Source organism: Somniosus microcephalus, unplaced genomic scaffold (assembly GCF_052327205.1).
Source record: "Somniosus microcephalus isolate GS21.2 unplaced genomic scaffold, FLI_Smic_1.0 unresolved_chr1, whole genome shotgun sequence".
Classification (NCBI taxonomy): Eukaryota; Metazoa; Chordata; class Chondrichthyes; order Squaliformes; family Somniosidae; genus Somniosus; species Somniosus microcephalus.
In genome coordinates this window covers 136,251,952-136,395,475 of record NW_028225179.1, presented here as the reverse complement: position 1 = coordinate 136,395,475, position 143,524 = coordinate 136,251,952, and the positions used below count along the sequence as shown (strand labels likewise).

Genomic DNA, 143,524 nt, shown 5'->3' with positions numbered 1-143,524 from the left:
AGAAGTTCCCATTTCCAGCGCATGCACAATACCGGCACTTTCATTGGCCCTACGAGTGAGTACCCAGCGCGTACTCACACGTGGGGACCCAAATTTCTGGCCCCATATAACGAGGGATGGGCGATAATTGCCGGCCTTCCCGGCGATGCCCACACCGAGAATTAATACATTTTTTTGGTGTGTCGTTCCCGCTTTTAGACGTTGCAGCTTCTTTCATTGATTCAACTTTTCCTTTGCTCTCTAGTATTTGGATGCACTTATGATACACCCATTTAAATAGTAAATTGATCTGTGAAAAGTCAGGACATTAAATAACTGGATGAATTTTTGTTATTTCTTGTGTTTAAAAAGCAACCCACGAGGTCAAAATCTGAATGAACACATAAGATGCAATGAGTTGTGCTTCAGATTCCCAGCTGTATTGAAAGATACAGTGAGAAAATGCGAATCTGACAAACCAAATGTGGTTGCAACATAATTGTGTTTGACCACGTCCACACACGCACAATGTTGTGTCAGCCAGTGACTCAGTTGGTAGCACCCTCACCTTTGAATCTACAAGGTTGGTGGGTTCAAGTCTCTCAGAGACTAGAGGACAAAAATCTAGGACTGACAGATAAGAACATAAGGAAATAGGAGCAGGAGTAGGCCATTCGGCCCTTACGAGCCTGCTCTGCCATTCAATGAGATCATGGCTGATCTTCTGTCTCAACTCCATTCACCGGCCCTATCGGCATATCCCTTGATGCCCTTACTAGTCAGAAATCTATCGATTTCTGTTTTGAATATACCCAATGACTGAGCCTCCACAGCCCTCTGGGGTAGAGAATTCCAAAGATTCACCACCCTCTGAGTGAAGAAATTTTTTCTCATCTCAGTCCTGAATGACCTACCCTTTATCCTGAGGCTGTGGCCCCTGGTTCTAGACTCTCCAGCCAAGGGAAACATCCACCCTATCAAGCCCTGTAATAATTGTGTATGCTTCAATGAGATCCCCTCTCATTCTTCTGAATTCAAGAGAATACAGGCCTAGTTTACTCAATCTCTTCTCATACGACAGTCCCGCCATCCCAGGAATCAATCTCGTGAACCTTCATGAACCCCAGTACTGCACTGTCGGAGGTGCCGCCTTTCGGATGTAGATGTTAAGCTATTTCAAAGAAAGAACAAGGGAGTTCTCCCCAGTCTCCTGGCCAATATTTATCCTTCAACTCAAACATCACGAAAAACATCAGATTATTGGGCCAACATCACATTGCTCGTTTGTGGGAGCTTTCTGTGTGCTGCTATGTTTCCTGCATTACAACAACGACTGTACTTCCAAAATTATTTGCTGGTTGCGCTTTGGGACATCCTAAGGTCATGACCGATTCTATATGAATGCAATTTCTTTATGAAGGAAGAGTAGGCATGTGTACAAATATGCTGCACCTACCTTGCAGCTCTCCTGGTGCCACCGAGCTTTTTCCATATTTACGCCCAGGTACAGCAGCCCTAGTCGCTCAGCAACCTCCACCTATGCAACTGGCACCTGGGCATTTAGAGGCCCAAAGCCCTTTGGCACAGAACAGGCCATCCTCCTTCACACACACTTCCTTCACCAACACCTCCAAAAGAGTCCGAAGGCTGGAGCCGAGGGCAGGACACTCGCTGCACACACGCTTATTGCAAATGTGTTGCTCCCTGGAGGTAAATTGCGGCCAGCTCCCCTTTAAGTGGGAGCAGCAGCCCTTTATGGATTGCTGGTTTGCCCAATTTATCAGAGTTTCAAACAAAGATGTATCCGGCCTGCTTCTCTTTACCTAAGGAAGGATATACTTGCCAGAGAGGGAGTGCAGCGAAGGTTCACCAGACTGGTTCCTGGGATGGGGGGATTGTCCTTTGAGGAGAGATTCAGTAGGCTAGGCCTATATTCTCTAGAGTTTAGAATTTATAAGAATGAGAGGTCATTTCATTGAAATATACAAAATTCTTACAGGGCTGGACAGGGTAGATGCAGGGAGAATGTTTTCCCTGGCTGGGGAGTCAAGAACCAAGGGTCACAATCTCAGAATAAGGGGTCGGCCATTTAGGACTGAGATGAGGAGAAATTTCTTCACTCAGAGGGTGGTGAATCTTTCGAATTCTCTACCCCAGAGGCCTGTGGAGGCTCAGTCAAGATAGAGATCGATAGATTTTTGAATATTAAGGGGACCAAGGGATATGGGGATCGTGCAGGAAAGTGGAGTTGAGGTAGAAGATCAGTCATGATCTTAATGAATGGCGGAGCAGGCTCGAAGGGCCAAATGGTCTACTCCTGCTCCTATTTATTATGTTCTTATGTTCTCCGAATACATTTTTCAGGTGCAAGGAATCTGAACATTGAGTGAGGCGAGGCCTCCACACCTACAATGTAACTGTGAAGGGATAATTACTAGTCCTAGCCCTTTTCGGGCTACCCCGGATCAGGCGCATTCCCCAGACATTCACTTTCAACTGAAGTTTGAGGTAGCCGAATTCTAAAGACGCTTAATTGGGTCTAAAGGTCCAGACTATCTCTCCCTAAAGGAAAGGAACAACCTGAAAACGTTACCATCCTCCAGATAGCACTTTTAATAAGTTTAGTTAGACTGTAACGTTCCGGATATTATGAGGGTCCGGAAAACTCCCCCAGAATTCTTCAACTCCTCACCAAAGAGTGTAGAGAGATTGAGTTTGTGAGTTTTTGATACAGAATTCTTATGTGAAACAATTCTAAAAATATATAGATTTATTAAAGAACCGACATGCAGTTTATAGTTGGTGAGTCAATCGCAACATTAACAGTTCCAAAAAGCAAAAACTTACAATCCTATCAGAGAACCTTACTTTCAAAGCTTAACTTTGCTACAGTTTTACAGTTCTTAAAGTTCCATTTAGGATATCCACCAAAATCAAATGCCTTTGATCCCTGAAGTACAAAGAGTTGGAGACTTACAGAGCTGCCTCTGAAGCCGAGAATCGCTTTGCCCGATTAAAGCGAGTCTGTTATCCCATTTGAGACTTCAATATTTATACCCTTTTCCAGTGGTATTTCCTTTAAGGTTTTCTGCTGATGTAAGCTAATTATCTCTAGTCATTTTTCTGCCGACCCCTGCAATACTTAGTCGCCTCAGCTGGTAGCATTACAGAATTATGTCGCCTCTCTAGGTGTTCGAAGTTTACCATAAAAACCGTGTGATGGCAGGTGTGTTTTTTACTTGAAGTCATTTTTACGAAGGCTTCTTTACGAGGTGTAAATTAGAACACCTTATCCAGGGTGAACCATTGTTTCGTTCCCAAAGGTCAGCCTGTCGGAAGCCTTTGACCTTCTGTTTCAATAACATTATTTATTCAGGGTCAACAACTACCTTATCTCAATAGCCAGAATGCTTTCAAGGCTTTATCTCAATAGCCAGAATGCTTCCACAGCTATTTCAGAGCTCGGTTTCTAGATTTCCAAACCCAGTTTGTCATGTTTCAATAAGGCCAGAATTCTTTCATAAGAGAGTGTATTTTTCTGAATAGGTTATATGGCTTATTCCTTCACCACTGCACCGCACGTAAGCACATCCCTGTTTTTACTGGAGTCGGAACATCTGGGCTTACGTGTTTGGGCGCAACTGGAACCGTTCATTGAATCATAGAAACTTACAGCACAGAAGGAGGCCATTCGGCCCATCGCGCCTGCTCTTTGAAAGAGCTGTTATGCTCAGTCCCAAACCTCCTACTTTTTGTCCGTAACCTTGCAAGTTCCTCATTCTCAAGTCCCGGACAACCCCCATTTTAAATTATTTGTGGAATGAGCAGCCACCACCTATTCAGGTCGAGCGTTCCAGATCCCGACAACTCGCTGAGTGAAAAAAATGTCTCCTCATCTCCCCTCTAGATCATTTGCCAATGATTTTAAATCTATGACCTTTGGTTATTGACCCACTCGCCAGAGGGGACAGCCCTTCTCTATCTACTTTATCAAAACCTCTCATCATCTTGAAACATAGAAAACATAGAAAAATAGGAGCAGGAGTCGGCCATTCGGCCCTTCGAGCCTGCTCCGCCATTCAATATGATCATGGCTGATCCTCTATCTCAATATCATATTCCTGCTCTCTCCCCATCCCCCTTGATGCCTTTTGTGCCTAGAAATCTATCTATCTCCTTCTTAAATATATTCAGTGACTTGGCCTCCACAGCCTTCTGTGGTAGAGAATTCCACAGGTGCACCACCCTCTGAGTGAAGACATTTCTCCTCATCTCAGTCCTAAATGTCCTACCCTGTATCCTGAGACTGCGACCCCTCGTTCTAGACACCCCAGCCAAGGGAAACATCCTCCGTGCAGCCAGTCTGTCTAGCCCTGTCAGAAGTTTATACATTTGATTGAGATCCCCTCTCATTCTTCTAAACTCTAGTGAATACAGGCCTAGTCGACCCAATCTCTCCTCATACAACAGTCCTGCCAACCCAGGAATTAGTCTGGTGAACCTTCGCTGCACTCCCTCTGGCAAGTATATCCTTTCTTAGGTAAGGAGACCAAAACTGCACACAGTACTCCAGGTGTGGTCTCACCAAGGCCCTGTACAACTTTAGTAAGACATCCTTGCTCCTGTACTCAAATCCTCTTGCAATGAAGGTCAACATACCATTTGCCTTCCTAACTGCTTGCGGCACCTGCATGTTTGCTTTCAGTGACTGGTGTACAAGAACACCCAAGTCCCTTTGTACATCAACATTTCCCAATCTATCACCATTTAAATAATACACTGCCTTTCTGAAAACCTCTGTTAGGTCGCCTCTTAACCTTCTCTGTTCCAAAGAGAACAGTCCAAACTTTTCCAACCTCTCCTCATAACTGAAGTCCCTTGTCCCTGGTAAAATCCTGTTAAAACTCCTCTGTACCCTTTCTAAGGCTTTGACATCTTTATAGGATCGACTGGTGCAAGATTGTCCCCTTCAGAGCATTCCATGTGCGGGTAGGCTAAGGCCTTAGTAGAAGGGGCAGCCAGTTCGAAGTAGCACAAAGATAACAACTTGAACCATTCAGAAGATCCACCAGAGATCATTCTGACCAGGCTCAAGAGCACAGACAATCCCCAACCCCCCCTTTCAGGTACTTATTCAATTCCCTTTTGAAAGCCATGATTGAGTCTGCTTCCACCCCCCTTTCAGGCAGTGCATTCCAGTTCCTAACCACTCATTGTGACATGAGGAAAAACTTTTTACACCTTTGGTTCTTTTGCCAACCACCTTACATCTGTGTCCTCTGGTTCTCCACCCTTCCGCCAACAGGAACAGTTTCACTATCTACACTGTCCAGGCCCCTCATCGTTTTGAACACCTCGATCAAATCTCTCAACCTTCTCTGCTTTAAGGAGAACCACCCCAGCTTCTCCAGTCTATCCACGTAACTGAAGTCCCTCATCCCTGGAATCATTCTCAAATCTTTTCTGCACCCTCTCTAAGGCCTTCACATCCTTCCTAAAGTGCGGTGCCCAGATTTGGACAAAATAGTCTAGTTGAGGCCGAACCAGTGTTTTATGAAAAAGGTTCAGCATAACTTTCTTGGATAGGATTGGGTTAAAACTCCATTGTACATTGAGAGCAAGTAGTTTTTAAAAACAGCAGTGGGCCAGGGAAGTGGAGTGGTGGCAATAGTGCTTCTGCACTCCCAGCATCCATCACAGATTTTCCCAACTGAAGCTCACGCTTATGCGCCCATTGAATTAATGGACAGAAAATCACAAGACAGCCGTGCACAATTTCATGCTATGCGCTTCTGGCCTGGATCAGTGGAATTTTCACCCCAGCTATTTGTGCAATTTGGAAATTGCAGGTAAGACAATTAACAAGGAGTCCTATGGGAAACAGAACATGAGCTAATGCTCGAGACACCAAGCAAATGAGCACATCCGCAGGTGTTGTGCAGAGGGGTGGGGAATCTTGTGTGGGATGGCTGTCGGTGTAGGGACCGGGTGCTAGGGTTTGGATGATCAGCCATGATCTCGTTGAATGGCGGAGCAGGCTCGAAGGGCCGAGTGGCCTACTCCTGTTTCTATGTTTCTATGTTTCTAGACCATCCAGATCAAGAGAAGAATTCAACCAGAAACAGATTTTCTTCAAATACATTTTAATTTACAAAAGACTGGAATATAATTAGGTGAGGATTATTTATGTAATAAAGGATTCATCAACTTGGTGTGCATTCTCACTTTGAGACTCTACGTGGGGAATCTCTCCGTCACCAGATAGGTATTCGAGAGTATCATTGAGATCTTCTTCACCCAGCCTGGCATGGTTTTCCTTGGTAGCAGAGACCTGAGGAGACAGTAGTCATTTTAACAGATATCGGTATATGCACCATATCGGACCTGCATGGTGGCTGTACCTACCTGCACCATCAGCCAAACAAAATAGCCAGGCTCGCTTATAAGTATTATTACAAAGTGTTGGTTAGGCCACACCTGGAGTATTGCGTCCCATTCTAATCACCACACTTTAGGAAGAATGTGAAGGCCCTTGAGGGTGCAGAGGAGATTTAGCAGAATGGTTCCAGGGAATTAGCTCAAAAAAGGACAGGTTGGAGAAGCTGGATGTTTCCATTAGAGCAAAAGAGGTTGAGGGGTGATTTGATAGAGGTGTAGAAGATTATGATGGGTTTGGATAGGCTAGATGGGGAAAGGCTGTTCCCACTAGTTGATGGTATAAGGACTAGGGGACACAGATTTAAGGTTTTGGGCAAGAGATTGGGGGGGGGGGGGGGCGGGAGAAATGTGAGGAATTTTAATTTTAATTTTTATTTATTTATTTATTTTTTTAAATATAAATGCAGCGAGTGGTGAGGACCTGGAACGTGCTGCCAACAGAAGTGGTGGAAGCGGAGACACTCAATGTTTTCAAGGGGAGGCTGGATAGGCACTTGAGGGAAAATAAACTTGCAGGGCTACGGGGAGAGCGCAAGGGAATGGGTCTGACTGGATTGCTCTACAGAGCTGGCACGGACTCAATGGGCTGAAAGGCCTCCTTCTTTGCCGTTATGACTATGATCGAGAGTGAGCGAAAAAGAGAGAAAAAAAGAAAGTTGCCATGTTTCTTGACAAGGGTGACTAATGATGGGGTCCTTGAAGGAACAACAAAAAATGCAAGTGTTAAGGAGTCTGATGAAAAAAATGACACACTGGAGGTACATGGCTCAGAAGGCATGAGGAACGTTGTTACAATCTGAGAAAGTGAATGGTCAGATCAAGTAACAGGTAAAAAAATGTGACTAGAAGTAATGATGGAACTGACAGGTGTAACATTGAGGGCTGTCACCATCTACCTGTGTAGAGGCTACAAAGGGTGCAGTGCACTGGTTAGCAACCGCCAGAGTAACAGTTACATTTAATAACATTTTTACGTTTGAAAGATGGGCCAAGTTTTAAAGCCAAAATGTGAAGGCTGAGCCAGAGGCAATGCTGGCAATTATCCCACATGAATGGCAAGAGAAGTTTAGGGTTCAATTGCCCCCTCTATAGGAGAATGCAATTCTCATCCTCCAGTTATCTTCTTGTATGGTCTTCCCATGGAATGTCCCACCTATGGCCAAAGGGGCAAGTGTCTCTTTCTAATGCTGCTCTCAACTTGGCTGTTGAGGTGAGCAGAGCTGAGTGATTGCTCAATTTCCTTGCTCGGAAGAGCAGAGGTTGCCACTCAGCAGGTATCAGACAGCAGCGAGCGTCAAATCCAAATAGGACGACTTTTTTTGAGATGGTGACAGTCATGTGGATCAATGGCTGCTTAGCAACAAAAGCTACAGATTGGATTTTCATACAAATCAGATAAATACATCATCATCTTCTCTGTGGATTTCTTTCCAATCTCCAAACTGAGCCCAGGCATCCTAGATGGACACAAAGGAAGTTGTGGGTATATTGACAGGCATGTTATTGGCCTGGAACATTTCTTCTAGTGAGTTTTGAGCTCAGAGGTATGCTATTGCTGGGTCATATATACCAAGTTACATAACCATCCCACAAGGTCACCATCTTATTCACAGTTGCAGATTGGGCAAAGAACTGAAGGGAATCCAATACACATGGAACTGCACCCAATGATAGGAGAAAATTAAAAGGGGAACACACAAATTAAGGGGTGTTTTCTTTTTTTAAAAAAGAGACTTGGATCACTCAGAGTTTGACTGGAACAGTCCAAACAAAATTTGAATGTTGGATCTGTACCAGAAGGCAGAGATAGAGGATCTGCAACTGAACAAAAGGCAAATGCATACTTTGATCTTCCTAGTTCACTGCAGACAAAAGTCAGGGGCTTGTGTTAGCTTTCCCATCCTTGGACGGTGGGCTCAAAATCCCTACAAGACTGCAAGGCTTTCTCTTCCCACTTAAAATGACACAGGAACCAACCTAGAGCTTAAATAAAGCTACATTGTAATATGACTACAGGAAACTCTCGTTTAAACAGCACCTAAATTATCTGGAATTCTCTATTAACCGGCAAAATAAAACAACACCTCAATAACCGGAAATGTTGCCAAGTCCAAGTCTTCCACAGTGGCCGAGTTAGTCAGTGAGGGTAGTTCTCCAAACTGCTACTACTCTGCTTCTCGGCGCTGTTGGAAGTCCGAACTCCTCAATAACAGGAGACTGACTCTCCCGCGCTGTATACAGTCGTTAACAGTAAAACAAAACTTACAGTAAAGTAATTAATTATGGATTACCCTCAACTGGCAGTACTGTACTTAATCAAGCATCTTCCACCATCCATTTAACAACATTCTGTAGGCAAGTACCCAATTACTGTATACTGCACATTTCTTGATTTTTTAAAAATTTTAGTTTGTTAAAAATAGCCTCGGTAGATAACCCTCTCCCTCATCCGGAATTTTCAATCAATCGGCACAATCCTGGTCCCGTCGGTGCCGGATACCAAAGAGTTTCCTGTGCTACTATTGGGGTTGGTCCACATACAGAAGTTAAAACAGAGCGAGGAACTCGCCAGGGCACAGAGTGTTTTGGACCCACTGTTAGCATTTCCCACTTGGTGCCTCCCAGACTGATCACCCACATGACTGATGTTCTTCAGGTTTTCCTGTAGAGAGGAGGAACTGTATATATTGGAAACCAATAAAACTAGAAGATGTTTGCCACTTACCATCTTGGTCCACTTAGAGGGCATGGTACTAGTTGACTGAGGCATTTACTAGTCATGATCATGGATACCTTATGGCTTGGATGCCACTGAAGGAGAAGAGTACTTCAGAATGGTTACAGCACAGTAGGAGGTCATCCAGCCCGCCAAGCCCACACCAGCTCTCTGCAAGAGCACCTCAGCGAATCCCACTGCCCTGCCCTTTTCCCTGTAGCCCTGCAATTGTTTTCCCCCCCTTCAGGTACTTATCCAATTCCCTTTTGAGTCTGCCTCCACTTCCCTCTCGGGCAGAGCATTCCAGATCCTAACCTCGCACTGTGTAAAAGTTATCCCCTCGTGGCACCTTTGGTTCTTCTGTCAATCACCTTAAATCGGTGTCCTCTGTTCCCATTGGCGGAAGGGTCAAGAACCAGTTTCTCTTCACCTACTCTTGTCTAGACCTCCCATTTATAGTGGGTTGCACTGTTCATACAATCACATCATTAGCAAATGCCACCCTCAAATATAAGACTCAGAGCTTGATTATTCCAATAATAACCCACTGCAGATTGAATTGTGGTAATCAGAAATAATACCTCTCCAGCAAAGGGCACCAGCAGAAATAAAGAGAAAGAACATGTATTTATATACACAGCACCTTTTACAACCAAAGCACCTTGCAGCCAATGAAGTACTTTTGAAGTACCCTGTACAGTCACTGTTGTAATGTAGGAAACACAGCAGCCAATTGAGAGCAGACTTGGTTTAACATTTTTTCCAAAAAAACACCCAGCACCTCCAACAGTGCAGCACTCCCTCAATACTGCACTAAAGGGTCAGCCTAGATCATGCACTCAAATCTCTGGAGTGGGGCTTGAAGCCACAACCTTCTGAGTCAGAGGCTACCACTGAACCAACACCATCACCTAGTGGTAATATAGCAATGATGTCAAGGTAATAACCTCTCCCCAAGAGGCTTCATCAGAAATCAAATGAGTGAAACATCCTGGTTATCATCAGCCAGGACACCTGCAAGGGAAATCTATACAGTGACAGACAGTAAACAATAGCACCATGGATAATATCTGAAGTCACAAGAGAAGAGGCTCAATAGTTATCATTTGAATCACAACAAATCAGAGCCACTTGCTGGGATTGCTCTGGAGAAGTAGTCAATATTGTTTTAAGGAATAGGAAGAGGCCATTCAGCCCCTCTACTCTGTTCCACCATTCAAGGAGCTCAGGGCTGATCTGTGACCAAACTCCATATTTGCCCCATATTCCTTAATATCTTTGGTTAATAAATATTTAAATCAATCTCAAGATTTAAAATCAACAACTGAACTTGCATTAACTGTCTTTTGAGAAAGAGAGTTCCAAAATGTCTGCCACTTGAATCAATCAAGTGCAGCTTAAGTCACTGTTGGAACCTCAACACAGCTACAACCTGATTGCTTAAAGCTTGCTTGCAGAATTGGATAGATGTTTCACCGCAATAACAAACAGACACTATTACACTTGACCTTCTTACCAACACCATGTTACAAAACTGATCCAAGCAAGCCAATAGAAATCTGTGGTTTTATCCAAGATCCATTTCATTCTCATTGGCTGCAAGCACCCCACCTGATAATCTCTGGTCAGAGACTGTCTTAAAGAAGTAATCATCTCATTTGATGTTGTGAGGAATTATTATTTTCAAGTCAGCACACAAACTGGAAAGGGATTTTACCTTGCGTGAGGCCGTCCGCGGCCGGTGGGCACCGGAGAGACTGGAGGGCAATGTCGATCCAGGAAACAGTACGATTTGGGTGTTTATTGTTTGTGCCCCTTTAAAAAGAGGGAACTTTTCTTCAATGACCTTGATTGAGTTCATGAGACTGGGGCAACCCAGTGTCCTCCTAATTGGCAATTAAGAAGAGTAGAAAGGCTTTCTCTGGTCTCGTTGTTAAAGGTTCCAAGCCCTAAAATTCCTGGGCCTGGCAGAAGCTGGGTTCTTTGGGTATGGGGGCGAGGGGGTTGGGCTGGAATTGGGGGAGGGGCCTGGTTTCATCAGACCTTTTATTTGTTTATGGGATGTGGGCGTCGCTGGCAAGGCCAGCATTTATTGCCCATCCCCCGTTGCCCTTGAGAAGGTGGTGGTGAGCCGCCTTCTTCAACCGCTGCAGCCCGTGTGGTGAAGGTACTCCCACAGTGCTGTTAGGGAGGGACTTCCAGGATTTTGACCCAGCGACGATGAAGGAACGGTCGATATATTTCCAAGTCAGGATGGTGTGTGACTTGGAGGGGAACTTGGAGGGGATGGTGTTCCCATGCGTCCTGCTGCCCTTGTCCTTCTAGGTAGTAGAGGATGCAGGTTTGGGAGGTGTTGCCGAAGAAGCCTTGGTGAGTTGCTGCAGTGCATCTTGTAGATGGTACACACTGCAGCCACGGTGCGCCGGTGGTGGAGGAAGTGAATGTTTAAGGTGGTGGATGGGGTGCCAATCAAGCGGGCTGCTTTGTCCTGGATGGTGTCGAGCTTCTTGAGTGTTGTTGGAGCTGCACTCATCCACCTTTGTGAAGTTGGGGAATTCTGTTGGGAGTGTGCGTGGTGCGCTTCTTGTGGCTGTTATCCTTCTGTCCCTGAAGCCATTGGGAGAGGTGGGACTGGCAAGGTGGCTTCCTCCACTAGAAATCGCACCAGTCCCGTGTTTACTGCGAGCATGAATGAGGCGTAGTTACAGCGCCAATATGGCAGTGAGGATCCAATGTGGGTTTCCCGGCAGGTGCCACTCTGATATTCCTGGCCCCCATGATGGGCTGGGAACGCTGTAACCTGCAAGCGCACCCACCTTGCATATATTAATGACCCTGTTTCTGGGATAAGAACATAAGAACATAAGAAGTAGGAGCAGGAGTAGGCCATACGGCCCCTCGGGCCTGCTCCGCCATTCAATAGGATCATGGCTGATCCAAACCTAGACTCACGTCTACTTCCCTGCCCGCTCCCCATAACCCCTAATTCCCTTATCAGCTAGGAAATTGTCTAGCTCCGTTTTAAATTTATTTAATGTCGCAGCTTCCACAGCTCTCTGAGGTAGCAAATTCCATAGATTTACTACCCTCTGAGTGAAGAAGTTTCTCCTCATCTCAGTTTTGAAATGGCAGCCCCTTATTCTAAGATTATGGCCCCTAGTTCTAGTCTCACCCATCAGTGGAAACATCCTCCCCGCATCCACCCGATCAAGCCCCCTCACAATCTTATATGTTTCGATAAGTAGAGGCCCAACCTACTCAACCTTTCCTCATAAGTCAACCCCCTCATCTCCGGAATCAACCAAATGAACCTCCTCTGAACTGCCTCGAGAGCAAGTATATCTTTTCTTAAATATGGAAACCAAAACTGTGCGCAATATTCCAGGTGTGGCCTCACCAGTACCTTATATAACTGAAGCAAGACTTCCCTGCTTTTATACTCCATCCCCCTTGCAATAAAAGCCAAGATTCCATTGGTCTTCCTGATCACCTGCTGTACCTGCATACTAACCTTCTGTGTTTCATGCACCAGGACCCCCAGATCCCTTTGTACTGTAGCACTTTGCAGTTTCTCTCCATTTAGATAATAACTTGCTCTTTGATTTTTTCTGCCAAAGTGCATAACCTCACACTTTCCAACATTATATTCCATCTGCCAAATTTCTGCCCACTCACTTAGCTTGTCTATGTCCTTTTGCAGGTTGTTTATGTCCTCCTCACTCACTGCTTTCCCTCCCATCTTTGTATCGTTGGCAAACTTGGATATGTTGCACTTGGTTCCCTCCTCCAAATCGTTAATATAGATTGTAAAGAGTTGGGGTCCCAGCACCGACCCCTGCGGAACACCACTAGTTACTGATTGCTAACCCGAGAATGAACCATTTATCCCAACTCTCTGTTTTCTGTTAGATAGCCAATCTTCCACCCATGCCAGTATATTACCCCCAATCCCGTGATTTTTTATCTTGTGCAGTAATCTTTTATGTGGCACCTTGTCAAATGTCTTTTGGAAGTCCAAATACACCACATCCACTGGTTCCCCTTTATCCGCCCTGTTTGTTACATCCTCAAAGAATTCGAGCAGATTTGTCAAACAGGACTTCCCCTTCATAAAACCATGCTGACTCTGTCCAATTAAATTATGCTTATCCAAATGTCCTGTTACTGCTTCCTTAATAATGGACTCCAACATTTTACCAACAACAGATGTTAGGCTAACTGGTCTGTAGTTTCCAGCCTTTTGTCTACTTCCCTTTTTAAATAAGGGCGTTACATTAGCAGTTTTCCAATCTGCTGGGACCTTTCCTGAATCCAGGGAGTTTTGGAAAATTACCACCAATGCATCCGCAATCCCTACCGCTACTTCTCTCAAGACCCTAGGATGTAAGCCATCAGGTCCAGGGGATTTATGTGCCTTAAGTCCCATTATCTTACTGAGTACCATCTGCTTAGTGATTTTAATCGTGTTTAGCTCCTCCCCCCCTGTAGCCCCCTGTTTGACCAGTGTTGGGATATTTTTAGTGTCCTCTACTGTAAAGACTGATACAAAATATTTGTTCAGCGTTTTTGCCATCTCCATGTTCCCCACTACTAATTTCCCGGCCTCGTCCTCTAAGGGACCAACATTCACTTTAGCCACTCTTTTTCTTTTTATATAACTGTCGAAACTCTTGCTATCTGTTTTGATATTTTTTGCTAGTTTACTTTCATAATCTATCTTCCCTTTCTTAATTAATCTTTTAGTTATTGTTTGCTGGCTTTTAAATGCTTCCCAATCTTCTATCCTCCCACTGGATTTGGCTACTTTATATGCCCTTGTTTTCAGTCGGATGCGGGCTGGGGTCAGTGCCAGGCTCGGGTGGCGAGTGGAAGTCCCTGTCCAGCTGCCTTTCCGGGGGTGGAGTGGGGCTTAAGGAATTTCAGCCCCTTGATGGTTTATCTTGCAGTCGTGGCCTGTAATACCCATGATGTGTGCTGAGCATTGAACTCACATTCTACTGGTTCTGCTCAATTAGCACGACACTGGTACTAAATAAAAACCATGAACTTCTCGTGCTAAATAGGTCCAGCTAGTTACACATTGCAAAGCAAGAGGCATCAGGCTCTTTCACTGGATTAGTAGTCACCAACAACGACTTGCATTTATCTAGCGCCTTTAACATCTCAAGGCACTTAAGCTGTGTTTTTGATTCCTAAGTCAATGTAAATTGTGAACAGCAGTGATCCCAGCGCTGATCCTTGTGGAACACCACCACCTACCTTCTGCCACGGTAAATAGCTACCCTTTACTCCTACTCTTTGCTTTCTGTCCTGAGGCCAGCCAGCAATCCACTCTGTTACTTGTCCCCTGACTCCGCATTCTCTGACCTTGTTCATCAACATATGGCTGAGATTTTCCACTTTAGCTCTCCTGGCACAGGCCGGGTGTGTGTGTGTGTGTGTTTCAGGAAATTGCACACCCACCCAAGCCCATAATTTTCTGACTATTCGATCGGAAAAAATCACGGACTGAGGGCGTGGCCATTCCCGACAGCCACGTGTCAGGAATGCTGATGGGTAAACTTTGGAACCATCACCCTTTAATTCCTTCAGGGCTTACGACGGTTCTTTTCCCAAAAGCAGGTGGGTTAAACTGTGCATAAGGTGACAGCACTCGGAGAATGAGCGGAACACATTCCCTCCCAGTTTTGGGGGTGGAGGGGCTCTGCCCCTACAAGTTACAGCACACAGGTGTTAACAGTTATATTGGCTCCTATTACCTGAAATATCTGCCACCTGACCAATTCGCTGGACAATTACAGTTGATCAAGTGCTGCAACGTGTTCCCCCAACTCTTTGCATGTGGTTTTGCCAGAGAAGATGAGAACCTTTTTGTAGGGTCATGGTTAAATCATAGGAACAGGGCTTGGACATTCAGCCCCTCTAACCTGTTCCGCCATTCAATTGGACTGTGGTTGATCTGAATCTTAACTCCATGAAACACAAAAAGTTAGCATGCAGGTACAGCAAGTAATCAAAAAGGCAAATGGAATGTTGGCCTTTATTTCAAGGGGGTTGGAGTATAAAAGCAGGGAAGTCCTGCTACAACTGTACAGGGTATTGGTAAGACCACACCTGGAGTACTGCGCACAGTTTTGGTCTCCTTATTTAAGGAGGGATATACTTGCATTGGAGGCAGTTGAAAGACGATTCACCAGGTCAATTCCAAAGATGAGGGGGTTGTCTTATGAGGAAAGGTTGAGCAGGCTGGGCCTATACTCACTGGAATTCAGAAGAATGAGAGGTGATCTTATTGAAACATATAAGATACTGAGGGGGCTCGACAAGGTAGAGGCTGAGAGGATGTTTCCCCTCGTGGGGAAATCTGGAACTCAGGGGCACAGTTTCAGAATAAGAGGTCGCCCTTTTAGAACTGAGCTGAGGAGGAATTTCTTCTCTCAGAGGGTCGTAAATCTGTGGAATTCTCTGCCCCAGAGAGCTGGGGAGGCTGGGCCATTAAATACATTTAAGGTGGAGATAGACAGATTTTTGCAAGATAAGGGAGTGAAGGGTTATGGGGAGTGGGCAGGGAAGTGGCTTTCAGCCCAAGATCAGCCATGATCTTATTGAATGGCGGGGCAGGCTCGAGGGGCCAAGTGGCCTACTCCTGCTCCTATTTCTTATGTTCTTAATATCTTATGTTCCATCTACCTGCCCTTGGTTCCCTAACCCTTAAAACCCTTGCCTAACAAAAACCTATGAACCACAGCTTTGAAATTTTCAATTGACCACCCCCCCCAACACAACCTCAACAGCTTTATCTTACCTAAACTTAGCTTATCTCTAATTTCATTCTGTTTCCCCTTTCAGGGATCTAATTTTAGCCGAGTTAGCCTTATGTTGGGACGGGCTCATTCTTGCCTGCTTTAGCGGGTAGTATGGGGAGAGCTAGAGGGTGGGGTGGGGGGGAATGGAGGTTCTTAAAAGGGCATTGTTGCCATGGGAGGCGGGAAGGTTGGTGAAATAGTTTTGTTTGGGGAGAAGAGTAAGAAGAGATGAGTCATTTTTGTTATGACCACAGTCAGAAGTGGCCTGAAGATGTGTTTAATAGAGTTTACATCATTGTGTTGTGTTATCTTTTTGAACATGGATAACGTGGATAAATGTGAAGTTATCCATTTCAGTAGGAAAAACAGAAAGGCAGAGTATTATTTAAATGGTGATAGATTGGGAAATGTTGATGTACAGAGGGACCTGGGTATCCTTGTACACCAGTCACTGAAAGCAAACATGCATGTGCAGCAAACAGTTAGGAAGGCAAATGGTATGTTGGCCTTCATTGCAAGAGGATTTGAGTACAGGAGCCAAGGATGTCTTACTGCAGTTGTACAGGGCCTTGGTGAGACCACACCTGGAGTACTGTGTGCAGTTTTAGTCTCCTTACATAAGAAAGGATATACTTGCCATAGAGGGAGTGCAGCGAAGGTTCGCCAGACTGATTCCTGGGATGGCAGGACTGCCGTATGAGGAGAGATTGGGTCGACTAGGCCTGTATTCACTAGAGTTTAGAAGAATGAGAGGGGATCTCATTGAAATGTATAAAATTCTGACAAGGCTAGACAGACTGGATGCAGGTAGGATCTTTCCCCTGGCTGGGGGTCTAGAACGAGGGGTCACAGTCTCAGGATACGGGGTAGGACATTTAGGACTGAGATGAGGAGAAATTTCTTCACTCAGAGGGTGGTGATCCTGTGGAATTCTCTACCACAGAAGGCTGTGGCGGCCAAGTCACTGAATATTTTTAAGAAGGAGATAGATAGATTTCTAGAAACAAAAGGCATCAAGGGGTATGGGGAGAGAGCGGGAATATGGTATTGAGATAGAGGATTAGCCATGATCATATTAAATGGCAGAGCAGGCTCGAAGGGCCGAATGGCATATTCCTGCGCCTATTTTTATATGTTTCTATGTTTCTAACACCACGAGGTGACTCTTGAGCTAAGATTTCAGCATTCCCATTGAGAGTGATAAGAACATAAGAACATAAGAAATGTAAAGTCTGTGGGTTGTATAGCGAAGTAATACACAGACTACAAGAGTAACTTAAACAGGACTTTACTATTCGAAGGTCAGGGCGAATCTGCCCAATAAATTCTGCCACAGCACTTATATACCGGTGTGGTCACCGTCGGTATTACAGTATACAGCAACCAGGATAAAGTAGTGCCACACCTAAAATAGTTCTCTTAAAGGTGGACGGTTACATACAATAGTTCTCTTAAAGGTAGAACAGTTACATACACTACAGTCCTCCCTTTTTAGCTTACAACATACTTATTCCCCATTAACATAACATCATAACATATCCAACTTCATGTTACAACAGTTCACAGAGGTAGTCTCTGCGGAAACAGTTCACAGATTCAGTCTCTGATCTTCTTGACTCGGTCCGGACCACGCCTCCGTGATGTAGTCGGGTCACCTTGCTAGAGGGACTCCTCCCATAGTCCTTCCCTAGACTTAACAGCTTTACTTCCATCACTTCTGAACCAGCATTGCTGACTTTTTTAAAACAAACAAAAAACAGTTGGATTGCCTTGGGAAATTTTCCTACTTTCCAACTGATTTGGCTCCGTTCGGGGGACCACGTGTGTGATCGGGTAGAGGTAATAATGGTTCAGATGGTTATCATCTTCTGCTTCGTCTTTTCCTTTTTTGCTTCTTGGAGACTCTCGGGGCTCCATTGTCAGCTGCCAGCTGTAACGCCACCATCTCCCTATGTTCCTTAGACTTTAAGTGATTCATCCTGATTTCGGCACTTTGGGAGTTCTCGGCACAAGCTGGGCAGACCAGGTCCTCGTAATATTCAGTGTCACTCAACAGATCATGGTAATATTCGGTGTCGTCCTGAGCTAGGCCAGCGAGAGGGTCTTCTATTTCTTCCTTACCCAGCTGGACGTTAGCCGACTTTTGTTCCAAATCCCGACATCTGTCCTGAAGAGACTTCATCATGCGTTCAGATTCATCCCGCTTTTTCTGGGCTTCCTGCAAGTCTTTTACTAATGACCTCATTTGTGACTTCAATACTTCAACTTCATTCGGAGATTGATTGATCAGACTATTCAACCCCTCTACTGAAGTAGCTGTTTCAGTATTCTGTTGTTCTACATTGCCGTGCGTCAGCGTACTTTTGGCATCCAAGGGCTGTTCTGCTGCAGACTTCTCAGTCTGGGTTGCCACCTCAGCTCTTCCAATGACTTTTGAGAGCTCCCTTCCCTTTGAAGATTGAGGCTCGTATTTAAGTTTTTCCCATTTTAGAGTTTTATCCCTCAGCATATGAATGAATTGGCTGACTGTTAACTCTTCTGCCATCATCCCTTTTCCATTAACTACAGGGCTGTTTATAACCTTGCCCTGGAGGAGTTGGCTGACTGTTAACTCTTCTGTCCTCATCCCTTTTCCATTAGCTACAGGGCTGTTTAGAACCTTGTCCTGGGGCTCCTTTGCTGCTTCTACTTCGCCATCATCCGCAGCCGCCATCATCCGCAGCCCCCATCATTCGAATTTCCACAAATGAATCGTCCGGTGATGCTGCACCCAACTTCAGTAGGAGCTCGGAAATCATGTCGACCAACTCAGCTTTTTCTGCCTGCAAACTGGTAACCAGCGCCTTCAGTTGCGGCACATCTTGTTCCACCGGATTGGAGCACGCCCCTTCAGAAGCCGAATCAGCTTTGATTCGTTTGGCCTCCTCGTGCAGACGGTTTGTGTGCTCCTTTGGAGCATAAGCCTTTATGCCCACATTCGTTCTACCAATCTTAGTCAACAAGTTCATTTTAGACTTGTCTTTCATGCTTGGGCTGGTCTTATCGTCATCCGTTTCAGAGTCTGAGCTGATTGTCTACCCCGAGTCCTCACTCGTTATTGCTTTGAGGTAGTGCCATTCCATGTCTATTTTCTTGATCCACTCCCGTCCTAGAAGTGGTGGTCCTCCCTCAGGTAGTACGTATAAGTCCATTCCGGGGTGTTCTTTGCCCCTGTCTCTCACCTTGACTCTTATCTTTCCCATGGGGTATACTTTATGCCCCGTGTATGTCTGCAATACGAACTTGGTATCTCTCAAGGGTATATGTGAGAATAGCCGGTTATAATCCCTTCGATTTATGACTGATAGGGCTGATCCAGTGTCCAATTCCATTCTCACTTGGACTCCGGCTATTTTTAGCATGACCCAGATAGTTTGTAGGTCAGCTTCCTTACTCACATTATGAATTCTCAGACTACCCAGTTTCTGGCCGCTTGGGTCTGAATCCGAATTCTGTTCATCTGAACTCTTCTCAACCACCTTGTGTACTTTGTTGTACTTTTCCTGTGATGGCTTTTTTTTTTTGGTTGTTGGTCTTCTTCCCCGACCGGCATACTTTGGCTATGTGACCCAGTTTGCCACATTTCCTACAGTCCTGGTTTTTAAACCAGCATTGGTTCTGGTCGTGTGTTGTCTTCCCACAACGATAACATTTTGTTGCACCCGAAGTAATTTGATCCACACTGAGGACCGCTGCCTTCAGCTGCATTTCCGCAGTTCCTTTCGCTGCGGCTTCGTGTGATGCTGCAATAAGGACAGCCCTATCCAGTGTAAGGTCGTTCTCTTCGAGCAGTCGCTTTTGCGTTCCTTCCTTCGACAACCCACACACGAACTTGTCTCGCAATGCCTCTGTCAGATTTCCTCCAAACTGGCAGTATTTCGCTAGCCTACGCAGTTCGACCAAGTATTCCGCGTTGCTTTCCTCTTTCCGTTGCGTTCTCGCATAAAATTTGAATCGTTCCGCCAACATCAGCGGTGTGGGGTTCAAGTGATCCTTCAGAACAGCAACAATATTATCGAAGGTTTGATCCGCTGGTTTAACTGGTGCTAGAAGATGCTTCAATAGCCCGTATGTCTTCGCCCCCATCGAGTTTAGCAAGGTTATAGCTTTATCATCATCCTCTATTTTATTGGCCTCACAATATATCTCAATGCGTTCTACATACGTGGCCCAATCTTCTACCTCGGAATCGAAATCGTTGATGTTACCACGCTTAGGCATCTTCACCTCCCTGATAAACAACAACGAAATATTTCTTTAACTCTTATTTTTTCCAAGATGGCGGTTTCCCCGCGCTTATCTTCTTTCCCCGCCCCTTTCAAAATGGCGGTTCCCGCTTCTGTCTTTTTCTCCGCCTACTGGCGGCTTCCCGCGGTTTCCCGCGCTTATCTTCTTTCCCCGCCCACTTTCAAGATGGCGGTTCCCGCTTTTCTTCCCCTGGCGGGAGGGGTAAGCTTTTCCTTCGGGCGACGGCCGCTGGCTTTCGGGGTTCGCAGCCTGCTCTTCGGCTTCAGCGCGTTCCCTTCTCTCGGCCGGGCAACCGGCTCTGGGTACAACCCGTTGACGGCGTACGGTCTCAGCCGCTGGCTGGATCTCGCTCAGTCTCCCTCGCTCGGGCTCTGTCTCTCCGGTGCTGGGTACAACCCGTTGACGCCGAACAGTTTCAGCTGCTGGGCTGGATCTCGCTCAGTCTTCCTCGGGCTCTGTCTCTCCCGCTCGCGCGGCTCTCGCTCGCTCTCTCTCGGGCTCTGTCTCTCCCGTTCGCGCGGCTCTCGCTCGGGCTCTGTCTCTCCCGCTCGCGCGGCTCTCAATCGCGCCTCCCAGCCCTCTCGCAGTCCGGTGCTTCCCTCCCCAGCTGCGGCTGAGTTCTCCGCGATTTATTTATTTTATCTCTTCCCGCGCCTTACGATCCCGGTCGCAGCGCTTCGTGGCCTCGGTCACTGTCCGACCTTTTTCACCCAATCGCTCCTCCCAGCCTCTCGCAGTCCGGTGCTTCCTCCCCGGCTGCAGCTGCGTTCTCCGCGGTTCCAGTCGCAGCGCTTCGTGGCCTCAGTCACTGTCTGGCCTTTTTTTACCCCAATCGCGCCTCCCAGCTTCTCGCAGTCCGGTGCTTTCCTCCCCGGCTGTGGCTGAGTTCTCCGTGGCTTATTTATGTTTATATCTTCCCGCGCCTTACGATCCCGGTCGCAGCGCCTCGTGGTCGCGGTATTTGTCCGGCCTTTTTCGCCGTCGCGGTCTAGTCGTCTCACGACGCTCCCCAGCCCGCTTGTACCGCGGCTTCTGCTCCACGCTGCCCCAGTCTCAGCGCCTCTGGGCCCGACTTCTGTCCGGCTCCTTTCCCCCTCGACCGTGGTCGATTGCACCGCCCTTATCCTCCGTTTATTTGTTTCTATTTTCCCTTTACTCACAGTCACCGTGGCCGACTTGCTTCTCGTGTTGATCGGCTCACTCACCACCGTGGCAGAAGGGACAATCCGTGCCTGTTGCTGATGGAAGACTTCGTGTTTGAGATCTTCCTCCTTTCTTGGTCTGCAGACTCGAGTTTTCTCTCAGCAAAACGACGAGGGCGGGTGCCTCTTCTCGACGCTCGTTTACTTCTTCAGAAGTATTGTTGCCACAGGGTAAGATCAAACTCGTCGCCACTGTAAAGTCTGTGGGTTGTATAGCGAAGTAATACACAGACTACAAGAGTAACTTAAACAGGACTTTACTATTCGAAGGTCAGGGCGAATCTGCCCAATAAATTCTGCCACAGCACTTATATACCGGTGTGGTCACCGTCGGTATTACAGTATTCAGCAGCCAGGATAAAGTAGTGCCACACCTAAAATAGTTCTCTTAAAGGTGGACGGTTACATACAATAGTTCTCTTAAAGGTAGAACAGTTACATACATTACAAGAAATAAGAGCAGGAGTAGGCCAATCGGCCCCTCGAGCCTGCTCCGCCATTCAATAAGATCATGGCTGATCTGATCCTAACCGCCAATCCACTATCACAGAACCATCTCCTGAATCTAACAGAATTAGACACACGAAATAGGAGCAGGATCAGGCTACACGGCCCCTGGGCCCGCTCTGCTACCCACAGGGCCATGACCGATCCGAACCTAGACTCATGTCCAAATTCCTGCCCGCTCCCCGTAACCCTTAATTCCCTTTACTTCTAGGAAACTGTCTATTTCTGTTTTAAATTTATGTAATGATGTAGCTTCTACAGCTTTTTGGGGCAGCATATTCCATGGACCTACCACCCTCTGAGTGAAGTAGTTCCTCCTCATCTCAGTTTTGAAAGAGCAGCCCCTTATTCTAAGACTATGCCCTCTAGTTCTAGTTTCACCCATCATCGGGAACATCTTCCCCGCATCCACCCGATCCGACCCCTTCACAATCTTATGTTTCAATAAGATCGCCTCTCATTCTTCTGAACTCCAATGAGTAGAGTCCCAATCTACTCAACCTCTCCTCATATGTCCATCCCCTCATCCCCGGGATTAACCGAGTGAACCTTCTTTGTACTGACTCGAGAGCAAGTATGTCCTTTCTTAAGTATGGACACCAAAACTGTACGCAGTATTCCAGGTGTGGCCTCACCAATACCTTGTACAACTGAAGCAATACCTCCCTATTTTTATATTCTATCCCCCTAGCAATGAAAGCCAACATTCCATTGGCCTTAATCACTTGCTGCACCTGCATACTAACCTTTTGAGTTTCGTGCACCAGGACCTCCAGATCCCTTTGTACTTCAGTACTTTCCAGTTTCTTGCCATTAAGATATTGGGCCAGAAATTCATGGCCAAAGGCGTGAGTACGGTCGGGGTACTCACGCATCTGGCCGTTGGAAATGCCGGCGTTCAGCATGCACAGCGCATGCGGGGAACGCCGGCATTTCCAGACCCGAGGTCTAGGCACAGCGTGTGCGACTGCACAGGCAGCGCTTGCGCAGTGAACTTTGTAGATTTCATTCATGGATTCAGTGAGGGTAAGTCCTTACAAGTTACACTTGAAAAAAGCAGGTGTAAAGTTGTTCCAAGGCTGCAGAGGAAGATATATTTTATCGTGGAGCTTCTGAAATGCAATATTTTTGTTTGGGAAAGGGAGGGAAGTTATTTTAAGAAATTTTAAGTAAGTTTTAAAGTTTAAATTATTTTTTTTAAACGGGTTTTCAGAACGGTAGGTAGAAGGAGCAATTGTGGCTGTGTGAATGGAATGTGAGAATGAGTTATGTATGTATGTCCACATATATTCCTTTACGTATATGTATGTATGTTTTATATTCCTTTACTAATCTGTATGAATGTATGTTTTTAATTATGATTTTCCAATAAGTTACTTTCTCTGAAAGTCATAATTAAATAATACATTCATACACATAAGTAAAGGAATATATACATAACACGCAAAGGAATATATACAGACATACATACTTTCAGAAGCTCCACGATAAAAAAATATCTTCCTCCGCAGCCTCTGGAGCAACTGTACCCATGCTTTTTTCATGTGTAAGTTGTAATGACTTGACCTCACTGAAAGCATGAATGAAAGCGGCGAATTTTACTGCGCACGCGCTGCCTGTGCAGTCGCACGCGTTCTGCCTCTGAACCCCTTCGTTCAGAGGACAGGAAATGCCGGTTTTCCCCACATGCACTGTGCATGCTGAAAACCGGCATTTCCTCCGGCCAGACGCGTAAGTACCCCGACCGTACTCGCGCATTTGGAAGGGAATTACTGGTCCAACATTTCACATGTCAATAAAATGAAAAATTTAACAATTGCACGATTTGCCCCCTCGCATCTGCGACTGAGGGTCCAAGGAGGTGCATTGCGCAAGAGGTTATCGTCATACGTATCCTCACACTGTTCCCTTTCGGGAACTGTATGAAGTGGTGGAAGGATTTATGGCCATGATTAACGCTCATTCCGTGACCGTAACCATCTTTGAACCAGCCATTAGGGTGGTTAGTCCTATGGCGTGAGGGTTTTATGGGCTCCCACAACCCATCTGAGGGGGGGGGGCCACCCACACCCACGGACGCAAGTATCCCGCTGGATGTCCACCCAGAATTTATAGTTGGAGCTCCGACTCCACTTGCCGGGGCTGTCTGGAGTGGGGTTCGAAACCCTACTCCTTCTGGCCCAGCGGCGGGGATGCTTACTGCTACGCAAAAGGCCCACTCCGCACAAAAGGTGACACCCATACGTTTCCTGCGCCTTTTCCCTCCCCGTGACTGGAGCCCGATGCTGCCACTTGAAAGACCAAGCTATCATCTGCCCTTTTTGCGGCGCCTTTGACTTCTCATTACCAATGATGAGCAGGCGCTGCGCCTCCACCTCCTTGAGGAGATTGCTGAGGTCATCATCAGTTCAATTGTGAGTTCTTTTAATGCCGTGAAGTGTGCTCATTCCAGCCATTTCACATTGCTAATCGGATTGGGCCTTTGGCATAGCGGTAGGATCCCCGCCGCTGGGCCAGATCAGGGTAGGGTTTCGAACCCCGCTCCAGACAGTCCCGGCAAGTGGAGTCGGAGCTCGGGCTCTAAATTCTGGGTTGACATCCAGTGGGATATTTGCGTCCGTGGGTGTGGGTGGCCCCCCCTCCTTGTATAGCTTGTGGGAGCCCGTAAAACCCTCCCGCCATAGGACTAACCGCCCTAATGGCTGGTTCAAAGATGGTTACGGTCACGGAATGAGCGTTAATCATGGCCATAAATCCTTCCACCACTTCATACAGTTCCCCAAAGGGAACAGTGTGAAGACACGTATGATGACGACATTGCTAAATAAATAAATGGAATTAAAAAAATTCTTTTAGGGCTTTTAAAAGTCTTTAAATTGCTTTAATCTGTTTAAAACTACTTCAGATTCTTCAAAATAATGTAAACATTTTTAAAAGTTTATAAAAGTTACCAAAATCTTCAACAAACTTCCAAAAACCTATTTAAACTGCTGCTTTGCATGTAAAAATGCTTAGCAGCTTGACAGAAACATTGGGGGCGTGTCCTGCTACAATGAGACCTTAAGGGGCGTGTCTCACTTGCACTGCACGCTCCAGGCTTCGCGCTGGCTGCACTCCTGGGCGGCGTGACGTCATACGCTGCCCGGGATTCTTCTGTTTGAAACACCAATTCCAGGCGTCCCTGGAGCTGATCGGCAGGAGCGCAGGGTAAGTGCATATATGGGGCTTGCACGCGCGGCAAGCCCCGTTCACGAATTTCTGGCCCAATAACTTGCTCTACGATTTTTCCTGCCAATGTGCATAACCTCACACTTTCCTGTATTGTATTCCATCTGCCAAATCTCTGCCCACTTACTTAGCCTGTCGATGTCCCCTTGCAGGTTTTTTATGTCCTCCTCACTCACTACTTTCCCTCCCATCTTAGTATCATCTGCAAACTTTGATATGTTACACTCAGTCCCCTCCTCCAAATCATTAATATAGATTGTAAAGAGTTGGGGACCCAGCACTGACCCCTGCGGAACACCACTAGTTACTGATTGCCAGTCTGAGAATGAACCATTTATCCCAACTCTCTGCCTTCTGTTAGATAGCCAATCCTCTATCCATGCCAGAATATTACCCCCAATCCCGTGATTTTTTATCTTAAGCAATAATCTTTTGTGTGGCACCTTGTCAAATGCCTTTTGGAAGTCTAAATACACTACGTCCACTGGTTCCCCTTTATCCACCCTATATGTTACTTCCTCAAAGAACTCCAGCAAATTTGTCAAACATGACTTCCCCTTCATAAAACCATGCTGACTTTGTCCTATTAAATTATGATTATCCAAATGTCCTGTTACTGTCTCCTTAATAATGGACTCCAAAATTTTACCTACCACAGATGTTAGGCTAACCGGTCTATAGTTTCCAGCCTTCTGTCTACTGCCCTTTTTAAATAAGGGTGTTACATTAGCAGTTTTCCAGTCTGCCGGGACCTTTACCGAGTCCAGGGAGTTTTGGAAAATTATTACCAATGCATCCACAATCCCTACCGCCACTTCCCTCAAGACCCTAGGATGTAAGCCATCAGGTCCAGGTGATTTATCCACCTTGAGTCCCATTATTTTACCGAGTACTACTTCCTTAGTGATTTTGATCGTGTTTAGCTCCTCCCCCCCCTTTAGCCCCCTGTTTGTCCAGTGTTGGGATATTCTTAGTGTCTTCTACTGTAAAGACTGATATAAAATATTCATTCAGTGTTTTTGCCATCTCCATATTTCCCACCATTAATTTCCCGGTCTCATCCTCTAAGGGACCAACATTTACTTTAGCCACCCTTTTTCTTTTTATATAACTATAAAAACTCTTACTATCTGTTTTTATATTTTTTGCTAATTTACTTTCATAATCTATCTTCCCTTTCTTAATCAATCTTTTTGTTATTTTTTGCTGTCTTTTAAAGTTTTCCCAATCCTCTATCCTCCCACTAGATTTGGCTACCTTATATGCCCTTGTTTTTAGTCGAATACTATCCTTAATTTCTTTACTTAGCCACGGATGGCTGTCTTTTCTTTTACACCCTTTTCTTCTCAGTGGAATATATTTTTTTTGGAAGTTGTAAAATAACTCCTTGAATGTACACCACTGATCATGTATCGTCTTACCCTTTAATCTATTTTCCCAATCCACTCTACTCAATTCCGCTCTCATACCTTCATAGTCTCCTTTATTCAAGCTTAGCACGCTTGTTTGAGATCCAACCTTCTCACTCTCTAATTGAATATGGAATTCAACCATGTTATGGTCACTCATTCCAAGGGGATCCTTTACTAGGACATTTTTAATTAATCCCGTCTCGTTACACAGGACCAGATCTAAGGTTGCTTGGCCCCTGGTCGGTTCAGTTACATACTGCTCAAGAAACCCATCCCTAATACACTCAATGAACTCATCCTCAAGGCTGCTCTGCCCAATTTGATTTGTCCAATTAATATGATAGTTGAAATCCCCCATAATTATAGATGTTCCCTTATTACAAGCCTCAACTATTTCCTGATTGATACTCCGTCCAACAGAGTTGCCACTGTTCGGAGGCCTATAGACTACGCCCACTAGTGTTTTTTTCCCCTTATTATTCCTTACCTCCACCCAAACTGTTTCATTATCCTGATCTTTTGACCCAATATCATTTCTCTGTATTACAGTGATTCCTTCCTTTATTAACATAGCCACCCCACCTCCCCTTCCTTCCTGCCTGTCCTTCCTGATCGTTAAATAACCTGGTATGTTTAATTCCCAGGCATTGTCACCCTGCAGCCATGTTTCTGTAATGGCCACAAGATCATACCCATATGTAGTTATTTGTGCCATTAACTCATCTATTTTGTTACGAATGCTACGTGCATTCAGATAGAGAACTTTCAAAGATGTTTTGTGACACTTAGTTCCTGCTTTTGCCCTTTTTATTACTTTACCTTTTACTCCATACCTTCTGCCCCTTCCTGACACGCTCTGGTTTTTAATTTCCCCACTGCTACCTAAGTCTATTACCTTCTCTGTTGTCATTTTTATTATTTGCTCTCTAGGAACCTCCCCCCCACTAGTTAATTTGATGTCCGCCACTGCTTAGAGTTAATTGAAGATAAGCTTGAACTCGTTTTGCACAGACTGGTAATGGATGGGATTGGAGAAGCATCACCAGCATCTCCGATTGAGCAAGCGGTGTCCACCGGCATGCTCGAGGCCTCCCGTGTCCGGTGGGCACCGGAGGGACTGGAGTGCATCATCAACCCCGGGAACAAAGTTTTAATTTTCATTTGTTAAGGTTCCTTTTAATTTGTTTTAAGTTACTGTCCTTATTGTTTGTGCCCCTTTAAAAAGGGGGCACGTGGTTGACTATTATAAGGCAATTGCCCTATGATAAATAAAGAGCCAGCATTGCCAACTGGGGACTGGAGTGCATCCTCAACCCAAGGAATAGTAATTTAATTTAATTTGTTAAGTTTCCTTTAATTTTTTGTTAAGTTCCAGTTTTTAATGCTTGTGCCCCTTTTTAAGGGGGCACATGCTTAACTTCAAATAGGCAACTGCCTGATATAAGGAGAGGAGTGACCATCTCCAATTGCCAGTTAAAAGGGAGGAGGGCACTGCCAACAAACGTACATGGCCAGTCAGAAAGTGAAACCCCAAAGTAAGTATGCAGTAGCTCAAGTTATAAGGATGAGATCCAGTTTAATTAGGCTGGCAGTTCGGTGCAGTGCGGCGGGTTGCACAAGTCCTCTGGTGGAGCAGTGGGCTCTGAGTGCCTGCACTCCAGCATTAGTTGCCCAGTGCTTTGAGGTGCCTGCTGCACATGGTCCATGTCTCTGAGGCATACAGCAGGGCGGGTATCACTGCTGCTCTGTAGACCATGAGCTTAGTGCCGGGTTTGAGGTCCTGGTCTTCAAACACTCTCTTCCTCAGTCGACCGAAGGATGCACTGGCACACTGAAGGCGGTGTTGGAATTCCTCTTCGAAGTCTGCCCTTGTTGACAGTAGGCTCCCGAGGTATGGAAAGTGGTCCACGTTGTCCAAGGCCTTGTCGTGGATTTTGATAATCGGGGGGCAGTACTGTGTGGTGGAGGCAGGTTGGTAGAGGGCCTTTGGCTTACTGATGTTTAGTGTAAGGCCTATGCTCTCATATGCTTCAGTGAAGGTGTTGACGATGGTTTGGAGTTCGACCTCTGAGTGAGCGCAGACGCAAGCGTCGTCTGCATACTGTAATTTGACGACTGGAGAGCACTGGAGAGGTACCACCAATGACTGCCTCCGCAAGATGCTGCAAATCCATTGGCATGATAGGCGCACCAACGTCGTTCTTGCTTAGGCCAACACCCCCAGCATTGAAGCTTTGACCACGCTCAATCAGCTCCGATGGACAGGTCACATTGTCCGCATGCCCGATACGAGACTCCCAGAACAAGCGCTCTAGTCGGAGCTCCGACACGGCAAGAGAGCCCCAGGTGGGCAGAGGAAACGCTTCAAGGACACCCTCAAAGCCTCCTTGAAAAAGTGTAACATCCCCATCGACACCTGGGAATCCCTGGCCCAAGACCGCACAAAGTGGAGGAGAAGCATCCGGGAAGGCGCCGAACACCTCGAGTCTCTTCGCCAGGAGCAAGCGGAAGCCAAGCGCAGGCAGCACAAGGAGCGCACGTCAACCCAAGCACCCCACCCACCCGCCCCTTCAACCACCGTCTGCCCCACCTGTGACAGAGACTGTAGGTCCCGCATTGGACTCATCAGTCACCTGCGAACTCCTTTTTAATGTGGAAGCAAGTCATTCTCGGTACCGAGGGACTGCCTAAGAAGAAGAAGATTAGTTACCCACCTACATACCAATACTTGAAACACGGGCAAGCATTCGGAGAAGCAATACTCAGTAATCCCACATAGCCCAGACTGTTGTATCGCTGACTTAGCCGAGCCCAAGTGTTACTCACTAGCTATCCCTCTGACCTACTTGTCTTTGTGTGCTCGCTGACTGAAAATGAATATGGTCTGTGAGAAACGCTACCAGAAATTGGGGTGTGGCTCCTTCAAATAATAATTGTACTTAGAATCATAGAAGGAAATAAAGATTTCCATTTATATTTATGGAATGTATGCAAGATAGTATTCCAGATCAGTATGTTGAGGAACCAACTAGGGAACAGAATTGAAAACAGAAAATGCTGGAAATACTCAGCAGGTCAGGCAGCATCTGTGGAGAGAGAAACAGTTAACGTTTCAGGTCGATGAATCTTCGTCAGAACTGGGAACAAGCTATTTTAGATCTAGTACTGGGCAACGAGGAAGGGTTAATGAATAACCTTGTAATAAAGGGGCCTTTAGGGAAAAGTGACCATAATATGATAGAATTTTATACTGAGTTTGAAAAGGATTTAGTTAAATCTGAAACTAAGGTCTTAAATCTAAACAAAGCAAACTACGTAAGTATGAGGGGCGAGTTGGCTAAGGTAGATTGGGAAACTACATTAAAAAGTATGACAGTGGACGAGCAATGGCTAGCAGTCAAAGAATTAATACATAATTTACAACAAATATGCATTCCTTTAAGGCACAAAAACTCCACAGGAAAAGTGGTCCAACCGTGGTTAACAAGAGAAGTTAAAGGTAGTATTAGATCAAAGGAAGAGGCTTATTATGCTGCCAAAAAGATTAGCGAGCCTGAGGATTGGGAGGATTTTAGAATTCAGCAAAGGAGGACCAAAAATTGATAAAGAAAAGGAAAATAGAATGAGAGTAAACTAGCGAGAGACATAAAAACATACTTTAAAAGCTTCTATAGTTATGTAAAAAGGAAAAGATTAGTGAAAATAAATGTGGGTCCCTTACAGGCTGAGACAGGAGAAATTATAATGGGGAATAAGGAAATGGCAGTGAAATTAAACAAATACTTTGGGCTCGAATTTCATCAGGCCATTGAGACGGGATTGGAGGCGTGTGGGGGGTTAAAATTGCAGAAACTGGCGGGTGGGCTCAACCCCGCCTCCATCCCACCTCCAAGCAATTTTCATTAAATAGTGTCTACTGGTCCCGTCTCCGTCCCGCCTCCAAGAGGTGGGATCGGCCGTTAAGGCTCTTAACAAGCACTAAATTGCCTCTATAATGCCATTTTGATAGGCCTTTATGATTTTAACCTTTTTCCCACGTGAAGCACGCCTGTTCTGAAACACGACGGTGTAACCTGGCGGGAGCACAATTGGATTGCTGACTATCAGCTGCAGCTCAACCATTAAAGAGGAGATTTGATCAGCCATCATTTGCAGGTGGCAGGACTTTGTTGTCTCAAGTCTGGGGGAACTTTTAGAAGGCATAACCACAGCTGTGGAAATTTGGAGCCTGACACCCATCTTCAGTGTGACTTCCTGGGAAACCCCTCTCGCCACCTTGACTGAGAGATTCCTCAACTGAGGCATATACCAGAAGCATGGGAGCCATTTATTTCCTTCACTTCTGGACATCAGATGAGGACGATAACCAGCCGCAGCAACAGCAGCACCAACAGCAGCAGCACCAACAGGAGCGCCAAGCTGCTGCTCACACACCTGAAGCTGCACAGGCCAGAAGGGGCCAGTGCATGGAAGCTGGTCGGTGCAGGAGATACCCCCCAAACAGGGTCTACAGACACAGGGTCAGCTACCTCAACATGTCTGAGCAGCAGTGCCAAAGGCGGCTCCGACTTTCGCGAGAGGTAGTGGGTGACATCTGCTCAATGCTACAACAAGACCTGGAGCCCAGAGGACCAGGTGAACAACCCTTACCAGTGGCCATCAAAGTCACCACCGCACTCAAATTTTTTGCCTCAGGCTCATTCCAGGGATCAGCAGCAGACATCATCAGCATCTCCCAGGCGGTCGCACACACTTGCATCATGCAGGTAACCGATGCCCTCTTTGCCATCACGCACAATCACATCCATTTCACCAAGGATCAAGCCGGTGTCACGGCGCGTGTGGTTGGATTAGCTAATCTGGCAGGCTTTCCAAGGGTGCAGGGCATCGTTGACTGCACACATGTGGCCCTTAAGGCACCCCATCGCAATCCAGGTATTTTTGTCAACCGCAAGGGCTTCCACTCCCTTAACGTTCAGCTAGTGTGTGACCACAAGAAGGAAATTTTGCATGTTTGTGCCAAGTACCCTGGCAGTTGCCATGACTCTTTCATACTGCGGCAGTCTACTGTGCCTCCGCTATTCAGTCTGCCAGACCAACTTAACGGATGGCTACTTGGAGACAAGGGCTATCCCCTGAAGACATGGCTAATGACGCCATTGAGGAGGCCATCCAACAAAGCTGAGGAGAGCTACAACTCCAGCCACATATCCACCAGAGACATAATCGAGCAAACCATCGGTTTGCTGAAGATGTGCTTCAGATGCCTGGATAGAACAGGTGGAGCCCTGCAGTACTCAGCAGCCAGGGTGTCCAGAATCGTCGTGGTTTGCTGTGCACTTCACAACATGGCACAGCATCGTGGCTTGCAGATTCCTGAGGACCAAGTAGTTCATCACATATCCTCCTCAGATGAGGAGGAGGAGGAGGAGAGCAAAAACGAACATCTTGCAGAGGCCCATCAACCAGCGGCAGCAGTAAGCGAGAACATTGCTGTCCGGGATGCAAGGAACACACTCATCTTGGCCAGATTTGCTTAGCCTAGCCAGTCAAGCACTTTTACCTCGCAGCTTCTTACCTGAGCATCGACAATGGCCAAGAACCAGCGGATTCCTAGCAATTTGACCACCATACTGACAAGTAATCCTAAGCCCTCAATGTGGAAGTCCCATTCGCAAAATGACACACGCCACAACTACAGCAGTAGCCATCAGATTTTTTATTTACAGTAATCATCTGATAGCTTTTTAACATAAAACATCAAATTTCACCCAAGTGACTACACTTGTGACTATTTGTGCACTATCTTTCTCTTACGTGTGCTCCTACGTGGTGCTTCCCCTGTGGCTTCAGCAGATGTGGAGGCCCCTTGCTCACTTTCTTGCTGCTCCTGTCTTGACACCTTTGGCAGGCGTCCTCTGGGGTTCCAAACCTGTGAGGGCTCGCCAACAGTCTGATGCTCCTGCGGCTGTGCAGGGGTTGAGACGCCGATCTCAGTTGGGTGCGGACTCTGGTGAGGCTCTGACCAAGGACTAGTCAGTGGCATGGAAGTGTGAGCGCTTGGAGAGGAGCCCCCACTTCCTTGTTCTCTGCAAACAACATCCCTCTCATGGGTCAGGCCTACCTCAGTGCTTGCAAGTGGATCGAGAGCACCTTGCTGCACATCAGGGGGGCCATGGGGACCCGTATCTGCACTGGAAGTCCTACTGAGAAGGATTTCCATGAAGGTCTGGTTTCTGTGTTCAATAGACGACCATCGCTCCTCCAGTGATGTCATTCTATTCTGAACACTCACCATGTTTTCTGCACTCTGGCGACTTATCTCCTCCATGGCCGCAGCCATCCTCTCATCTACTGTAGCCATCCTTTCAACGGAGGTTGCCATCATTTGCACGGAGGCTGCCATCTTTTCCGTGGTGATGCGTTCATGCGCCAATGACTCCACAAAGGCTCTGCTCATGTTCACAATGGACTCCTCCATTCGCTCCACACTCGCTGCGACCCTGGAGACAAAACCTGCCAGAGACTCCTGCATCTGTTCCTGGAGTTCCAGCACCATTGATCTTATGGCTGGACCCAGAGGCAGAGGTTCGACATGCAGCTGAGCCGAGCTGGCAGAGTCCTACGCCCTCCGACTAGGACTCTCCACTGCTGTCCCTGTCTCCACAATCTGCTGATGCTCACTTGTGAGCTGTGATACACCAGGTGGCAACGCTACTCTATCTCACGATGTTCCCTCCGAGGTGTGAGTGTCTGCACTGGTGCTGGGTGCGCTGAATTCTGCTGACGCTGTGCCCTCAGAGGTTGCAGCTTCCTCTGAGGAGTCTTGAGGCTCATGCTCTTCCTCCTGGATAGTGGGGATGGGTGCTTATGATGGTCCTGTGGGGGAGTAAAGGAAAGAGTCAGATATGAGGCCAAGGTTACATGCACATTGCATATTGCAGATGATCCTAAGTCCATCTGTTCGAGCTTCAGAATCATTATCAGCGACTCATGCAATGTCATTGAGAGAGATGGAAAACTATTCTGTCACCAGCTTGCTGTGATGCACCCGTCTGTCCGTCCCCCACTTGGGAATCTTCCTCCACTCCCACGATCTCCAGGACTGCCTCCTCCCAGATGGTGAGCTGGGCTACTGAGGTTGGCCCTCCTCCTGTCCTCAATCTTTCCCTCTTATTGTGAGCTCTCTTTTCCTGCAATGAGGGAGAGAAGTGGAGTTTGAGTGAGAATGAAGGAGTGGGTGTAGAGAATCCATAGCATAGATGCTTAGAAGGAGACAAAGATGGAGTGAGGTGGCAAGACCAAGGGCCCTCCCTGTGTGTTGTAAGTTGTAATTGCATCACAGTGATAGGGAGTGTGAGGGCTGCACAGTTGAATAGTTAGGTGAATGTGACCATTGAGAGAGAGGGAATGGGTAAGGGTGCATGGATGTCAGTGTCAAGTGGGATGTGGAGGAAGAGATTGCTAAAGCTGAGTGCTGGTGAGGAGAGGCAATGGGGATCAGATTGAGGGTGATGGGAAATTCACACTCACTTTTTTCCAGTGCGCAGAAGGTCATGAAACCTCTTCCTGCATTGAAGCCAGGTTCTGCGGGTTATTGACAAAGTGTTGACCTCCTCTGCCACCTGGATCCACACAGCCTTGGTTTGTTGGTGAGGCTGCTTCCTCCCTGAAGAAGGGAAGAGCACCTCTTTATTTGCTCTTGCTCCCTCCACTAAAGCCTGCAGGGCAACGTCATCAAAGCGGGGTGCAGACCTAGGTCTCTGGCTGGCCATTCTTCCTGCAGGTGCCTCTAACATGCAAGGGCAAAAGCTTGGCAGTCTGCAGAAGAAGCAAGGCTTGTTGCAGACCTTAAATGCAGCAGCAATGATGACGTCATCGGAGGCAACTTTCAGACTGGGAAAACTCATTGGCCATGGGTTCCCACACATTGGAATTCAATTGGCCAATTAAGTTAAAATGGCATCATTTTCCCACATCAATTTACAATCGGGTGGCTAACACGAAATGCGGATTACACAACCCCAGCCCACCCAGTATCAAAATCAAGCCCTTTATGTCTGTCTTCACGGAAGAAGACGCAAAAGACTTCCTGGAAATAGTGAATAGCCAAGGGTCTAGCGAGAATGAGGAACTGAAAGAAATTAGTATTATTAAAAATGTAGTACTGGAGAAAATAATGGGACTGACAGCCTATAAATCCCCAGGACCTGATGGCCAACATCCTAGGGTGTTGAAAGAGTTGGCTATAGAGATAGTGGATGCATTCATAGAAGATAGGAGCAGGAGTAGGCCATTCGGCCCCTCGAGCCTGCTCCACCATTCAGTGAGATCATGGCTGATCATCCAAATTCAGTACCCTGTCCCTGCCTTCTCCCCATATCCCTTGATCCCTTTAGCATTAAGCATTGGTTGTCATTTTCCAAAATTCCATAGATTCTAGAATGGGTCCCATGGATTGGAAGGTAGCAAATGTAACCCCACTATTTAAGAAAGGAGGGAGAGAGAAAACGGGCAACTACAGACTGATGCGCCATCAATTGCTCAAAAGACTGAGGTTAAGCGAGTAACAACCAGGCTTTTATTAACTAAAGAATGAAGGTCTTGTCTCAAGTGGTCGACCCGTCCAGAATACTAAGGGACTGGGAGGTAGTCACTTATATACCTGGAATAGTGGGAGGAGTCAGCCGAGGCATGTCCAGACCTGTACCTAGTGGAATACACATACAGACACAGACAGGTATAACAGTGGTTTACCACATTCACCCCTTGTTTAAAAATGAGTCCGGCGGGGTGAAGTGTATTTAAACGTTCGTGTATTGGAGTCTCTCCGGAGGTCTTGTCTGCCGCTGTGATCGACGTGGCGACGGCAGGGGTGGTGGAGCTTCCGGCATCGCGTCCCGTGTAGGCTGGGGCCCTGGAGTGTAGTTCTCGTGGGTGACGGTCCAAGGCGAGCCGGCTGCTGGGGTTGGATATCGGGTCGTGGGGGGGGGTGGTAATGGGTAGTGGGTTACAGCGGTCCCCGAGGGTGCGAGGTCTCATATGGAGACTGTGTCCTCCCGCCCTACAGCGGTCCCCGAGGGTGCGAGGTCTCGTATGGAGACTGTGTCCTCCCGCCCGTCCGGGTACGCAATGTAAGCGTACTGGGGGTTGGCGTGGAGGAGGTCGACCCTCTCGACCAGGGGGTCCATTTTATTGGCCCTCACGTGCCTTCTCAGTAGTACCGGCCTGGGGACGTCAGCCATGGCGGTAACGATGTCCCCGATGTGGACTTCCTTGGGAAGACAAACATTTTCTCGTGAGGGGTGGCATTGGTGGCAGTGCAGAGCAGTGACCGAATCGAGTGGAGCGCATCGGGGAGCACCTCCTGCCAGCGGGAGGTCGGAAGGCCCCTAGACTTTAAGGCTAGTAGGGCGGCCTTCCAAACTGTTGCATTCTCTCTTTCCACCTGTCCGTTCCCCCGGGGGTTGTAACTGGTGGTCCTGCTTGTGGCTATACCCCTAGCGAGCAGGTACTGGCGGAGTTTGTCGCTCATAAACGATGAGCCCCGGTCGCTATGGATATAGCTGGGGAAACCGAACAGGGTGAAGAGGCTGTTCAGAGATTTAATGACCGTGGCACTGGTCATGTCCGGGCAGGGGATAGCGAACGGGAACCGGGAGTACTCGTCAATGATGTTGAGGAAGTACACATTGCGGTCGGAGGAGGGGAGAGGCCCTTTGAAATCGACGCTCAGGCGTTCGAAAGGGCGAGTGGCTTTTATCAGGTGGGCTCTGTCTGGTCTATAAAAGTGCGGTTTGCACTCAGCGCAGACTTGACAGTTCTTGGTCATGGTCCTGACCTCCTCGATGGAGTAAGGCAGGTTGCGGGCCTTGATGAAGTGGAAGAACCTGGTGACCCCCGGGTGGCAGAGGTCATTGTGGAGGGCCCTCAGCCTATCGATCTGCGTGCTGGCGCAGGTGCCATGCGATAGGGCATCTGGGGGTTCATTGAGCTTCCCAGGCCGGTACAAGATCTCGTAATTGTAGGTGGAAAGTTCGATTCTCCACCTCAAGATCTTGTCATTTTTGATTTTGCCCCTCTGCTTGTTGTTGAACATAAAAGCAACTGAACGCTGGTCAGTGAGCAGGGTAAATCGTTTTCTGGCCAGATAGTGCCTCCAATGACGCACAGCCTCCACGATAGCCTGGGCCTCCTTCTCGACCGCGGAGTGTCTGGTCTCCGGGCCCTGGAGGGTTCGTGAGAAGAATGCCACAGGTCTCCCCACCTGATTAAGGGTGGCAGCCAGAGCGAAGTCAGACGCATCGCTTTCCACCTGGAAGGGGATGGATTCGTCCACTGCGTGCATGGTGGCTTTGGCAATGTCTTCCTTGATACGGTGGAAGGCTAAGCGGGCCTCTGCCGTCACGGGAAAAGAGGTGGACTTGATCAGCGGACGGGCTTTGTCTGCATAGTAGGGGACCCACTGAGCGTAGTCGGAAAAAAACCCTAGGCACCTCTTCAGAGCTTTTAGGCAGTGGGGCAGTGGGAGTTCCATAAGGGGACGCATCCGGTCCGGGTCGGGACCGATGACCCCGTGTTCCACAACACAGCCAAGGATGGCGAGGCGGTCTGTGCGGAATATGCACTTCTCCTTGTTATGTGTCAGGTTCAGGAGTTGGGCGGTGCGGAGGAATTTCTCGAGGTTTGCGTCATGGTCCTGCAAGTCATGGCCGCAGATGGTCACATTATCTAGGTAAGGGAAAGTGGCCTGCAGCTCGTTTTGATTGACCATCCGGTCCATCTCCCTTTGGAAGACGGAGACCCCGTTGGTAACGCCGAAGGGAACCCTAAGGAAGTGATAGAGGCGGCCGTTTGCCTCAAAAGCAGTATACTGGCGGTCTTCAGGGCTGATGGGGAGCTGGTGGTACGCTGATTTCAGGTCAATGGTCGAAAAGACGTGGTACTGCGCGATCTGGTTGACCATGTCAGCTATGCGGGGGAGTGGGTAGGCGTCCAGCAGGGTGTAGCGGTTTTTTGTTTGGCTGTAGTCGATGACCAGGCGTTGTTTCTCGCCGGTCTTAACGACTACAACCTGGGCTCGCCAGGGGCTGGAGCTGCCCTCAATAATCCCCTCCTTCAGGAGCCGTTCCACTTCGGTTTTGATGAAAACCCTGTCCCCGGCACTGTATCGCCTGCTCTTTGTGGCGATGGGCTTACAGTCGGGGGTGAGGTTAGCAAACAGTGGGGGGGGTGGGACTCTGAGTGTGGAGAGGTTGCATCTGGTACGCGGCGGGCAATTTGGAGGCTGCTGGCTGCGGACTGTGAGTGGGGGGAGGGGGCCACCGTACGCCATCGTAACGCTTTTGAGGTGGCACTGGAAATCTAACCCCAGTAGAACGGCAGCGCAGAGGTCGGGCAGGACCAGGAGTTTAAAATTATTGAACACAGTCCCGTCTACTACTAGTGTCACCACGCAGTAGCCGCCAATGTCCGCTGACTGGGACTCGGAGGCCATAGAAATCCGCTGGTGCGCAGGCAGGACTGGGAGAGAGCAACGCCGCACCGTGTCGGGGTGGATGAAGCTCTCTGTGCTCCCGGAGTCAAAAAGGCAGTTTATTGCATGGCCGTTTACCTTAACGTCCATTTTGGACCGAGCTAGCTGGTGCGGTCTCGTTTGGTCCAGCGTCACAGAGGCCAGCGTAGGGGTCGGTGTGTCGCTGCGATTATCAGATGGGGGGGGTTGGCGATCTGCTGCGTCCCGGCTGGTGTCCAAGATGGCGGCGTCCATGATTCCCATGTGGCTGGAGTCGTCCAAGATGGCTGCTGCTGCGGTGGTTCACACATGGCTGGGGAGGCCCAAGATGGCGGCCCGCACGGCCCACACGCGGCGATGTTGGGGGCCCAAGATGGCGGCTCGCACGGCCCACACGCGGCGCTGCTGGCGTTCGGGGTGGCTTTGGCCTTGCAGACGCTGGCGTAGTGTCCCTTTTTCCCGCAGCCCGAGCAGGTCGCATTCTTCGCCGGGCAGCGTGCTCTGGGGTGTTTGGCCTGGCCACAGAAGTAGCATTTCTGGCCTTGGGATACTGCTGTCTGGCTTTGGGACACTGCTGCGGTAGTTGGGCCGTTGTTGGGCTGTGGCTGGGGTGGCACGGTGCTATGGGGCTGTTCTACCGTGTCCCAGGTTATCGTTCCCCATGGCGTCCACGGTGCAGAGGAGTAGGCATCCATGCCCCGGAAGGCTGCGTCCAGCGTTAGTGCGATGTCGGAGGCTTTGTCGAGGGTGAGGTCACTCTGCTCCAGCAGTCGCTGTCGGGTGTAGTTGGACCTGTGGCCCGCTACGAAGGCATCCCGGATCAGTTCCTCCGTGTACTTAGTGGGCATTACCGCCTTACACCCACAGGCCCGGCCAAGCACGGACAGTGCTTGGAGGTATTCCTCAGTTGATTCCCCAGGTTGTTGCTTGCGACTCCCCAGAAGGTGCCTAGCGTATACTTCGTTCACAGGGCGCGTGTACTGGGTCTTGAGGAGCTGGAGGGCGGCTGTGTACGAGGTCGCGTCCCGGATGACTGAGTACACTCGGTGGTTCACCTTGGAGAACAGGACAGACAGTTTGTCCGCATCCGTTTCGACCGCAGTGGAGGCAGTCAGGAATGTCTCGAAGCACGTGAGCCAGTGAGCAAACTTGATGGAAGCGTCCGCTTCCCGACTGTCCAGGTCCAGGCATGCTGGTGTGAGGATCTTCTCCATTATAAAAAATTTAGTTAATAAAATTGATGCGCCATCAATTACTCAAAAGACTGAGGTTGAGCGAGTAACAATCAGGCTTTTATTAACTAAAGAATGAAGGTCTTGTCTCGAGTGGTCGACCCGTCCAGAATACTAAGGGACTGGGAGGTAGTCACTTATATACCTGGAATAGTGGGAGGAGTCAGCCGAGGCATGTCCAGACCTGTACCTAGTGGAATACACATACAGACACAGACAGGTATAACAGTGGTTTACCACACAGACCAGTTAGCCTGAAATCAGCAGTAGGGAAAATACTTGAATCTATTATTAAGTATGTGATAACAGGACACTTAGAAAATAATAATAGGATTGGGCAGAGTCAACACAGATTTATGAAAGGGAAATCATGTTTGACAAATCTGTTAGAGTTTTTGAGGTTGTACCTAGCAGAATAGATATGGGGGAACCAGTGGATGTGGTGTATTTGGATTTTCATAAGGCACTCTAATGTGCCACACAAGAGGTTATTAAACAAAATTAGGGCTCATGGGATTGGGGGTAATATACTAGCATGGATTGAGGATTGGTTAATGGACAGAAAACAGAGTAGGAATAAACGGGTCATTATTGGGCTGGCAGGCTGTAACTAGTGGGGTATCGCAAGGATCAGTGCTTGGCCTCAGCTATTCACAATCTACATCAATGGTTTGGAAGAGGGGATCAAATGTAATGGGCAGGATTTTCATTGTGCCGTGCAGTCAGGATTGGAGGCGTGTGGGGGGTTAATATCCCGAAATCAGTGATCCCGACCCCATCCCGCCCCCAACCCGTCTCCATGCCAGTTTCAAAGGAGGCGGGTAACCGTCCCGCACTGGGACCTGCCTACCTGAGGCGGGAAGGGATTAGTGCCAATTAACTGCCTATTAACAGGTAGTTAACAGGCAGTTTTTAGCCTAATCCCTATTTTTAATGCTGAAGTGTGGGATTCCCGACGGCTCCAAACCATGTCAAGTTTGCGAGGTGGGCTGTCGGGCTGAAGGACTTGGAGGGGTCGAGATGTCGGTGTTCAGGTGACTGATGGGTGCATGAGTGCAAGGGTAAGTGTGTTTGGTGTGTCTAAAGTGTTTAAAGACATTTAAATTACCTTTTCTTACCTTTTCAGCCTTCCTTACTTTACGTCTCGGAAGTCCCTCATCTCACCGGCACAGAAAGCAGAATGGCTGCGAAATGTCAAAAGTGACAGCCTTCAGCTTTCTGTGCAGGAGAGATTTCTAACTGAGTCTGTGGAGAAGGACTCATGTTAGAAGTAAGACTGTCAGTGTTTGACAGCTTCAAACAGCTGTGAAACGCTGATATTTCATCTGTCAAAACCTCTTGACAGATGAAATTTCAGTCTGTGACATCACCTGTTGCCAGGTGGCCCTTAATTGGCCTGCTGACCCCACTGGGCGGGCTCAACAAGGTCAATCAAGTTAAAATCGCGTGGATTGGCCACATCTCGATGGAGGCAGGACTACAACCCTGAAAGTTGTAGTCCCGCCTCCTACCCGACTCCTGAATGAAAATCCAGCCCAGTATATCCAAATTTGCTGATGATACAAAGCTGGGTGGGAATGTAAGTTGTGAGGAGGATGCAAGGAGGCTTCAAGGGGATATAGACAGGCAAAGTGAGTGGGCAATAACGTGGCAAATGGAATATAATGTGGAGAAATGTGAAATAATAATAGAAAAGCAGAGTATTTTTTAAATGGTGAGAGATTGGGAAATGTTGGTGTTCAGAGGGACCTGGGTGTCCTTGTACACAAATCGCGGAAGGCCTCGAGCGTGCCGGTGGGCACCGCGTGCTCCATCTCCAGGGCCAGCTGGGCGTGAATGTGGCTGCAGAAGAGAGGCAGGCAGTCGGGCCGAATGACCCCCTCGACCACCCGCTGCCTGGACCAGTTAATGGCCACATTGGCCAGGCCCAGGAGCAGTCCCATGAGGAGGTCCCCCGACCTGCCTGCTCCACTCAGCACCGGGTGACCAAAGATCAGGAGCGTGGGACTGAAGTGCAGCCAAAAATCGAGGAGCAGCCCCTTCAAATAATGGAAGAGGAGCTGCAACCTCTCACACTACATGTAAACGTGGAACACGGACTCCTCCAAGCCACAGCAAAGGCAGGCGGCCTGGGAGTCCGTGAACCTACTTAATAACTTATTGCACGGGACTGCTCCGTGAAACACCCTCCAGGCCAAGTCCCCAATAGATAAAGGGAGGACTCCCGCATAGAGAGCCCTCCATTGGGGACCCCCGCCTCCGCTGGATGGTAAGATGGTGCATCTGGATGGCAGATGGAGATGGCAAAGTGGAGAGTATGCAGGAGCTGCACGTACAAGAAAGCCTTCCGTGCAGAATGAAAAGGCACGGAGGGCATTTCCTGGAGACGGTTCAAGCTGTGAGGCACCGGTTCCCGAGAGGGCTTTCAGGGCTGGGCGCTGATGAGGAATTCCGTCCGAACGGGGGTCAGTTCGGACGGGATCGCCCCACGTGCTTGAGCCTCCTCGATACACCTAGTAGAGTCGGGGCCCAGTGCCACTTTCAGCGACTCGATGGCTTTGGCCGCGAGCCAGACGTTGACCCAGGAGAGGCGCTGCACCAGCTCTACCGGCGCCATCCAGCCCGCTCCTCCACCATCGAGCAGGTCCCTGACTCTGGTCACCTTGCCAGGCACAGCCCTGCCCTCCGCCAGCCACCCGAACCCGCGGTCGTGGAGGTGCAGATTCCTGAGCAGCGGCTCCTGAAGGACAGCCGCCACTCCTGACGGGGAAGAACTCCTTCTGGAGGCGAACTTGTTCCAGACCCATAGCAGTTCCTGGTAGAAGACAGGCAGCTCACGCAGGCAGGCATGAGTACCGCCCAGTTTTACAAACAGGAGCTGCATGTCGTAATTGAGGCCGTGCAGCTTGCGGAAGAAATACGTCACCAGTGCACACCATCGAGGAGGATTCTCGATTTACAGGTATCTCTGCAGGGTCTGAAGATGGAATGTCGCAGCCTGGGTGTGAAGGCACATCAGCGCCTGACCGCCCTCCCTAAGTGGGAGACTTAGAACCGTGGCAGAGACCCAGTGCTTCCTTTTGTCCCAGAAGAAGTCGATGAGCTTCTTCTGCATCTTGGCGACAAACGCAGGGGGAGGGATCAAAGTGACTAACCAGTACCACAACATGATGGCCACCAGCTGGTTTATGACAAGCGCTCGACCCCTGTAGGACAGCACTCGGAGCAGTCCTGTCCAGCGTCCTAGGCGAGCGGTGACTTTGGCCCTGGACCATGTAGGACTGGTCGGGGTGGATCATATGGCCCAGCACGGTGCCAAGGCGGGCAGACATTGCCCTGGCAAAGATTTTGTAATCCTTGCTAAGGAAGGAGACCGTGCGCCAGTTCTTAAGAAGGCGGAGATCGCCCTTCTTGGGCAGCAAGAGAGGGGTATCTCCCCGGTCGCCAGATTTTCCCCCAGGACCCGCATGTCATCGCCCCCCAGGATGTCCCAGAATGCCCTGTGGAACCCCACGGTCAGCCCGTCCAGCCTTGGGGACTTGCCCCTCGCGAGCTTCAAGATTATACCCATGGACATGTGCAAAGGACATAAAGCAAATAACCTGCAAAACAGATCGAGGAAACTCGGGCACAATTGTGTTACGCACATAATTATTCTACGCCCAAATTTCCTCGCTATTTTACCGTTGTCTAGAGATCCCTGTGTTGGACTGCTTTCTTGTTCTCCTTCATTTTGTGACTTTAAACACCAGATTATGCACACACTCAGTTGTAGTAATGCAGGATCAGGTTTTTATTGAAACCTCATGCTATCCACAACCAGTATGAGTGCACAAGTCCCTTCATACCACACCATTCCAGAATGAGAGCGAGCTGCTGTTGAGACATCACACTATCCACGATTCCAGTGTGTGCTACTAAACAGTGTTCCTTTACATTTCTTATACCAATTTTCACCTTTGATCACTGCAGTACATGCAGAGTACCAATAAATATAAGCAGAGACAAACAAGCTATTGGAGAGCAGCTGCAGTTAGTTAATTAGTTAGCTAGATTTACAAACAGTATAAAAACAGGGGCCAAGTGAAGATGACCAAGAAGCTTGTGTAGACTGGGACTGCTGCCTTATAGGCATGAGGGCTTGTGGCTTTGTACAAGGAGCTGAGACTTGAGCTCTGTAAATGTTATTTACTGTAAAATGTTCAAATTTTAATTAAAAAAGACAGTAAATGTGAAAAAAAAACCTTTCAAAATAAAATAAAAAAAATAAAAACAGGGGCCTGTGAGTGCAGCTAGCAGAGTGAGACACGTTGGTAAGTGTGGGAGTTTTAAGGGTTAATCCCTTTTAAAAGCTAATGATAATTGCTAGTAGCTCTTACATAGAAGCATAGAAACATAGAAGATAGGAGCAGGAGTAGGCCATTCGGCCCCTCGAGCCTGCTCCGCCATTCAATGCGATCAAGGCTGATCATCCAAATTCAGTACCCTGTCCCTGCTTTCTCCCCATACCCCTTCATCCCATTAGCCTTAAGAAATATATCCAACTCCTTCTTGAATATATTTAATGAATTGGCCTCAACTGCCTTCTGTGGTAGAGAATTCCACAGGTTCACCACTCACTGGGTGAAGAAATTCCTCCTCATCTCTGTCCTAAATGGCTTACCCCTTATCCTTAGACTATGACCCCTGGTTCTGGACTTCCCCCACCATCGGGAACATCCTTCCTGCATATAGTCTGTCTAGCCCTGTTAGAATTTTATAAGTTTCAATGAGATCCCCTCTCATTCTTCTAAACTCCAGCGAATATAAGCCTAATCGACCCAATCTCTCCTCATACATCATTCCTGCCATCCCAGGTATCAGTCTGGTGAATCTTCGCTGCACTCCTTCCATGGCAAGAACATCCTTCCTCAGATAAGGCGACCAAAACTGCACACAATGCTCAAGATGTGGTCTCACCAAGGCCCTGTATAACTGCAGCAAGACATCCTTGTTCCTGTACTCAAATCCTCTCGCTACAAAGGCCAACATAATATTTGCCTTCTTAACCGCCTGCTGCACCTGCATGCTTACCTTCATCTTCTTATGTGTCTCTCCCTTGTACTAAACAACAAATTCGCAATAGCAAAATACTGTACCGCGGGTGCTGGAAATCTGAAATAGCAACAGAAAATGTTGGAAATGCTCAGCAGGTCAGGCAGCATCTGTGGAGAGAGAAACAGAGTTAACGTTTCAGGTCGGTGACCCTTCGTCAGAAGTGGGAAAAAAAGTTGGAGATGTGACAGGTTTTTAAGCAAGTGCAAAGGGGGCAGGGAAAGAACAAAAGGGGAAGGTCTGTGATAAGGTGAAGGGCAGGATAGATTAAATGACAAAAGGGATGATGGTGCAAGGCAAAAGGAGATGGTAATGGGACAGGTTCAGAAACAAAAGATGAGTCTAGAAGAGGTGTAAATGGCGATGGCAGAATCATCAACAGCTACCATGTGAGAAATAAAGAGGAAAAAATATCGCTTGCTACTTCTCCAACTTTTTCCAGTTCTGACGAAGGGTCATCGACCTGAAACGTTAAATCTGTTTCTCTCTCCACAGATGCTGCCTGACCTGCTGAGTATTTCCAGCATTTTCTGTTGTTGTTTCAGATTTCCAGCTTCTGCAGTATTTTGCTATTGTAATAACAACTTGTCTTTATATAGCGCCTTTAGAAAGAAAGAAAGACTTGCATTTATATACAGTGCCTTTCAGGACGCCCCAAAGCGCTTTACAGCCAATTAAATACTTTTTTTTCAAAGTGTGGTCACTGTTGCAATGTAGGGAAATGCGACACCTAATTCGCGCAGAGCAAGCTCCCACAAACAACCTGATAATGACCAGATCATCTGTTCTTTAGTGATGTTGATTGAGGGATTAATATTGGCCCCAAGACACTGGGGAGAACTCCACCCCCGCCTCGCCTTTCTTCGAAATAGTGGCCGCAGGATCTTTTACGTCCACCTGAGAGGGCAGACGGAGCCTCGGTTTAACGTCTCATCTGAAGTGCGGCACCTCTGAGCACTGCACTGGAGTGTCGGCCTGGATTTTTATGCTCAAGTCTCTGGAGTGGGACTTGAACCCACAACCTTCTCAGAGGGGGCTGCCAACTGAGCCAATGGCTGACGCAGACTTAATAAATGTCTACGCCAGGGTTGTTAATTCCAAGAATGGGATGCTCTATTTTAAAATGTAGTTGTGTTGAATGCTTTTTGAGACCAAATACTGGGTTTTCTCAACATGTCTAACTTTTTATTTCATTTTAAATACTTTTCAATAACAACCCAATTTGACAAAAAACTTTAAATTGAATTTCTAGCGGAATTGATATGCTATTTCCTTTGCAACAACAAATGGCGGCTATTGCTTACAGAAATCTTCCAATTAATAGGCCATCGTACGTTACTTTATGTAGGCTTCAATCTGGGATGTAGAGGCTGTTTAGAGTGATGGCTTCAACGCCCGTCCACATTTAGCAGTCAGCTCTCACCCATGGCTTTCAAAAGCTGCCTGTGTAGCGGTGGCGGCCACACCCTGCCAGCTATCTTTATCTGGGCAATTTTAACCGAACTCGCTATGCGGGAAATTCACGGGTCGTGTGGAACATTGGTTTTACACCCTGCCTAATATTACTCTCGGTTGACTTCAATGACGGGTTAGTTTAAAATTGCTCCGCCCAATGTCAGTCACTTCAATGGAGTTGAACAGTGGGCGGGGTGTATTGCAGGCGGCCAATGTGATTCAGCACGTTGTGTGTGTGATGAAATATGCCTTCATCAACCCATGTGTTTTACCTGCTTGTATTTTACCTGCTTGTATTGTGTGAACCGCACCCTTTTGTTCCTATTGTGTGTATTGGCTATGCCCCTGTCTTTTGCCATATAAAGGTCTCAGGAGCTGTATGAGTCATTTACTACCAGACGAACTCGATGTGGGAAGACCTGCTATACTGCTATGTTCTTAGTGATTAAAAGCCTTCAGTTGAATCCTTGTCTTTGAGTCATTGATGGCACATCAATTTTAATCACTAAAACACCAAGATGGATCGACTCCTGAAACCAGAGCGCTTGGATCTGGACCCCCATGCCTCAGACGCAGCCATACAGTTCGGACACTGGTTCCAATGCTTCGAATTTTTCATTGCAAACTCATCCACTGCCATAGCCGCAGCCGAAACCGCTACCGGAGACATGAAACTGGGAATCCTGCGAAACTGGGTGAGCCATCGGGTCTCCCCTCTCATCCAAGATGCCACCAGCTACGAGGAGGCCTGCACCATCCTGAAGGCCCACTACGCGCGGCCAATAAACGTGGTGTACGCCAGGCATCTTCTGACTACTCGCACGCAGCGGCATGGTGAGTCACTAGAGGACTTTATACTAAACCTAAAAGTACTGGGCTGAGACTGTAACTGTAAGGCCGTGTCGGCCATCGTGTACACGGAGGAGCTGATTCGAGACTCCCTTGTTGCGGGCCTCAGTTCAAATTATATTCGGCAGAAACTATTTGAAAAGGAGGGACTGGACTTAAAACAGGCTATAGATATAGCGCGATCGCTGGATATGGCCCAGAGGAACTCTGAATCCTGTTCCCCAGGCCACGCGGCCCACTCCGCCTCGTGCGCACCGTGGGGGCCGCCATCTTGGAAGCCATCTTCACCTCCCAGGTCTCAGGCCAGCCCAGCACCATCGGAGCCCCAGCCCCCACCCAGGAGCCCCACCACTGCTGCGATGCATCGGGGCCCGAAATGCTACTTCTGCGGCCAGGACAAACACTCCAGGCATCTGTGCCCAGCGAAGGGCACCACCTGTTTTAAATGCGGGAAGAAAGGACATTTCAGCAAAGTCTGCAGAGGGAACCCCGCCTCCAACTCCACCACCGCCGCATGCGCGCCGTGGGAGCGGCCATCTTGGAAGCCATCTTGTCCACCCTCATGGAGTCCACCATCTTGCCCCGACTACACGGACCTCCAGGACCCACTGGTGGCCTCGATCACAGTGGATCAATCCAGGCCACATCCGTTGTCTAAATCGATGATGGACATAGAGGTAAACGGGAACAAGGTTAAATGCTTGATTGACTGCGGGAGCACTGAAAGCTTTATTCATCCTAGCCTGGTAAAACGACTTTCTCTAACGATAGTCCCCACACAGGGCAAAATCGCCATGGCCGATAAGACTCATACCTCAAAAATTACAGGTTTCTGCGCGGTTATGTTGTCGGTAAAAGGCAATGATTGCAGAGATTTTAAACTATTGATAATGCCAGATCTCTGTGTGAGCGTGATCTTGGGTCTGGACTTCCAGTGCCACCACCAAAGTATCACGCTTACCTACGGTGGGTCCCAGCCGCCCCTCACAGTGTGCGGTCTGGCTACCCTGAAGGTCAAGCCGCCCTCTCTGTTCGCCAACCTCGCACCCAACTGTCGACCCATAGCGACCAAGAGTAGGCGGTACAGCTGGGAGGATAGACGGTTCATTGCGTCGGAAGTAGAAAGACTCAAGCGGGAGGGTATCATCGAATGCAGTACCAGCCCGTGGCGCGCCCAGGTAGTAGTAGTTAAGGGTAGCGAAAAGAAGCGGATGGTGATAGATTATAGTCAGACGGTTAATCTATACACCCAGCTAGACGCCTACCCTCTGCCCCGCATAGCGGATATGGTTAACCAAATCGCGCAATACCGGGTGTTTTCCACCATCGACCTAAAATCGGCATACCACCAGCTCCCCATTAGGTCGGCGGACCGTCCATACACCGCCTTCGAGGCGAACGGACGTCTCTACCACTTCCTCAGAGTCCCCTTTGGGGTAACGAACGGGGTCTCGATCTTCCAGCGGGAGATGGACCGCATGGTCGATGAGAACCAGTTAACAGCCACCTACCCATACCTAGACAACGTCACCATCTGCGGCCACGACCAGCAAGACCACGACTCGAACCTCGCGAGATTTCTGAAAATCGCCCTCAGACTCAATCTCACCTACAACGAGGATAAGTGTGTCTTTAGCACCACGCGCCTCTGCATCCTGGGCTGCGTGGTGGAAAATGGGGAAATCGGTCCGGACCCCGACCAATTGCGCCCCCTACGGGAGCTACCCCTACCAAACACTCCCAAGGCCCTGAAAAGGTGCCTGGGGTTCTTCTCCTATTACGCCCAATGGGTCCCCAATTATTCTGACAAGGCCCGTCCCCTCCTGAAATCAACATCCTTCCCGCTCACAGCCGAGGCCCACGCCACCTTCAACAGCATTAAACACGACATTGAAAAGGCCGCGCTGCGGGCAGTGGACGAAAACATCCCTTTCCAGGTCGAAAGCGATGCGTCCGACTTCGCTTTAGCAGCCACCCTCAACCAGGATGGGCGGCCCATAGCCTTTTTCTCAAGAACCCTCCAAGGGCCCGAGATCAGGCACTCCTCGGTAGAGAAGGAGGCCCAGGCCATAGTGGAGGCAGTGCGGCACTGGAGGCACTACCTAGCCGGCAAACGCTTCACCCTGCTTACCGACCAGCGGTCGGTAGCCTTCATGTTTAACAACAAACAGAGGGGGAAGATCAAGAACGACAAAATTCTCAGGTGGCGGATCGAACTCTCCACGTTTGAGTACGACATAATATATAGGCCGGGGGCCCTCAACGAATCCCCCAACGCCCTATCACGAGGGATGTGTGCCAGCATCCAGGGGGCCAGGCTACAGGGCCTCCACAATGGCCTCTGCCACCCGGGGGTCACCCGGCTATTCCACTTTATAAAATCCCGTAACCTGCCCTATTCCATCGAGGAGGTCCGGTCTATGACCAGGGACTGCCGCACCTGTGCGGAATGCAAGCCCCGTTTTTTCAGACCCGACCGAGCCCACCTGATCAAAGCTACACGGCCATTCGAGCGCCTGAGCTTAGATTTCAAGGGACCACTCCCCTCCACCGACCGCAATGTATACTTTCTCAACATTGTGGATGAGTACTCCCGCTTCCCATTCGCCTACCCCTGCCCAGATATGACCAGTGCCACGGTCATCAAGTGCCTCGGCAACCTGTTTTGCACGTTCGGCATGCCTAACTACATCCACACTGACAGGGGGGTGTCATTCATGAGCGATGAACTGCGCCAATACCTGCTGTCGAAGGGGATAGCCACGAGTCGGACACTAGTTATAACCCCCGGGGTAATGGGCAAGTGGAGAGGAAAAACGCGACAGTGTGGAAGGCGGTCACCTTAGCACTAAGGTCTAAAGGCCTCCCCACCTCCCGCTGGCAGGAGGTCCTCCCAGACGTACTCCACTCGATAAGGTCGCTACTGTGTACTGCTACCAACGCCACTCCTCATGAGAAGATGTTTGTTTTTCCCCGCAAATCAACCTCAGGAGTATCCCTACCCTCGTGGCTCTCCACCCCAGGGACAGTCCTGTTACGGAAGCATGCGAGGGGCCACAAAATGGATCCCCTCGTGGAGGCAGTACACCTACTCCACGCAAACCCACAGTACGCGTACGTCAAGCACGCCGACGGGCGTGAAGACACCGTGTCCATAAAGGACCTCGCCTCGGCAGGAAGCGACGACGACGACCCATCACCACCACCCCCAGAAGAACCTCCACCACCCCCTGAAGTACCTGCAACACCCCCAGCACATGGGTATGCCCAGGAGGGCACCACGGACTCCCGGTCGGAACCCGAGGTACTGTTGCGACGTTCAGGAAGGACTATCACACCCCCGGACAGACTAAATCTGTAGAAGGGGTGAATGTGATGAAATATGCCTTCATCAACCCATGTGTTTTACCTGCTTGTATTTTACCTGCTTGTATTTTACCTGCTTGTATTGTGTGAACCGCACCCTTTTGTTCCTATTGTGTGTATTGGCTACGCCCCTGTCTTTTGCCATATAAAGGTCTCAGGAGCTGTATGAGTCATTTACTACCAGACAAACTCGATGTGGGAAGACCTGCTATACTGCTATGTTCTTAGTAATTAAAAGTCTTCAGTTGAATCCTTGTCTTTGAGTCATTGATGGCATATCAGTGTGCACCCGCCTAAAGACAAATTTCAATCTATGAATGGACGAAAATCACTGGAAAGTTCAAACCAAATGGTTTAGAGGGGAAGTTAAACCCAATATATAGGGATTAGGATCAGGATCTGGTTAACCCTCTCGAAGAACACATCTTGTGTTAATATGAAGGAGTAAGGAAACTCTCTGGTGTCGATAGATGAATGCCCTGGTCTGAGTGCAGTCTATGGGGCAGCCTATATCTTCACATCCAAAGTGAAAGGTGGAACAGGTTGGGCCTTAGTGGTGACCTGATAGAGGTCTTTAAAATTATGAATGGGTTGGACAGGGTAGATGTGGAGAGAATGTTTCCACTTGTGGGAGGATCCAGAACTAGCGGCTATAAATCCAATAGGGGAATAAGGAGAAATTTCTTTAGAATGTGGAACTCACTACCACAGGAAGTGGTTGAGGCAAATAGCTTAGATGCTTTCAAAAGGAAACTAGATGAGTACATGAGAGAAAGGGGAATAGAAAGATATGCTGAAAGGCTGAGATGAGGTAGGTGGAATGGGAGGAGACTGGTGTGGAGTATAAACACCAGCACAGACTAGCTGGGCCGAATGGCCTGTTCCTGTGCTGCATCTTCTATGTAATTCTATGTAAGTCTCTGCCCACTGTGAAAAGATCTGTTGCCATTACCATAGGTCTTTCCATGTTGGTAATGAACAATTGACTTCAGGATCGTGATATTAGGGCCATTTCAGGTTGCACATGTTGAGCAGTAATTGCATCATATGCACATCGATTCTGTCCAACGCACCCAATGACCTGGTTAGAAACGTTTGCTGATGAATTTATCTAATCCTGGGATGCCAACTACCATGCACAGGAGTTCACTGTTTAAAGTATTTGAGCTGGGTCAATGCATATGCTGCATATGTGACTGCACACTGCATATGTGGCTGCAATGTTGTAGAACGGGCGATAGCGGATCCGCAGCCCAATTTACATCTCCCAAATATAATTTCTATTATTTCAAGGGGTGGTGTTTAGACGCTCGCTTTTTGGAGATAGTCATTGCCTAGCAGTTCTGTGGCTCGAATGTTACCTGCCAGTTATCAACCCATGCTTGAACGTTGTTCAGGTCTTGTTACACGTGGGCATGGACTGCTTCATTATCTGAGGGGTTGCGAATGGCGCTGAGCACTGTGCAATCATCAGCGAACATCCCCACTTCTGACCTTATGTTGGAGGGAAGGTCATTGATGAAGCAGCTGATGATGGTTGGGCCTAGGAAACTGCCCTGAGGAACCCCTGCAGCGATGTGCTGGGGCTGTGATGATTGACTTTAAATCACCACAACCATCTTCCTTTGTGCTAGGTCTGACTCCAGCCGGTGGAGAGTTTTCCCCCCCGGTTCCCGTTGACTTCAGTTTTACTAGGGCTCATTGATGCCACACTCGGTCAAATGCTGCTTTGATGTCAAGGGCAGTCACTCTCACCTCACCTCTGGAATTCAGCTCCTTTTGTCCATGTTTGGACCAAGGCTGTAATGAGGTCAGTAGCCGAGTGGTCTTGCTCTTTTTGATTGAACAAATTAACTGTAAATTAATAAAACTTTAACTAAATCTTAACAAATTAAATTAAAACTGCATTGATGCACTTCAGTTCCCGCGGCGCCCACCAGTCGCAGAAGGCCTTGAGCGTGCGGCGGACACTGCGTGCTCCATCTCCAGCGCCCGACCCCCTCGACCACCCGCTGCCTGGACCTGTTTATGGTTACCTTCATTAGGCACAGGAGCAGTCCTACGAGGTCCCCTGATCCGCCCACTCCCCCTGCCAAAGGGTGACCAAAGATCAGGAGTGTGGGACTGAAGTGCAGCCAGAAATCGAGGAGCAGCCCCTTCAAATAGTGGAACAGAGGCTGAAACCTCTCACATTCGGTATAAACGTGGAACACGGACTCCTCTCAGCCGCAGAAAAGGCAGGCGGCCTGGGAGTCCGTGAACCTGTTTAAAAGCTTATTGCACAGGACTGCTCCATGTAACACCCTCCAGGCCAAGTCCCCAATAGATAAAGGGAGGGCTTCCCCCTTAGAGAGCCCCCCATTGGGGACCTCCGCCTCTGCCGGACGGCAAGATGGCACGCCAAGGCATGTCCGGATGGCAGACAAACATGGCAAAGTGGAGAGTGTGCAGGAGCAGCCCGTACAGGAAAACCCTCCACACGGAGCTAAAAGGCACGGAGGGCATTTCCCGGAGATGGCTCAAGTTGTGAGGCGCCGGCTCCCAAGAGGGGTTTCGGGGCCAGACGCCAATGAGGAATTCCGTCCAAACGGGGTTCAGTTCAGATGGGATCACCCCTCATGCTTGAGCCTCCTCGATACACCTGGTGGAATAGGGACCCAGTGCCACTTCCAGCGACTCGATGGCTTTGGCTACGAGCCTGATGTTGGCCCAGGACAGGCGCTGCGCCAGCTCCTCTGCCATCGAGCAGGTCCCCGACTCTGGTCACCGGCCGAGTGGTCTTGGTGGAATACAAACTGGGCATCAGTGAACACGTTATTGGTGAGTGCCGCTTGATAGCACTGTCGATTACACCTTCCATCACTTTGCTGATGATTGAGAGTAGACTGATGGGGCACTAATTGGACGGGTTGTATTTGTCCTGCGTTTTGTGGACAGGACACACCTGGGCAGTTTTCCACATTGTCGGATCGATGCCAGTGTTTTGGCTGTACTGGAACAGCATGGCTAGAGGCGTGACTAGTTCTAGAGCACAAGTCTTCAGCACGACAGCCGGGATGTTGTCAGAGAACTTCCCAATGTCTAATAATTAAAATTATAACTAAAATAAATCATAATTTATGGTACGTGGTTCCAAATCTGGTACTGATTTCTTCCAGTGAATCATCTTTAACCTACTACTCTATGAAACTTTACAGGGACAATATAATCTTAATGTGGGAATATTCTTTTAAAAAGTGAGTTTGGAATATTGGGCACTGCTGCAAGATTATTGACTTATAATCACGGGAAAATAACCCTTTTTGTTCAAATTTTCAAACATCCTCCAGCATGAAATGGGTCCATTCTTAAAATGTGCTTTTTTATTTTACAAATCAACCCATTGAGATAATTTTCTCCATCATATGTTTAGTTCATGAAAGTACAATTGGAACCTACAGTTATGCTGCGTTGATTTTCTTCGTCATTTTTCTGAATCGCTTGTTTGAAATTTCAAGATTCCTGAAAACCGAGAGTAGGTAGACTAATGTCTCAACCTTTGCTCGCTAGTCAAATGTTAAGAAGAAAGACTTGCATTTATATAGCACCTTTCACATCCTCAGGATGCCCCAAAGCACTTTACAGCCAATGAAGTACTTTTGAAGTGGAGTCACTGTTGTAATGTAGGAAACACGGCAACCAATTTGCGCACAGCAAGCTCCCGCAAACAGCAATGTGATAATGACCAGATAATCTGTTTTAGCGATGTTGATTAAAAGCTCAATATTGGCCAGGACTCATCCTGCTATTCTTCAAAATAGTGGCCATGGGATCTTTTACACCCACCCGAGAGAGCAGACAGGGCCTTGGTTTAACATCTCATCCTAAAGATGGCTCCTCTGACAGTGCTGCGCTCCCTCAGTACTGCACTAGGGTGTCAGCCTGGATTTTTGTGCTCAAGTCTCGTGGAGTGGGACTTGAACCCACAACCTTCTGACTCTGAGGCAAGAGTGCTCCCCACTGAGCCACAGCTGACACACACAAGGGTGAGGTAGATCAAGGGGCAGTGGTTAGGTGACCTTTGGTGAAGAATAACAAGGTTTTTTCAAAAAGGTTGAAGGGACATTATGTGCAACAGGGAAAGGAAAACACTTTGGTAGAAAATACTGGGCTTGTTCAGCAGTTCTGCTAGTGCCTGAGAGAAGACAGGGTTAAACAGTCACTTTCTGTTTCAAAGTAGCAATAATCTGGCATCTGAAGGGCCTGGGATGTTTCTCTAAGTTAAAGGCACTGGAGGTCGATGATCAGCCATGGTATTATTGAATGGCAGAGCAGGCTCGAGGGGCCAGATGGCCTACTCCTGCTCTTACATCTTATGTCCTTATATAAATGCAAGCTGTTCTTATGTCAGCTGTAGCTCAGTGGGTAGCACACTTGTCTCTGAGTCATGAAGGTTGTGATTCAAGTCCCACTCCAGAAACTTGAATATATAAATCTAGGCTGATGCTCCAGTGCAGTACTGAGGGAGTGCTGCACTGTCAGAGGTGTTGTCTTCCAGATGAGACATTAAAGTGAGGCCCCATCTGCTCTCTCAGGTGGATGTAAAAGATCACATGACACTATTTCCAAGTAGAGCAGGGGATGTTCTCCCCAGTGTCCTGGACCAATATTTATCCCTCAATTAACATCATTAAAACAAATTGTTAAGAGGGGAAAGGGAGGAGGGGAGGAAATAACAAAAGGGAAGGTCTGTGACAGGATGGAAAGTAGGAGAGATTAAATGGCAAAAGATATGATGGTGCAAGGTAAAAGGAGATGGTAATGGGACAAGTAAAGGAACCAAAGATGACTCTAAATGAGGTGCAAATGGCAATGGCAGAATGATCGACAGCTGCCATGTGAAAAAATGGGGGCAGAGGTTATGGTCAGAAATTGTTGAACTCAATGTTGAGTCCAGAAGGCTGGAAAGTGTCTGAAATATTTCTCTCACAAGACAGCTGTTGATGATTCTGCCATTGCCATTTACACCTCATCTAGACTCATTTTTGTTTCTTAACTTGTCCCATTGCCATCCCCTTTTGTCTTTTAATCTCTCTCACCTTCCAGCCTATCACAAACATTCCCTTTTTTTCTTTCCTCCCCTGCCCCACACTTGCTTAAAATCCTGTTACATCTCTAACTTTTTCCCAGTTCTTATGAAGGGTCACAGATCTGAAATGTTAACTGTTTTTCTCTACAGATGTTGCCTGATCTACTGATTATTTCCAGCATTTTCTGTTTTTATTTCAGATTTTGCTTTTGTTTATGTAAATGCGAGTTGTTATACACACCCCTTTCACTTTCTCAGGATGTCCCAAAGTGCCAATTTTGAAATGCAGTCTTGTAAACACAGCAGCCAACATCATATCAAAGGTCTCACAGACAACAATGAGATAATGGAGTCGTTAATCGGTTTTTGAAAGGGCTGTTTGAAGTATCGAGTTTGCTAGGACACCAAAAAACTCCTGCTCTTTGTCGAACGGTGCCATGGGACCTTCTGCGTTCACACGAGAGAGAAGGTCCTTATTAAAAAAAAAACCGTAGAAATAATCTAATTAATTAAAGAGCCGCAGAAGACAAACACATCTCCGATCATGACTAGTGTCAAAGCTTTGGTACATTTGTTTTCAGATCGCTCTCAAGTGTAACCCTGCACCCCTTGATGTTGCTGGAGTCGATGTGGTGCTGATACTGCAGGAAGAGAACCAATTAAAACCTGCTTCAGGCCAGCTGGGGTTTTTCTGCCCATTAACGTTAATGGGCGAAAACTCATTGAAAGTAAATCTAAAGAAATCAAACTTCTCAAAACCACCTACAATGGACTATTCCAAATGTTACTATATTATACATTATGTATCGCATCCCCTACTCTTAAATAACCAGTTATACACCTTTCAAATATTTTGGTGGCTCTTAAAAGAACCTTTGGTTTGTAAATCACGGTTATTTCTCAACTATCTTCAACCACCGAACCCATAGAGGGTGCGTCCCTGGCGTTTCAGCGCGTACACCACGTCCATGGCCGTCACCGTCTTGCGCTTGGCGTGTTCCGTGTAGGTGACAGAGTCCCTGATGACATTCTCGAGAAAGACCTTCAAAACTCCGCGGACCTCCTCATAGATCAAACCCGAGATTCGTTTGACACCCCCACGACGAGCGAGGCGACGAATAGCTGGTTTAGTTATACCCTGGATGTTATCACGGAGCACTTTACGGTGCCGCTTGGCTCCGCCTTTGCCCAGTCCTTTACCACCCTTTCCTCTGCCTGACATGGTTCAAAGTCACTGCTCAAATAACCAAACACACCCGTCCGCTGCCCATTTATATAGAGTGTGAGCGGACCTGGGTGAAGAACCGCGGAAGGGGCGTCGCCGGCGTTCATCACGTGACTTCCTTTCCGCCACCCATCCATTTCAAACCAACCTATCCGAATGTAAATTAAAATGTAAGGCAAAACTGGGTACGAAAAAGGGAAACATGTTCCTTTGTGCTTATATGTTGTTTCTGCAATTATTTTATGAATTAATTGAAACAAAAAATCATTTCTGTTGAACTATCATAAGTTATTTCAAGTAACCTTCAATTACATGGGAGAAAAACGAATCATTCTTGGGAACAAAGTATATTTACTTTATCTATTAAAAATTAATTTAATTTCGATTGAATTGCACTAACCTTGGGACCAAACTCACTGCAAAAATCTCCGCATGATACTAAACCACTGAATTTACACCACAAATTTATCTGAAATCGCTTTGCTAAACTGTCTGGTGTAAAGAAAGGGTTTGCATTTATATAGCACCTTTCATGACCCTGGGATGTCCCAGAGGCTTCATAACCGATGAAGTACTTTTGGACTGTTGCAATTTTAGCAACCAATTTGCCCACAGCAGGCTCCCACAGACAGTAATGAAATAAATGAACACTTAATCTGTCTTTGATGATGATGGTTGGGGGATGCTCTTCTTCAAAATAGTGTCATGCGATTTTTTACGTTTACAGAGACTGGACCTTGGCTCAATACCTCATTCAAAAGATGTATAAAAATGTAATCAGGACCTGACTCCAGAGGAAAGCAGACTCGGACTGCCTGGAGGGGGATCTTAACTTGCTTTGACTTAACATTGCATGGACTGCAAATCCAGCGCAGCATCAAAGCTGGCTTGTAATGTACTGCGGGCTCTATTGGATGCTTTGCATACTTTTATAAACATATCTGGCTCAATTTAGATGTTTGGAGAGCAGAGATTTTGTCCTCTCTCAATTTTTTACTTTCTAATTTTTGGGACACTGTTCTGCCCATCTGTGTCTAGACAGGCACAGATCTCTGTCCTAAAGCTAGGCTGACACTCCAGTGTGGTACTGAGGGAGTGCCGCATTGTCGGAGGTGCCATCTTTTGGATGAGATGTTAAACCGAGGCACTGACTGCTCTCTCAGGTGGACGTAAAAGATCCCATGGCACTATTTCGAAGAAGATTACGGGAGTTATTCCCGGTGTCCAGGCCAATATTTAGCCCTCAATGAACATAACAAAAACAGATTATCTGGTCATTATCATATTGCTGTTCGTGGGACCTTGCTGTGTGCAAATTTCCCACATTACAACAGTGACTCCGCTTCAAAAAAGTGCTTCATTAACTGTAAAGCGCTTTGAGACATCCAGTGGTTGTGAAAGGCACTATATAAATGCAAGTCTTTCTTTCTTTTATCTTTCTAAATCAGCCATACTTGCATCCAAGCCAGAGCTGAGCAATGCTTGGCTGGAAGCCGAACCACAGCTACCATTCTCAGATCAATAACTCCAATGTAAATGCAGCATTGATTTAACAGTGAAGCTGAAACCATTGGTAAGTAACCTTGGATGAACTTTGAAACTCACCTAGTCACAGCTGAATTGGAAACTTGGGAGCAGAACTACATTTAACTGAGTCCAACTGCATCCACATTCCTGAGACAATAAAAACATTATTAGCCACATGAACCATCACAGTCTTATACATTCCCTTATGCATAATCCGATTATAATGCTGCTATGGAAGAATATCAATACATCTTTTACTTTCAAGTGGCCTTACATCATCACATCATGGCTGAGTGGGTAGGTTGTGGGTTCACGCTGCACTCCAGGGACTTGAACACAGTACCGAGGGAGTGCAGCACTGTCCGAGGTGCCGTCTTTTGAATGAGACGCTAAATCGAATCCACAATCCCATGGCACTATTCTGGAAAGAGCAGGGGATTTGTCCCCAATGTCCTGGCCAATATTTATCACTCACCCAACATCACTAAAAACAGATTATCTGGGTAGTATCACACTGCTATTTGTGGGAGCTTGCTGTACACAAATTGTCAGCTGTGTTTCCTACATTGCAACAGTGACTACACTTCATTGGTTGTAAAGCCTGAGGTTCTGAAATGCGCTATATAAATGCAAGTTCTTTATTCCTTTTCTTTTCAATTGATCATAATATTTTTGATGGAATGCACCCTAATCATTTCGAAAACAGAAAGTGAAATCAGAATATAAGACAGTAATGTGTCCATCTCTCCTTCTTGTATTCACCCTATTCCTAAGATGGGTGATTCTCTCAGCCATTCCAACAATCATCCTATTGCTCTTACATCTACTTTCTAAAGATAAAAGCTGTTAACTGTCAAATTATCCAGCAACCTGAATGTACCAGGCTATTCCATAATTGTCAATATGATTTTGAAAGAGCCATTGAAGGTATCAGCTGTGGCTCAGTGGGTAGCACACTCACCTCTGAGTCAAAATGGCTGTGGCTTCAAATCCCACTCCAGAAACTTGAGCACATAAATCTAGGCTGATACTCCAGTGTGGTACTGAGGGAGCGCTGTACTGTCGGAGGTGCTGCCGTTTGGATGAGATGTTAAACCGAGGCCACCGCCTGTGCTCTCAGGTGGATGTAAAAGATCCCATGACATCTATTTCAATAGAAGAGTGGGTGAGTTATTCCTGGTGCCCTGGCCAATATTTATCCATCACTAATACAGATTAACTGGTCATTATCACATTGCTGTTTGAGGGAGCTTGCTGTGCACAAATTGGCTGCTGCTTTTCCCACATTGCAACAGTGACTACACTTCAAAATGCATCTCATTGGCTGTAAAGTGCTTTGGGATATCCGGTGGTCGTGAAAGGCGCTAAATAAATGCAAGTCTTTCTTTTTTTATTTTACTGGTAGTTTGTTACATATATTACTCAGCAGTGGGACTCTGCTCTTTACTGATTCATTTGTTATTCTTGACCTCATTGTGCCCCCTGATCTATTATAGAAATCCCATATCTTTTAGCTAAAGTTGGCTCCAAGAACATAGGAATAGGAGGAGGCCATTCAGCCCCTCGAGCCTGTTCCACAATTCAATGAGATCATGGCTGATCTGTATCTTAACTCCATCTACCCACCTTGTTTCCGTAACCCTTAATACCCTTACCTAACAAAAATAAGGAGCTTGACTTCTTTATTTGAGCCAAGCAGTTCTTTCCCTGAACAAGCTCTTAACTCTACAAAACCTAAGCCCAACCGAGGCTTGAATACATCTGATGAATATCTTATACCACATTTCTCACAGTCTTTAAAAAAGATACAAAACACATATCTTGCCACCTGTTAGGCATTTCATCTTTCACCTCAAATCTCCTGCCTTTCTCTACTTTATTGAACCAACTATGGTTATTACACCTCTATTTCCTTAATTAAGAAAGGGAAAATAGAATATGAGAGTAAGCTTGCTGGGAACATAAAAACTGACTGTAAAAGCTTTTATAGATATGTAAAGAGGAAAAGATTGGTGAAGTCAAGCGTAGGTCCCTTGCAGTCAGAATCGGGGGAATTTATAATGGGGAGCAAAGAAATGGCAGACCAACTAAATACATATTTTGGTTCTGTCTTCACAAAGGAGGACATAAATAACCTCCCAGAAATACAGCGGAGCATAGGGTCTGATGAAAGGGTGGAACTGAAAGAAATCAGTATTTGTAGGGAAATGGTGTTAGGAAAATTGATGGGACTGAAGGCCGATAAATCCCCAAGGCCTGATAATCTACATCCCAGGGTACTTAAGGAAGTGGCCCTAGAAATAATAGATGCATTGCTGGTCATCTTCCAGAACTCGATAGACTCTGGAACAGTACCCATGGATTGGAGGGTAGCTAATGTTACCCCACTATTCAAAAAAGGTGGCAGAGAAAAAGCGGGGAATTATAGACCGGTAAGCCTGACATCGGTAGTGGGGAAAATGCTAGAGTCCATTATAAAAGATGTAATAGCAGAGCACTTGGAAAGCAGTGACAGGATCGGACAAAGTCAACATGGATTTACAAAAGGTAAATCATGCTTGACTAATCTACTGGAATTTTTTGAGGATGTAACTGGTAAAATAGATAAGGGAGAACCAGTGGATGTGGTGTATTTGGACTTTCAGAAGGCTTTCGATAAGGCCCCGCATAAGAGGTTAGTGTGCAAAATTAAGACACATGGGATTGGGGCAAGGTATTGACTTGGATAGAGAACTGGTTGGCGGACAGAAAGCAAAGAGTTGGAATAAATGGGTCGTTTTCCGAGTGGCAGGCAGTGACTAGTGGGGTACCGCAAGGATCGGTCCCAGGACCCCAGCTGTTCACAATATACATTAATGATCTGGATGAGGGAATTGGATGTAATATCTCCAAATTTGCAGGTGACACAAAGCTGGGTGGGAGGGTATGCTGTGAGGAGGATGTCATGAAACTCCAGTACGATTTGGACAGGTTGGGTGATTTGGCAGAAACATGGCAAATGCACTATAATGTGGATAAATGTGAGGTTATCCACTTTGGTGGCAAAAACAGGAAGGCAAATTATTATTTGAATGGCAATAGATTGGGAGAAGGGGAAGTGCAAAGAGACCTGGGTGTTCTTGTGCACCAGTCGCTGAAGGTAAGCATGCAGGTGCAGCAGGCGGTTAAGAAGGCAAATGGTATGTTGGCCTTCGTAGCAAGAGGGTTCGAGTACAAGAACAAGGATGTCTTGCTGCAGTTGTACAGGGCCTTGGTGAGACCGCACCTTGAGTACTGTGTGCAGTTTTGGTCACCTTACCTGAGGAAGGACGTTCTTGCCATGGAGGGAGTGCAGCAAAGATTCACCGGGCTGACACCTGGGATAGCAGGAATGACATACGAGGAGAGATTGTGTCAATTGGGCTTGTACTCACTGGAGTTTAGAAGATTGAGAGGGGATCTCATCGAAACCTATAAAATTCTGTCAGGTCTGGACAGACTAGATGCAGAAAGGATGTTTCTGATGGCAGTAGAGTCCAGAACCAGGGGTCATAGTCTAAGGATAAGGGGTAAGCCATTTAGGACTGAAATGAGGAGGAATTTCTTCACCCAGAGAGTGGTGAACCTGTGGAATTCTCTGCCACAGAGGGCGGTGGAGGCCAGTTCATTAAATATATTCAAGAAAGAGTTGGATATATTTCTTGAGGCTAAAGGGATCAAGGGATATGGGGAGAAGGCAGGGACAGGGTACTGAATTTGGATGATCAGCCATGATCTCATTGAACTGCGGAGCAGGCTCGAAGGGCCGAATGGCCTACTCCTGCTCCTATCTTCTATGTTTCTATGTAATGGTACATCTCAGCTTTCTATGTGGCCTCCAGCTTCTTTGCATTCTCAGTGTTGTAGTTATATTTGCTATTCCAAATCATTAATATGTTTAATGAGGCCAAAACTAAGGAACATAAATATAACACAATCACCTATAAATCCAGTAAGTAATTCAGGAGAAACGTCTTTACCCAGAGAGTGGTGAGAATGTAGAACTCGCTACCACAGGGAGTGGGCGAGGTGAATTGCACAGATTCATTTAAAAGGAAGCTAGATAAGTACATGGGGGAGAAAAGAATAGAAGGATGTGCTGATAGGGTGAGATGAAGTAGGGTGGGAGGAGGCTTGTGTGGAGCATGATGTAAGCTACAAGCGGACCAAGTGATATACAAGGTCGACGCTGAGCTATAGTACAGATGACAGGCTTCAATCGGAGGTTCAAAACGGTCTTTATTCACAGGCCTGGGGAGAACCTTCCGAGACCGCTGTCGGATCCAACCCCACCAAAAGTTTAGTGAGATACATTCTTATACATAATTTTATCAGTCACATCCTGCCCTAGGGGTGGGTACAAATCTATCAATCATAGTCTCTAGTATTCCATTATATCCATTGTTTCTACCGCGTGACATTTTTACGCTTCTCCCCATATTCCGCAGTTAATCGTGTTTTTTGCTTGCTTGACTTATTCCAACTCCTCTATCACCGTGGCCTTCTTCTTATCTATTCATAGCCTAGAGCCACAGTCGTCCATTGTCTCTGCCAGAAGGTCCGGCTCAGTAACATGTTTTCATAAGATAACAGTTCTTGTTCAATCGGCCTACTGGCCCGAACCATCTCTGCAAAGCACAGATTCTGGCCTTGTAACCAGCTCATGTTACTTCTGCAAGGCAAGCATATTTGTAATTAGTTCCACCAGACTTTGATGTAAGCCATTTTGTTTTTAGACAACCATGTTGTAGCTTTACAAACAAGCGAAGGCCGCCTTGTTACTCAATTCTTATGTGTGTTATCTTGTATGCATGCTATCCTGCCTCCCCAATCTTCCCACGAGCCAGACTCTGCAGCTGGCTTCGCAGTTTAATTTCCCATCACCTCAGTACTTTTCTTTAGAGTTTAGCTGGATAAATACAATAAATACAGACCTATCTACCGTTTAACTCAGGGTATGAATTAATTTGCTACCTCCACCCTGTTCATTGGTGCTACATTATATATATTCTAACATAAACTAAAGTATGATATTAATTTGGTTACTGTAGAGCATAAACACTGGCACGGACCAGTTGGGCCGAATGGCCTGTTCTTGTGTTGTAAATTCTATGTAATTCTTCCTTGCGATTTCAAAACTGTGGAATAAGTTTGGATCATGAGGTTACACAGAAAGAAGTATAGGAAAACTTAAAATGTGTGCATAAGCGCAATGTATGACTCATTAAAAGATGCTTTACTCTAGTGTGTGCAAACCTGTATACATATAATAGAGCAAGAAGGTGATTTAGGCATTAAAGTGTGAGGGTTTCTCAGCAACACAAGTCCAGCTACAGTGCGTCATTCAATCATATAAAGCAAAGCAGATGTGGACACAGTAAATGAACTCTTATTTATTCGTAAAGTTACTCAAGCTACTGAGAATGGAGTTACGAGGAAGTGCCAGTGTGTGTGTGCGTGTGTGTTCCAACTAACTTAAATATTCAAATATTTTAAGGTAATTGGCGACAGAACCAGAGGCGACGTGAGGAAAAAATTATTTTCACAGCGAGTTGTAATGATCTGGAATGCACTGCCTGAAAGGCAGATTCAATAATAACTTTCAAAAAGGGAAATGGATAAATACTTGAAGGGGAAAAATTTGCAGGGCTGTGGAAAAAGAGCAGGGGGGAGTGGGACTAACTGGATCGCTCGACCAATGAGCCGGCACAGGCATGATGTTCCGAATGGCCTCCTTCTGCGCTGTGAGATTTGTGGCGGATTAAGTGCTTCAGTACAGTGTTTGTTTGGGGAATGATTGAAAGTGCCAAGTGTTTGCCCGTTAAAACCAATGTTTGATTTCTCTTCGTTGACATTCCAATATAAATATATATTTAACAAAAACCATCAGGCTATCATTATAACAATAGGTGTTATTGTAATTCTCTTAAACGGGTGTGTTAAAGCCCTCTTATCAGTTTAGGAGTTTCCTCAGTCAGCCTGGCCTGGTATCTGGGTGAAATGTGCAACAGCACAAAATGCACTTTAACTGGGGTGGTTTGCAAATAATGCAATATTAAAATTGGCGATGGTTCAGGCAATGAATGGCACCTCGCGCTGGAATCCGGCCGGGGAATTCGAACTCTCCCCGGTTTAAAAATAAACGGAAATTAACGGCTCTGGAACGCTGGGCAGCAAAGAGCCGGTTCCAGATACTCGAATATGGTCAGAGGACTTGTGTGATCACAAACATCCATTGATGAAAAATTTGCTCAATCTTTTATCGCTCAATCCCTTGCATTTTTTAAATATCTGGGTAAATAGGTTTCTCCTGAATTCCTTATCGAATTTATGAGTGATTATCTTATATTTAAGGTAGTTTGAACCCCTTTATCCCATTTGTAAATTGTTCCAGTTTGCTTCCTCGTCAATAGGGATAAATGTTGTGTTTCTGTTAAACTGTGAACTCTGTTGACCTTCTCTGGTCCTGCCCCATTTCCCGCCTTTATCTCCCGCTCCCTGGCGTCGCGTCGTGTTCATTGGTTGTCGCTGAGTCTCCTCCATTGGCCCAAATGCCACCTTCTGATTGGTTGTGGCTGAGCCCAGCTCATCCTTCCAAACGCCACTTTCTGATTGGTCGTCGCTGAGTCGGTTCTGAGGCATTTTATGCAAACGACAGCGATTCATTTAAAACGTCACAATGACCGTTGGGTTAGGCGGCGAGATTTGAATTTTCAAATCTATCAGTACGAGCTAACGGTTTTAAACCGTCAGATACCCGAATATCCTCCAATCATCCTGATAATGTCTTTTTTATAATCGTGTAACTCAATATCAGAGAAATTTGCCAACAATAGACCCTTATATTTTAGATTAACAGACTTTAAGAGACAGAATATCTCACAGTTCTAAGGGGATATCTTGCCTTTATTAAAAGTGAAGCTGGGAATCGGAGCCCACGAGATATTTATACAATCTCATATATGGTAAACTGCCTCTTGTTTTTTTTCTGAGGGAAATCCATAGGAAGACTTTAATAAACTCAGCCATTAATCTCTGTGTCAGCCAGTGGCTCAGTTGACATTCACCCTTGCCTCTGAGTCAGAAGGTTGTGGGTTAAAAACCCACTACCAGGGACTTGAGCACCAAAATCCGGGCTGACACTCCCAGCGCGGTGCTGAGGGAGCGCTACACTGTCAGAGGAGCCGTTTTTCAGACGAGACATTAAACTGAGGTCCTGTCTGCTCTCCCGGCTGGACGTAAAAGATCCTATGGCACTATTTCAAAGAGCAGGCGAGTTCTCCTGTGTCCCAAGTCAATATTTATCCCTCAACCAACCAACATCACTAAAAATAAATCCAGATGATCTGGTCATTATCACATTGTCTGTGGGAGCTTGCTGTGCGCAAATTGGCTGCCACGTTTCCTACATTACAACAGTGACTACACGTCAAAATTAGTACTTTATTGGCTGTAACGCGTTTTGGGATGTCCTGAGGTGGTGAAAAGGCGCTGTGTGTAAAGATCTTTTTCTTTTAACATTGCTGGTTGCAATTTTGGTTTCCTTCCTGTGTTTATTTATTGATTTATTTACTCTCTCGGTGTCACAGAGCCGTCAATTCTTCACCGTCACCGCCCCCCCCCCCCCAAACCTTTGGCACATCGGCCGGTGTTTTTTTGCCCAGAGTCCGGGCCGGAGGAAGTTCATCGACACCGCGCTCACCGCAAACCTCGTGTAACTGGATCTCCCAGGAATAAAAATAAAGCATTTCTGTTAAAAATTCTCAAGTTCTTTCAGTTTAACGCGTTAAAAAAAAACATATCGTCTGGTCACAAATTAATCCCCCCGCCGCCTTAAAGAACTGAAACAACTCCTCGTTGAAGGAACAAAATCTTTTAATATTTTTTTGATTACAAAGCCGAGTGTGTTGGTCCCTTGCGGTTCACACCAGTTAAATGTGATGTTTTTACTGTTGGCCGTGAGGTCAGATTTTCAATTTACAGCCGATTTATACATTGGAAACAATGAGTTACATCCACAAACCAGTAACATTTTCTCAACACATTTTTATTTAAAGTATACAACGAAAAAAGCCAGTCAAATAATTTTATCTGGAACAAAAGTCCGCTGGCAGATGTCACTCAACAAGATACAAGATTTAAAGTAAATTTTCTCTGGAGCTTTTTTCCCCCTCAAACTAAGTTGGAGATAATCTGACGCAAATTCTTTAGAAAGAGGTGAGTGGCTCTGAAAAGAGCCTTTGTGGTCCGTTGAATCGATTTATTGATGTTTGTCCTTTAGGTGTAAACCTTGCTGGGGTGTCCAGTTTTCTTGGGCAGCAGCACGGCTTGGATGTTGGGCAGGACCCCGCCCTGGGCTATGGTGACCCCGCCCAGCAACTTGTTGAGCTCCTCGTCGTTGCGGATGGCGAGCTGCAGGTGGCGGGGGATGATGCGGGTCTTCTTGTTGTCACGGGCCGCGTTGCCGGCCAGCTCCAGGATCTCGGCGGTCAAGTACTCGAGGACGGCAGCCAGGTAGACCGGGGCTCCGGCCCCCACTCGCTCTGAGTAATGGCCCTTGCGCAGCAGGCGGTGGATGCGCCCGACCGGGAACTGGAGACCGGCTCGGGAGGAGCGGGTCTTGGACTTGGCGCGTCCTTTTCCTCCGGTTTTACCACGGCCCGACATTTTTCTCTTCACACCTCTCAACGATTGAATGAGGCGAACGGCGCCGCTCCCCGCTCCTTTTATAGCCTTTAGAAGGATCGGAATGCCCTAGTTTTTGATTGGTTAATCTGTTGCCTTTGTTTCTGATTGGTCTTAATTTCACGTGGCAACAAGAAACATTCCAAACTCTTGATTCAGCGAATAGGAATCGTCGCCTTGTCCATCCTTCATTAGCATATTATTGTAGCCCTCCAGTACGTCAAGCTGTGACCATGGCCATTGACTTTGCTACTTGGTTTCAACAACAATTTGACTGGGACCCCTGCCTTGTAGGCATGAGGGCTTGTGACTTTGTGCAAAGAGCTGAGACTTTCAGTAAACGTCTTGTATTCCATTCTTTAAAAAAGTAATAGTTTCAGATTATTCAATTAAGAATATATAGTAAATATTTTCTTTGAAATTAGTAAGAGTTGTCTTGTTTTCCATTATTTCCAAAAATTTAAAAATAGGTGCAGATTATTCAATCTAGTAAATAATTTATTTAATTTCAGTAAACGTTGCTTCGTATCCCATTATTTTCCAAAATATAAAATTAGGTGCAGATTATTTAAAGTATGTTTAGTAGATATTTTATTTATTTTCAGTAAACGCCTTGTATTCCATTATTTTAGAAAATATAAAATATTTGCAGATTATTCAATTAAGTGCATATCGTAAATATTTTATTTCAAATCAGTATGGGTTGTCTTGTTTTCCATTATTTCCCAACATTTACAAAGAGGTGCAGATTATTCAATTAAGTATATCGAGTAAATATTTAATTTAATGTGCCTAGAATTGGAGTGTGAATCGGCACCAAATAAAACTCCCGGCCAATGCAAATTGATTCATTTTGCTTCAAACGGCCAAAATACTGCGGATGCTGGAAATCTGAAATATAAACAGAAAATGCTGGAAATATTCAGTGGGTACTTCCAGCAGGTTCGGTTTATATTTATATAGTAAAATTTGCTTCGTTTATTGGAGTAAAATTTTTATTTTTGTCAGCTGGGTGTGGTCCTACTATTTGAACTAATACAAGGAAGGAGGTTCTGCTGAGGGAGTTTGAGCAGCTAGGGGCCAAATTAAAAAGCAGAGCCACAAGGGTAATAATCTCTGGATTATTACCTGAGCCACGAGCGAATTTGGCTAGGACAAATAAAATTAGAGAGTTAAATGCGTGGCTCAAAAACTGGTGTGGGAGAAATGGGTTTTGCTTCCTGGGACACTGGCACCAGTACTGGGGCAGGAGGGAGCTGTTCCGTTGGGACAGGCTTCACTTGGCCAGTGCTGGGACTAGAGTCCTGGCGGATCATATAACTAGGACTGTAGAGAGGGCTTTAAACTAACTAGTGGGGGGGAGGTTCCTAGAGAGCAAATAATAAAAATGACAACAGAGAAGGTCATAGACTTAGGTAGCAGTGGGGAAATTAAAAACCAGAGCGTGTCAGGAAGGGGCAGAAGGTATGGAGTAAAAGGTAAAGTAATAAAAAGGGCAAAAGCAGGAACTAAGTGTCACAAAACATCTTTGAAAGTTCTCTATCTGAATGCACGTAGCATTCGTAACAAAATAGATGAGTTAATGGCACAAATAATTACATATGGGTATGATCTTGTGGCCATTACAGAAACATGGCTGCAGGGTGACAATGCCTGGGAATTAAACATACCAGGTTATTTAACGATCAGGAAGGACAGGCAGGAAGGAAGGGGAGGTGGGGTGGCTATGTTAATAAAGGAAGGAATCACTGTAATACAGAGAAATGATATTGGGTCAAAAGATCAGGACAATGAAACAGTTTGGGTGGAGGTAAGGAATAATAAGGGGAAAAAAACACTAGTGGGCGTAGTCTATAGGCCTCCGAATTGTGGCAACTCTGTTGGACGGAGTATCAATCAGGAAATAGTTGAGGCTTGTAATAAGGGAACATCTATAATTGTGGGGGATTTTAACCATCATATTAATTGGACAAATCAAATTGGGCAGGGCTGCCTTGAGAATGAGTTCATTGAGTGTATTAGGGATGGGTTTCTTGAACAGTATGTAACTGAACCGACCAGGGGGCAGGCAACCTTAGATCTGGTCCTGTGTAACGAGACAGGATTAATTAAAAATGTCCTAGTAAAGGATCCCCTTGGAATGAGTGACCATAACATGGTTGAATTCCATATTCAATTAGAGGGTGAGAAGGTTGGATCTCAAACAAGCGTGCTAAGCTTGAATAAAGGAGACTATGAAGGTATGAGAGCGGAATTGAGTAGAGTTGATTGGGAAAATAGATTAAAGGGTAAGACGATACATGATCAGTGGTGTACATTTAAGGAGTTATTTTACAACTTCCAAAAAATATATATTCCACTGAGAAGAAAAGGGTGTAAAAGAAAAGACAGCCATCCGTGGCTAAGTAAAGAAATTAAGGATAGTATTTGACTAAAAACAAGGGCATATAAGGTATCCAAATCTAGTGGGAGGATAGAGGATTGGGAAAACTTTAAAAGACAGCAAAAAATAACAAAAAGATTGATTAAGAAGGGGAAGATAGATTATGAAAGTAAATGAGCAAAAAATATAAAAACAGATAGTAAGAGTTTTTATAGTTATATAAAAAGAAAAAGGGTGGCTAAAGTAAATGTTGGTCCCTAAGAGGATGAGACTGGGAAATTAATGGTGGGAAATATGGAGATGGCAAAAACACTGAATGAATATTTTACATCAGTCTTTACAGTAGAAGACACTAAGAATATCCCAGCACTGGACAAACAGGGGGCTAAAGGGGGGGAGGAGCTAAACACGATCAAAATCACTAAGGAAGTGGTACTCGGTAAAATAGTGGGACTCAAGGCGGATAAATCGCCTGGACCGGATGGCTTACATCCTAGGGTCTTGAGGGAAGTGGCGGTAGGGATTGTGGATGCATTGGTAATAATTTTCCAAAACTCCCTGGACTCGGCAATGGTCCCGGCAGACTGGAAAACTGCTAATGTAACACCCTTATTTAAAAAGGGCATTAGACAGAAGGATGGAAACTATAGACCGGTTAGCCTAACATCTGTAGTAGGTAAAATTTTGGAGTCCATTATTAAGGAGACAGTAACAGGACATTTGGATAATCATAATTTAATAGGACAAAGTCAGCATGGTTTTATGAAGGGGAAGTCATGTTTGACAAATTTGCTGGAGTTCTTTGAGGAAGCAACGTATAGGGTGGATAAAGGGGAACCAGTGGACATAATGTATTTAGACTTCCAAAAGGCATTTGACAAGGTGCCACACAAAAGATTATTGCTTAAGATAAAAAATCACAGGATTGGGGGTAATATTCTGGCATGGATAGAGGATTGGCTATCTAACAGAAGGCAGAGAGTTGGGATAAATGGTTCATTCTCAGACTGGCAATCAGTAACTAGTGGTGTTCCGCAGGGGTCAGTGCTGGGTCCCCAACTCTTTACAATCTATATTAACGATTTGGAGGAGGGGACCGAGTGTAACATATCAAAGTTTGCAGATGATACTAAGATGGGGGGGAAAGTAGTGAGTGAGGAGGACATAAAAAACCTTCAAGGGGACATAGGCAGGCTAAGTAAGTGGGCAGAGATTTGGCAGATGGAATACAATACTGGAAAGTGTGAGGTTATGCACTTTGGCAGGAAAAATCGTAGAGCAAGTTATTATCTTAATGGCAAGAAACTGGAAAGTACTGAAGTACAAAGGAATCTGGGGGTCCTGGTGCACGAAACTCAAAAGGTTAGTATGCAGGTGCAGCAAGTGATTAAGAAGGCCAATGGAATGTTGGCTTTCATTGCTAGGGGGATAGAATATAAAAATAGGGAGGTATTGCCTCAGTTGTACAAGGTATTGGTGAGACCGCACCTGGAATACTGCGTACAGTTTTGGTGTCCATACTTAAGAAAGGACATACTTGCTCTCGAGTCAGTACAAAGAAGGTTCACTCGGTTAATCCCGGGGATGAGGGGATGGACATATGAGGAGAGGTTGAGTAAATTGGGACTCTACTCATTGGAGTTCAGAAGAATGAGAGGCGATCTTATTGAAACATATAAGATTGTGAAGGGATTGGATCGGGTGGATGCAGGGAAGATGTTCCCGATGATGGGTGAAACTAGAACTAGGGGGCAGTCTTAGAATAAGGGGCTGCTCTTTCAAAACTGAGATGAGGAGGAACTACTTCACTGAGGGTGGTAGGTCCATGGAATATGCTGCCCCAAAAAGCTGTAGAAGCTACATCATTACATAAATTTAAAACAGAAATAGAGTTTCCTAGAATTAAAGGGAATTAAGGGTTACGGGGAGCGGGCAGGAAATTGGACATGAGTCTAGGTTCGGAGCGGAGCAGGCCCAGGGGCCGTGTTGCCTGATCCTGCTCCTATTTCGTGTGTCTAATTCTGTTAGATTCAGGAGATGGTTCTGTGATAGTGGATTGGCGGTTAGGATCAGATCAGCCATGATCTTATTGAATGGCGGAGCAGGCTCGAGGGGCCGATTGGCCTACTCCTGCTCCTACTTCTTATGTAAATTACATTTGGGAGATGTAAATTGGGCTGCGGATCCGCTATCGCCCGTTCTACAACATTGCACAAAGTCCTATTTGACAGCAATGGTCTTTAGCTCCTGATTGTGTGAATCTGCGAGTGTCTCTGAAAAGAGCCTTTTATTTAGTGTTGAGACGGTTCGCCACTCCTGCCCCGTCTACCTCCTCTTCGGGGCCCATCGCTTACGCCCCACAGTCCGGGAGGCTGCGGGCCGCTTGGCGGCTTTTCTGGGCTTGGCCTTCCGGGGGCTCTTGGCCGCCGCCAATTTCTTGGCGCGTTTTTGGGCAGCAGGTTTGGCCGCCGCCCTCTTCCGGGCCGGTTTCTTGGCGGCCGGTTTCCTCTTGGCGCCTCCTTCGGCCACGTCCTCGGCCTGTCCTTCCTCGCCCTCCTCCTCTCGGTCCGGGCCGCTCTCCACCGGCGAGCCCTTGTTGGCCAAGGTGCTGGCCGACTGGTTGGGCCGGACGGCGACGCCTTTCTCCGGCTCGTAGCCGGAGGCCGAGATGGTTTTCTTCAGGGCGCCCAGGTTGGGGGCCGCCTGGCGCTCCTTGGTGGCGGCCACCGCCTCCAGGATCTGCTCGGCCACCGCGGTGGCACCGCCTTTCTGCGGCCGCTAGGCGGCCTTCTTCTTGGCGGCCGTGGTCAATGAGGTGGCGGAGAGCGGAAGGGCGGGAGCGAGGCCATCGGCCTTGACAGGACGTCTGTGAGCCATTACTACGCCTGCTCGATCACCGAGCGAAGTGGCAGATTGGCGGCGGCGACCTTTTATATAAAGGCTCAAGGCGGACGAGGGCGAGGCAACCTGCTCGGCCCCGCCCACTCCCCGCAGCTTTGTGTCTGCCATTTATCTGCCCATTCTGCAAGCCTGTTGATATCTTCCTGTGTTTTGGTGTAGCTCCCCACATTATTAGCTCTACCCCCCCCCGCCAATTTAGTATCAAATTGATCGATTTTTGTTAGGCAAAGGTATTAAGGGTCACGGGAACAAGGTTGGTAGAGGGGGTTGAGATACAGATCAGCCACGATCTCATTGAATGGTGGAACAGGCTCGAGGGGCTGAATGGCCTCCTCCTGTTCCTATGTACCAATCAGCAAATTTCGACTCTAGATCTCTGATTTCTGAGTCTAAATCATTTATATATATATCTATATATGGTGAACAACGGTGGTCCCTATAGGACACCACTTCCCATTTTCTGCCAGTCCATGAAACGTCCCTTAACTCCTATCCTCTGTTTTATAGCCATCTTTGCTAAAATCACCAATGTATAGAACGTAAAGGATACTGGGGAAATTCTCCAATTTTGCATTTTTAAATTCATTATAGATTTTCATGACTACATAAGACCAGGTTAAAGTTTGGTCACAAACCAGTACAATGGAAGGATATGCTTTTTGTTCCAATTTCTGCCATTGGAGCTTTTGCCCTGCCAAGCACTACCCCTGGGCACTGAAGAAAGCAACCTGGCCTGTTTGTCCATTTCTCCCCAGGCTGAAGAAGCACGGCAGTCTTGATCGCCCTGGACGGAATGGTTGCGCGCTCGGTATAACAAGACTAACGAAAAGCCTTGTTTGCGACAAGTTAAAAAAAACATGTAACTAAGTAAAGAAAGACTTGCATTTATATAGCGCCTTTCATGACCTCAGGATGTCCCAAAGCTCTTTGCAGCCAATGAAGTATTTTTGAAGTGTAGTCACTGTTGCAGTGTAGGAAATGCAGCAGCCAATTTGTGCACAGCAAGCTCCCACAAACAGGCAATGTGATAAAGACCAGATAATCTGTTTCTGTTATGTTGATTGAGGGATAAATATTGGCCAGGACACCGGGGATAACTTCCCTGCTCTTGTTCGAAATCGTGGCCCTTGGGATCTATTTACATCCACCTGAGAGTGCAGACGGGGCCTCGGTTTAACATCTCATCCGAAAGACGTCACCTCCGACAGTGCAGCACTCCCTTAGCACTGCACTGGAATGTCGGCCTAGATTATGTGCTGATGATTCTGGAGTGGGACTCTGAACCCACAACCTTGGTTGGCTTGTACCCCACTCAGTTCGTTTTTCTGGCCTTGTTCTACTGTCTGTCTGTCTGTCACTCTCTCTACCTCCCGGCAACGGTGGCGGCAGAGACCCTGCCTCTGTTGGCTGTGGTGCGTCTCGGACGGTGGGCTCTGGCATTTGACCCCAAAGCGCGTTGCCTCACGAGCACCCTGACTGCAAAATCTCGCTGAAACCCTTGTCATTTGTTGATCGACTGATACACACCTCTGGGCCGTGCCAGGATGGGGCTTCTACCAACCCTCTATGCTTCAGCTGAAAGCAGGTCCCTCTCATAATTCACCCCTGCCCTTGCTGACCTACTTTGGCTCCTGGCTCCCTAACACTTCCAATTTAAAAGAAAAGGAATGTTGTATATTAATGCAAGAGGCTTTCAAAACAATAAAAAAAACAATTCAAGATTCCCCATGGATTTGGAAGAAATTTCTAACTTAGGAGAGAACCTGCTTTCTTAGCTCATAAATTTCATAAGGCTCAGTCTGGGGGTTGAAACTGGCGAGGCTTCCTGTTATAGAAGTCATCCAATTTTCACTACATTAAATTCAACGGAACGAAAATCAGGCGGTTTCTTTAATGGGCGGCCGATCTGCAACACCTGTTTTACGCCTGAGCGCTAAGGTGAAAATCTACCCCCTGGGTTTCTCCCCTTACTCTCCATCACGAATATCGCCTACTTCCAACCCTGTGGAACCGCCTGTCTCCGCCCCTGCCTCAGACCATTTGCTGCTGAAAGTCTCATCCATGCCTTTGTCGCCCCCAGGCACGGCTATTCCAATGCTCTCCTGGGCAGCCTCCCTTCATTCATCCTCGGCAAACTTCAGCTTATCCAAGACTCTGCTGCCCGTATCCTCATAGTCATAGAGTCCAAGGGCTAGATTTTCAGTATAGACAGTTTTGGGGCGCTAACCTTAGCGCCCGCCCCAAAGTAGCGCCCCGTTGCCGGAAATTCAGTGGCTTCGCCCTAAGAGAGTGGTGGAGCGCTAAAAGAGGCGTTCCACTCCTACCTTTAGGCGCTAAGCCGGCGGTCCAGAGGGATAGCGCCCAGGCGGGGCGCAGCACGGGTGCGGTCATTTTTGCACTGACAGCAGATCCCGTGGTGCCGACCAGCTCTTAAAGGGGGAAGGGACGAATTGGTCTGCTGCCACGCCCTGCACACTGCAGCCTTGCAAAGAGGCCTCAACACTGCTGCTCAGCCCCAGGGAGTCATGGCAACGCCAGAGAAGGCCCGTCAGCGTGCCCTGCGCTTCTCAGAGGGTGATCTGGACATAATGGTCACAGCTCTGGAGGTGAGGCGCAAGATCTTGTTTCCAGAGAGTGGGAGGAATCCAACCCACCATGACTACACCAAAGCCTGGAAGCAGATCGCCCAGAGGGTGACGTTCACCGGCGACGCCCCCAGGGCCCACAAACAATGCCGTAAGAAATACAACGATCTGACCAGGATTGTGAAGGTGAGTAGCCTTTCCAGTCTCCTCCTCATTCTTGCATGTACACCTGACATGATGGGCAAAGGGACCTGAAAGTCCTATTGGCCAGCCCTCAGCCAGCAGCATTGGGACAGTCATGAGCATCAAATGGCCATTCGGCACTCTACACTTTGGCCAAGCTATTCCACCATGGGAGGCAGTGCACAGTACATCAGGGTTTCACTCTGTCCAAGCTATTCCACCATGGGAGGCAGTGGACACTACATCAGGGCTTCACTCTGTCCAAGCTATTCCACCATGGGAGGCAGTGCACAGTACATCAGGGCTTCACTCTGTCCAAGCTATTCCACCATGGGAAGCAGTGCACACTACATCAGGGCTTCACTCTGTCCAAGCTATTCCACCATGGGAGGCAGTGCACACTACATCAGGGCTTCACTCTGTCCAAGCTATTCCACCATGGGAGGCAGTGCACACTACATGAGGGCTTCACTCTGTCCAAGCTATTCCACCATGGGAGGCAGTGCACGCTACATCAGTGCTTCACTGCGCACTTACAGGCCGTCCTTTCTCTTGCAGGCTAAAGTAGCGTTTAATCGCCAGGCCCGTGCCAGGGGTGGCCGCGCCAAGCTGCAGAAGCTCACTCGGCTGGAGGAGCGCGTGTGTGTGCTCATGGGAGCCCGTGTGATTGTCCCCACAGCGTGCGGTGTATCCGACCCTCCACTGCCCGGCAATGGTAAGGACCTCGCCTTTTGGCCCTCTCGCGTCGCACTGGCCCATCCGAGCTACCTCCTTTGCCACTGTCCCACCAATGCGCTGAATCCCACCAGCCCTAACTCCCTCGCTGACGCCGTCTCCTCACTCTGAAGCTACTCTTGTGCATTCCTGCTTTCAGCTGGTGACGACCATGACCCTGAAGCTGCCAGTGACAGCACCTCCGACCAGGAGGAGGAGGAGGAGCAAGCCGGACCTTCGGGGGAACAGTCACGTCCCGCAGGAGAGGAGGAAATGCTTGACACCTCCTCACTGGACGAGTGCCTGGAGGAACTGTCGCAGGGCAATGCAGCTTCTGGGACCAGTGGCGTCCAGCCACCCAGCAGCCGTGCGCGTGGCCCGCGGCCTTCCCCCCAAAGGGGGGAAGGATCAGAGGGGAGTGCTGCTGCTCGGCACACTCGCCGTCACCAACGCGGCAAGGGTCCCCTAGTTCGGCCCCCTCCTCCCCAGCGGGAGAGTCGCGACTCCAGTCCGGACACCTTCACTTCGGAGGAGGTGCGGAAGCTGGATAAGATGGCCGACGACTCGGACCGGCGCCACACGGAGCTCATGAGCGTGGTGGGGCGCATGCCTGAGGCCATCGAGTCGCTGGCGACCAGTGTGCGCGAGTTCGGGGCAGCAACTGCCGCGAGTGGCCGCATGCTGACTGATGCCGTCAAGACCCTGGCGGATGTGATGCGCGCGCACACCAGGACCACAGGGCCACTCACTGCTGCCACACGCGCTGTCTCAGGCAGGCATCGCCAGGGCAGGCGCCGCGCTGGACCATCCCAGCAAGCCGCCCGTCGGCTGATTGCTGCGGATCCTGCAGTGCGGGCCCGGCCGAGTGCCACCGCGCCACAGCACCAGCCAGCGCATCCCAGACGCCAGCTGGCCCACATTGCGCCATCCGTCGCCGCCATTCCCCCTCTGGGGCGTCAACGGCAAGCGGCTGCAGCTGATGGTGGCCAGGCTCAGGTGCGCCACTCAGCAGACGGCCCCTCGAGGCCCAAACGCCGTGTAGGCCGCCCCCCAGCGGCATCTGGCGCAAGGGCATCTGAGCCTCAGGCGCCTTCCCCCAGCCTCGCAGCAGCCACTGGGCAGAGCTTGCGAAGGAACAGCAGGCCGGGCAGGGGAGGCAAAATGCTGGCCAAGGTCTCGCCCTCACGGGCCACTCAGTAGAGGGTGTGGGCAGCTTTCCTTTAATATGGCGGTGGCCATCTTTATTTTGCCCATGGTTGTGCTTTTGGAGGGCTTATTTTTTGCGTTAGGCCGACGTTGAGGCCCGGTTTGAATAAAGGTGGAGTGGCTCCTCCCCAGTTTGTGGGAGTGAGTCGTTTGTTGGGCTTTTTGTGGGGCCCGTTTATTGTTTTTGGGGATTCATGTGGGAAGGCCTTTTCATTTTTGTGCAATAAAAAATTATCTTTATTCATGCAGTCTCCATGGTTGTTCTTCTTAGTGTTTGTTGGCTTCGCCGGCTGAGGGCTTGCGGAGCGGCTGCATTCATCTTCCCTCATGGCCCCTGGCCATTCCCTGACAGGGGGCTTAGAAGTACCGTGTAATAAGGTGGCGTCGTGCGGCCCTTGGCCCTGGTCGCTCCCTCCTGGGAACGTACTCCTGCTCCTCCTCCTCCTCCTCCTCCTCATGCTCCTCCTGCTCCTCCTCCTGAGGTGCTGGTCCAACGTCAGGTGGCAGTGCCTGAGTCCTGCGGATAGCCAGGTTGTGTAGCATGCAGCAAACCACCACAAATTGGGAGACCCGGTCCGGCGAATACTGGAGAGCTCCTCCGGAGCGATCAAGGCAGCGGAACCGCTGCTTGAGGACCCCAATAGTTAGCTCGATGATGTTGCGGGTGGTTTGATGGCTCTCGTTGTAGGCCTCTTCAGCAGCGGTCCTGGGCGCGTGGAGCGGGGTCATGAGCCAGGTGCACAAAGGATAGCCTTTGTCCCCGATGAGCCATCCTCTTGGGGGAAGCTGTGCCTGGAACATGTCATGCACAGTACTCTGCCGCAGGATAAAGGCATCGTGGCTGCTGCCTGGGAAGCTGGCATTGACTGCCATGATGCGCTGCTTGTGGTCACATACCAGCTGCACATTCAGAGAATGGTAGCCCTTCCTGTTGCGATACTGCTCGCCATGCTCCAGAGGGGCCCGCAAAGCCACATGCGTACAGTCAATGGCGCCCTGCACCAAGGGGAATTCCCCGAGTCTGGCAAATCCCAATTCGCGCTGATGCTGGCTCTCGAGGGCCATGGGGAAGGAGATGAATTGGCTTCTCCTTCTGAACAGTGCTTCGGTCACGTGGCGGATGCAGCGATGCGCGCCATACTGGGAGATGTTTGCTATGTCCCCAGCAGCGTATTGGAAGGAGCCGGTGGCATAGAAGTTCAATGCCACCGTCACCTTCACTTCCACCGACAGAGACGTCCTGCACCTGAGCTTTGGCCGCAGATCTCGGCGAAGCAGGTGGCAGATCTCTGCAATCACCTCCTTTCGGAATCGGAGCCTTCTAACACATCGCGCGGCACTCATGTTTAGGTAGGAGCGCTGCTGGCGGTATAGCCTGACTGGGTAAGGCCTACGTGGCCGACGCCTGTAGCCCCCTCTGCCTCTAGCCAGGGCTGCCCCTCTCACAATGCGTCTGCGAGCCCTACGGACATGGCGCTGCAGCTGCGCGTTGGCACCCCATGCAGCCCCCATCAAATCCTGGCAAACAGTCTAATTTCCAAATGGCCACTTGCAGCGCTATTGCCTGAGTCCAAAAATACCTGGCTCTTGCTGCTTGAAACCAGTTAGCTATCCTCCTTGTTGTGTCTCCAGAAATGCGTTGCACAAGACTGTTTTCTGAAAAAAGGATGGCCTTTATACTGGAGAGGACGTTCCCTTTAATTAGCGCCCCCCGGGGCCCGCGCTGGTTGTGTTGCGTTCCTTTTTCCAAACGCTCCGGCCGCCCGCCGCACAATGGGGCGGTCCGACTGAAGTTTGCAATCGGGGCGGCCAAAGGGCGTTGCACGAGGATGTGACGTCATTTTCTGCGCGCGCATCCGGGCGGGTGCTAAACTTTGCGCCGGCGCTAACGGGCAACTTAATTTGGGGCGGGGCGCAAACTGCGCTGCGCCCGGGCGCTACACGCATAGCGCCCGGAAATCACTTCTCTTAAGGCGCTAACTGCTGGCGCAAGCGACTGAAAATCTAGCCCATAGAGTTTTACAGCACAGAAAGAGGCCCTTCGGCCCATCGTGTCTGCGCCGCCCATCCATCCCTGTCCAGTCTAATCCCATTTTCCAGCATTTGGTCCATAGCCTTGTATGCAATGGCATTTCAAGTGCTCATCCAAATGCTTCTTGAATGTTGTGAGGGTTCCTTCCTCCACCACCCTTTCAGGCATTGAGTTCCACATTCCAACCACCCTCTGGGTGCAAAAGTTCCTCCTCAAATCCCCTCTAAATCTCCTGCCCCTTACCCTGAATCTATGCCCCCTTGTTATTGACCCCCCCACTAAGGGGAAATGTTCCTCTTTATCTACCCTATCTATGCCCCTCATTATTTTGTACACCTCAATCAGGTCCCCCCTCAGCCTTCTCTGCTCCAAGGAAAACAACTCCAGCCTGTCCAGCCTCTCTTCATAGCTGAGGCGCTCCATCCCAGGTAACATCCTGGTGAATCTTCTCTGCACCCTCTCCAAAGCAATCACATCCTTCCTATAGTGAGGCGACCAGAACTGCACACAGTACTCCAGCTGTGGCCTCACCAGCGTTTTGTACAGCTCCATCATAACCTCCCTGCTCTTATATTCTATGCCTCGGCTAATGAAGGCAAGTATCCCATATGCCTTTTTAACCACCTTATCTACCTGCTCCGCTGCCTTCAGGGATCTATGTACATGTACACCAAGGTCCCTCTGACCCTCTGTACTTCCTAGGGTCCTACCACTCATTGTGTATTCCCTTGCCTTATTTGTCTGTCCAAAATGCATCACCTCGCACTTTTCAGGGTTAAATTCCATTTGCCACTTTTTCGCCCATCTGACCAACCCGTTTATATCGTCCTGTAGCCGGGGGCTTTCCTCCTCACAATTTACCACCCCACCAATTTTCGTGTCATCTGCGAACTTACTGATCATACCTTTTACATTTTCATCCAAATCATTTATGTAGATCACAAACAATAAGGGACCCAGCACCGATCCCTGAGGTACCCCACTGGACACAGGCTTCCAGTCACAAAAGCAACCTTCGACCATCACCCTCTGCCTCCTGCCACTCAGCCAGTTTAGGATCCAACGCGCCAAGGCACCCTGGATCCCATGGGCTCTTACCTTTTTGACCAGTCTCCTATGCGGGACTTTGTCAAAAGCTTTACTGAAGTCCATGTAAACCACATCCACAGCATTTCCCTCATCCACCCCACTAGTCACCCCCTCGAAAAATTCGATCAGATTTGTTAGACATGATTTACCCTTGACAAAGCCATGCTGACTATCCCCGATTAATCCTTGCCTCTCCAAGTGGAGATTAATTTTGTCCCTCAGAATTTTTTCCAATAATTTCCCCACCACAGATGTTAGACTCACTGGCCTGTAATTCCCTGGTTTATCCCTGCTACCCTTCTTGAATAATGGACTACGTTAGCTGTTCTCCAGTCCTCTGGTACATCCCCTGTGGCCAGAGAGGTTCTGAAAATTAGTGTCAGAGCCCCTGCAATCTCCTCCCTTGCCTCCCACAGCAGCCTGGGATACATCTCGTCCGGGCCTGGGAATTTATCCACTTTTTGGCCCGCTAAAACCGCTAGCACCTCCTCCCTCTCGATGCTAATATGTTCAAGTATGTCACAGTCCCCTTGCCCGATTTCTATGTCTGCATCGTCTTTCTCCATAGTGAACACAGATGCAAAAAATTCATTTAAAACCCCGCCTACATCCTCTGGCTCTACACACAGATTGCCACTTTGGTCCCTAATGGGCCCTACCCTTTCCCTGGTTATCCTCTTGCCCTTAATATACTTATAAAACATCTTAGGATTTTCCTTTATTTTGCTCACCAGTGTTATTTCATGGCCCCTCCTCACCCTCCTAATTTCTTTTTTAAGTATGCCCCTGCACTTTTTATACTCCTCTAGGGCTTCTTCTGTCTTTAGTCTTTTGTAACTGCCAAAAGCCCCCCTTTTATTTCTAATGCATTTTTGTATATCCCTTGTCATCCAAGGTTCCCTTTGCTTGTTGGTCCCACCCTTGACCTTTACAGGAACATGTTGGCGTTGTACTCTCTCTATTTCCCTTCTGAAAGTCTCCCACTGTTTTGATGTGGATTTTCCTATAAGCAGCTGCTCCCAGTCCACTTTGGCCAGATCCTGCCTTATCATATTAAAATCGGCCTTCCCCCAATTTAGAACCCTTATTTCCGGGCCGTCTTTGTCTTTTTCCATGACCACCTTAAATCTCACCGAATTATGGTCACTGTCGCCAAAATTCTCTCCTACTGACACTTCCACCACTTGCCCGGCTACATTCCCCAGAATTAGGTCCAGTACCGCCCCCTCTCTTGTAGGACTTTCTACATGTTGGCTCAAAAAGCTCTCCTGGATGCACTTTAAGAATTCTGCACCCTCTAAGCCTTTCACACTCTGACTGTCCCAGTTTATATTGGGGAAGTTGAAATCCCCCACTATTATTACCCTATTAATTTCGCACTTCTCTGAGATTTGCCTCCATATCTGTTCCTCTATCTCCCCCTGACTGTTTGGGGGCCTATAGTACACTCCCAGCAAAGTGCTTGCCCCCTTTTTGTTTTTAAGTTCTACCCATATGGCCTCATTAGAGGAACCCGCTAATATATCATCCCTCCTATCCCGCACCAGGTCCCACTCACAAATCACCCCTGCTCTTGTCGGCCTACATTGGCTCCTGGTTCTCTACCACTTCCAATTTCACAGGAAAGAAAGGAATATGCTGCATATTAACTTAAGAGCTGCACAAAACAACAACAATGTAGTAAAACGTCCCAAGGCGCTTCACAGGAGCGATTATCAAGCAAAATTTGACACCGAGCCACATAAGGAGAGATTAGGGTGGATGACCAAAAGCTTGGTCAAAGAGGTAGGTTTTTGGGAGTGTCTTAAAGCAGGAAAGAGAGGTAGAGAGACGGAGAGGTTTCTCGAAACAATGGAAAACAATTACTGAGAAATAGATCAGAAAATATTAATGTTGCATCCATAGACCTTCCTATCTAACAAAGATTGATTAGTATTGTAAACCATAGTAATCACATGCAACTGGAAATATGGGAAGGAGATGGAGTAACATTTCTATTAGGAATGATTCCCAGTAGTCTTGTCTGTATATTGGCAAGTGGCTGTTATTCTGTCATTTGCTCTTCTGATTAATTTTTGTGCTGGTAAAGCTGCTGATGGACAATGCACATAGAGTGGCCCTTGCATTCTGAAACCCTGCAAAGGTTTCACCTCAGATCACAATTGGGATTTCACTGATTGCTGGTAGGTGGTCATGTCTGAGGGTCAGGAGGACACGGAGAGTAGCCATCTCCTAGTCATTATTGTATTAAAGCTTTGTGCTTATCAGCGATTACAACACTCTGTGAAAGAGGTGTCTAGGCTGCCTTCATCCAGGTTGCATCTAACTGAAGGCATCTCCCCACCCCCACCCTCCATCCCTGTTAACTTGTGAAAACCCGGGTGAACTGGAAACACCCCACAAAGGTGAGGGGGGGGGGGGTGGGGGGGAGGGGGGGAGGGAAGCAGTGGTACAATGGAAAAGTCGTTTGCTGGAAGGACCGAAACATGTAATGAGAGATAAAAACTGGGAAGGACTTCAATAAAGCACAGCTGAAGGAGACAACACTGTGTCCAAAACAAGGTCTGACACAAGGAAGATCGATTCTATTTCTCTCTCCCTCTCTCTCTCCACAGGTGCTGCCCAACCTGCTGAGTATGTTCCGTGTATTTTCTGTTTTTATTTCAGGTTTGACAGCATTCGCAGTATTTTGCTTATGTTTCAGTGTAATCTCCCCCACGGGTGCAGTTCAATATCGGCTACTTGAGAAGGAACCGGGAGTCCTCATTTTCATCCTGACTCCGCCCATTTATGGGTTTCCAACCAGGTCCGCCAGCATTGTATAAAAGGAGTGTGCGGCGCCTAAAACTCTTATTCCCAATTAAATTATTGGGGTTGCTTTCTTTGCAAACATATTAAGTTTCCGTTATGACTGGCAGAGGGAAAGGGGGTAAGGGGCTGGGGAAAGGTGGAGCTAAGCGGCACCGCAAAGTCCTTCGTGACAACATCCAGGGCATCACCAAGCCTGCCATCCGCCGCCTGGCTCGGCGAGGCGGTGTCAAGCGCATCTCCAGTCTCATCTACGAAGAGACCCGGGGTGTGCTGAAGGTCTTCCTGGAGAACATCATCAGAGACTCGGTCACCTACACGGAACACGCGAAGCGCAGGACGGTCACTGCCCTGGACGTGGTGTACGCGCTGAAACGCCAGGGGCGGACACTCTATGGATTCGGCGGTTGAAAGGATTAAAATAAAATTATGGATCTGAACCAAAGAAAAAAAGGCTCTTTTAAGAGCCACCCATTCCATCGACGAGAGGGCTGTGAAATGTAAAAATTCTGGTAAACCTCACTGCGATATTTGACAATGAGGGGCGTGGCAGGAGTAGGCACAGATAAGAATAAGAATAGGAACGGAGTCGGCCATTTGGCCCTTCGAGTCTGCTACGCCACCTCATCTCCACTTTCCTGTACTATTCCCATATCCCTTGATTCCCTTAATATTCAAAAATCTATCCATCTGTCTTGCATATACCCAACGACTGAGCCTCCACAGCCCTCTGGGGTAGAGAATTCCAAAGATTCACCACCCTCTGAGTGAAGAAATTTCTCCTCATCTCAGTCCTAAATGGTCGACCCCTTATTCTGAGACTGTGACCCCTGATTCTAGACTCCCCAGCCAGGAGAAACATCCTCCCTGCATCTACCCTGTCAAGCCCTGTAAGAATTGTGTATGTTTCAATGAGATCACCTCTCAATCTTCTAAACTCTAGAGAATATAGGCCTAGTCTACTCAATCTCTCCTCAAAGGACAATCCCCCCATCCCAGGAACCAGTCTGGTGATCCTTTGTTGCAATCCCTCGATGGCAAGTATATCCTTCCTTATGTAAGGAGACCAAAAACTGTACACTGTACTCCAGGTGTGGTCTCACCAGGGCCCTATATAATTGCAGTAAGACGTCTTTACTCTTATACTCAAATCCTTTTGTAATAAAGGCCAACATACCAGTTGCTTTCCTAATTGTACCTGCATGTTAACTTTCAGTGATTTGTGTACAAGAACACCCAGGTCCCTCTGAACACCAACATTTCCCAATCTCTCACCAATTAAAAAATACTCTGCTTTTCTATTTTTCCTACCAAAGTGGATAACTTCACATTTCTCCGCATTATATTCCAGTTGCCATGTTCTTGCCCGCTCACTTAGCCTGTCTATATCCCCTTGACACCTCTTTGCATCCTCCTCACAACTTACATTCCCACCCAGCTTTGTATCATCAGCAAACTTGGATATATTGGAGAAGGGAGTTGTTGCTCGGGGTCCTGCTGTATCCTTGCCATCCTACTGAGCCAGAGAGTGCAATCTCAGGCAGCCACTGCAGTGTTAGATGTGGCATTAACAGGACAATCTTATGGCCCAGCAGAAGGAGATAAAGAGTCATCTGTATCCAAGTATTCATTCAGTCACGTCCATCAGGTCACTTACATTAGGTTGTTGGAGACGCACTGGACACAGAGAAGCAGTGGGATAAGGAGACATAAATTCAGAATGAATCCTGCACTGTTTATTGGAATCACGTTTTCACCCTTACTGGGGCAAATTTCTGTCGCAGGAAATGAATGAGATTGACATGTTTGATGGCCGGGGTTGGGTAGAGCAGAATGGTGTGGATGGGTTTGGTGCATCAGTTTCGTTGGGAACATGAGTTCAGCAATGCTTGTGCTGAAGTGCCCGTTGAATGTTTAATTGAAATGGTTGTCCATTAGAAGTTGCGGGGCTGGTCTTCCTTGCCGCCAGTCTGGTGAAGCAGCCAGCCTCGAGCTCAGCCTCTGTCGATCCTGACTATCCTTCCTGTCCTAACTATTGCATGGTGACGTGTCTTCTGAGAGCATAATTATGCACTGTGCAGCATACCACTATAATGGATACCTTTCTAGGGCTGTGCAATAGGACACCTCCACCCTCCAGCCCCCCAGACCTGTTCAAGCAGCAGAATCTTTGCTTCAGCGTGACTATGGTATGTTTTATGTGTATCTTTGTCAAGGAATGTGCCTCTTTATATTTGATGATTTCAGGCGTGGCTTATGGAGGAAATATCGAGTCATGCTGCGAACGATAATCCCAGGTCTCCATGATCCATCTGCCTAATCTTGGTATTCCTACAACAACGTGCATTCATATAGTGCTTTTAATGTAGTAAAACATCCTAAGGCATTTCACAGGAGAGTAATCAGACAAAAATTGACACCGAGCCACATAGGGAGACATTAGGAGAGAAAGACGTACGTTTTAAGGAGCATTTTAAAAGCGGAGAGAGAGGTAGAGAGCATTTAATTCCATTAAATAACGGTAGATAGGAGCAGGAGTAGGCCATTCGGCCCGTCGAGCCTGCTCCGCCATTCAATGAGATCATGGCTGATCATCCAAACTTAGTACCCTGTCCCTACCTTCTCCCCATATCCCTTGATCCATTTAGTCTTAAGAACTATATTTAACTCCTTCTTGAATATATTTAATGAATTGGCCTCTACTGCCTTCTGTGGTAGAGAATTCCATAGGTTCACCACCCTCTGGGTGAAGAAATTCCTCCTCATCTCAGTCCTAAATGGCTTACCCCTTATCCTTAGACTGTGACCCTGGTTCTGGACTCCCCGGCCATCGGGAACATCCTTCCTGCATCCAGTCTGTCTAGTCCTGTTAGAATTTTATAAGTTTCAATGAGATCCCCTCTCATTCTTCTAAATTCTAGCGAATATAAGCCCAATCGACCCAATCTCTCCTCATACGTCATTCCTGCCATCCCAGGTATCAGTCTGGTGAATCTTCGCTGCACTCCCTCCAATGCAAGAACATCCTTCCTCAGATAAGGCAACCAAAACTGCACACAATACTCAAGGTGTGGACTCACTAAGGCCCTGTACAACTGCAGCAAGACATCCTTGCTCCTGTACTCGAATCCTCTCAATATGAAGGCCAGCATACCATTTGCCTTCTTAACTGTCTGCTGCACACCTTCAATGACTGGTGCACAAGGACACCCAGGTCTCGTTGCACTTCCCCTTTTCCCAATCTATTGCCGTTCAGATAATAGTCTGCCTTTCTGTTTTTGCCACCAAAGTTGATAACCTCGCATTTATCCATATTATACTGCATCTGCCATGCATCTGCCCAATCGCCCAACCTATCCAAAATGTACTGGAGTTTCTCTGCATCCTCCTCACAGCACACACGCCCCCTAGCTTTGTGTGTGTGTGGGGGAGTGGGGGTGCGAGGCATTGGAGGAGTTTGAAAACAAGGATGAGAATTTTTAAATCGCGGCGTTGCTTAACCGGGAGCCTCTGTAGGTCAGCGAGCACATGGGGTAATGATTGAATGGGACTTGGTGCAAGTGCGGACACGGGCAGCAGAGTTTTGGATGACCTCAAGTTTACGTAGGATGGAATGTGGGAGGTCGGCCAGGAGTGCGTTGGAATAGTCAAGTCTAAATACACCAGCTGCAAATAAAGTGTCTCGGTCCTCCCACCTTAAAAACTCAACCCAAAGGCTCTTTTCAGAGCCACTCACGAGATCCAGAAGGGACTATTTATTTTCATTTGACTAATGACATTTGTAATATGGACAACATAAAGAATGAAACTCTTTTAAAACATGTTTTATCATCCTTTCTTTATTTAACCCTCACTTTCATTTTTTTGTATGTTCAGAGCTTGCTGGTGTTTATTGTAATACAGTATATCGTTAATTTAAAATAGATTGATATTTAACAAATACATAAACAAAATGATGCATTGTCACTGCCCTGTTTTTGTACAAAGCACTCATTTATAAGCGGGTCGCTGAAAAGCTAAAATGAAATTAAATCTGTCAATTCAGGAAACAGTAATTTTAAAGGATCAATTTGCCATAATTCAAATTTAATAATGAATTATTCAGTCTCACAGACGCTATAATTTTAATTAAAATTATTCAGTCCCACAGATGACAATCTTTAGCAGCAATGAATATTTAGTCTCACAAATGCCATAGTTTTAATTATTATTCAGTCCCAGATACCATAATTTGTAACGATTATTATTCAATCCCACAGATGCAATAATTTTAACAATAATGACTATTATTCAATCCCACAGATGCCATGGTTTTAATAACTGGTTAATACTTAGTCCCACAAGAGGGCCTTCATTTTAACAATAACGAATATGATTCACAGACGTGCTCATATTCTATAAGCCGCCTTTTTTTATGTTGGTGTCCATTTTCCCTCCTTTTTCTTTTGTGCCCGAGGTTGGAGCGGATTGAAAAACGCGCCAATCAGAGGCAGAGATTTGCCGGGTTTGCAGCCAATCAGAAGGCGCGGCTCGACCGGCGGCTGCTATAAAAGTCGCAGCCCGGAGCCCGCGGGCGAACAGTAGTTCGAGGAAAATGGCGAGGACCAAGCAAACGGCGCGCAAGTCCACTGGGGGCAAAGCTCCCCGCAAGCAGTTGGCCACTAAGGCAGCCCGCAAGAGTGTCCCGGCCACGGGCGGGGTGAAGAAGCCGCACCGTTACCGGCCCGGCACCGTGGCCCTGCGGGAGATCCGCCGCTACCAGAAGTCCACCGAGCTGCTGATCCGCAAACTGCCCTTCCAGCGCCTAGTCCGCGAGATAGCGCAGGACTTCAAGACCGACCTGCGCTTCCAGAGCTTGGCCGTCATGGCCCTGCAGGAGGCCAGCGAGGCCTACCTGGTGGGGCTCTTCGAGGATACCAACCTGTGCGCTATCCACGCCAAGCGGGTCACCATCATGCCCAAGGACATCCACCTGGCCCGGCGACTCCGTGGCGAGCGCGCTTGAGCCTCCCACCAGCAGCCTTGGCCCATTTGAAGAACGGGAACTTGAAACCAAACGGCTCTTTTAAGAGCCACTTCAATCCTTGTGGGTAAAAGCTATAATGCAGAGAAACCGGAATAACCAATATTTACATTACAATATTTATGTAATGTATATACCGTTAAGGGGGGAACTACTTTTTACAGCTCATGTATACTGTAGTACCGGCAGTGACCACACCTGTATATAGCACTGAGTAGTAAACCGCCCAGTCATCCAGCAGAGGCTCGAGAATTGCGGGGGAGGCTGTTGAGAGCCAGGCTTGGCTTTCCAGTCGCGGTGGTCCAGCGAAAGGGCTGGCAACAGGTAGTGCGCAGAGCGGCGGGTTAGAGCCCGACTGAGCGGCACAGCAAAGGACCGAGCAGCGTCGACGGGAGAGAGAAAGGGCAGAGAGCAAAGGGCGCAGCCGGTGTTCAGGGGTCGAGCAGCATCGAGAGGGAGAGAGATGCGCAGAAACCCGCGAGGCGCCGCCATTGCCACGAGGACCGGCGAGAGCGGCGTTGGCAGCAGCGCAGGAAAAGCGCGCAAAACCTACAGGGCACCGCCATTGCCACGAGGATCGCCGAGAGCGGCGTTAGCAGCAGCGGGGGAGGAAGGAAAGTGCGGGAGACGCCATTTTAAACCACACCCAAAATGCCGAAGAGTGGCAGTATCACCGCATTTGACAATGAAGTCGAAGATTGGACTACATATGTCGAACGAATAGAGGTATACTGCAAGGCAAATGAGGTGTCAGATGACAAGAAAGCGCCGGTATTGATAAATTTAATGGGTGCAAAGACGTATGGCTTATTACAAAATCTAGTAACCCCAGCGAAGCCAGTGGAAAAGAGTTTTGGAGTCACAGTGACGATACTACAGGAACATTTAAACCCCACACCGCTGCTGATAGCAGAAAGATTCAAGTTTCACAAAAGGAACCAGCATAAGGATGAAAGCAATGCTGAATATTTAACAACTGCGCAAACTATCGAAACACTGCCAGTTTGGAACGGGACTGGCAGATACCTTAAGGGACAAGTTTGTGTGTGGGCTTCACAGTGAAGGAACCCAGAAATGGCTTTTATCTGAAAAGGACCTTACACTGGACAAGGCTTTCAGCATTGCGGTATCATATGAAGCAGCAGCACGGGGCGTTGCAGAGATACAACAGAGACCGCAAGAATATGGCACAAATGAATTGTCTTACAGAACAGAGAAGTGCTATCGCTGCGGCAGAACAACACACAACCACAATGATTGCTGGTTCAAAGACAAAATGTGCAGACAGTGTGGAAAAGTAGGACACATAGCACGAGTCTGCAGGTCGGGAAAGAAAACCAGCAATAAGAAATCTCCAAAAGAAAAGTACATGAATGTACATAAGGTGACGGAGAATAGTTCAGACGAACAAAAGAGTGATACCGACTCTGAAAACAGGGAGCTGAGTTGTCTGAAACTACATAATGCGATCAAAACGGAGGATCACCGAACCATTTGGGTCACTCTCAAGATGGCAGGAGTCCAGGTAAAATTGGAATTGGACACAGGACCAGCCCTAACAGTCATAAACCGACGGGACTACGAGCGGCTATTCCCACACATACCCTTGAGAGACACAAAAATTATTTTGAAGACGTACACGTGGCAAAAAGTCTACCCCAAAGGAAAAATAAGGGTGACCGTTATATATAATGGTAAGGAAACACCAAAACTAGACCTGTATGTATTGCAAGATGGAGGACCACCATTACTGGGACGTGAATGGATCCAGAAAATACAGCTGAATTGGCATTCCATACAAGCACTGACTGTGGCTGCCAAAATGGATGACGACGTCACACCTGGGCGACTGTCAAAGATCCTAACCGACGCGCAAAAAGTGTTCCAGCAAGGACTCGGAACACTAAAAGGCATGACAGCAACAATTAAAATTGAAGAAAACGCAAGCCCAAAATTTTTTAAGACCAGACCGGTACCTTATGCGATCTGCCCAGCTGTCGAAGCAGAGCTGGAGAGTTTGGAACGTTCAGGAGTACTGTCCAAGGTAGACTGGAGCGAGTGGGCTACACCCATCATCCCTGTGATGAAAAAGTCGTTGAGCAGCATGCCTGGGGAACCAAAGAAGGTTCGCATCTGTGGGGACTTTAAGGTAACAGTGAACCCAGTCCTTCACACCGTGCAATATCCACTTCTGCGGATTGAAGATATTTTCGCCTCGCTATCTGGAGGGAAACGTTTCACTAAGATTGATCTGGCCCAGGCGTATCTGCAAATGGAGGTAGAAGAAGCATCAAAAAAATACCTCACAATCAACACCCATAAATGTCTCTACCAATACAACCGGCTGGTATTCGGGGTAGCATCAGCTCCGGCTATTTGGCAAAGGGCAATGGAACAAGTCCTGCAAGGGATCCCAGGGACCCAGTGTTATTTGGATGACATCCTGGTCACGGGTGAAAATGATAGTGATCACCTCGCCAACCTGGAGCAGGTGCTCACTAGATTGAAGGAATATGGGCTCCGAGCTAACCGTCCCGAATGCGAGTTTTTAAAAATACAGATCTCGTATTGTGGCCACGTTATCGATAAAGAGGGGTTACCTAAGTCCCCAGAAAAAGATTGAGGCAGTAGTCAAGGCTCCAGCACCGGAAAACGTGTCACAACTGAGGTCGTTCCTCGGGCTGGTAAACTACTACCATAAGTTCTTGCCAAATTTGTCTGCAATACTACACCCACTGAACACCCTACTGCAAACTGGAGTGCCATGGAAGTGGAGTGACGAATGTAAACGAGCTTTCCAGAAGAGCAAAACACTAATCACATTGAAAGAGGTATTGGCCCATTTCAACCCAGCACTACCAATTTGGTTGGCGTGCGATGCGTCACCCTATGGCATTGGAGCGGTGCTGTCGCACAAATTCTCGGAAGGCTCAGAGAAGCCAATAGCCTTTGCGTCACGATCACTAACCTCAGCCGAGTGTAACTATGCCCAGATTGACAGGGAGGCCCTCAGCCTAGTGTGGGGAGTGAAAAAGTTCAATCACTATCTGCACGGGCAGTAATTCACCTTGCTGACTGACCACCAGCCTCTTGTCTCCATTTTTAATCTGAAGTAGGGCGTTCCGGTGATGACTGCGCAACGACTACAAAGATGGTCACTCTTTCTAGGGGCGCACCACTATGAGATTGAATATAAGGGCACGAAACAGCATGGAAATGCTGATGGGCTATCATGCCTGCCAATGCCTACTGCGGAGGAAGAACCAGCAGTGGATCCTGTCGAATTATTTCATTCGACTATAGTTGAATGCCTACCGGTAACTAGCGCTCGTATAGAAAAGGAGACCCGAAATGAACCAACACTGTCTCGGGTATATGATTTGATGGTGAAGGGATGGCCAGCACATGGCGACTCATTGTTGCCAGCATTCTCGACAAGAAGAGAACAGCTGTCAGTGTGCCGGGGGACTTGATGTGTGGATCCCGAGTGGTAATTCCACCCAAGTTAAGGGATAGAGTGCTCAATGAGCTTCATGAAGGTCATCTGGGAGGGGTAAAAATGAAAAGCCTTGCCAGGGCTTATGTGTGGTGGCCGGGAATCGATAAAAAAATTGTGGACCTGACCAAGAGCTGCTCAGGATACCAGAAAGTCCAAAATGCACCACCACATGCCCCTCTACAACCATGGGAGTGGCCCTCATCTCCATGGCAACAGGTTCATCTTGATTTTGCTGGTCCATTCATAGACTCAATGTTTTTAATAGCCGTGGATGCGCACTCGAAATGGCCTGAGGTCATCAAAATGTCCTCCATCACCATGGAGAAAACTATTGCAGTCCTATGGACCATTTTTGCCAGGAACGGCTTGCCAGAACAGATTTGCTCCGATAACAGACCATAGTTTGTGTCCGAAGAGTTCCGGAGGTTTATGCAGAAGAATGGGGTAAGGCATTACACATCCGCCCCGTATCATCCAGCCACAAATGGATTGGCTGAGAGGTTCGTACAAACCTTTAAGAAGGCAATAAAGGCTATGTACAATGACAACATTCCGCTACAGCATAAGGTGGACAATATCCTGTTCGCCTGCCGGAATGTGACACATGCAGTCACCAACCAGGCCCCAGCCATGATGTTCTTTAACTGAAGGTTAAGATCTCACCTGGATTTGCTCAGACCAAACGTACGAAGAGATGTTGAGAGTAAGCAATTCCAGCACATCCATGCGAAGCCAACAAGGAGCTTCAATGTAGGGCAACCAGTCTTGGCCTGCGACTACCGAACAGAAAAATGGCAGCCAGGAACGATATGCACACGGTAGGGCCCACTAGTGTACACAGTGGGCGTTGGGGAGAACATTGTGAGATGCCATGCTGACCAGATCCTAGAGTCACAGGAACAAGTCAACCCCATGCCTCGCCCATACGTACCTGGTGAGGAACCTGACGTACAGGTCGCATCTACCCCAGAAACAGTAGCATCGGAAGCTGATGACCCAACTGACGACAGGGTGCCAGAATCACCTCCGCATCAAGAGCGAGACACTCGGGAAAGGCGCTATCCAGAAAGGATCAGAAAGCCTCCCCCAAAGACTGAATATGTAAAGGGACTATTTTCAGCTAACGTTGTATGTTAAAAGTGTTAATTGTAATTAGTTTGATATTTAATTGTTAAATGAGTGTTATGGTACTGTTAATCTAAAAGGGGAGGAATTGTAATGTATATACCTTTAAGTGGGGAACTACTTTTTACAGCTCATGTATACTGTAGTACCGGCAGTGACCACACCTGGATATAGCACTGAGTAGTAATCTGTACAGTTCAGTTCCAGAGTGAGCCACGTTGAGTAAACACCTGTTGTACCGTTCTCCTGCAGTCTGTGTCTTACTTCTGACGGACACAACAATTTATATCCTGCATTTATCCCAATTGTTTCCAGTCAAGTATCCCAAGTTTGCAGACATCCTTTGCATTTAGTTTGGTGTTATATTTACATCCTGCATTTATCCCAATTGTTTCCCGCCTGGCATATTAAGTTTGAAGCATTGTGGTACATGTAAACCATCATTTGCCTGAAAAGTGTCGCAGGCAAATTAAAAAAAACAGCAAGTACTGGAAAACACTCGGCAGGTCAGGCAGCATCTGCGGAAAGAGCAAAACCGAGATGGTACGGAGAAAAGGGATTGAATCGGGCTGAATGAACGTTATACTAAACAATTACAAATCACTGATCAGGCCCCAGCTGGAGTATTGTTCAATTCTGGGCACCCCACTTTAGGAAGGATGTTAAGGCCTTGGGGAGGGGGTAGAGGAGATTTAGAGAATGCAGCATTTTGTTCAAAATTCTAAGCTGTTTTTAAAAAATTATCGTGGTCAAAAAGAATTTCACCAAAAAGCCCACGTTGCTTCCAAAGAATTGAGACAGCTACTCATTGAAGGAAGAAACAATCTTTAATTAATTTTGAATACTGTAACAATCGTTCGACCGTTTTTCTTTTTAATGTTGGCCACGAATTTACATTTTCAATTTAGAGCAGATTTTACATTGAAAACAAAGGGGTGCCTCCAGCCAGCAATTAATTTTCACAGCATTTTAACAAAGCATATGAACTAAAAAGTCTGGGATGAAACATTTCATCTGGAAGTCCGCTGGTAGATCTCTGAAGTTACTCAAAATAAAGTGGAGATTCTGGCTGAAGCTCTTCAGAAAGAGGTGGGTGGCTCTGAAAAGAGCCTTTGTGGTTGTTGAATCGATTTATTGATGTTTGTCCTTTAGGTGTAAACCTTGTTGGGGTGGCCGGTTTTCTTGGCAGCAGCACGGCCTGGATGTTGGGCAGGACCCCGCCCTGGACTATGGTGACCCCACCCAGCAGCTTGTTGAGCTCCTCGTCGTTGCGGATGGCGAGCTGCAGGTGGCGGGGGATGATGCGGGTCTTCTTGTTGGCGCGGGCCGCGTTGCCGGCCAGCTCCAGGATCTCGGCGACCAGGTAGACCGGGGCTCCGGCCCCCACCCGCTCCGAGTAGTGACCCTTGCGCAGCAGGCGGTGGATGGGGCCGACCGGTAACTGCAGACCGGCTCGGGAGGAGCGGGTCTTGGACTCCGCGCATCCTTTACCTCCAATTTTACCACGACCTGATATCTTTCAACAAACTCTCACCGACTCTAATGAGTCGCTTACTGCCGAGCAATTCTCCTTTTATACCTTTCTGCCAGATCGAGATACGGTCGTTTCTCATTGGTTGAATAACTTTCATTTGTTTCTGATTGGTTTATAACTCAGCAGAACAATAGACATATTACAAATAATTAGCGAATAGGAAGCGGCGTCTTACCCATCCCTAATTAGCATACTTTGTCTCAGGGACCAAGGGCACACTTTTGGGGCACAGCGCTTCCGAAATTGGTTCCCTCAATATCCGTAACAAAAATAACGCTGCCAATCCAGTTTCTCCATGCCAGCTTGTATAATGAAAATACCCCAAACTGACAAGCAGTTTGCGTTAATAAAAACAGAAAATGCTGGAAAAACTCAGCAGGTCAGGCAGCATTTGTAGAGAGAGAAACAAAATTAATGTTTCAGGTCGATGATCTGAAACGTTAACTCTGTTTTTTTCTCTCTCCACAGATGCTGCCTGACCTGCTGAGTGTTTCCAGCATTTTCTGTTTTCATTTCAGATTTCCAGCATCCACAGTACATTGTTTCTGTAAGTAGATTGCGTTTACTGTAGGCTTTTGTCTGAGGGATTGTGAAACTAAAAGAAAAGCATTTCAAGAAGAGCGTAATAAATGCAGCATTCCCCATCATAGATTTTCAATAGCTGTAAGAACATACACAAAGGAAATATTCAGTTCCTGGAGGTGGTGCAGAAAAACGCCGCTTAACTTTTCGTCTTGTTCCAGTTTTTATTTTACCTATTGCAAGGCCATTAATCATTTTAACGCTCAATATTAGTACAAATAGAAGGAAGACGATTGGGCAATTGGGATCGAATATTGCACATTGTCCCCTGCCGTTTTCTACTGCAGCCAAGGCAAGTCATGAAGATCTCGTCTGATTTATCCAACTGGAAAGAAATGCTATTGGTTGAAGTTAACACGCTTTCTATTCGAGACGAGAGGCACGTTTCAGGTGACTTTCTTGTCGCTTCCAGCTTCTTCGTAGCCTCTAAGATACGTTTTGCACATCTCATGTGGTTGTCTGCATTAATTTTGTTTCTGCCATAACTCTCAAAGGAAAGGCAATATAAAGGCCGTCACACATTGCCCCTAAATCCTGGGTGAATTCAGCAGATTGCAGTCTTGTGACATTGTGTGTAGCTCTGTCTCTCCTCGTTGTCTAAAGCAGCAAAGAAAATAGCATGAAGTGCCTCACCGATATCCCATACAGAACGCTCCTCTCTGAACTTGCAATCCACTTGGATTCTTAATATTCACCCGATTTTATTTTGATGCCAATCCAGGCCTTCAGCAAATTCTCGCAATTCCCCTTTCTTTGGGCGGCGAACAGCAGCTACAGGGCTCGCGTATAAAAGTAGACGAAACCATTTACTTCATCAATATAACCTCTAATTTACCATTTAGTCCTGCGATTGAGACAGTGCCATATTATTAAATCCGGATATTCACCTGAATGATACGGACCAACTACTGTGTTTGTTGTGCCTAATATTGCATTAGCCCAATCACCAAAACATGCAACTAAATCGTTCTACAACTATGTGTCACTGAATCAGTGACGATCAATGCACTCACACGGGCTCTCTATGATAATTCGACTTTTTGCTTACAGATTTCCAAAAGGCCGAAGGGTCAGGTAATAGGGTCAGTGCGTTTGTCGGTGTCACACTAACATACCACTAGAGTTGTTTTGTTGCTAAGTAGAATCGTCAATTAAAATTGTTAGCTTGCCAAAAACGGCTTTAATCTGATTGCAGATTTTCTTATGTAATTAATAGAGCCTTAATAAAGCATTGTGGAAGGACATGAGAAGCTTGGGCGTTTACAGATAACAATTACAAAATTCAGGCTGATAACACAACTTTTCCTGCTCTTTTTTCCTGCTGGAGTCTTGAGTTGAGCTAAGCACACGCCAATCACATTCAATATTCCACAGCAGCTAGTTACTAACCCGCACCGACTTAAACGGCAGTGTCGAGAAATTAGCAAACTATCCGCAGGTTAACTGATGCGAACGCTCCCGGCAAACGTTTGGTCACAAAGGATGCCCACAGAAGCGGCCTACTCGACATCCTATAATGACGGGGAAGTGTTTTAAGTGGAGTTAGAATCCACCAGATGCGACTCCATGCACAGCAGCTAGACATTTCATCACTTGACACACGTTTCTGTTGACATCGACCCATAACAACCTGCCTACAAACAACTTCCCGGGCACATGTGTTGGCTCCGAACTACGAGAACCACAATTTCAAAGTGCACACTATTGCCAGACAGCTGAATTGAACGCACAGTTGCACAAATGGGCATTCTGTTCAACGTTTTAAAAATTAGCTTTTTGATTTAATTTCACATGAGGAACGAAACCAAGTAGCCTTCACTAGATGAATCTTTAAATAATTTGCAAAAGAACCAGGGAGGAAATATTTTCTTTAGGCAACGAGTTGTTGTGATCTGGAACGCACTTCTTGAAAGCAGGGTTGAAGCAGATTCAATGGGGAATTGGATAAATACTTGAAAAGGAAAACAAAAATTGCAGGGATAAGGGGGAAAGAGCAGGGGAGTGGGACTAATTAGCTAGCTCTTTCAAAGAGCCGGCATAGGCACGATGGGTCGAATAGCCTCCTTCTGTGGTGTATGATTTTACATGTAAGGAAATAGCTTTAAAAAAAATTGAAAAAAAACATGGCTAATATTTTAAGCGCCTTATTATAAACAGCAGAAATATCATAATTTGTGACATCGCCCTCGGGGAAACGATTATTCGTTTTAATCTTGAAGTACGACTTAGGAGTAGTTGAAACGAGTAGCATAGGTGCATTTAAGGGAAAGCTAGATAAGTACATGAGGGAGAAGGGAATAGAAGGATACACTGATGGGGTGAGATGAAGAGGGGTGGGAGGAGACTCGTGTGCAGCATAAACAGCGGCATAGACCAGTTGGGGCAAATGGTTTGTTCGTGTGCTGTAGAATCTGTAACTCAATGTAAATATCTTTAGCCCGTGGCTGACATGACCAATGTACTGAATGTGCAATGCCGGATACAGCAAATTAATGGCAGAATTGTCTTGTCCGCCAAATAAATTTATGCAGCTGTGTTAGCATCTCATATCAGTCAGATTGGAATATCTTTAGGGTCCATTTTTAAGACTTTAATTGATAAAATAACTCCCAACCCCCCTTCCACCATGTCATAACACCTTTGCTTGAATTTAGAGCCCTTCTTTGCTTATTGCGTGTGGCTCTCAAAAGAGCCGTTGTGTTTTTTATTATTTTACATGGTCGGCCTAAATGGAGTTGGTGTATTTGGTAACAGCTTTCATTCCTTCAGAGATGGCGTGTTTGGCCAGTTCCCCCGGCAGCATGAGGCAGACAGCGCTCTGGATCTCCCTGGCCGAGATGGTTTGCCGCTTGTTGTAGTGAATGAGGTGCTTGGCGTCGGAGGCGATGCGCTCGAAGGTGTCGACAACGAAGGAGTTCATGACACTCATGGCCTTGGACGAGATCCGGGTGGCGGGGTGAGCCTGGGTCAACACCCTGCACACGTACGTGGAATAGCTCTGCTTGCGGATTTTCCACCGCTTCTTCGGCACTTTTCTTCTTGATTTTAGTAAGCGACTGCTTCGACGCCTTGCGAGACACACCGCCCTTACCCGCCGCCTCCGGCATTACCGTCTGTTCAAACAACCTGCTACTCAATCAAATGAAGTCGCTCCGCCTCTCGAATATATAGACCGTTATGCTAATGAGGCATTAGAAGGAGTGATTTCCTATTGGACGAACTCCAGCTTTAAACCAATTAGCTTTCAGATTGCGTTCCCTCGCTCGGATGAGCGGGCCAATCAGAAGCGCCAGACGGCCTGGTTTGTGTCGGCGATCTCGAGCGGGAACCACTGGCAGCAGCGAGTGGTGACCTTTGACACCAAAGGCCGCACCCAATGCAGCCAAGCGCTTGGGCTTTTCATCTTCATAAGCAATGCCGGTGGAGGACCTCCTCAAACATTCACAGAGACAACGGCAATCTCTTCAGGGAGGCGTTAGACCCAGATGGCGGATCAGGTTAGGTTAACCTGGTCAGTTCTCTTACCAGCTGTGATTTTCTAGCGTTATGTTTTAATTTTATCTGTGATCGTGAATGCTCCTTAAACTCGCAAAATACTCTCATGCTGGAAATCAGATCAACAACAGAAAATGCTGGAAACATTCAACAAGCCAGGCAGCACCCGTGGATCTGAACGGCAATAGATTGGGAGAAGGCATTTGAGGCCAATTCATTAAATATATTCAAGGAGTTGGATATATTACTTAAGGCTAAAGGGATCAAGAGATATGGGGAGAAGGCAGGGACAGGGGACTGAATTTGGATGATCAGCCATGATCTCATTGAATGGCGGAGCAGGCTTGAGGGGCCGAATGTCCTACTCCTGCTCCTATCTTCTATGTTTCTATGGAGAAACGTTAACTCTGTTTCTCTCTTACGGGTGCTACCAGGTCCGTTAATTTTATATAGATTTTAAACGCAACTATTACTTTCCTATTCTAACTCGATGCACTTTTTAATCAAGGTTTCAGTGTAAGAAAAAAATGCTGCCAATGTTCGACTAACTTGTGTTTCTAACCTCATATTATTTCTACTGCCCCCTTGTAGCCGACAAGCTTTGGGTGTAATGAGGCGCCAGATTCTCCCCCCGAAGAATGAGCATAAAATCTGCAGCAGAGTAAGGTCTTACATTTATTTTAGTGATCGATTTTAAAGTAAACCTTCAATAGTACAAATATGTTCCGAAGTAAATGCTGAATACATTCCGTCACATGAGAGAGCGACAAGTTCATAAATAACTGGAGGCAGCCGATACAATGCGATCCGGTTCAGGTTGAGAATCGAGGAGGAGGAAGATAAATCTTTTAGCTTCTTTTTGTGTGGAAATCTGAGAGTGGCTCTGAAAAGAGCCTTTTGTGTTGAGCCGGTTCGCCGCTCCTGCCCCGTCTACCTCCTCCTCGGGGCCCGTCGCTTACGCCCCGCCGTCCGGGAGGCTGCGGGCCGCTTGGGGGCTTTTCTGGGCTTGGCCGCCGACTTCTTCGCGGTTTTCGGCTCCTTGGCGCTCTTGTGGGACTTTTTGGCCGCCGCCCTCTTGGGAGGCGGCTTCTTGGCCCGCGGCCTCTTCTTGGCTTCTTCCTCCACCTCCTGCTTGCTGTTGAGCTGAAGGAGGGCAGCCGCAGGTCTGCCGGGGTGGAGGTGGGTCCCGCCCCCGCCCGGCATCTTGCCGAGCAGGGACTGGTTGCTCGAAACGGCGGCGGCGGGGCCCTTCTCCGGCTCGTAGCCGGAGGCCGGGATGATCTTCTTCAGGGCGGCCAGCGTGCCGGGAGCCGCCGCCTGGCGCTCCTTGGTGGCGGCCACCGCCTCCAGGATCTGCTCGGCCACCGCGGCGCCCGTCTTCTGCGGCCGGTAGGCGCTCTTCTTCTTGACCACGGGCAGGAGGGCGGCCGCCAGGCCGGTGGCCGCGGGAAGGGAAGGTGCGAGGGCGTCGGACTCAGCGACAGCGGCGGGCGATTCCGCCTTTGCAGGTCCCACAATGTCAGCCATCGGTGCCGCCACGACGCAACAAAGATGCGGGAGCGACGGCGGCCGCTTTATATCGGCGCAAAGCGGACGCGGTAGAACCGCCTGCCCGCTTGCCTTTTTTGTGTGTTTCTCCCGCGCACAAAACGACCGGCCAGACTTATCTTGCAAATGAGAAAAAAAAAACTTTCGACAGATGACTCCAGTATGATTTGGATAGGTTGGGTGATTGGGCAGAAGACTGGCAGATGCAATATAACGTGGATAAATGTGAGGTTATCCACTTTGGTAGCAAAAACAGGAAGGCAGATTGTTATCTGAATGGCAATAGATTGGGAGAAGGGGAAATGAAACGAGACCTGTGTGTTCTTGTGCACCAGTCGCTGAAGGTAAGCATGCAGGTGCAGCAGGTGGTTAAGAAGGCAAATGGTATGTTGGCCTTTGTAGCAAGAGTGTTTGAGTACAGGAACAAGGATGTCTTGCTGCAGTTGTACAGGGCCTTGGTGAGACCACACCTTGAGTATTGTGTGCAGTTTTGGTCGCCTTATCTGAGGAAGGATGTTCTTGCCATGGAGGGAGTGTAGTGAAGATTCACCAGGCTGATACCTGCGATGGCAGGAATGACGTATGAGGAGAGATTGGGTCGTTTGGGCTTGTACTCGCTGAGTTTAGAAGAATGAGAGGGGATCTCATTGAAACGTATAAAATTCTAACAGGACTAGACAGACTAGATGCAGGAAGGATGTTCCCGATGGTCGGGGAGTCCAGAACCAGGGGTCACAGTCTAAGGATAAGGGGTAAGCCAATTAGGAGAGAGATGAGGAGGAATTTCTTCACCCAGACAGTGGTGAACCTGTGGAATTATCTACCACAGAAGGCAGTTGAGGCCAATTCATTAAATATATTCAAGAAGGAGTTGGATATATTTCTTAAGGCTAAAGGGATCAAGGGATATAGGGAGAAGGCAGGGACAGGGTACTGAATTTGGATGATCAGCCATGATCTCACTGAATGGCGGAGCAGGCTCGAGGGGCCAAACGGCCTACTCCTGCTCCTATCTTCTATGTTTCTATGTTTTAATACTGAAAAGGAACCATCTTTTGCAGGGCTATAGGGAAAGAGCAGTGAGACAAATTGGATAGTAGCCGGCGCTGGCACGATGGGCAGAATGACTTCCCTCCTCTGCTGCAAGATTTTATATTGCATTGCAACGTGCTCTACTTTTTCAATTTGATGACTGCAACATTCATAGTTAACGTTTCAGGTCGGTGACCTGCTGAGTATTTCCAGCATTCATTCCAGATTCCCAGCAGTGTTTTGCTTTTACAATGTAAATATTGGGTTATGCAGGCTTCTCTGCATTACAGCTTTTCCCCACAAAGATTAAAGTGGCTCTTAAAAGAGCAGTTTGGTTTCAAGTTCCCGTTCCTCATGGGCCAAGGCTGCTGGTGGCGGGACGCTCAGGTGCGCTCAACGCGGATACGCCGGGACTGGTGGATGTCCTTGGGCATGATGGTGACCCGCTTGGCGTGGATGGTGCACAGGTTGGTGTCCTCGAAGAGCCCCACCAGGTAAGTCTCGCTGGCCTCCTGCAGGGTCATGACAGCGGAGCTCTGGAAGCGCAGGTCGGTCTTGAATTCCTGCGCGATCTCGCGGACCAGGCACTGGAAGGGCAGTTGCGGATCAGCAGCTCGGTGGACTTCTGGTAGCTGCGGATCTCCCGCAGGGCCACAGTGCCGGGCCGGTAACGGTGAAGTTCTTCACCCCGCCCGTGGCCGGAGCGCTCTTGCGGGGAGCTTTGCCACCGGTGGATTTGTGCGCCGCCTACTTTGTCCTCGCCATTCTCCTCGAACTGTTGCTGCTCTTCCGGTCTCCGGCTTTTATAGCAGCCGCCGGCCGAGCCGCGTCTCTGATTGGCCCGTTTTTCAATCCGCTCCAACCTCGGACACCAAAGGAAAAGGAGGGAAAATGGACACCAACGAAAAACACGGCTTACAGAATAAGAACATGCCTGTGAATCATACGCATTGTTAAAATGATGGCCCTCTGTGAGACTGCATAACCACTGTTACTAAAATCATGGCATCTGTGGGATTGAATAATAATCAGTATTGTTAACATTTTTGCATCTGTGGGATTGAATAATCATTAAAAATTATGGTATCTGGGACTGAATAATAATTAAAACTGGCATCTGTGAGGCTAAATAATAATCATTATTGCTAAAAATTGTCATCTGTGACACTGAATAATTTTAATTAAAATTACAGCGTCTGTGGGACTGATTAATCATTATTAAAATGGCATCTGTGAGACTGAATAATAATTCATTATCAAAAATGTGAAGTATGGCAAATTGATCCTTTAAAATTACTGGATCCTGAATTGACAGATTTAATTTCATTTAGCTTTTCAGCGACCCGCTTATAAATTGAGTGTTTTGTACAAAAACAGGGCAATGACAAAACATCATTTTGTTATGTTTGTTAAATTTCAATCTATTTTAAATTAACGATATACTGTATTACAAAAACACACCAGCAAAATCTGAACATACGACAAAAAAATGAAACGGTGCGGGTTAAATAAAGAGTTTCATTCTTTATGCTGTCCATATTTCAAATGTCATTAGTCAAATTAAAATAAATTGTCCCTTCTGGATCTCGTGAGTGGCTCTAAAAAGAGCCTTTGGGTTGAGTTTTTACGGTGAGAGGAAGGACAGGCATTATTTGCAGGTGGTGTATTTGGTGACAGCGAAAGTCCCCTCCGAGACGGCATGCTTGGCCACTTCCCCGGGCACCAGGAGGCGGACGGCGGTCTGGATCTCCCTGGAGGAGATGGTCTGGCGTTTGCTGTACCGGATCAGGCGGGAAGCCTCACAGGCGATGCGCTCGAAGATGTCGTTGACGAACGAGTTGATGACACTCATGGCCTTGGAGGAGATGCCGGTGTCGGGGTGGACCTGCTTCAGCACCTTGTAGATATAGATACTGTAACTCTGCTTCCTGGTCTTCTTGCGCTTCTTCTCGCCTTTGGTCCGCTTCTTGGTGGCCGCTTTCTTCGGGCCCTTTTTCGGGGCGATGCCCTTGGATGCCGCTTCAGGCATGGTGGATTGACGCGAGAGTTTGTGATAGAGAAAGTCTCCTGGACGCGCTATTTAATAGCTAGCCGTATGCAAATGAAGAATCAGAAAGTGAAGCATTTCTATTGGTGAACCAGCGCATAAGTGTCTATTGTGAGTTAGGAACAAGCGGTGCCAACTGGCCAATCAGAAACGCTCATGGTGTTGCAGCTTGTTTCAGGCACGTGGGGGAGAGTCTCCACATGGCTGCAGCTTGAAAAATATATTATAATAGCAAAATACTGCGGATGCTGGAAATCTGAAATAACAACAGAAAATGCTGGAAATACTTGATGAATGGTCTCAGACCTGAAACGTTAACTCTGTTTCTCTCTCCACGGATGCTGCCTCGCCTGCTGAGTATTTCCAGCATTTTCTGTTGAAAAATATATTTTTGGTACCATAAGTTGCCCTGTTAAATTGCAGCCTGCTTGCCAGACATTGATCCAGCTGAATGTTGGGAAGACAGAAGCCATCGTCTTCGTCCCCGCCACTAACTGCGTCCCCACGCCACCGACTCCCTCCCTCTCCCTGGGCAGCTGGCTGAGCCAGACTGTTCGCAACCGCGGTGTCATATTCGAACCCCCACCCCCCTCAGATGAGCTTCCGACCACATATCCATGCCATCACTAAGACCGCCTATTTCTGCCGCCGGTACATCACCCGACCCCGCCTCTGCCTCAGCTCATCTGCTGCTGAAACCCTCATCCATGCCTTTGTTACCTCTAGGCTTGACTGTTCCAACGCACTCCTGGCCGGCCTCCCACATACTACCCAACGTAAATTTGAAGTCATCCAAAATTCTGCTGCCCCTGTCCGCACTTGCACCAAGTCCCGTTCAACCATCAACCTTTGTGCTAAATGACCTAGAGGCTCCCAGTTAAGCAACGCCTCGATTTAAAAAATCTCATCCTTGTTTTCAAATTCCTCCATGGCCTCGCACCCCCCCTCCCCCACACACACACAAAGCTGGGTGGGTGTGTGTGCTGTGAGGAAGATGCAGAGAAACTCCAGTACGATTTGGACAGGTTGGGCGATTGGGCAGATGCATGGCAGATGCAGTATAATGTGGATAAATGCGAGGTTATCCACTTTGGTGGCAAAAACAGGAAGGCAGATTATTATCTGAATGGCAATAGATTGGAAAAGGGGGAAGTGCAACGAGACCTGAGTGTCCTTGTGCACCAGTCGCTGAAGGTAAGCATGCAGGTGCAGCAGACGGTTAAGAAGGCAAATGGTATGCTGGCCTTCATAGCGAGAGGATTCGCGTACAGGAGCAACGATGTCTTGCTGAAGTTGTACAGGGCCTAGGTGAGATGACACGTTGAGTATTGTGTGCAGTTTTGGTCGCCTTATCTGTGGAAGGATGTTCTTGCCATGGAGGGAGTGCAGCGAAGATTCACCAGACTGATACCTGGGATGGCAGGAATGACGTATGAAGAGAGATTGGGTCGATTAGGCTTATATTCGCTAGAGTTTAGAAGAATGAGAGGGGATCTCATTGAAACTTATAAAATTCTAACAGGACTAGACAGACTAGGTGCAGGAAGGCTGTTCCCGATGGCGGGGGAGTCCAGAACCAGGGGTCACAGTCTAAGGGTAAAAGGGGTAAGCCATTTAGGACTGAGATGAGGTGGAATTTCTTCACCCAGAGAATGATGAACCTGTGGAATTCTCTACCACAGAAGACAGTTGAGGCCAATTCATTAAATATATTCAAGAAGGAGTTAGATATATTTCTTAAGGCTAAGGGGATCAAGGGATATGGGGAGAAAGCAGGGACAGGGTACTGAATTTGGATGATCAGCCATGATCGCATTGAATGGCAGAGCAGGCTCCAGGGGCCAAATGGCCTACTCCTGCTCCTATCTTAAACATAGAGATAGGAACAGGAGTAGGCCATTCGGCCCTTCGAGCCTGCTCCGCCATTCAATGAGATCATGGCTGATCTTCGTCTGAGATCATAGCTGATCTTACCAGTTCAGTACCCCGTCCCCGCCTTTTCTCCGTAACCCTTAATCCCCTTAGCCTTCAGAAATATATCCAATTCTCTCTTGAAAATATTTATTGAATTAGCCTTCACAGCCCTCTGTGGCAGGGAATTCCACAGGCTCACCACTCTTTGAGTGAAGAAATTCTTCCTCATCTCTGTTTTAAATGATTTGCCCGCTATTTTTAGACTGTGGCCCCTGGTTCTGTGCTCCCCTGCCATTGGAAACATTCTCTCTGAATTCAGCCTGTCCAGGCCTGCCATAATTTTATATGTTTCGATGAGATCCCCTCTCAATCTTCTAAACTCCAGTGAGTACAAGCCCAAACTATTCAATCTCTCCTCGTAGGTCATTCCCGCCATTCCAGGTATCAGCCTGGTGAATCGCCGCTGCACTCTTTCCATGGCAAGAACATCCTTCCGCAGATGGGGCGACCAAAACTGTACACAATACTCCAGATGCGGTCTCACCAGCACCTTGTACAGCTGTAGTAAGGTATCCCTATTCCTATACTCGAACCCCCTTGATATGAAGGCCAACATACCATTTGCCTTCTTAATCGCCTGTTGCACCTGCATGCTCTCCTTCAGTGACTGGTGCACAAGAACACCCAGGTCCCTCTGCACTTCCCCATCTCCCAATCTATTGCCATTTAGATAATAATCCACCCTCCTGTTTTTACCCCCAAAGTGGATAACCTCGCATTTATCCACATTATAGTGCATCTGCCACGTATCCGCCCATTCCCCCAACCTGTCCAAATCGCACTGTAGCCTCCTGACATCCTCATCAGAGCCCACCCCTCCTCCTAGTTTAGTGTCGTCAGCGAATTTGGAAATATTGCATCCAATTCCCTGATCCAGATCATTTATATATATTGTGAACAGCTGGGGTCCCAGGACAGATCCTTGCGGCACCCCGCTGGTCACTGCCTGCCACTCCGAAAACGAGCCGTTTATTCCAACTCTCTGTTTTCTATCCGCCAGCCAGTTCTCTATCCACGTTAATACTTTGCCCCCAATCCCATGAGCCTTAATTTTGCATGATAATCTTTTGTGTGGAACCTTATCGAAGGCTTTCTGGAAGTCAAGGTACACCACATCCACTGGCTCTCCCCCATCTATTTTACCAGTTACTTCCTCAAAAAATTCCAGCAGATTAGTCAAACACGATTTACCCTTTGTAAATCCATGTTGACTCTGTCCGATCCTTTCCCCATTTGTCAAGTGCTCCGCTATTTTATCCTTAATAATGGACTCTAGCATTTTGCCCACAACCGATGTAAGGCTTACTGGTCTATAATTCCCTGCTTTCTCTCTACCCCCCTTTTTAAATATTGGGGTAACATTAGCTACCCTCCAATCCACGGGTACTGTTCCCGAGTCAATGGAGTTCCGGAAGATGATCCTTAGAGCATCTGCTATCTCCAGGGCCACCTCCTTAAGTACCCTAGGATGTAGTTTATCAGGCCCCGGGGATTTGTCGGCCTTCAGTCCCCTCAACTTACCCAACACCATATCCCTAGAGATACTAATTTCTGTCAGCTCCTCCCTCTCATTAGTCCCTATGTTTGCCGATATTCCTGGGAGGTTATTTGTGTCCTCCTTTGTGAATACAGAACCAAAGTATGAGTTTAATTGGTCTGCCATTTCCTTATTCTCCATTATATATTCTCCCGAATCGGACTGCAAGGGACCGACTTGGGATTTTACCAGTCTTTTCCTCCTGATATACCGATAAAAGCTTTTGCAGTCTGTCTTTATGTTTGCTGCAAGTTTACTTTCGTATTCTATTTTCCCCTTCCTGATTAATCCCTTTGTCCTCTTTTGCTGTATCCTGTACTGCCCCCAATCTTCCGGTCTGGTGCTTTTTTTTGCCAGTTGATATGCCCTTTTTTTTGATTTTATGCTGTCCCTAATTTCCCTCGTTATCCACGGTTGAGTCACCTTTTTAGGTTTATTTTTATGCCAAACCGGTATAAACATGTTCTGGAATTCTTCCATTCTATCTTTGAATGCTTGCCATTGTCTATCCACTGTCAATCCCCCCAGAAACGCCACCCAATCAATCTTACCCAATTCCCGTCTCATACCCTCGTAATTCCCTTTATTTAAGTTCTGGACCTTAGTCTCTGATTCAATTTCCTCACTCTCCATCTCGACTGAGAGCTCGATCATATTATGATCGCTCTGACCCAAGGGGCCTCGTACAAGAAGATTGCTGATAAGTCCCTTCTCATTGCACAATACCCAGTCTAAAATGGCCTGATCTCGAGTCGGCTCCTCGACATATTGGTCCAGATAACCGTCCCGAAAACATTCCAGGAATTCCTCCTCCTCAGAATTTTTACTAATTTGGGTAGTCCAATCAATATGTAAATTAAAGTCACCCATGATGACAGCTGTGCTCTTATCGCACGCTTCTCTAATTTCCCTTTTTATGCCTTCCCTCACCTCCATATTACTATTTGGAGGCCTATATATCACACCCACTAACGTTTTCCTCCCCTTGCTATTTCTCATTTCTACCCATACAGATTCCGTTTCATCCGAGTTAATATCCTTCCTTTCCATTGCATTAATCCCCTCCTTTACCAGCAATGCTACCCCACCTCCCCTACCTTTTTGCCGATCCTTCCTAAATATTGTATATCCCTGGATGTTAAGTTCCCAGCCTTGCCCACCCTGCAGCCACGTTTCTGTAATCCCAATCAAATCATACTTGTTTACCTCTATTTCCACAACTAATTCATCCACCTTGTTCCTAATGCTTCTAGCATTAAGATACAAAGCCTTCAGGCTTGCTTTTTTCACACTCTCATTATGAATTAGTTTGGCCCTTTGTGTTTCTCTCCTTTGCTTATTGCTTCTCACCTTTCTACCATCTATTTCTAACTTCATATGACTTCCCTCTTTTCCACTACCTAGGTTCCCATCCCCCTGCCAAATTAGTTTAAATCCTCCCGAACCGCCCTAGAAAATATTACCCCGAGGACATCGGCTCCCTCACAGTTCAGGTGTCGACCGTCCCCTTGGTACAGGTCACTCCTCCCCAAGAACTGGTTACAATGCCTCAAGAATTTAAATCCCTCTCCCTTGCACCACTGCTCAAGCCACGTATTTAGCTTATCTATCTTACTCTCTCTAAACTTATTAGCTCGTGGCACTGGTAGCAATCCAGAGATTACTACCTTTGAGGTCCTACTTTTCAATTTAGCTCCTAACTCCCTAAATTCAGCTTGTAGGACCTCCTCCCTCTTTTTACCTACATCGTTGGTACCTACATGTACCACGACAACTGGCTGATCCCCCTCCCCCTTCAGAATGCTCTGCACCCGCTCCGAGACATCCTTGACCCTTGCACCAGGGAGGCAACATACCATCTTGGAGTCTCGGTCTCGGCCACAGAAACTCCTATCTATCCCCCTTACAATTGAATCCCCTATCACTATAGCCCTATCCCTCTTTTTCCCGCCCTTCTGTGCAGCAGAGCCAGTCATGGTGCCCTGAACCTGGCTGCTGGTGCCTTCCCCTGATAAGTCATCTCCCCCAACAGTACCCAAAACGGTAAACCTGTTTTGGAGGGAGATGACCGCAGGTGACTCCTGCACTACCTTCCTGCCTTTACCCTGCCTTTTGGTCACCCATTTACTGTCTGAGCTAGCCTTTACCTGCGGTGTGACCAACTCACTGAATGTGCTATCCACAACATCCTCAGCATCGCGTATGCTCCAGAGTGAGTCCATTCGCAGCTCCAGCGCCGCCATGCGGTCTGCTAGGAGCTGCAGCTGGACACACTTCCTGCACACATAGTTGTCAGGGACAGTGTCCCTGATCTCCCACATGGCACAGGAGAAGCATGACACGGGTCCGAGCTGCCCTTCCATGACTTAACCCTTACAATACCCTTTTATTTACTACGATTTAGCTTAATTATTGAATTCTACTTAGAATAAGTTTGTGAAAGTACTCACCAACCAGTCTCCTATCTGTTTTCTGGCGTTGTATTTTCACTGCCGCCTCCTGTCCTGGAACCTTTTCCACCTAGGTTAGGCTCCTGAAATAAAATAAATTGAACCTACCTTTTCAACTTCCACTAACCCCTAAAAGGTTAGAGGAGGTGGAAGGGTGGGAGACACTACACTGTAGTGTTTCGGGTTTAGCAACAGCTCCACCTATATAAGAGTTACTGGCCTCCTGCTCTCCCGACTGCCCCAGCTGTGGTCTCGGGCCTCGCTGGTCGCCGGGTTTTCTCCCGAGCTCCTCCTCGCTGCTCCCGCTGGTCCCGACTCCGCCTCCACCCGCTGCCGATGCCGCACTGGGGCCTACCTGAGCCTCTGGGGCCTCTTGTAGTCGCTCTGCCGCTCAGCTCTGCCTCCACCCGCTGCCGATGCCGCACTGGGGCCTACCTGAGCCTCTGGGGCCTCTTGTAGTCGCTCTGCCGCTCAGCTCCGCCTCCACCCGCTGCCGATGCCGCACTGGGGCCTACCTGAGCCTCTGGGGCCTCTTGTAGTCGCTCTGCCGCTCAGCTCCGCCTCCACCCGCTGCCGATGCCGCACTGGGGCCTACCTGAGCCTCTGGGGCCTCTTGTAGTCGCTCTGCCGCTCAGCTCCGCCTCCACCCGCTGCCGATGCCGCGTTTCTCCAACAACAGTTAAAAACAGATGATCTGGTCATGATCTCATTGCTGTGTGTGGGGACCTTGCTGTGCACAAATTGGTTGCCGCGTTTCCCACATTAAGTGACTGCACTTCAAGTAGTACTTAATTGGCTGTAAAGCGCTTTGGGACATCCTGAGGTTGTGTAAGGTGCTGTTTCAATGCAAGTCTTTCTGTATTTCATCAGGGCTGCTCTCCAGTTCCCGGTTGGCCGCATGCACTGGCTACTGCTACGCCCACCGTGTCGGGGCCGGAGTTCCCATCTACCTTCAAGCGAGAGCTGGACCTGTTTCTGACTGGGGCGGAGGTCACCTCTTACAGAAGATGAGTACTGCAGAGTGATCTCGTGGACTCGTTTCCATCGCCTAGATGAGTCAGAGAGGAAATTCCCCCCAAATTGGCCTGTTTTAAAAATATATATATTTTTTCGCCGCTCCCAGGATGGCACATGGCTTCGGGTTGGGGGTGGAGACCGTATATATTGTGATTCACAGGTTGTCGCAGTTGCGTGAGGCAGGCTGGATGGACCAGAGGGCTTTTACCTGTCCGCCATTGTTCGTGTGTATGTTCCTACCTGGCCGCTGACCTTGAGTTGCTGCGCTGTGCCCCATGACCCATGAGACAAAGCATGCTAATTAGGGATGGGTAAGGCGCCGCTTCCTAAATGCTAAATATTTGTAATGTGTCTATTTAAGTTATAGACCAATCAGAAATAAGTGAAAGTTATTCACAACCAATGAGAAACGACCGCATCCCGATCTGGCTGAATGATATAAAAGGAGAATTGCCCGGCGCTAACCGGCTTATTGGAGTCGGTGAGAGTTTGTAACAAGATGTCGGGCCGCTGTAAAATCGGAGGCAAAGGACGCGCCAAATCCAAGACCCGCTCCTCCCGAGCCGGTCTGCAGTTCCCGGTCGGCCGCATCCACCGCCTGCTGCGCAAGGGCCACTACTCCGAGCGGGTGGGGGCCGGAGCCCCGGTCAACCTGGCCGCCGTCCTCGAGTACCTGACCGCCGAGATCCTGGAGCTGGCCGGCAACGCGGCCCGCGACAACAAGAAGACCCGCATCATCCCCCGCCACCTGCAGCTCGCCATCCGCAACGACGAAGAGCTCAACAAGCTGCTGGGCGGGGTCACCATAGCCCAGGGCGGGGTCCTGCCCAACATCCAGGCCGTGCTGCTGCCAAAGAAAACCGGACACCCCAGCAAGGTTTACACCTAAAGGACAAACATCAATAAATCGATTCAACGGACCACAAAGGCTCTTTTCAAAGCCACCCACCTCTTTCTGAAGAGCTGCCTCCTAACTTTCATTCCCAATTGAGCTCCTTGAATGTGTTATTAAAAACCCGCCTTGACCTCGTATAATGAGTAGGGCACAAATCTTAATGGACTAAAGATCGTGAACAACGGGCGCCCGAAATCAGGAAAGGTGTCTGAGGTGGACGAAGCTCTGCTCAGGAGGAAAAGCCGGGTTCTAATGGTGCTGCTGGAGAGCGAGGCTCCATTTGGAAAATGTGCCCTGTGGTGCTCCTATATGTTGCCTGAAACGAACGCCCCTTTGGTTCGAGGCGATGGTTGCTTCACTCAAAACAGAACGGGGGGTAGAAATTCATCTGGGGCGGTAGTCCAAAACTGGCGGAATAGACTGGGCCGCCAGTTAAACGTGCCGCCCAATATTCAGTTCTATTGAGGGAGGAGGGGTCATTTTAACTTAACCCGCCCAGCGGGAACAGGTTCCCGTTTTACACCTCATCCGATTGTAGTCTTCTTGACTTCTTGCGGCGAAGGTTCACCCGGGTGGTAGCGGATCAGGCACAGTTTATATTGTTTCCATTGAAGTCGCGGGTTGGGGGTGGGGTGGGGGTAAAAGCGTAAATTCACCGCGCTATTGGAGTGCAAATTCGGGCGTCGAGCTGACCTCGCCTTGTTCTCATTTGGGCGGGTTAACTTCGGGTCTGAAATTGGTTTTGCTCCATCGATGGTTGGAGCACCCTTGGTGGCCGTCTGTTTACCGGGAGCTTTCTCTTCAATTGATTTGCCTGCAGTTTGCTCGATTTCTGTCATCTTTTGACAACCACCACCAACCCCGTAGATCTGCCCAGTTGTGCTTTTATATGGTCTACCCATTGGCTTCAAGATTGAAGTATTGAGCGTACTCGGAGTGCTTTTCAATTTCCTTCCTCATGTATCGAAGATGCCGTCGCTCCTTTTATAGTCTCCATTTTCTTCAGGTTGGTGTACGATCCTTTCTCTTGTCTTGTTCCTCATTGATGGCTCGTTATTCTTACTCCTTCCTCCCTCCTCATGGAAATCCAAACCCATCCCACAGTCCCCGACACAAGCTCATGCTTTCCCAATACTGGAGCATTCGAGAATGGGCTGGATGCTCAGTGATGGCTGAAAACAGACACGAGTGAACGTTAAATCAAGCAAGCTGACTAGGACCTTTTTTTTTTAGGATTGCTCAAAAACCCTAATCTGTAATATCGTCAGATCCCTGATCAATCCTTTCCAGACGAGTAGTTACAGTAAACAGTTACAGCAATTGTTTTTATTCTTCGCTCACAGGACATAGGCATTCCAGTCAAAGCCAGCATTTATTGCCCATTCCTAATTGCCCTTGAGGTGGTGGTGAGCCGCTTTGCTTATTAGGCCATTTCAGAGGGCAATTAAGAGTCAACCACATTCTGTGGGGCTGGAGTCACATATAGACCAGAACATTCCTCCCATTGTGTCTCTCTGAAAGAACTTCCAATTAATCCCACTTCCCTGCTGTTTCCCCATAGCCCTGCAATGTTTTTCCTCTTTAAGTAGAGATCCAATTCCCTATTGAATCTATTTCCACCACTCTTTCAGGCTCTGTATTCCAGATCGTACCAATTGGAACCTCTATGATCTTCTGCTCCCTGCTCCCTGGCTGCTGAGTAATGAATTTGGTCTGCAGACTCTTCAGCAAACGGGTTGGAAAGTTCAATCTGCAATGTTATTATTGAGCCCGACTGCATCCTTTGATGAGGTTTGAACCATTTGACATAGTGGTCGACGGGGCAGCAGGCTTGTGCACTGCACTCTACACAGATAGACCATTCCCAGAGGGACATCAAGAGCTGCAGGTATATCCATTCGTGCGGCGAGCGCTGAGTATCCGGAAAAGTGCTTCTGAATCTTGGATTCATACAAGTGCTTCTTAGAATTCAGAAATGAATTCGGAAATGGGCGCAAAACACACAAATTTGGAAATCGCAAAACGGTCGGTATCGCCTCGGCCGTCTGTTATACCCCCTTATGGTTGACACAGTCTTTCCTGCAACAACAGCTTTGGGGAAAGAGATGTATTAGCATAGGTTCAACAACTTTAAAAATAATTTGCGTGCGTGCCCGCAAGAAGGCGGAGGTTTTCCGTTTATGCATTTGCCGGTCTGCGATTTTCCTCCACTTCTCGCCTATGCTAGAAAAATGTCGGGCCAGCGAGCGCAGAAGTGGAAAATCCCGGTTAAACTCCAGGGAAGCACATATCTTTACGTCATTGGGAAATTTCTGCCGAATTACTTTCAGTGCCAGATCAGATCAGAACAGAAGGTTTAATTGCCGCTTTTGATTAAAAAAAGGAAATGTATTTTAATATAAAATCTCCGTCGATGACTAACTTTAAGCACAGAATGGGTCACATGTGATCATTATGTTTCCGACAGCCGCTATTGAATTGTCCGTGGACTCTGAGGTTCTGCCTATGTTTCAGTGACAAATCGGCTGAAGAAAAGCGAAAGGATTTATCAGGTCCTTAATGTGCCCCATATGTGTTGAAATAAATAAGGAACACATCGACCCAGTTCACATCAAATAACCTATAAGGATCTGGTCTGTTGCGTCCCTGGCCATCAATTAGATTGGGCGGTGATTACATAACGGAACACCCACAACTGCGACTGAGCGGTTGTAACCCTCGATTTAATAGTAACGTTGAAAAGTTCAAAAGAGAACACATGTATTTTCATTCCGATGCTCGTATCCAGTGTGTTATTTTCCCCGGGATCCATTTATTTCTGATGTAATGGATTAGCTGGGACCTCAAGCCTTGGAATGTATTGTCGAACACCTTTTAGTATTTAAGAAATACGAGGAACAACTGACATATTTATTTTTACATCTGCACTGTAAGAATTGAATTTGCAAGCATTAATTCGGGGAGAGAATCTCCCCCAACAACTCCACGCCACCATCACCATCATTCAAATGGTATCAGTTAAGATTAGAAATGCTCTTTAAGACTCCCAACCCATCCTGAAAAAATATCAATTATCTGGCTATGTAAGCTCGCTAATGAGCAGGCGGACGGAGTAAACCTGGTAATAATTAGTGGTACAATGACATGGAAATGTGCTGCATTATAAAGTTGTCTTGTGAACTGGGCTGAGTTTCAAACCAGACTGGTTGGCTGTCCATTGGAACTGAAATTACGCCCCGATCAGGTCTGAGTATGGGGGCGAGTAGGCTCCTAACTCTCTTATTGCTCATTAGTCCCATCACCCCACCCCCGCAATAAAAATCACATTTGGCACAGCCTTTAATTGACTAAGGACGTCTGAATGGGTGGTTTGTGTAAACAATAGCTGACGTTTTGTGTTTAAACGTGGGCGGGGGAAACTCACATCATATTCTGAAAATAAATTTTCAAGTTTCCTTCCTTTCAAAAATAAATGAGCTGTTACTGAACAGCATTTTAAACGATTTTTTTTGGAAATACCCAGTGTTTCCACTCACCCCCCTCCAACAAATCAGGAAAAGAAAAGTTCTAACACAAGCACGTTTCAAAAGACTACGGCCTAAAAATTCACTATGGCCCCGCCAGCTGCCTAGCGCCCAAAAGTTAGTGCTGGGCGGGAAGCCTATAGCGATCGTCAGATATTCATTGTTAGCGCCCCAATTTGGAAGCGGGCGCTATTCCAGGGTGTGCCCGCCTCCGCTTGGTGCGCTGACACTGAATATCAGCGCTCTTGGCGCCGCTGCGCCAGGCTGCGGTACTGCAGGCCTCCTCCTTCTCTTAAGGGGGAGCTGCCTGCAACGGGGAGATCGCCGCTGGATAGTGCCGGCAAATGAGCCCTGCACCACGGAGAAGTGCCGGGCTCACGGAAAGCAGCCAGCAATGCCACGGGGGGGGGGTGGTGGAGGAGGCGGGGGAAGGAGGTGCGGGCAGGCGGCCGCCGCAAAAGCGGCCGGCCGCACCTTCCGCTTTAAAGCGCCCCACTAAGGCAGCAGGACGGCTCCGTTTTCTGGTCGCTGTTTGCGGCCACTTCGGAGGAGGCGGCCGCAACTAAATATGGGGATCGGCGCGGTTTCGGGGCGGAACCAGGGCACTGCGCACACCGATGACGTCATCGGTGCCGGCGCAGTGCTAACGGCTACCGCCGCCAATACCGCTGCGCTGAATATCTGCGCAAACTCATTTTTGGCGCAAAATCACCCTTTAGGCGTTAACTGGGCGCAAAGCTGGCAGCGCCTTAATGAATTTCTAGGCCTACATCACATTCTTGGATAACAACAGAAAATGCTGGAAACACTCAGGCAGCATCCGTGGAGACAGAGACAGAATTAACGTTTCAGGTCTGGGACGTTAACTCTGTCCCCCTCGCCACAGATGCTGCCTAGCCAGCTTCCAGCATTTTCTGTTGTTATTTCAGATTTCCAGCATCCGCAGTATTTTGCTATTGTATCACATTCTTGGAGCCTGAATTCCCCAGAGCAGGAATTTGTGAAGTCAAGCGATCCCATTGGCTTAACCCAACTGGCCGGTGCGCCGTCCCGGTCCCTGAATGATCTGTGCTACTGCGGCCACTTTCACGGGATCGTGGCAGCGCAGCCGAAAGCCCAGCGCCGGGGGTTCCAGCTGAAAGTTGGAGCCGAGCAGCCCCGCTTTGAGGGAGAATTCTTCATTCCGGCCAAAGCCGGCGTTTAGGGCGACCTCTCCCGGGTGGAAGGGCCAAAACGCCGAAAGGCGACGCCGATTTTCGCACCTGGCCCCACTTTCGGCGTGGTTTTCGGGAGGCCGGGGCCGCCACGCCGCCGCCGGCCGACACGGTGCAGCCGGTGCCTTGGGGCGGGCCGGTTGCCGGAGGCCGGGGCGGGCGGGTTTTGCAGGAATCGGGGGTTTTAGTGTCAGGGAGAAACACAAAAAGGCTAAAGTCAAGAGGTCAAGGGGGGGCGGGGGGAGGACAAGGGGGCGGGGCCAGGCGGTTGGTTTACCCCACTCCGTCCGCCTTCCCTCTATAAAAGCGGCGGCTCCGACTGGCAGCGCCTTCAGTTTCAGCCGCGTTTAGTGCGAGTTTGCAAGAAGGAGACGGAAAGAGCGGCTTTTAACTCAACCCCAGTTTCGGCATCAAACCAGCCCCTGAACATGGCTGACAACAACCAGAAGGCGGAGGAGGTGGTGGGAGATTCAGGCGTGGTGGTGAAGCCGATGGTCAAGAAGCAGCAGCAACGCCACCAATCAGCGGTGGGTCCTGCCGCGCCGCAAGAAGACTGGCCCCACGGTGACCGAGCAGATCCTGCAGGTGGCGGCGGCCACCAAGAAGCGGCGCGGCATCTCGCTGGCCGCCCTGAAGCAGGCGCTGTCGGCCCGGGGCTGCGACGTGAGCCGCGACAACACCCGCGTCAACCACATGGTCAAGTGCCTGGTGAAGGAGGGCTCGCTGGTGCAGACCGCCGGCACCGGCGCCTCGGGCTCCTTCAGATTCAACCGCTCCAAGACCCGCACCGACAGTACGGCGGCCGCCCCCTACCTGACACCAGCGGCCACATCGGCGGCCCCCGTGCCGCTGAAGGAAGAAGCGGCCAAGAAGAAAACATCGGCCACCCGACTGACCCCGGCCGCCTCCAAGAAGTCGACGGCGGCCAAGAGTTCGGCCGCCAAGCGCCCGGCGGCGGCCCGGCCCCGCAAAGCGGCGCCAACTCACCGCAGGCCCAAGTTGGTGGCGGGGCGGGCTAAGGGCCGGGCCACCGTCCGCGCCCACCTGAAGCCCAAACCGCCAAGGGCCGCAAGGCGCGGCTGTACCGCAAGTTCAAGCCCGCCCGCGGCAGGAAAGCGGCGGTCAACCCCCGCCTGGGGCGATCGCCTGCCGCCCAACCCAAAAGATTGGTGGGGCGGCCGCAGAAAAACCCGAGGTGCGCGACCACCGGGGGAACTACGCCTGCCGTTAAACAGGAGAAACGACCGTGAAACTTATACCTCAACACAACGGCTTTTTATGAGCCACCAATTTTAACCAAATTGAGCTTTAAACGAGCGGCCACTGCCAATTTTTTTTCCTGAAAACGGATCACTAGTTGGAAAATGATAAAGGATAAATGTTTTCGCATTGTAAAACAGGATAACGAAATAAACTCGATGATAGCAAATCTCCATTTCGGAACTTTGAAAAAATGATCATTTGATTACGGGGAGTTGAGGGATAAGGGGTAAGCCATTTAGCACAGATGAGGAATTTCTTCACCCAGAGAGTGGTGAACCTGGAATTCTCTACCACAGAAAGCAGTTGAGGCCAATTCATTAAATATATTCAAGAAGGAGTTAGATATATTTCTTAAGGGTAAAGGGATCAAGGGATAGCGGGAGAAAGGGACGGTACTGAATTTGGATGGTCAGTCATGATCGCATTGAATGGTGGAGCAGGTTCGAGGGGCCGACTGGCTGTTTCTATGAAATTAAAAGGCGAAAAGCGCTCTGATTATTGTGGAAAATTAAGAGCCGGTGTGAAGATTTTCCCCTGCTTGAGTCGGGACCACTCCAAGCTCATACGATGGCCACACGAAAGATCACACACACGTCAGAAGGGTGGGCACCACACAGGACGTTAGTTATTAAGCTTTTAGTGTGATTGGATCCGCGGTTGGATTATTTTTCAGTGGTGCCCTCTTAAAGGCGGTGTATTTACTGGACTTTGGTCCGTTGCCACCTTTCCCGATCCAATTAAAGTGTTTCTTTTTGAAATACTAATTGATGAACCCCCCACCAATCGAATTTCACAGCCCAATTTCACAGGCTGTTGATGGTCGGTAATGTAAGTTGTTTTTAACAATAGTTAAAATAACTAATTTTCCACCCGCTCAAAATTATTTCATTGGCAGTAAAGCGCTTCGGGACGTCTTGAGGTCGTGGAAGGCACGATATAAATGCAAGGCAATTAAAAAAAAATTGCACACCTTTCTCTCAAATGCTGGACGAACTGCTGAGCGTTTCCAGTAGTTTCCGTAATTTTTTTGTTTTTAGTTCCAGATTTTCCATTTTTTGTACCTGTACAATGCACCGCTCATAGTTAAAACAAATGACAGAAAAATACTTTAAATTAATTGACAGGAGTCTGAGACAACTAATGTAAATACTGGAGATGGGGAAATCTCTGGGACATTCTTAGACTTTATTTTATGTTCATATATGTCCCAACGACAGACATCCTATAAAGTGATTTCATTCGGTTTTGTGGACGAGTACTCGACATGGCTGGCTCCTTGTCCCCTAGACTGATCGTAAACTTCTCCGCATCCTAGATTAATGTTAACTGAGGATAACACTAATACGATTGTTTAACACATAAATGCATCGGTTACACAATTTAATAGGGCGGTGTCTGCATTTCACTAGTAAATACATTACACTAGTGTTTACTCGGGTCATTGTGCTGGTGTGTTTTTTGCTCAGTTTCCACATGCAGTGGATCCTAACAGAGGTGTACAATTACTGAACTGGGTCCATTCCTTGCGGATGCAGCAGCCCAGCTCGATTTCCTTGGGAATGACGGTGACCCGCAGAGCAAGGGTGGCGTACTGTCCTGGGAGCCCCACCTCAAGCAAAGACCGGTCTCGAAATCCTGAGCGAACTCCCCAAGCAGTTTGAAGATAACCGAATTCGTGGCAGTGGCGGGTTTGCGACTGAGCCCATGACGCTCGGCTGGTCTTGGCGAGGGTTCTTCACTCCCGTCTTGTAGTCACGGCACTCCTAGGGGGGCAGCAATGGTTTCTAAATCTATCTTTCTGAGGCGTTTTCTCCAAACGGTTTCGCCTCCTGTCACTTCCTCTCTGGCACCCGCTCCGCACTCCAAATTGGAGCTCAGAAAGATGCGAGAGAACGATCCCGGAGTGGAGGGCCAAATTATTTGCACCGGGGGCTATTCCAGAGATGTTAGTAATCTACTGAAATCCCCAAACCCCCCTCCCCACAACAATTCATAAACCAAAGACGGTCCTCCCGAGCCCAGCAGTAATCTGTCTGCCGAGCTGCCGAGAAAGGCGGCTGGAGAAAAATAAAGTCATCACCTGCTGCTTCCAAAATCACCTCACTGGGGAACCGACTTTAACTCAAGTCCAAACTGAGGTGCGGAGAGCAATCAGAGCACAAACATTGCGTCTTCTGCACCGTGCTGGCGAGTGTAGAAAACGGTCACGAAAAGGCAGGATAGAAAAGGATGAAAATGAATAAATAATCGATGAGCTGATGCCAATATTTGACATTAAAAGCCTGTATTATGGTAAAAGGAAGAGAAGAACTTGAAGGTCTGGGAACTGTGTTGTATTGAGATACTTGGCTTCATGAACTGTCCCAAATTACATATCCGGGAAGGCATTATCACTCCAGCCTGGCCCACGGTTTGGAAATAAAACGAATCCCCTCGTGTAATGTGTTTCTTCTTAAACATTTAAGGAGCTGAGATGAGCCCAGGAGGTGAGACCTTTGGCTCTGCAGCGTCCGGTTCGCCTGGTTAAATAGCGCCGGCTGCTGGAAACTCTTCATTATCCAACACACATTCAGATAGAGAGAGATAGAGAGAAAAGGTCCCAGCCCAAGCCATGGCCGACACTCTCCCTGCCAGGAGCACCAGGAGGAAGACCAGGGCTGCGCCCCTGGCCAGGAGACCCGGCGCCACCGTGTCCCAGCAGATCCTGGAGGCGGTGGCGGCCACCAAGGAGCGCCGGGGACTCTCGCTGTCGGCTCTCAAGAAGGTCCTCTCGGGCCGCGGCTACGACGTGGCCAGAAACAACTGGCGGGTCAACCAGGCGGTCCGGAGCCTGGTGACCAAAGGCTCACTGCTGCGGCCCACCGGCACCGGCGCCTCGGGCTCCTTCAGGCTCAGCAAGACGTGGGGCGGCCGGGAGGAGAAGCCCAAGGGGGAGCCCGCCGCCGCCGCCAGGGAGAGGAGGAGGAGGAGGATGAAGCAACGTGCGGTCAGAAAGGCGGCGCCCAGGAGCAGAGGCTCGCCCAGGAAGACCAAGAAACACGGCGCCGCCAGGAAGGGGGCGAGGAGGGCCACCGCCCGCAAACCCAAGGGGAGGAAGGCAGCCAGGGCCGAAGGGAAAGGGAAACGCCAGCGTGCAAAGCCGAGAAAGCTGGTCAAACAACCGGAGCAGGAAGCGGACCAAACCCCCGCTCAGGAGGAGACCTCCCTCTCGGTGAAAGAAAGCCAAGTTTGCTCGGAGCAACAGGACAGCTCCTGAGTGCAAGCGAATCACCCCGAATGATTCATTTATTACAGACTGGGCATATAAAAAAGGCAACGGCTCTATTCAGAGCCACAAAACAATTCATCAAAGAGCCGAATTAGACTAGTTTTTTGTGTAATTATGTAATTGAAATAAATGCGGGGGAGGGGCTGGTAGAAGTGCTTGGTAATAAATATACAACACGTCAATCAGTCTGAACGGGAGAACGATGCGTAACATGTTTGTGGCGAGGTCATTCCTTGGGAATAGTCTTCAAATGTGCTCTGCATTGTCAGCAATTTTAATTGTTTTAGAAGATAGGAATAGGTCATTCAGAACCTGGAGCCCGTTTTGCACGAAGAATCATCGTGGAAGTTGATGTAAGACGAGCCTGGAGGAATTTGCCCGTTTTGGGGGGAGATCTGGGACTTGATACATTGTCTTGTTGCAACCAGGCGAGGCGCCTGATTGGCCGGCGCGGGAGGTGATGACCCCGGGGCTGCTTCTATCGGGTCCGCCTTGTGCCTTTAATAGCTGCGGCGGCTGATGCTGCTTTTTTCATGGCAAGTTGCTGAAATAGCAGATGACACCCTATTATTAAATTCGGCGAAAGAAAGAAAGACTTGCATCTATATCGCGTTTTTCATGATCACCGGACCTTCCAATGCGCTTTACAGCCAATGTAATTTTTGGTGTGTAGTCACTGTTGCAAGCTCCCACAAACAGCAATGTGATGATGACATAGAAACATAGAAGATAGGAGCAGGAGTATGCCATTCGGCCCCTCAATCCTGCTCCGCCATTTAATGAGATCATGGCTGATCATCCAAATTCAGTACCCTGTCCCTACCTTCTCCCCATATCCCTTGATCCCTTTAGCCTTAAGAAATATATCTAACTCCTCGAATATATTTAATGAATTGGCCTCCACTGCCTTCTGTGGTAGAGAATTCCACAGGTTCACCACTCTCTGGGTGAAGAAATTCCTCTTCATCTCTGTCCTTAATGGCTTACCCCTTATCCTTAGACTGTGACTCCTGGTTCTGGACTCCCCGGCCATCGGGAACATCCTTCCTGCATCTAGTCTGTCTAGTCCTGTTAGAATGTTATAAGTTTCAATGAGATCCCCTCTCATTCTGCTAAACTCCAGCGAGTATAAGGCCAATTGACCAAATCTCTCCTCATACGTCATTCCTGCCATCCCAGGTATCAGTCTGGTGAATCTTCTCTGCACTCCCTCCATTGCAAGAACATCCTTCCTCAGATAAGGCGACCAAAACTGCACACAATACTCAAGGTGTGGTCTCACCAAGGCCCTGTACAACTGCAGCAAGACATCCTTGTTCCTGTACTCGAACCCTCTCGCGACGACCAGATAACCTTTTTGTTATGTTGATTGAGGGATAAATATTGACCAGGACACCGGGGAGTACTCCCCCCTGCTCCTCTTCGAAATAGTGCCGTGAGATCTTTTACGTCCACATTGAGAGAGCAGATGGGACCTCAGTGTCATCCGAAAGACGGCACCTCCTAGACTACTGCACTGGAGCGTCGGCCTGGATTTTTGTGCTCAGGGAGGCACGGTGGCATAGTGGTTAGCACTGTTGCCTCACAGTGCCAGGGACCCGGGTTCAAATCTGGCCTCGGGCGACTGTCTGTGTGGAGTTTGCACATTCTCCCTGTGTCTGCGTGGGTTTCCTCCGGGTGCTCCGGTTTCCTCCCACAGTCCAAAGATGTGCAGGTTAGGTTGATTTGGCTATGATAAATTGACCCTTAGTGTTAGGGGATTAAATACGTGGGGTTACGGGGATAGGGTGGGACATGTGTCAGTGCAGGCTCGATGGGCCGAAATGGCCTCTATCTGCACTGTAGATTCTGTGATTCTGTGATTCAAGTCTCTGGAGGGGGACTTGAACACACAATCTTCTGACTCAGAGCCGAGTGCTGCCCACTGAGCCACTGGCTGACACTGGTGGGTGCGCTTTAGCCCTTCCCACCCACGCCCAGGTTGCCCAGACTTTCTCCTGGCGCTAACACCGACCACCAGCAGGAGCAGCAGAAGACGACCCAGAAGAAGAAGCGCCAGCTCCGACCCTACCTGCGCCGCAGGAGGAAAGAGTTGCGGATCTCCCAGCTGATCCTGCAGGCGCCGTCGGCCCGCAAGCAGCGCGGCGGCCTTTCCTCCGGAAGGCGCTGCTGGCCAACGGCCACGAGGTGGAGAAGAACCAGGCCCGCGTCCAGCTGGCTGTCAAGTTCCTGGTGGGCAACGGCTCGCTGGTACAGACCCAAGGCCACCGGCCTCTTCGTCCACAGCAAGAGGCAGAAACAGGAGCGGGCGGAAACTGGCCGGGATCAAGGCCAAGAAGGAAACCAATACGACCAAAGGGACAACCAGGAATGTCGGCAAGAAACCCACCAAGAAGTGGACTGAGAGGAAGACAACTTGCAGAAAAATAAATTGTAAAAAAAACCTAAATAATTTGATGGGAAAAAGAAAGGCATCTTAAAACTGTAAACATAAAGGCTCTTTTCAGAGCCTCTGCAACGGACTGAAGTAACAATTTTAATCCATTCATTTCGCAATTAGAAAAAGAAAAGTTTAAATGGTGAATATATTTAAGGAGGACATAGATAGATTTCTGGACACAAAAGGCATCAAGGGGTATGGGGAGAGAGCGGGAATACGGTATTGAGATAGAGGATCCACCATGATCATATTGAATGGCGGAGCAGGCTCGAAGGGCCGATTGACCGACTCCTGCTCCTATTTTTCTATGTTTCTATGAAACATTACCAGTGGAGCCAGGTAGTGCTCAAGAGGGAACCAGATGTCTATTGGGTAGTGCAAAATCGGGTGTTGTACAAGATTTGAGCAACTTTGGGACAGCGGCAGAATGAGCGTAATAGTCCTTTATAGCTCCTGCACATTGTCAATGTCTTACAATTGAAATTCAGTGAAATCTTCCGCTAACATAATCTCTCCTCGGGGTGGGGGAGGGGGAACCTTGCCAGTTGCTCCTTTCAGTACAGCTTGCCACCAAGTCTATTCTGGTGGCTTTTCTCGTCTGCAATCAACCGGTTTGAGGTTTTGATCACCCTTATCTTTGTGTGAGGACATCCAATAGATGTAGCAGCAGATTGATATTTACACATTCAATGTACGCGAGCACTCAGCTGGCTCTCATTCCACCGATTGGCTTGGTTTGTGTATTTTAGGTTTTCCTCAGGGACCACGATTACAGTTGATGAATCTACCCTTTCATAACAACTACAGGAACTGTTGGAAGGGCTTTAATGGACATCAATGCTTCTAAACATGTTATCGTTATACATAGTCTTCCGTCAGAGATATTTTCATCGCAATCAGGTTTCCAATCAAATCACTTTACCTGTGCCGTTGTTGGCATTTCATTCTCTTTTCCCAGGAAGTCAGGTTTCCCAGGGTTCTGTCCTCTATGACTAGATTACTGAAGGTTTTCTAGACCCATCAGTAAGAAGTATTCTCTGAAACCCATGTTACACGAAGGGCTCATATATAACTCACAACATCCTGGAGTAAAAACTACATACTCTGCTTTGAATCTCTTCAATCAGGATTCTGCCCTCCCCACATCACCAAAACAGCCATTAACAAAGTCGTGAAAGATTCTCTCAGACTGTCTCCGACCATTCTTGTGTTTAAATCTCTCCTTGGCCTCTTATCTCCCCCAACTCTACAACAACCCTCCAGACTCACTGTTCCTCTAAACCTGTCCACTTCTGCAAGCCTCACCTCCCCTCGCCCCACCATTGATGGTCGTGCCTTAAAGCACATCAGCCCAACAATCTGGAATTCCCTCCCCAACTCCTCCACCACTCGCTCCTCATTTAAGACCCTCTTTAAAACCCAGCTCTTCATCCCTCCTAATATCTCTTTCTTTCGCTCCCCGTCTATTCCCCAGCCCCCTTATTCTTCCGTTATTTTCGATAATATAAGGATTGCTGAATTCAACCTCCAGAATAAGCAAAGGGAGATTTAATGAAGGAGGGAGGCTGCTTTGCTACAATACAACATTGACTACACTTCATTGGCTGTACTACGCTTTGGGGAGTGCTGAGGTCATGAAAGGTGCTATATAAATGCAAGTCTTTCTTTCTCTGATTCTCTGCATTCTGCAATACGATTATAAACAAACAGATCGGCCCCAATGGCTTAGTGATTTACCAAACTTGCATTTAGATTAACTGGGGTCAAATTACTTCGATACTAAGGCAGGAATTGTGCCAAATAAAACTGAGCATTCGTCTAATTTCAGAATAACTTTCTGCAGAAAATACAATCAGATTTATTTGCTACATTACAACAGCGAATACACTTCAAAAGTACTTTATTGGCTGTGAAGCACTTTGGGACGTCCTGAGGTCATGAAAAACGCTACAGAAATGCAAGGGGAGGTTTAATAGAGGTGTTCAAAATCATGATGGGTTTTGCTAAAAGTAAATAAGGAGAAACTGTTTCCAGTGGCAGGCAACCAGAGGACACAGATTTAAGGTAATTGGCAAAAGAACCAAGGTGAGCTGATATTTATTTTACACAGAGAGTTGTGATCTGGAATACACTGCCTGAAATGGTGGTGGAAGCAGCTTCAACAATCTATATAAATGCAAATACAAAATCAAAATACTGTGGATGCTGGAAATCTGAAATAGAAACAGAAAATGCTGGAAACACTCAGCAACATCTGTGGAGAAAGAGAGAGAGAGAGAAACAGATTTAACTTTTCAGGTCGGTGACCTTTTGTCAGAAGTTAGTTCTCTCGTGAGTTCCGACAAAAGGACATCGACCTGAAATGTTAACTCTGTTTCTCTCTCTCTCTCCATAGATGCTGCCTATGTCCAGCATTTTCTGTTTCTATAAATAAGAAAGAAAGACTTGCATTTGTGGATAAATGCGAGGTTATCCACTTTGGTGGCAAAAACGGGAAGACAGATAATTATCTGAATGGCAATAGATTGGGAGAAGGGGGCGTGCAACGAGACCTGGGTGTCCTTGTGCACCAGTTGCTGAAGGTAAGCATGCAGGTGCAGCAGGCAGTTAAGGACATCGACCTGAAATGTTAACTCCGTCTCTCTCTCTCTCCATAGATGCTGCCTGAGTATGTCCAGCATTTTCTGTTTCTATATAAATAAGAAAGAAAGACTTGTATTTCTATAGCGCCTTTTACGGCCACCGCACGACTCAAAGCACTTTACAAAGTCAATGAAGTACTTTTTGGAGTGCAGTCACTGTTGTAATGCAGGAAACGCGGCAGCCAATCTTCACACAGCAAGCTCCCACAAACAACAATGTGATAATGACCAGATCATCTATTTTCATGATGTTGATTTGTTCTATATAAATGCGAGGCTTTCTTTATAACAGAGAGGAGAGAGGGGGCGGGGCTCCCAGGACGGGGGGCGGGGCTTCCTGGACGGGGGCGTGGCCGAGCGGTAGGTTGACTCGATCTCGTCCGCCTTCCGCCCTTATAAGCAAAGTCGCTGCCGCGGCTCCGCCACAAGTTTGTGCGACGTCCGTCAGTGCGGACTTGCCCGATGGCCGACACCATCCCTGTCAAAGCGCATGTCACCGCACCCGCTCCTCCTGATGCTGCCGCCAAGAAGAAGGCCGCCTACCGGCCACAGAAAGGAGGCGCCGTCGCCGCGGTGGCTGAGCAGATCCTGGAGGCAGTGGCCGCCACTCACAGATTCACAAAATGAGCTGAATACATTGACTGATCTCCATTTCCCCCCATCTCCATTCTCACCTGCACGGAATCACATTTTTGTCGACTGGGTCTAGTTATTCAGAATGATACAGAACTAAGAATGAAGAGGCTATGCAGGCCATCGTGCCTGTGCCGGCTCTTTGAATGAGCTGTCCAATTAGTCCCTTTCCCCCGTCAAGCATTTATCCAATTCCCTTTTGAAAATTACTGATTCTGCTTCAACCATTATTTCAGGCAACGCATTCCAGATCGTCATAACTTCAGTGTGTGTAAAAAAAAGAAATCTCCCCCTCTGGTTCTTTTGCCAATTACCTTAAATCTGTGTCTCTGGTTACCTGCCAGTGGAAACTTTCTCCTTATTTTATCAAAACCCATCATGATTTTGAACGCCTCTTAAATTTCTCCTTAACCTGCTCTGAGAACAATCCCAGCTTCTCCAGTCACTCATCCCTGGTATCATTCTCGTCTCTTCTGCACACTCTCCAAGGTCTTGACATCCTTCCTAGTGTGGTGCCCAGAGTTGGACGCAGTACTTGATGAACCTGTACCAATCTCACTTCTATGCGGGAAGTTTTGTTTCTAGTTTTACTTGCAAACAAAGTTCATAATTATGTCTATTTTTCTTTAACCAAAGACTAAAATAATGGTCTTTGATTATCTTTACTCAGAGAGGACAGAATCCATTTGGTTAGAGTTCAGGAGCAAAAAGGGTATGATCACGCTATTGGGGGTATTCTATCGGCCTCCAAATAGTCAGAGGGAGGCAGAGGAGCAAATCTGCAGGGAAATTGCAGAGATATGCAAGAGCTTTAGTGTGGTGATATTGGGGGAATTTAATTACCCAAATATCGATTGGGATAATGCCAGGGTAAAGGGAAAGGAGGGGGAGGAATTTCTGAAATGTGTTCAGGAGAATTTCCTTGACCAATATGTTCTTGGCCCAACTAGGAAGGAGGCACTGCAGGATCTGGTGCTGGGGAATGAGGTGGGCCAAGTCAACCAAGTGTCTGTGGGAGAACACTCGGGTACGAGTGATCATCGTTGTAAGGGTAAAACGGGAGAGCTTCTTCTCCCCGAGCCGGACCCTCTGATATGAAGGGTCGACGTGCGCCTTATTCCCAATCAATCACTCGGAGTCCGGAGGTTCGTTCAGTAAAGCAACTTTATTTACAAGCCGGCAGGGAAGACACTCATTATTCTGCCCTTGCAGCGCGTTCCTATGCAGAGCTAGACAGGTAGCTAACAACTTGATACCTTCCCATAAAAATAACAAGGCTTGACTTTTCTTGTAAACTTTACTGAAAGATTCTTATTGTGAAACTGAAATACAATACAGAAATGGAAGCACACATTAGTACACAAGCACATAACTGATATGCATACACAAATTTAGGTAAGCCTGGGCAACACAGTACATTTGGCATGTAACTTACCAAAACATGTGGAAACACAACTTACTGTGAATATGCATTTAGCAAACTGAAAGGCATTCTCTTACATTCACTTTAAATTAGCCCTGTACATAGTGCATGAAAATACAGCTGCAAGTTAACCAGCTAGACACAGAGCGAGCACTTCACAGCTAGCTGTGCAGCTTTGCTTACAGAGAAAAGTTACAAACTAAACATTTTCTGCAAAATATAGTGTACACTAATCTTCCATAACATTCTCAAGTACTTACAGACAAATAGTGTCCAAGGCCGGAGCGTAACAAGAAAATAACTTCCCAGACCATGTGCCGAGCTGCAGGTCTGTTATATACAGTAGTTTACTGCACTTTACAGTGCTTTACGGCACTTGCTAGGTACCAAATATCCACTAGGTGGCGGCACACAATGGAAATCGACCCAAATTACTCAAACCCCTGAATTAACTGGAAAACTAACATAAATTCCTGAAGGAAGGCAGCACACTCATCCTGGGATGAATGCTCTCCGATCGTTGAAAATCTCCTGCCTTATATACAGGTTTTGTTCTGAGTCATGGCTACCGTTTGCAATTAGGTACATTACACGTATACATTTCTTTCATCATACAGTTGGCTTCGGGTGCAAATTCTTGTGACCTGTGTGCATTGGTCTTGTGACCCCATATGTTATCTCTCAATACATTCCTCAGTTAGTGATTCACAGTTTGTGCACTTTGGCCACGACTACACCAGACTTTCCTTCTGGACATTGTTCATACCAATTCCTTATATGGTTGGATAAATACTCTGTTCCTTAATCCCCTCATCTTAGCTCTTGTTTAACACTTTCAGTCCCCTCTTTTGGTCTTGATTAATTCCTTTTAATCATTGACCAACCCGATTATTTCTCCTATTATGGCGTCTTGCCGGGGTGGTGATCAAATCCAACCCATTGGGTAACCTTGTTTATGTAATCATATTGTCCTGATTTCTATGCCCCCTACATTCTTTCCATCGACATATTATCCACCCAAATACATAGGTTATAAGCATTAATGTTATTAGTACTATACATCCATTAAGCAGTTCTTTCTCCCAAGCCTTCGCTCGTTCGTAATAATAGTCTGTCTGCTCGATGGGAATCTGCCCAGGAGGTTTCTGTAACAATTACCACCGAATAGCCTACAGCACTACTTTATCAAGGTCATGTACATTTCTTCCATTTCCTTCTTTCTTTTTTGTTTTCTATGATTTTTACAGGCGGCACATGCTGCTATTCCCATTCCTATTGCCAAAACCAATTATATTATAACTGGTATGTGAGAAGTAATGTAGCTCCATGGGTGGATGTTGACATTCATCCCCCAATCCCACAGCTTCTCATACCATGAGACTTCCTGTAGTTCTACGTCTATGTCCCTTTCTAGTTCCCCAAGGTTCCTTTGCAACATTACGTATTGTTTCACCATTTTACTTAAACCCTCTTTTATGTCTTGCAGATCCTCTTGCAGGTGGGGTATCGGAGCCCCCACCGGATCTTCATAATTGACCAATTCGTCCCTTAAACTATCTGGCACATTTAGTTTCATTTCCTCCCTTAAGTGTACATACACCAATCTGGTGTGTCCAATTGTCACAGGGACCTTTGGTGTGAAGCAAAAGTTAGGCATTGTGATCACACATACAAGTTTATTTTTTGGTACTCAGTCTCTGTGCTGGCTATACAATACTCCCCTCTGCCTCTATATCCTGAGCGGGTGTGATGGTGATCGACATGTGATAATTCCAACATGCACCCCTCTGCCTTATTATAGCCACACTCATCCTTAGGGCCTTCTCCTACTGGATGTGGGCATATTGTAAGTGTACCTTTCCCATGGCATCCATTTAGGGAGACTCCTCTTATAGTACCATTCTTCCTGATGGCATAGGTATCAATTGGATAGTATCGGAGATATGTCTCACCCCTCACTATGCCTATGTTTGTTACCTGGTACTGTGGGTATGGAGTAGTGTCCAGTCTCACCACTGGTATCATGAGTACCATGCCTATCTTTGCTGTCACTTCTGCTTTGCATTTTTGTATCACTGGATATACTCTGGTCATCCCCTTGAGGGTACAAGCACTCAGAAGGCCTGGATTCTGGCTCAGGCCACAGAGCTGTGTGCTGTTAATCCAGTCTGGTACCTCACCTCCTTGTATCTGTGCCAGATTGTGTTGTAACTGTTCGGTGGTCCATTGGCCATAGGCATGGCACAAGCCTCTCCCTACCCCATCTTTTGCCTGTTCCTCATCTCTATGGTTTAGTTTGTTGATAATGCTAGCATGGTCTTCTATAACTTTGATTCCCTCGAGTAATTTCCTTATCGTATGTTCTCCCAACTCCGATCCTTGTTGAACCAAACCAGCTTCTTTCTCTATAATCTGTTGTATTACCCTTTGTAATTGTTTCACACTGCTCTGGACTCCTTGTATATCTAGGGCATTAATGAATGACGTCCCCATATTTATTCCCGTGAGTACATCGTTTCCTAAGCCCCTCTTAATTCTTTGGTGGAATGCAGCATGTCCCCTGAAACTAGTGGCCCCTGTTGCATCAGTAGCTTGGTTAATTACATTCCTTATCATAGATGCAGACAACTCTCTAGTTTTAGTAAATCTTTCACAATATCCTGGCCATTGCAGCATGGTTAAGTTCATTAGTACCGGTACAATTTTGTGTCTCACTATCATACAATTGTTCTCCCTTGGTAAATAACACCAGTCCATTTTCGGGCCCAGGCATCAATTTCGGACACCTTCGTTCTTCAGCTGTTGTTGTGATTGGGGGTGTTGTTGGTTCTAGGGTTACTGTTTGTGGTGTGATGCTCGTTGTTGTTGGTTGCGGCATTGTAACGCTGTGTCCAATAGTCCATCTTATGATATCGTCCGTGCAGCTCAGGATATATCCTCCCCCTACTTGACCCAACACCTGCCAGTGTCTATTGCATCTTACCATATCGCTGGTATCTGTCATTCTACAGGGTCGTATGGTTGTTGATCCAAGTTCACCCAGATACCGTTACATCTGTAACATCCTTTTCCTTGTTTTTCACACTTGTAACTGTGTGATATAATGAATTTCCTCGTGGAGTCTCCACTAGGGGATCTTAACTTGCAGTCTATTTCTTCCAGCCCATTATTTGGACTTATAAGTGTTGTCATCAGAATAGTTATAATAATCCATCTCACTTGATCCATGTTTATCTGTAATTTAAACAGAGGTCTGGTCATCTTCTGAGCTCTTTCCCCTAGATGAGAGGGTGGAATTGAGATCTTTAGGGGGAGAAATCCAGTATCGCCACGTTTGGGGCGTAATACTCAAGCGGGCGTGAAATTTAGCGCCTGGCGCAAATTATCGCCAGCTACTGCTAAATTGACCTGCTTCGCCCCAGGAGGTGCTTGGAGCACTAAAACAGGTGCTGCATGACTGTCTTAAGGCGCTAAGCCGGAGAAACGAGGCGCTACCACCGAGGGCGGGCGCAGCGCAGGTGCGGCCAGTTAGCGATTGCACGCAGACATGCTGGCGCCGGTCAGCTCTTAAAGGGGAGGTTCGATCTTGGATTGCAGCCACACCCTGCGCATCGGAGCCCTGATTCTCGGCCTGGACAGACCTGCTGCCACATTCTAACGCCTAGGACCATGGAGAGGGCCAGGGAGCGAGCGCAGCGGTTCAGTGAGCGGGCCTTGCAGGTTCTGGTTGGTGCGGTGGAGCGCAGGCAATCTATCCTGTTTCTGGACAGTGGCAGGAGGCCGCTGCCCAACGACTATCGCAAAGCTTGGAGGGAGTTGGCTCACAGAGTGACCTCCAGCAGCATGGTGCCTAGGACCCCTGTGCAATGCAGGAAGAAGCTCAACGACCTCACTCGGGTCGCCAGGGTGAATACCCTTTTCAGTGTCCTCTTCATCCCTGCATGTCCACCTCACTTTATGGCCAAAGGGTCCTGAAAGCCCCAATGCCCAGCCCTCATCCAACACCTATCGGCCTTTCATGAAACTCACACGCACATTCAGCACTTTACACACTGTAAGGGCTATTCGACCATGGGAGGCAGTGCAGCCAAGAACAGGGCTTCACACTGTAAGGGCTATCTGACCATGGGAGGTCGTGCAGCCAAGATCAGGGCTTCACACTGTACTCAAAGCCCGTCCTTTCCCTTGCAGGGCAAGCTGGCCCATAACAGGAGGCAGCAGCAACGGACCGGGGGAGGCCGGCCTCACCTTCAAGACCTGAGTGATCTGGAGCAGCGAGTCCAGCGGATTATGGCAGGCCGGATGATTGGCCCTGTTGCCACTGGAGATGCCGACCACATTCTGGACAGCAATGGTAAGGTCATCACCTTTTTGACCTCTATCCTTCCACTTGTGCCTCACACCAGCATCCTTTGCCACTATCGAACCAATACAGTGCATTGCAGCACTCATGCCTCCCTCGCTGCCGCCCTGTCCTCACGCTAAAGCAACTCTTGTACCTCCCTGCTTTCAGATGCTGATTCACCAGGTGAGGAGGCGGGCCCTCAAGCTGCCACTGTGAGGGACTCTGAAGGTGAGGAGGAAGAGGAAGCCTGACCATCAGTGCCACCCTCAGCCGAGGCAGCCCATGGCCATAATGGGGACTTGTCTTCTCTGGAGGGGAGCAGGGGGGAATGGTCTGAGGAGGGTAAAGCCCCGGGGCCCAGTGGGCTGCAGCTACATGGGGGGCGGTCGGGAAGCTCGGCGGCCTTCTCCCCGGAGGGAGAGTCTGGCCTCGAGTCCTGCTACAGTGAGCGCAGAAGAGGTGCAGCTCCTCACTGAAATGAGCGCCCAGACGGAGCACAGGCACACTGAGCTCATGGCTGCAGTGGCAAGGATGCCCAAATCCATTGAGTCACTTGCAAGGAGTGTCCAGGACTTCGGCGCAGCACTGGCAAGGAGTCTGCAGGACTTCGGTGCAGCACAGGCAAGGAGTCTGCAGGACTTTGCCGCAGCACAGGCAGCACAGGCGGCTTCCACGCAAGTGCTTAGTGGTGCAATGCAATCAGTGGCTGGTCTGATGCAGACGCAGATTGAGGCCACACGAGCACTGACTGCTGCCACCCTCGCTGGATCGGGCACGAATCGCCGGGGCCCTCGCCGCACCGCAGCAGGCCAGCAGTCTGTGCTTCAGCAGATTGCTCCGCATGCTGCAGTGCTGCCCCGTAGGAGTGCAAGTGTGTCGTCCGACCAGGGAGTAGCTGTCCTCTGTCAGGATGGCAGCATTCCTGCGGCCAACACTGTCAGTTCTCCACTGCAGCTGCCACCACCTGTAGGACAGACTGCTGCCACCTATGCAGAGTTGGAGCAGTCAGCAGCCGGGCCCTCCAGGCCCAGAGCTCGTCCAGGCCATACCTCAAGGGCCTCTGCCGACTCAGTTTCTGACACTCAGCAGCCTTCCCCCAGCCCTGCTGCAGCCACTGGGGTCCCATTGTGGAGGAGCTGCAGGGTGGGAAGGGGCCAATCTCGCAAGCGAAGCAGATCACCCTTGAAGGGCAAAAAGTAGGAGGTGTGGCAAAGTGATGTTAATTTTTTTATTGAAGGCCGAGGATCGTGGTCATTTTTTGGTTACTCTTTTGTTCATTTTCTCCAGGTTGTGAGAGCCAGTTATGTGCCTGACTGTTTTTTGGGGGGTTTCTCTCTATTACTTTGTCATGCGGGAAGGGCACACAGTTTGTTAAATACAGAAGTATCTTTATTCATAATGTGCATGTTTGCTCTTTGAACTATTTGTTGCCTTGACCGGCTTAGGTGTTGCAGAATGGTTCCATTCATGTTCTTTCAATGGCACAAGCCATTCCCTCAGAGGGGGCCTAGAACCGACTTGCAATAAAACACTGACGGATGACCCTTGCGTTTTGTGCCTCCCTCCTCCTCCTCCTCCTCCTCCTCCTCCTCCTCCTCTGCTGGTGCTCCAATGTCTGGTGGCAGTGGCTGAGTCCTGAGGATTGCCAGGTTATGCAGCATGCAGCACACTACAACGAAATGGGAGACTCACTCAGGTGAGTACTGAAGAGCGACCCGGAATGGTCCAGAGAGCGGAACCATTGTTTGAGCACACCGATTGTGTGCTCAATGATGTTCCTGGTCGCTTGATGGCTCTCATTGTATCGTTCTTCAGCAGGGGTGCTGGGCGCTCAGAGCGGGGTCATCAGCCAGGTGCACAGAGGCTAGCCCTTGTCCCCGAGAAGCCAGCCTCCTGGGTGAACATAAGAACATAAGAAGTAGGAGCAGGAGTAGGCCATACGGCCCCTCGGGCCTGCGCCGCCATTCAATAGTATCATGGCTGATCCGAACCTAGACTCACGTCCACTTCCCTGCCTGCTCCCCATAACCCCTAATTCACTTATCAGCTAGGAAACTGTCTATCTCTGTTTTAAATTTATTTAATGTCGCAGCTTCCACAGCTCTCTGAGGTAGCAAATTCCATAGATTTACTACCCTCTGAGTGAAGAAGTTTCTCCTCGTCTCAGTTTTGAAACGGCAGCCCCTTATTCTAAGATTATGCCCCCAGTTCTAGTCTCACCTATCAGTGGAAACATCCTCCCTGCATCCACCCGATCAAGCCCCCTCACAATCTTATATGTTTCGATAAGATCGCCTCTCATTCTTCTAAATTCCAATGAGTAGAGGCCCAACCTACACAACCTTTCCTCATAAGTCAACCCCCTCATCTCTGGAATCAACCAAGTGAACCTTCTCTGAACTGCCTCGAGAGCAAGTCTATCTTTTCTTAAATATGGAAACCAAAACTGGACGCAATATTCCAGGTGTGGCCTCACCAGCACCCTGTATAACTGAAGCAAGACTTCCCTGCTTTTATACTCCAACCCCCTTGCAATAATAGCCAAGATTCCGTTGGCCTTCCTGATCACCTGCTGTACCTGCATACTAACCTTCTGTGTTTCATGCACCAGGACCCCCAGGTCCCTTTGTACTATAGCACTTTGCAGTTTCTCTCCATTTAGTTAATAACTTGCTCTTTGATTTTTTCTGCAAAAGTGCATAACCTCACACATTCCAACATTATATTCCATCTGCCAAATTTCTGCCCACTCACTTAGACTGTCTATGTCTTTTTGCAGGTTTTTAATGTCCTCCTCACTCACTGCTTTCCCTCCCATCTTTGTATTGTCGGCAAACTTGGATATGTTGCACTTGGTCCCCTCCTCCAAATCGTTAATATAGATTGTAAAGAGTTGGGGTCCCAGCACCGACCCCTGCGGAACACCACTAGTTACTGATTGCCAACCCGAGAATGAACCATTTATCCCAACTCTCTGTTTTCTGTTAGATAGCCAATCTTCCACCCATGCCAGTATATTACCAGTCCAAAGATGTGCGGGTTAGGTTGATTGGCTATGATAAATTGACCCTTAGTGTCAGGGGGATTAAATACGTGGGGTTACGGGGATAGGGTGGGATATGTGTTGGTGTAGGGGTTACGGGGAGCGGGTGGGATATGTGTCGGTGCAGGCTCGATGGGCTGAAATGGCCTCTATCTGCACTGTGGGGTTTCTGTGATTCTGTGATTACCCCCAATCCCGTGATTTTTTTATCTTGTGCAGTAATCTTTTGTGTGGCACCTTGTCAAATGCCTTTTGGATGTCCAAATACACCACATCCACTGGTTCCCCATTATCCACCCTGTTTGTTACGTCCTCAAAGAATTCGAGCAAATTTGTCAAACATGACTTCCCCTTCATAAAACCATGCTGACTCTGTCTGATTAAATTATGCTTATCCAAATGTCCTGTTATTGCTTCCTTTATAATGGACTCCAACATTTTACCAACCACAGATGTTAGGCTAACTGGTCTATAGTTTCCAGCCTTTTGTCTACCTCCCTTTTTAAATAAGGGCTTTACATTAGCAGTTTTCCAATCTGCTGGGACCTTTCCTGAATCCAGGGAGTTTTGGTAAATTACCACCAATGCATCTGCAATCCCAACCGTTACTTCGCTCAAGACCCTAGGATGTAAGCCATCAGGTCCAGGGGATTTATTCGCCTTAAGTCCCATTATCTTACTGAGTCCCATCTCCTTAGTGATTTTAACCGGGGCTTCGAAAAGGTCTGCCACAGAAGTCTGGCGCAGGATGAAGGCGTCGTGGCTGCTGCCTGGAAAGCGGGCATTGACAGCGAGTATCAGCTGTCTGTGGTCACACACCAACTGGACGTTCAACGAATGGAACCCCTTCCGGTTGCGGTAATCCTCGGCATTCTCTTGCGGCGCCCGCAAAGCCACATGCGTGCAGTCAATGGCGCCCTGGACCATGGGGAAGCCCGCTATTCTTGCAAATCCCATTGCGCACTCTTGTTGCTTGTCCAGTGTCATGGGGAAGGAGATGTACTGACGTCTCCTTATAAAGAGGGCATTCGTGACTTGATGGATGCAGCAATGCACCGCACACTGGGAGATATTGGCAATTTCCCGAGTAGCAGATCGGAAGGAGCCAGTGGCATAGAAGTTGAGAGCCACTGTCACCTTCACTGCCACCGACAGAGACGTCCTGCTCCTCAGTTGATGCTGCAGATCTGGCTGAAGCAGGTGGCACAGCTCAGTGACAACTGTAGTGTATGTATCCGTCTACCTTTAAGAAAACCATTGTATGTAACCGCTCACCTTTAAGAGAACTATTTTAGGTGTGGCACTACTTTGTTGGCTTCTGTATACTGTAATACCGACGGTGACCACACCTGTATATAAGTGCTGTGTCAGGAGTTATTGGGCAGATTCGCCCTGACCTTCGAATAGTAAAGTCCTGTTTTAAGTTACTCTTGGAGTCTGTGCATTAATTAACTAAACAACCCACAGACTTTACAGTGGCGATGAGTCCGATCGTACCCTGCGGCAACAATATGTCCGAAGCAGTTAACGAGCGTAGAGAAGAGGCAACCGCCCTCGTCGTTCTGCTGGGAAAAAACTCGAGGCTGCAGAACTAGAAAGGAGGAAGAATTTAGAGACAAAGACTTCCATCAGCAACAGGCACTGACTGTCCCTTCTGCCACGGTGAGGAGTGAGCCGATCAGCACGAGAAGCAAGGCGGCCACGGTGACTGTGAGTAAGGGAAAGTAAAAAGAATAACCGGAGGATAAGGGCGGTGCACTCGACCACGGTCGAGGGGGAAAGGAGCCGGATAGAAGTCGGGCCCAGAGGCGCTGAGACTGGGGCAGCGTGGAGCAAGGAAGCCGCGGTACAGACAGGCTGGGGGACGCAACGGCGTCGTGAGACAGCTAGACCGCGACCGGCGAAAAAGGCCGGGCAGCGACCGAAGCCACGAAGCGCTGCGACCGGGAACGTCGGCGCGGGAAGCGATAAACTCAGCCGCAGCCGGGGAGGGAAGCACCGGACTGCGAGAGGGCTGGGAGGCGCGATTGGGAGCCGAGCGAGCGGGAGAAGCAGAGCCGACCAAAGGAGACTGAGCGAGAGCCAGTCCAGCGGCTGAAACTGTTCTCCGTCAACGGGGTGTACCCAGCACCGGTTGCCCTGCCGAGAAAAGGGAAAGCACTGAAGCCGACGCGCAGGCTGTGAACCTGAAAGCCAGCGGCCGTCGCCCGTGGGGAAAGTATACCCCTCCCGCCAGGGGAAGAAACGCGGGAAGCCGCCATTAGGCGGAGAAGAAGACAGAAGCGGGGAACCGCCATTGAAGTGGGCGGGGAGAGAAGATAAGCGCGGGAAACCGCCATCTTCGCGGGAACCGCCATCTTGAAAAAAAAAGAAAATTTAAAGAAATAATCCGTGGTGTTATCAGGAAGAGAGGAAGATGCCTAAGCGTGGTAACATCAACGATTTTAATTCCGAGGTAGAAGACTGGGCCACGTATGTGGAACACATTGAGATCTATTGTGAGGCCAATAAAATAGAAGAAGATGACAAAGCTAGAACCTTGCTAAACTCGATGGGCGCGAAGACATACGGGCTCTTGAAGCATCTACTATCACTGGCTAAACCGGCGGATCAGACTTTCGATGATATTGTGGCTGTTCTGAAGGATCACTTGAACCCCACGCTGTTGATGTTGGCGGAACGATTCAAATTCTATGCGAGAACGCAACGGAAAGACGAAAGCAACGCAGAATACTTGGTCGAACTGCGTAGACTAGCGAATTACTGCCAGTTTGGAGGGAATCTGACAGAGGCATTGCGAGACAAGTTCATGTGCGGATTGGTAAAGGAAGGAACGCAAAAGCGACTACTCGAAGAGAACGACCTTACACTTGACAGGGCTGTCCTTATTGCAGCATCGCATGAAGCCACAGCGAAGGGAACTGCGGAAATGCAGCTAAAGACAGCGGCACTCAGTGTGGATCAAATTACCTCGACAACAACAAAATGCTATCGTTGTGGGAAGACAACACACGACCAGAACCAATGCTGGTTTAAGAACCAGGAATGTAGGAAATGTGGCAAACTGGGTCACATAGCTAAGGTATGCCGGTCAGGGAAGAAGACCAACAACCAAAGGACCAACAACCAAAGGAAGCCATCACAGGAAAAGTACAACAAGGTACACAAGGTGGCTGAGAAGAGTTCAGACGAACAGAATTCGGACTCAGACCCAAACAGCCAGGAGCTGGGTAGTCTGAGAATTCACAATGTGAGTAAGGAAGCTGACCTACAAACTATCTGGGTCATGCTAAAAATAGCTGGAGTCCAAGTGAAAATGGAGTTGGACACTGGATCAGCTCTATCAGTCATAAATCGAAGGGATTACCACCAGCTATTCTCACATATACCCTTAAGAGATACCAAGTTCGTATTGCAGACATACACGGGGCATAAAGTATACCCCATGGGAAAGATAAGAGTCAAGGTGAGAGATAGGGGTAAAGAACACCCAAGAATGAACTTATACGTACTACCTGAGGGAGGACCACCACTTCTAGGACGGGAGTGGATCAAAAAAATAGACATGGAATGGCACTATCTAAAAGCCATAATGAGTGAGGACTCGGTGCAGACAATCAGCTCAGATTCTGAATCGGATGACGATAAGACCAACCCAAATGTGAAAGACAAGGCTAAAATGGACTTGCCGACTAAGGTTGGAAAAACGAAGGCATGCAGAAAGGCTTATGCTCCAGAGAAGAACAAAGTTTCAGAACAGATCTCCACCAAACAACGACAACATAGTTTGACAGAGAATTCTGAGTCTGTTCAGTTTAAGGACATATCCATGACGGAAGAACACCGAGCTCGGACTCAACTTTATTTCAAATCACGACAACAATTAGAACAATTGAGTTACCGTCTCGTACAAGAGATGAAAACAATGAAAAAGTTCTATGACACCGAATGGGAGAATCTGGAAAGACAACAGAAGCAGCTAGCTCAAGCAGAGGGCGACCATAGAGCCATCGTGACCAATCACCGATCACATCTCCCTTATGATGTTCAGGAGTTAGAATATTTGCAGAAAGAAGCAAATGAAGAGGAATCTTCAGGAAGCCAGGATTTTATTCCAGTTCTTCTCTACGACTCCTTACAAGCAGAGTTTGAGAAGTTGAAGGAACAGTATGAACAGGCCCAGGCTCCAATCCTGGAGGGGGTTAACTCGGCAACCTCCGAAAAGCTAGTTTCAGTGGAAGCATATGAGCAACTAAAGGTTGAACATGAACAAGAAGTCCAAAGGCTGCAGGAAATTCTTAATGAGCTCAAGGCCAAGACAGACTCATCGGTAGAAGTTCCATCCATAGATGAGAAATTAGAGGTGAAAGACATGGCAGAACATGAAAGTCAAGATGTCCAAGAACTCATAAAAATATTGAAGGAAACCCAAGACAAATATGAGGCGGCAATGACCGAGGTTCAACAACTTGAAGAACAGATTCAACTGGGAATTCTTTCAGTGGAAGAAAAGGCAACTGTAAGAAACACAGAGACTGTAAGAATGGCCCCTGAACATGAGCTAGAGAGCATCAAGGCGCAACTTCTCCGAGCGCTTAAAGCCAAAGTACAAGAGGAAAAAAAGGTGAAAGCATTGGAGGAAAAGGTGGATGAAATGGAGAAGACTCTGATCCACAGGGTCCCCGTGGAAGAGTTAACGGTCAGCCAACTCCTTCATATGCTGAGAGACAAGACTCTGCAAGGGGAACCATTTGAACACGAGCTTCAATCTTCAAAGGGAAGGGGTTCGGAGCTCTCAAAAGTTTGGGGAATAGTTGAGGTTGCAACACAGATTTTACGGGGCTGTCGAAAGTACGCTGAATCACGTCAATGTGAACTACAGAATGTTGAAACAGCTGCTCCTGTAGAAGGATTGAATAGCCCGATCAATCAATCCCCGATGGAAGGGGAAGTATTGGAATCACAAATGAGGTCATTAGTGAAGGATTGGCAGGAAACCCAGGAAGAGCGGGATGAATATGAACGCATGAAGAAGCCTCTTCAGGAAAGATGTCTAGGGAGGGAACAACAGTCGGCTAACGTCCGGTTGGGTAAGGAAGAAGTAGCAGGCCCTCTCGCTAGACTAGTTCAGGACGACACCGAATATTACCATGACCTGTTGAGTGACACGGAATATTACGAGGACTTGGTCTGCCCAGCTTGTGATGAAAACTCCCAAAGTGCAGAAATCAGGATGAAGCACTTAAAGTCTAAGGAACATAGGGAGATGGTGGCGCTACAGCTGGCAGCTGATAAGGGAGCCCCGAGAGTCTCCAAGAAGCAGAAAAGAAAAAGACGAAGCAGAAAGTGATAACCATCTAAATCATTATCACTTCTACCAGGTCATGTACGTGGGCCCTACGAAGGGAGCCAAATCAGTTGGCAAGTGGGAAAAATTACCAAGGCAGTCCAGTTGTTTGTAAAAGTCAGCACTGCTGGTTCAGTAGGACGGAAGTTCAAGCTGTTAAGTCAAGGGAAAGACTATTGGATGAGTCACGCTAGCAATGTGAACCGGCTACACCACAGAGATGTTGTTCGGACCGAGTCAAGACCAGAGACTGAAGCTGTGAACTGTTCCCGCAGAGACTGAATCTGTAAACTGTTCCCGCATAGATTATACCTGTGAATTGTTTTACATGAAGTTGAATATATGTTATGTTTAATGGGGGACTAAGTATGTTGTAAGCTAAAAAGGGAGGATTGTAGTGTATGTATCCGTCTACCTTTAAGAAAACCATTGTATGTAACCGCTCACCTTTAAGAGAACTATTTTAGGTGTGGCACTACTTTGTTGGCTTCTGTATACTGTAATACCGACGGTGACCACACCGGTATATAAGTGCTGTGTCAGGAGCTATTGGGCAGATTCGCCCTGACCTTCGAATAGTAAAGTCCTGTTTTAAGTTACTCTTGGAGTCTGTGCATTAATTAACTAAACAACCCACAGACTTTACAACAACCTCCCTGCTGAATCGCAGCCTCCGAAAACACTGCTCCTCAGACATGTTGAGGTATGAGAACTGTTGGCGGAAAACACTCGGACGGTAAGGTCTCGTGTGCTGACGCCTGTTGGCCCTCCTCCATCTGGCCATGATTGGCACTCTCTCTCAGCGTCTCTGAGCCCTCTCAATGTAATGGAGAAGCCCAACGTTTCCACCCATTGCAGCCCCCATAGTATGTGGCCACTCAAGGTTATGCCAGTGAAAAAGCAAACCAACTACAAAGTTCTGGGCCGAAGCCAGAAGTACCTCTGCGAGCGCTGACTCAATGCAGAAAGCTCTCTCCCTTTGTCTCCCTGCAAATCTCTCTCTCTCTCACAGAAGGAGTGGTCCAAAAATGGCTACCACAAAGAAGCCAGGAAGAGCCCCCTTTAAATAGCGCCCGCCCAGCCCCACAGCAACTGGGAACCGTTCCAGCCAACCGGTCGTTGGGAGCGCCAGGCGGAAAGGAGGGGGGCGCCACTGAATTTCCAGTTCGGGGTGCCCCAGGAGCGTTGAACCATGAAATGACGTCAGGAGATGCGCGCACAGCTGAGCGGGCGTTGCAGTTTTGCGCCGCCGCTAAATGTCCGCTCAATTTCACGAGAGGCGCAGGTCTCGCCGCACCCAGGCGCTAGCCGCCTCATGCCCCACTTATCACCCTCTTAAGGCGCTAACGGGTGGCGCAAACAACTGAATTTCTCCCCCTTAGTGTTAAATGGTTTCACCTGGGTGGAGTGCTTCCATCGCATACCCGTCGGTTCCTTGTAAACATTCAAATTCATTTTCTTCCAGGCACATTGGCAACTGTGAATTCAAGGCTGAAGCTTGTCTTTTGTAAAATTAACAATTAACAAACTTAAAACAACACACGCTTGTCCATCCTGCAAGACAAGTCTTCAAAGGGTTAAACAGCTTTTAGCTCTCTGTACAAAAGAGTGGTTGGAGTTAAAACACACTACAGACACAGTTTATTTAACGGACAGACTTTCAGACAAACAGAATACTGTAACTTTTAAAAATCCATAGTCAGGAAAACTTTCACACTTTAATCACACACTTTCACACAAACTGAGATCCCAGCATTTTTTAAGGTTCCTTTCACTCAGCAATCGTGTTTTATTTGTTTCAGCACAGACGTTAATAACTTCCGTTTCAGTAAAACTTTAGGTTTCTCTTTCTGAATCATCCCAATCAATCTCCTCATTATCATTCCTTCCACTATGCACTGACCTTGTCTTCATTACAGCGGCACACTTGCCGCCTACCTTTTTTAACTGTTCCACTAACTCCTCTTTTTCCCTCTCCCATGTGGCCCCAATCTTATACATTTTTCAGGTGGCCCTGACAAAGAACCACTACAGTTTATCTCCTCCTTATTCTTTCTCTCCTTACTCCACCATTCCTTCTATCGGTTGGGAACCCATTCAGGATCCCACCTTCCTTTCCCATTCTTTTTATTACCTTGTCATCATATCCCTTTTTTTAAACCATCTGTTCCGTAACTTTCTCATACTTATCATGCACAATTTCATACGGCAAGTTACATTACCCCATCCTGTTTGTCCGGTGATTTCTTTCCCAGCCATTTTCTAGCCGCTCAGGAATTTCCGTGAGGTTTTCTCACTTCCCCGAGGTCTTTTTACCCCGTCCCTATCGGAATTTCCGTTATCCGATACTATCACGTACAAACTAGTACGGGCGTTTAAATCTTTTGGCGTCCTTTTTGTTCACCATCCTTTTAGGGTGGATTTACTAGTTTCCCCCTCATTTGTTACCTCTGGGACTCCCCTGGACATGTTACCTCCGGGACTCCCCCAGACCTGTTACCTCCGGCACTCCACCGGACCTGTTACCTCCGGGACTCCCCTGGACCTTCAGGGACCTTTCCCTGCTTATGCGGTTTTAACTCCACCTAGATTGGATTCTCCCTATATCCAATCCTATATAACCCGAGCTCCTCAACTTATTCAGACATTTTCATTTCTACAATGTCCTAGCATGCACCCAAGTTGCTTTACTTACGTATCCGACTCCAACTAGATTCATTGGATCTCCAGCCCTGGGCTTCAATACAAGGAGACAATGTCTCTACTCAGCCCGTCCGGTAGATCCTGCCGACTATGCCAAGTTGTAAGGGTAACCAGGAGAGCTTCTTCTCCCCGAGATGGACCCTCTGATATAAAGGGTTGACGTCTGCCTTATTCCCAATCAATCACTCGGAGTCCGGAGGTTCGTTCAGTAAAGCAACTTTATTTACAAGCCGACAGGGGAGACAATCATGCTGGGATGAATGCTCCACGATCATTGAAAATCTCCTGCCTTATATATAGGTTTTGTTCTGAGTCGTGGCTACTGTTTGCAATTAGGTGCATTACATGTATACATTTCTTTCATCATACAGTTGGCTTCAGGTGCAAATTCTTGTGACCTGTGTGCATTGGTCTTGTGACCCCCATATATTATCTCTCAATACATTCCTCAGTTAGTGATTCACGGTTTGTGCACTTTGGCCACGACTTCACCAGACTTTCCTTCTGGACATTGTTCATACCAATTCCTTATATGGTTGGATAAATACTCTCTTCCTTAATCCCCTCATTTTAGCTCTTTTTTAACCCTTTCATGCCCAGAGTTGGACGCAGTACTTGATGAACCTGTACCAATCTCACTTCTATGCGGGAAGTTTTGTTTCTAGTTTTACTTGCAAACAAAGTTCATAATTATGTCTATTTTTCTTTAACCAAAGACTAAAATAATCATCTTTGATTATCTTTACCCAGAGAGGACAGAATCCATTTGGTTAGAGTTCAGGAGCAAAAAGGGTATGATCACGCTATTGGGGGTATTCTATAGGCCTCCAAATAGTCAGAGGGAGGTAGAGGAGCAAATCTGCAGGGAAATCGCAGAGATATGCAAGAGCTTTAGTGTGGTTATATTGAGGGTCTTTAATTACCCAAATACCGATTGGGATAATGCTAGGGTCAAGGGAAAAGAGGGGGAGGAATTTCTGAAATGTGTTCAGGAGAATTTCTTTGACCAATATGTTCTCAGCCCAACTAGGAAGGAGGCATTGCTGGATCTGGTGTTGAGGAATGAGGTAGACCTGGTCGACCTAGTGTCTGAGGGAGAACATCGTATCATAAGATTTAGATTAGCAATGGAGAGGAGCAAGGAACAATCTAGAGTGGAACTTCTAAATTGGAATAGGGCTAACTTCAATGAGATGCAAAAGGATCTAGCCAGGGTAAAATGGAACTGACAGGAAAAACTGTAACGGAACAATGGGTGATCTTTAAGGAGGAGATGTTCTAAGTACAGGCTAGGTACTTTCCAACTGGAGGGAAGGGTAAGGGAACCAACGCAAGGCTCCTGAGATAATCAGGGAGATAGAGAAGATGATGAAACAGAAAAAGAGGGTGTATGATGCATGTCAGGTGAATT

The 143,524-nt window shown here is 47.8% G+C and overlaps 8 protein-coding genes and 3 pseudogenes across 8 annotated transcripts; 5 read left to right on the top strand and 6 right to left on the bottom strand.

The window, feature by feature from the left end:
- Positions 1-55,992: 55,992 nt before the first annotated feature.
- On the bottom strand, positions 55,993-56,379 carry LOC147095967 (histone H4-like). Its single transcript, XM_085974053.1, has one exon. The coding sequence runs from the start codon at positions 56,374-56,376 to the stop codon at positions 56,065-56,067; it is 312 nt and encodes a 103-aa protein (XP_085830179.1). The 5' UTR covers positions 56,377-56,379; the 3' UTR covers positions 55,993-56,064.
- Positions 56,380-65,781: 9,402 nt separating this feature from the next.
- On the bottom strand, positions 65,782-66,622 carry LOC147095966 (histone H2A-like). Its single transcript, XM_085974928.1, has one exon. It carries the CDS (start codon positions 66,589-66,591, stop codon positions 66,202-66,204), a length of 390 nt encoding a protein of 129 aa, XP_085831054.1. The 5' UTR covers positions 66,592-66,622; the 3' UTR covers positions 65,782-66,201.
- A 15,987-nt stretch (positions 66,623-82,609) lies between these two features.
- On the top strand, positions 82,610-82,955 carry LOC147095965 (histone H4-like). Its single transcript, XM_085974052.1, has one exon. The coding sequence runs from the start codon at positions 82,610-82,612 to the stop codon at positions 82,919-82,921; it is 312 nt and encodes a 103-aa protein (XP_085830178.1). The 3' UTR covers positions 82,922-82,955.
- A 4,149-nt stretch (positions 82,956-87,104) lies between these two features.
- Positions 87,105-87,591, top strand: LOC147095964 (histone H3-like). Its single transcript, XM_085974051.1, has one exon. It carries the CDS (start codon positions 87,105-87,107, stop codon positions 87,513-87,515), a length of 411 nt encoding a protein of 136 aa, XP_085830177.1. The 3' UTR covers positions 87,516-87,591.
- A 5,374-nt stretch (positions 87,592-92,965) lies between these two features.
- Positions 92,966-93,676, bottom strand: LOC147095963 (histone H2A-like; the record flags this gene model as incomplete). The annotated part of the gene is made up of 1 exon (XM_085973748.1): positions 92,966-93,676. A coding segment is annotated over one exon (477 nt), but the record flags the coding sequence as incomplete, so codon positions are not given.
- Positions 93,677-96,846: 3,170 nt separating this feature from the next.
- Positions 96,847-97,380, bottom strand: LOC147095962 (histone H2B type 1-A-like; annotated as a pseudogene).
- Positions 97,381-100,622: 3,242 nt separating this feature from the next.
- Positions 100,623-101,113, bottom strand: LOC147095961 (histone H3-like; annotated as a pseudogene).
- A 739-nt stretch (positions 101,114-101,852) lies between these two features.
- LOC147095960 (histone H2B 7-like) lies at positions 101,853-102,412 on the bottom strand. The gene has a single exon (XM_085974050.1). It carries the CDS (start codon positions 102,375-102,377, stop codon positions 101,997-101,999), a length of 381 nt encoding a protein of 126 aa, XP_085830176.1. The 5' UTR covers positions 102,378-102,412; the 3' UTR covers positions 101,853-101,996.
- Positions 102,413-109,872: 7,460 nt separating this feature from the next.
- LOC147095959 (histone H2A-like) lies at positions 109,873-110,422 on the top strand. Its single transcript, XM_085974927.1, has one exon. It carries the CDS (start codon positions 109,873-109,875, stop codon positions 110,260-110,262), a length of 390 nt encoding a protein of 129 aa, XP_085831053.1. The 3' UTR covers positions 110,263-110,422.
- A 4,930-nt stretch (positions 110,423-115,352) lies between these two features.
- On the top strand, positions 115,353-116,439 carry LOC147095958 (uncharacterized; annotated as a pseudogene).
- A 2,441-nt stretch (positions 116,440-118,880) lies between these two features.
- LOC147095957 (histone H1.3-like) lies at positions 118,881-119,579 on the top strand. The gene has a single exon (XM_085974048.1). It carries the CDS (start codon positions 118,881-118,883, stop codon positions 119,523-119,525), a length of 645 nt encoding a protein of 214 aa, XP_085830174.1. The 3' UTR covers positions 119,526-119,579.
- The last annotated feature ends 23,945 nt before the right edge of the window (positions 119,580-143,524 follow it).

Bases quoted from the DNA above. Each gene is read 5' to 3' on its own strand.
- LOC147095967 (XM_085974053.1), bottom strand. From the start codon at position 56,376: ATGTCAGGCAGAGGAAAGGGTGGTAAAGGACTGGGCAAAGGCGGAGCC.
- LOC147095966 (XM_085974928.1), bottom strand. From the start codon at position 66,591: ATGTCGGGCCGTGGTAAAACCGGAGGAAAAGGACGCGCCAAGTCCAAG.
- LOC147095965 (XM_085974052.1), top strand. From the start codon at position 82,610: ATGACTGGCAGAGGGAAAGGGGGTAAGGGGCTGGGGAAAGGTGGAGCT.
- LOC147095964 (XM_085974051.1), top strand. From the start codon at position 87,105: ATGGCGAGGACCAAGCAAACGGCGCGCAAGTCCACTGGGGGCAAAGCT.
- LOC147095960 (XM_085974050.1), bottom strand. From the start codon at position 102,377: ATGCCTGAAGCGGCATCCAAGGGCATCGCCCCGAAAAAGGGCCCGAAG.
- LOC147095959 (XM_085974927.1), top strand. From the start codon at position 109,873: ATGTCGGGCCGCTGTAAAATCGGAGGCAAAGGACGCGCCAAATCCAAG.
- LOC147095957 (XM_085974048.1), top strand. From the start codon at position 118,881: ATGGCCGACACTCTCCCTGCCAGGAGCACCAGGAGGAAGACCAGGGCT.